This window comes from Equus przewalskii, chromosome 4 (assembly GCF_037783145.1).
Source record: "Equus przewalskii isolate Varuska chromosome 4, EquPr2, whole genome shotgun sequence".
Taxonomy (NCBI): domain Eukaryota; kingdom Metazoa; phylum Chordata; class Mammalia; order Perissodactyla; family Equidae; genus Equus; species Equus przewalskii.
The window spans coordinates 40,348,787-40,492,965 of NC_091834.1; the positions used below are offsets into that span (position 1 = coordinate 40,348,787).

Sequence of the window (144,179 nt, forward strand, 5' to 3'; positions counted from 1 at the left end):
TGCCTATTTTTCAAGGCTCACTGCAAGCCCATCTCTGCTATGAAGTCATTCTCTGCTGTATTTAGGTCTATACTGATCTCTCCACTCTCTGAGTTACCATTTTTTCTATACTTAGTACCACACAATGAAACATTAAACGACTTTTCTAGTAGTATTTCATATTTCTTTCTCTTGTCTCGTCTGCTCGAGTTTAAACCCTACAAAAGCAAAGGTTGTTGTGTTATATGTCTTTTTGTATTTTCTTTAGTTTTTTGGGGGGGAGGTACCAAATTACTATATTTGAAGGAATGGTACAAATGAAAGAATTTAAGTAGATGTTTGGTACAACCTTAGTTTTTTAATGGTGTAAAATATGTAAGACATACCCTCTTCTAAACCATTCATTAATCTTCCTGCATCTTTCAGTGGAAAAGCTCTGTCTCCTTTTGTCCAACCAGCTGATGGACTCTAGTTTTTGATAACTAATAGCATAATGTTAAGCTGTGATGCAAATCAATAAAATAAACCTTAGATACACTGGAGTTGTTGTGAAAGTTTATTTCCAGGAGATTCTCAAGGGAACATAAACACAGAATAAATTCTTTTACAAACATTACATCCTACACAACAGAGCAGAATGACATAAAATAGTATGGAAATCTTTCTCAGTATTTGAAAGGCTCTATTTATTTTTGTTTATGAAGCTCATCCACCCTAAAAATGTTATCCTGTATCTCCAACTCAAGTTCCATTCACTATTGTTTGACAGCTCAATGCTTTTCAAATACTGTGATATACAATCACTCAGACTATTTAAAGAACACTGAGTGTCAAATTAAAATTCCTAATTTCTATTATTTTTTAAATAAAAGGAACTTCCATCCCAGAATTTGGATAAGTAATATTTAAGATTCTATTACACATCCACTAAGCATTGGCCAGGTTAATACCATATTGGTTAAGATTCAGCTGAAGGATTGAATTCTCTCCTGGGCACCACGTTTTGAAAGAGACAGACAAATTGGAGAGAGTTCAGAGGGGAAGAACAAAAATGATCAAAGGTTTGGAAAATCAGCCCTGTGAGGAAAGGTTAAGAGAATCAGGCCTGTTCTGCCTAGAGAAGAGAGAGCTGAAAAGGACCATAATAACTCTCCAAAATACATAAAAGGATGTTTTCAGGAGTAAAGGGACCAATTATCCTCATTAGTCAACAAGGACAGGACCAGGAGTAATGCCACTTAAGCTACACCAAAGGAAGAAAAAAAGATTAAATATTATGAAAACCTTCATTTCAAGGCTAGGCCTAGTGCTTTTTCTGAGTTAGGGATAAAGAAATCAGTTCTGCTGTGATGGTAGGGGGAATATTAGAAAATTACCAGAGAAAACCTGGACAAGTCAATAATTCTAAGGAAAAAAAGGGAATTTTGATGTTACTTTCAAAATTTACGTACTGTCCACCATACCAGCCCAATGAGGGAGTCCTTTCACCAACAGTCATACAAACACATATGGACACACACAAAGATGCACAGAGACACAAATCACAAAAGAAGAAAAACAACTGATTACCCATTCTTATACCGTCTTGGCTCATTCTTTCACAGAATTAACACAAAAAAAATAGGTTTTATATTAAAATAATATGCAGTCAATACCTCTTGTTCCTGGGTTAAATATAATAATCATATTAGATGGTGGTAGGACTGATAGACCTTTAAGTACAGATAAGTCAAGCGTGAATACAATGATGATTGAAAAAAATATAATAGATCTGAAAATCGTCAAAATTTGTTTGTATGTGATTTGTTTTTATTGTTTGCCATTTACTCACTGTTTTTTTAACCTCCTACTTCACTGAGAAGGTAAGAGTTATCTAGCTTGAGTGCTTTATGTCCATTCCATTCAACTTCCATCTACATACGTTTCCTTTCTATAAAATTTTGATTCTAAATCTCCATTTCTTTCTTCTCTCAACATATATGTATTGTTTCTGCTGTTTGACCAGAAACTAGGCTAGTGTTTTCACCCAGTTTCATTCAATCAATCACTGAATTATTTATTCAACAAATATTTATTGAATGCCTACCATATCCTGGGCACTATGCTAAATACTCTGGCTATAGCTGAGGATAGGACGTATTTTTGTCCCTGCCCTTGTGGAGCATACAATCTAGATAGAAACACATACATATAGTGTGCGATGAGTGTTGAGAAGAGGAAGTAAAGCGTACTATGGGAGCTTACAGCAGGAGAACCGACGTGAGTTTAGGGGAGACGGCATTCCAAAGGAGCTGGGATTTGAAATACAAATGAAAGTTAGCAAGTAAACGTAGGGGGAAGAAGACAAGCAAGTCCTCCAGGTAGAGAGAATAGCTGTGCAAAATTTCAGAAAGGAGAGCGAGAGAGGCGTGGTGTTTATGAATTTATGCATTCTATGAAACTACCTTAACGACCTTTTTAAAAAGTGGGATTGGACAGTAACTGCTTCTACACAACTTCCCACCATTTTTTTTTTTAAAAAGATTTTATTGTTTTCCTTTTTCTCCCCAAAGCCCCCTGGTACATAGTTGTATATTCTTCGTTGTGGGTCCTTCTAGTTGTGGCATGTGGGACGCCACCTCAGCGTGACTCCATGAGCGGTGCCATGTCCACGCCCAGGATTTGAACCGACGAAACACTGGGCCGCCTGCAGCGGAGCGCGCAAACTTAACCACTCGGCCACAGGGCCAGCCCCAACTTCTCACCATTTTTAAGCGTTGCCACATAGGCACTTACAGACTTCCAACAGAGAGATATCTACCTCCGCAGAAAAAGACAGCTTGTATTTACATTCACCCCACAAGGGTTATCTGTCTTTTTACCAACTTTTTATTATTATACAACATTTATAAATGTACAGAGATTAGTACCATGAATTCGCTATCACTTAGCTGCAATGATTATCAATATATGTCCAGCGTGTACATCTGTGCACACCACTCCCTCCACCGTGTCTTAGTTGTTTTGAAGTAAATAAATGACTTTGTTTTTTAGTACGAAATAATATTTTGTGAGCCTCATCTGGAGTGGAGGTTAAGAGTAAATTATTCTGCATAGTACATGTTAAAAATATTGAGTTTTCTCTAGCAACTGAGGAGAGAGGAACTCAGGTGCCCTCCTAGGCCTGAAAGAAGAGAAAATTGGAAAAAGATTTATGTATCAAGGAGAAATAGGTCTCCCAAAATATGGTAGAAGGTGGAGCCTAGAGAGAAAAACTGACATTGAGAAATTCCCTAGGGCTGAGATGGGTAAGAATATTTAGGATTTATAAAATTCTATTTCATGTTATTTGCTATTTGGTGCTGACCTGTAATATGTCTCCATTTTCCTCAAATTCTAGTAAAAGTGTGAATATCCCTAAGTTTCGTGCTAGTGAAGCTTGGGAATGAAGACGGCTAACCGCACAGAAGCACTTGAAGAACAGAAAAGGAGGGCAAGATGGGGAATGTAGAAAAGAAGTTTAGTGGGAGCAGCTGTTCAGACCAAGAGATGATGATAGGGTTTCTAAGGAATCCTAGGACCTTTTGGGATGGGTACTAGCTACTGGAAAAATTGGATAGGAACTTCAGCCACTTTATTTGGATATTAATAGAAAGGGAAATTAAAATAGGATGGAAAATGGACATTTGGATTATGTATAATTTTTTTATTTCTCAGGTGCCAATGATTGTATGATGAACCGTTATTTTAATAACAGCTTTTTGGTATTGAAAAACACTTCTACATTAAAATGGGGATAGAAGTGTTTCTTGAACATATTCGTATTTGATTTTACAAAATGAGATCTTACTATAGACATTGTTCTGAAAATTTGACTTTTCTTTGGAAAATGACCTTATTTTCATTCTTTGGGGAAAAACTTGTTTCAGACACAAGAAATAGTTATTTGGCCCTAGATCTTTTGATGGTCAAAAAAATACAGAGACTAACTAATTCTAACAGAGCTTTTACAAAAATGCTTTTTTGTGCCGTTCACAAATGTATAGCATCTTAAGATGTCTACTTTAAATAATATTCTTTTGGATATATGCATTTGCTATTGCTTACTTTTCAAAGTCTCACTATTTCATGGTTAAACTTTGATATTACATATAAGCTGGAAAATTAAATATTTACTTGAAAGTTTCTAGTAAAGCTAGGGAAACTTTGTCTCTCAGAAGACTCTGAAAGGAGGGTTGATTGGGTAGCAGCTGAGCTGGATGTAGCCACTGCTTTATTAACCCCAAGTCCCCCTTCCCTCTCTCTATCTGAAGGCACTGTGGTGACCTGGCAGGAGGCACGCAGACCCTTAGTGATGGGAAGAGCTGGAGAAAGTCTTGGTACACTAGAACTGCTGGGGAGTAGCCAAGAATCCTCAGATGTAAATGCTTTTAACATCAGTGAGAAACGTATGTTTGAGCTGCTAGACTTTAGACTAATACCAAGTTGAATGGCCACTCAAATGGCGTGTGTGTGTGTGTGTGTGTATGGTGAAAAACAGCTTAGAATGTTCTTAATGCCATATTCTATCTGAAAGGACACTACAGAAAGGGATGACCAGAACTACATGTGTTACAGATTTTCTCTCTCTTTTTTTTTTTTAAGATTTTATTGTTTTCCTTTTTCTCCCCAAAGCCCCCCGGTACATAGTTGTATATTCTTCATTGTGGGTCCTTCTAGTTGTAGCATGTGGGACGCTGCCTCAGCGTGGTTTGATGAGCAGTGCCATGTCCACGCCCAGGATTCGAACCAACGAAACACTGGGCCGCCTGCAGCAGAGTGCGCGAACTTAACCACTCAGCCACGGGGCCAGCCCCAAGATTTTCTCTTTTTTAATTATATTATTTTATAACTTTCTTTGTTGTGAAATTAAAGTTATAGTATTATTTAGGTAAATTAGTTTAGTATTTAAACTAAAAAGGTGTAACAGCTGTACTAAGTAGAGTTCTTTGATTGCAAGTAGCAAACAAAAATCAACTCTGGCTAATTTAAACAAAAAAAGAAATCAGTAGAAGGATATTATTGCCAGAACTCAGAGCTGGGCCTCCAAAAGGATGGGAATTAGAATCTCTCCAGGAATATAGGTAGTAAGAATCAGGGGAGAGTTCTTAAGGTCACTGTCATCAGGATGAATAAGCTTGAATTTATTTTAGTCTTTGTTACCTGCTCAAGATTCAAGTTCCCAGGAAAAGAGCTTCAGATTGGCCTAGCCTGGATCACATGCTCATTTCCTTGGGTTAAGTCCTCTCAAGGGCATAGCCAATGGATGAGGCTTGGTCTCCCAAAGAAGAACAGTTATTGGATGCTGAGTGTGCGAAAACCACAGATGTGTGCTTCTCAACAGCATTTTCTCTTGCAAAAATATAAAGTGCCACATAAGTAGCATTTCTGTTGCTCCATGCACAGTGATTCTTGAGCTTGAAATTTTGATTAAGGTTCGTGAACGTGAAGCTATGATCTTCATGGCTTTTTTTTAATCCATCAGAAGTTAGTTCTAGATTCTAATTAATATGGTCCAGAATGCAGGCATCTAAACACAGAGGCACTTCTCTATCAAACAATAGTCTTATATAAGTGCGAGTCACATGCCTACCTTGGAGACCAAAAAAGCAAACAGTTTTCCAGGGTCACATGCTAAAATTTTTTTAAAAGATAAATCATACTTTTAGTCATATCAGACATGAGGTTGGGAGAAAGAACCATAATCTTTTCAGGACTTGGAGTCAACTGTTTGCAAGCAAGGAGGCAGGGAGAGTGCGGAAGCAGTCTTGATATGAGATCATGTCATTTTAGATTACGGTAATGATAATGGAAATGAAGACAAGTGTGTAGATTCAAGAGATATTTTGGAAGTGGGATTTATATGATTCAGCATTATAAAGAATTTTAGAAGTGAGAATCTGAAATGACTGTAATAATACTAAGTGTCTGCTTTTAAAATACTCTTACCCAGCACCCATATAATGCCCCTCTGAGTATGAGTAATGTTATTATTATTCCAACTCTGCAAATACAAAAAGAAGACCTGCACATATTTAGTGATTTATCTAAGATAGAAAAAGAATTCTGTCACCTTGTTGATTCTCAACTCGTTTTAGATTGTATTATAGCATACGTGGCATCCCAGTTTTCTGCATTTTTCTTAACTATACGTTTTCAAAGCATTTCCAGGTACTTTGCTATCTTCGAAATCAAGAGACACGCGTTCATCCATCTGTCTAAAAGCCTCCATTTTTTTACATTGTTCATTTTGGAACGGATGACAACTGTATATGTGTTTTGAATGAGGAAACGGACAGCATATCATAAAAATCAGGACCTTTTCAAAAACCTACTTGAAAATTCTACTCCTTTTATATCTATTTTGTCCTATTTTGTTCATTCTGATAGTAGTTAAGATGATGACAATTTTCATGAAAATGTTTGTTAGGGAAGAACCAATCATGATTTCTTTTTACCACATCTACTATGAGGAGACTCTACAATTGCAAAAAGACAGATGGCAAAAACCATGTCTGCTCCACTGAAAACATGAGGTTTCTTCACATTTGTTTAATTTAATACGGCTGCTTCCACAGCTTCTGAACCGATGGTTAGAAAAAATAGACTCTCTTTAAAGAAAAACTTATTCATTTCATTTTATTTGCACAGTTGATGCCAAGTTTTCCAACCAACTTTCTTTCCAGAGCTAGAATAATATCCAGGAGAACTCAGGAAAATATGTGGAAAATGGATTGACTGCAGAGTGTTTAGACAAGGGTTTGGGTTCAGCTCCGGGTGCTCACTAGCTCATATTTATCACTTGTTGGTGGCATTTACAGTTTGCCTGATTTCTAGCCATTGGAATGCACACCCAGGAAAATCCGATTGATTGCTGAGGTTAGGATGCTTGTTGGAGGGATTTAGTGGATTAGACTCGAGGAAACAGGATTTTGGTTTCTGGCTCTGTCAGTGATTGTGTGACTTCAGACAAGTTACTTAGCTTCTTTGTACACCCTCTCCCACCTTCTTTTTTTCCCCCAACAATGAAAGGGACAGTGGAAAGTAGAAGGGAAGAATATACAGTAGTTTGCCCTTATCCATGGTTTCACTTTCCATGGTTTCAGTTACCCACGGTCAACTAAAGTCTAAAAATATTAAATGGAAAATTCCAGAAATAAACAATTCATAGGTTTTAAATTGTGCACCATTCTGAGTAGCGTGATGACATCTCATACCATCCCACTCCCTCCTGCCTTGGACGTGAATCATCCCTTTGTCCACACATTCACGCTGTATATGCTGCCTGCCCGTCAGTCACCTAGTAGACTTCTCAGTTATCAGATCGGCTGTCTCTGTATGGCAGTGCTTGTGTTCAAATAACCCTTATTTTACTTACTAATGGCACCGAAGTGCGAGAGTAGTGATGCTGGCAACTGGGATATGCCAAAAAGAAGCCGTAAAATGCTTCCTTTAAGTGAAAAGGTAAAAGTTCTCAATAAGGAAAGAAAAATAAATCATATGCTGAAGTTTCTAAGATCTATGGTAACTTATTGAGTATATTTTTATAATTGTTCTATTTTATTATTAGTTACTGTTGTTAATCCCTCACTTTATCTTATTTATAAATTGAGCTTTATCACAGGTATGGTACATACAGGAAAAAACACAGTATCTACAGGTTTCGGTACTACCTGCGGTTTCAGGCATCCACTGGGGGTCTCGGAGCACATCCCGTGCAGATGAGGGGGAGCTGCTGTGAAACTAACATACATTTCAGGGCCAACATAAATAAATCTGAATTGATGTTTCATGATGCTTGGTCTCTTTGTAATCAAAACGTAAGTGGAAGAGAGTGTGATTAAGAAGACCAAGTAACTAAGAAGTAATCTTCTGTAACACGGCCCTTTCATTTACACTTTCAGAGAATCCTTTTATTATATGTGTCTCTGCGTTACTGGAACTTCAAGATTTCAAAATTCATTTCGGTCAGCTTCTCATGGTTTATATCTATCTGAACCCCGTAAGCGGAAAGTACTCTTTTTAAGAGATCGTTTTTCATTATTATTTTTTTACAAACATTTCTATTGTTCTATTTCACTCCAGACAAATTTCACTTAGAGGGAAAGATAATAATGACCAATATGTCAGCAGAAGGTTTGTTTGGATGTGCATTATGGATACAATTGATGTTTTCATAAAATACTGTATACAATAGATCTAGTCCAATGCTTGCTTTTAGCAGATGCCTAGTTCTAAAAGGGAGAATTAGCTTTTTTTTTTTTACTGAAGTCATAATAGTGTGCAACATTGTGAAATTTCAGTTTACATAATTATTTGTCCATCACCATATAAATGTGCCCCTTCACCCCTGTTCTCCTTATCCATGTGTTTGTTATTCTTCCACACATGAGTGAAATCATGCAGTGTTTGTCTTTCTCTGTATGGCTTACTTCATTTAACATAATACCCTCAAATTCCATCCATGGAATTTGGAATGAGACGATTTTTGTCTTTTTTATGGCTGAGTAGTATTCCCTTGTATGTATATACCACATCTTCTTTATCCAATTGTCAGTTGATGGGCACTTGGGTTGCTTCCATGTCTTGGCTAATGTGAATACTGCTTCAGTGGACATAGGGGTGCATAAGTCTCTTTGAATTGTTGATTTCAAATTCTTTGGGTAAATACCCAGTAGTGGGACAGCTGGGTCATATGGTATTGCTATTTTTAATTTTTCAAGAAATCTCCATACTGTTTTCCACAGTGGCTGCACCAGTTTGCATTCCCACTAGCAGTGGATGATGGTTCCCTTTTCTCCACATCCTCTCCAGCATTTTTTATTTTTTGTCTTGGTGATTATAGCCATTCTAACAGGTGTAAGGTGATATCTCAGTGTAGTTTTGATTCATGTTTCCCTGATGATTAGTGATGTTGAACATCTTTTCATGTGCCTATTGGCCATCTGTATATCTTCTTTGGAAAAACGTCTGTTCATATCCTCTGCCCATTTTTTGAGCAGGTTGTTTGGGTTTTTTTTGTTGAATTGTGTGAGTTCTTTACATATTTTGGAGACTAACCCCTTGTTGGATATATGTTTTGCAAATATTTTCTCCCAGTTGGTGGGTTGTCTTTTCGTTTTGTACCTGGTCTCCTTTGCCTTGCAGAAGCTCTTTAGTCTGATGAAGTCTCATTTGCTTATTTTTTCTTTTGTTTCCCTTGTCTGAGTAGACGTGGTATTAGAAAAGATCCTTCTAAGACTGATGTCAAAGAGTGCACGGCCTATATTTTCTTCTAGGAGTTTTATGGTTTCATGTTTAACTTCAAGTGTTTGATCCATTTTGAGTTAATTTTTGCGTTTGGTGGAAGATAATGGTCTACTGTCATTCTTTTGCATGTGGCTGTCCAGTTTGCCCAACACCATTTATTGAAGAGACTCTCCTTTCTCCATTGTATGTTCTTAGGGGAGCATTAGCTTTTGTCTGTGGGAAGTTAAGTACTTGATAATTGATCACTTGCAAATACATTCTGTCTTTCTACAAATGACCACTTTGTGATTATCTGTTCCTCAATTCCCTTTGGCCTAGGAGCATTTATACCCAACTGAAGGCGTGGAAATATACTTATACCATATACCATGATGTCTAGAGTTAGAGACTGTGTAGTTTTCCTCAGTCCAGCACAGGACTTGTACTGGGCAATGATGTTTGCTCCCAGCTCAACTGGGTTGACTCCATACCCTGGCATCATGGTTGGCACGTGGCCCAGGCCTCACAAACAAAGGTGCCGCTCTATCCCTCACCCGTGGTGACTGGCTCAGGAGTGTGCGTATTATTCTATCCAGGCCAGTGATAGACAGTTTGGGAAAGAGCTAACCTTGCCCATCTTTGCCATCATAGCCTATTCATTTTTCTAAAAGGATATAAAAAGACAGTCTGCTAAAGAGATATGAAAAATGACTAATAAGTATTCAGTTCTTCTAATTAGTAATCAAAGAACAACAATGAGGTATGATTTGCTTTTTGAATTGGAAAATGACTAATCAGTTGATTAACTGGATCATAAATCTAAGTGTTGGAAAGGATGCTGTGAAATGCTCAAGTTTGTCAAGGTAGAAATTTCTGTAACATTTTTGAAAGCAATTTGAAAATACTTATCAACATTCTTTATCAATATCATATTCTTTGTCCCAATAACTGGGAATCTATTCTAAAGAAATAATCCTAAATACAAAAGAGTTTTGGGCACAAAACCAGAAAACAACTAACATCCAAAGATAAGAAAAATATCAAGTAAATTATAGCAGATATACTTGACATTTTAAGGTCAAGTGAAGAGAGCAGAATACAAAATTGTAAGCTCATAGTCCCTTAATGCCATCTATGATATAATTATAATTGATTTGTTATAAGATGAGTTGTCTTTATGGTATCTTCCTTTAAAAATATACATTAAACAATCACTATTGCGCACTTTTAAGATCTTCTCCCCCATGTTCCGAGTACTATTGCGCAATCTCAGCCAGCAAGATCTAGTGGAGTATACTAGGCCACAGGCCACGAGCCTCAGCTGTCCCACAGTGAGTGTATTGTGTAGTGGATGGTGTTTATTCTTCTAGGATCTCTCTTCCTGCCGTTCAGTTTGTACTTAGTGGATAGTTTTGCCTCAAAATGGTTGACAAAACATGCACAAACAGCGGTGGAGCAAGTGTTTCCAACCGTCAGATATTAAAACTCAAGTTTTCTGGCAGCTTGAGGAGTCTTCAAGGAAATGGCAGAGGCAATAATAAATAAATAAAAATAAAAATGAAAATAAAATAAATACAAGAGGATTAGGAGCTTAGGGGTTGGTGGAAATCCTTCAAGCTTTTGAAAGCATGTAAACATCACTGCAAGTCAGTAAATTTCTTTTTTCATTTTCTTTTAATTTTTATTTTTTTCAGATGTACATCATATTTCGAATTTTGTATACATTGCATCATGTTCACCACCCGAACACTAATTATAGTGCGTCCCCTCACATGTGACTCCAATCACCCCCTTTGCCTTCCCCCCTCCCCCCTTCCCCAATGGTAACCAGTCCAATCGCCAATGCTATGTGGTTTTTTTTTCAAGTCAGTAAGTTTTTTAGGACAGAATTTCTCTTTCTGTTTATGGGAAAACAACTCTTTCTGACTACATAATTTGTAATAATAAAAACTCTATGTAGTACATATGTTTATACTGTAAATAACAAAAAACTCTTCCTGACTACGTAATTTGCAAGCCCCAGTGCAAGATAAAAATGTGGAGCCCTTGTTTAAAAAGCAGGGGGAAAAATGCTGTTGAAGGTACATAGGAAGCTTTTTCCTTTTTGCCATAGTCTCTCTCTGGATCTTGTCATGGTGTTTTTTATTTGCTATTTAATGATATTCTAAGTAAAGAAACATTTAGATATTAAATATTTAGCATGAATTTTCCCATTTAGTTTTATATTGTGCAATGCCAATTTTAAATGCAAATATCAGAGCACAAGATAAAAAAGAAGGGGAAAGGTGGAAGCAACCCAAATGCCCATCGACTGATGACTGGATAAAGAAGATGTGGTATATGTGCACAATGGAATACTACTCAGCCACACAAAAGATAAAATCATCCCATTCACAACAACATGGATGGAACTTAACGGTGTTATGTTAAGCGAAATAAGCCAGACAGAGAAAGACAAACACCATATGATTTCACTCATGTGGAAGATAAACAAACACCTGGAAAAGGAGAACAGATCAGTGGTTACCAGAAGGGAAGGGGTTGGGGGAGGGTGAAAGGGGTAAAGGGGCACATATGTATGGTGACCGAAAAACACTAGACTATTGGGAGTGAGCAAGATGCAGTCTACACAGAAACTGATATATAATAATGTACAGATGAAATTATGCAATGTTATAAACCAACACGACCTCAATAAAATAGTTTTAAAAAAAGTTCTGGAGATCTGTTGCACAACAATGTGACTATACATAACGCTACTGGACTGTATACTTAAAAATGGTTAAGATGGTAAATTTTATGCTATGTGTTTTTTTGTTTTTACTGCAATTAAAAATAAAACTCTAAAATAAAAAAAAAAAAAAAAGGAAGGGGAAATTTCCTGCCTCCAGGGGGCCAGAAGAGACAGATACAGGACCTACTCAATCAAGGTAAAATGAGGAAGAGAGGCTCTCCCCAGGCAGGGGCAGGGCATACGTAGGGGGTGAGTGCAGACCCTCACAGCTGCCCCAGGGCGTGGGTGGGCCTGACAGTTACCAGCTTCTGCTTCTGCCCGCAGCCCACCCAGGCATGATGCCTCAGCTGGGGTGGTGGGAGGGGCGAGGAGTTAGGGAAGTTGAGGCTGCCGCCCCAATCTACAGCAGATAGGTGACGACCCCCAAGGATCTTTAAACCTCAGGGCCGGCGTGTGCTCAGGATCTGGATGGCGGTAGGGAAGAGGATCTCCCCTGGCCAGACGCAGCCTCTGGCTGGCTGCCCAAGAGATGCACAGTGAAGTGTCAGCCCTGGGCTGGGCTGTGGCCACCACTCCTTCTTTCCCTCCCCGTGCTGCGCCCAGGCTTGTGCCAGCGGCTGTAGGCGGCCAGGGGACGGCGAGACTGGCTGGTATGTGGCGTGCCCGGGAGTGGGGGAGCAGGCCGCTGAGAACCCATCCTGGGGAGATGCAGGGAGGCGGGATCACACGGGAGCTGAGGCTCCAAGATCCTGGCACATGCTCCATTGCCCCGTTGGACTTTCACTCACAAAATCCATATCAAACGGTAACGTTATGAAGAATTTCAAGACAGCAACCACAGAGCATTAAACCCCACTTGTGGGGCCCTTCTGAGCACCTGGCCCTTTGTGATGCCACTGGTTTCACAGCCCTGTTTGAAGGAGGCACCTGGGCTATTTAATCTTGCTGCGGTCTTCCAGTTTCAGGATGTGTGATTCCAGTCTAGGTCACATTTCTCTCTCTGTTTGCATATGGAGTTAAAGATTATGTAACCTAGTTTAGTACTTATTAAAAAATATTACCCAAATAAAACCAACTGGACACCAATTAGACCCTTAGCATGGACAAGACCAACGCGAACGTTACTTATTTTCTTATTTGAGGGTTCTATCTCCCGGCCAGTTTGTTAAAGTCTTGGAAGGCGGAGACTCCGTTTTATACTTCTTTAATCCCCTTGTCCCCCATGGTCACCTTCTCGTTACCTAACATGTGACTTGAGTCTTCTATTTATGATGGTGATAACATGGTGTGTTAAGTTTGCTCTCTCCAAATAAGGTAGTTACCTTCTTTAGAACAATAAACACAGCCTAGTTCTAGGTACTGTTCAATAAATATGAATTCGTTAAGAAAGGCTATTGAAACATGATTTTAAAGCTGGAAGGAACACGGGGATAACTAAGTTCGCACTTCTGATCTGAAGTCACACAGCTTATTACTGACATGTCCAGGACCAGAAACCACCTCTCCAAATTCTCAGTTCAAATGCTCTTTGTAAGATGTGATACTCCTTCTGCTAAAATTTTAATTAGCAACCTATTTTGAATCCTCATAAGCTCAGAGCTAATTGACTTAAGTTATATCTGAGAAATAAGAACAAATTGTGAGCAAGTCATACATGTTAGAATATGATTCATTAGCAACTTGAGAAGGATACCTAGAAAAAGGAATGGCTTATTCAGATAATGTAAATAATACTGCTGTTTGTATTTTCCTCTTAAGTCTCTACAGCCTCCATGTAGTTCATTCTTTGTGTTATAGAAATAGAAAATATAACCTGCACACCAGCTTCCCCCATCCTTCTGCACCTGGCTGGCAGCCTTCCTTCACTGTCCACAATACTAATATTAACATTAATCCGCTGCTCATCACAAAATAGATCAGTTGATTCCCCCAATTATTCAGTGCAATTAACCCAACACATTTTTGCTGAAAACCTACACTATGTTATATACTGCAGAGGATATAAAGATAATTAAAAAACAACAAAACAACTCCATTTTCAAGGAGCCCAGGAATAGGGAAAGGGGACACCAGATTTATTTGCTATTTTGTTTAATCCAGGTCACTACTATCTCTTATTATGACTAATCAAAAGTTGAGGTGTAATAGACAAAACAAATACCAGATGTGGAACCTGGAGACAAGAAATCTAGTACTATTGTTTTTTAAAGATTGGCACCTGAGCTAACATCTGTTGCCAATCTTTTTTTTTTCCCTTCTTTTTCTTCCCTCCAAACCCCCCAGTACATAGTTGTATATTCTAGTTGGAGGTCCTTCTAGTTCTGCTATGTGGGACGCCGCCTCAGCATCGCTTGATGAGCGGTGTCGTGTCTGCGTCCAGGATCCGAACCGGCGAAACCCTGGGCCGCCAAAGTAGAGCGCAAGAGCTTAACCACCCGGCCATGGGGCTGCCCCAAAATCTAGTTCTTACTCAGCTTTTAATTAGCTGGATGACCTTGGGCAGGTCACTTAATCACACTGGATCTCCTCTTTTTTTTTTTATCTCCAAATTGAGAGGTTTAGATGGGAAATAATTTCAAAGCTCCCTTCAAAGTCTAAAATCCCAATGTATGATTACAATATATTTATGTGAACTAAGAAATCATCTAATTTATTCCAGATCATGCCAAAATTAGCTTATAATTAACTGATGTTACTCTCACTTTAATTCAGAGTAGTGAATAAAATTGAAATTACAAATTGAAATGAAAATGAAACAAAGCTTTTAGTGTTGGTGATGTTGGCAAGAAAGTCAGTAGTTAAACTTCAGATTACTACTCTAGATTCTTTTTCTTAGTTTTTGCCTAATCCATAGTTGCTGAGTGGGAAAGCCCTTCTGTCTCATGTCTTTTTATTCTGATTTAAAGTACAAAACACACATGCGTGTGCACACACACACACACAAATCCTATTTAGGGATGGAGGAAGGTAAAAGAAGGTATTTTGACCCAGGGCTCACAATTCACCTATTCTTTGTACCAAGTGAGGGTTTCATCTTTCAGCTGTGGTTAGTCCTAATTTCTGTGCGGAGCATTGGGCAGGCTGGTACATATGCATATACCACTTTGCCCCAAATCATGCCCAGAAGCCCTAACAGCCAAAAAGTGTACATTGGTGGTCCTGACCCTTAGGACCTCGATCTGACAGGGTGCACTATAGAAGAACTCACATTCTTGTAAGTGTCCTCAAGGGTTTGTTTTTTTTTTTTTTTTTTAACAGTTCAGCATATCTTTGCTCTCCTTTGATTCTTCTGAGGTTTAGGAGTGGTCACTGGCAGAATTACACAAATAGAGTGTTCACAGCTCAGCAGTCCTTGGATCCACATTTGGAGTTCTACGTGGGTGGCATAGGAATAAATGCCAATAAGAAGCCAGGACAGATCTGTTAACAGAAATTAAATGACTCAGGATACAGCCCTGAAAGCTTCCATTAAAAGGCCTGAAACACTTAAAAATTAGAATAAGGAAAAAAAAGTTGATTTAAAAATTACTAATAATTTGAATCTACTAATCTTTTCAACAATATATATATTTTCATATATCCAACAACTAGCATTTTTAATACTTTTAAAATTAAGAGGCAAGGTAGCCTTTAGAATTTGGTTTTACTTCACATCAGATTTTTAAAAATTGAAGCCAGAAACAAATTTTCTTTGTGTTCCTACTCCGGCAAAACTGGGGCTGTGGAAATGGATAGGAAGATGAGGAAAATATCACTCAAAACATAACCTTTGAAATACAACCTATTCCTCTTAAATTTATATCTTTTCATGTTACCTGTTATCTTGAAACAATCAAAATCAATTTCACTGAATTCAATGTAACTATTTAATTAAATTTCTAGAATCCTAATTAGTGCAATATCAATGAACTTTGCCCATCTTTCTTTTTTTAAAAAATATTGAGCTTGGCTGGCCTTATTATTAATAAATAGCTAGCTCAAGATTTTCACTCAAAAATTACAATGATTGAACAATTCATGTTGCAAATATGTAAAAGTATAGACATTTTTTTCAGAAAATTGTCTCAATTTTAGCTTTTAGGGTAGCAGCTATTTTAGGTTCTGCTTCTGTCCGGTTAGAGGCAGGATAAATATCTGAATATGCAGTAAAATAATTAATTTTAATTATTTTCCTTTAACCATTGAATATTAGAAGTAACCTCGGTTAAGAACTGTCTCTGCAGTTGCTTCCCACCTGGTCGTCAGGCCACCCATGCTGAGCAGCCACGAAGTCTGATTTCTATACCAAAGCAATATTTTCCTTCAGTAGTCGCCATACGGTGCTAGGATTGGCACTAAATGATGGCCTCAGACAAGGCTTTCCTGGGACAGTTATGTATTCTCCCCTGTCTCCTCGCCAGGGTGATTATTCTCAGGGAAAAGCTATTTCCAGAGGGATTATAAGAGACTTGTTGGCTGCCAAAGGAGGAATTTTGAAAAGAGCTGTGGTGCTGGAAGAAATGATCCTGACCACATATGTTCCCTGAGATCTCACAGAGAGCAAAGCTCATAAAAAGGGGCCTGGTGGAGAGAAGACTTTTTCTTCTGTTCCTCCTGTTGAGATGGGGCCTGCCCCTGTGGAGTTACAGGACAGAGATTCGGGATGAGAAGCAGCATTCCTCTCTACAAATCATGGAAGGGCTAGCGCCTTTCATCTGTAATTTAACAGGTCAGACGGTAACTGACATTTAATTGGAATCAGTTGGCTCTGTTGACTCTTCTGGAGTTGCACTAGAGGAAAGCCTACTCATTGAGTCCTTTTCCATTTCATGCGGCTTCAGCTTCTTAAAAGACCTTCAAGAAGATGAGTGTCATGAGGAAATCAAGCCACAGGTGACACTTACTGAACACTTTCCTTGGGAGGGTTGTTCCTACTGTGTCCTGTTGACCCTCGTAGCCTTCCTAAGAGTCACTTAGGCTCTTTGTAACTGTGGAATCTGAAAAACTTAAGTGAATTGCTTACAGTCATACTTTATAAGCAAGTTGGGGCAAAGGGTAAGGACTAAGACTCTTGTCTCCAAACCCTGTGGTCTCTATGCTAAAATTCCTGGGCAGCAAGACTTCTGGTCAGAAATACCCCTTTTCCCTCATGGCCCCGGCAAAATTGGATAGTGGGTTCTGTACTTTTGGTGACTGTTCTAGTTATCTATGCTGTGTAACAAACTACTCCAAACCTTAGTGGCTTAATATAACAACATATTTTATAATATTTCATGGTTTTTATGGGATACCAATTCACAAAAGGCTCAGCTGGGTAGTTCTGGCTCAGAAGTTCTTATCTGATTGTAGTCGGGCAGTGGTTGGAGCTGGAATGGTAGATGGCTAGAACATCTGGAAGCTGGCCAGTCATCTCTCTCTTTACATAGTCTTGGGGGCCATGCCCTGTGGATTCTCTGTGTAGGTTTAGTTTGGGGTCCCTCACAGCATGGTAGCCTCAGGGAAGGACTTCTTAATGTGGCATCTCAGGGCTCCAGCAGGAGTGTTTTGGCAAACGAGGTGGAACCTGTATCTGAGATTGAGAGTTAGGAGATATGCAGCTCTGGTTTCTCTGATGGGAACGCTCCTTCTTGGACCCCAGTTTTTAGCCATAATGTGTTCCTGGAGAATACGCCATATGGTAGACCTCTCAAACAAAATTGGTGCCTTGGACTATGGCGACATTGGTGAAAAACATCGAATGTGTGCATTCATGTGGTAAAAAGTGACATTTAAATCTGTGTTGGACAAAAGAAAGAAAATGAGAAAAGGCCAAAATTTGGTGGTACTTATCCTAGAGCAACCACACTCTGTAACTCAGATAAGGCAAAAGTGGTGAAGGCGACCCCCATGTCTATATGGCTATTATATCCTTAAGTAGCTTCATATATTGAAATAAATCTAGACAGAAGACAGATCCTGTGCATAAGCTTCTGCAAAGTATAATATGTGGTATAAGCAAGGGACAGGGGTTGATCTTAACAAGTTCTAGCTATCTGGAAAATATCCATATTAATTAGGATATAGGCTAAGTTACTCCTGCAAAGAGATTTGAAAATACAGTCGTTTGAATGAGATAAAATTTTATATTCCCCTTATGTATCAGTCAGAATTAATTGGTAATTTAGGGCATAGGTTGTTCAGCTTCATGAGGTAATTCAGGGACTCAGGGTTTTTTCTACTTTGTTGTTATACCATCCTTGAGGGTGTTGTCATCTTCAAAATTGGCTCACAAGCTTTATGCTGTGCATTTGAGCCTGGGCAAGGGAAGGAGGGATAGACAAGATAGAAAGGAATTCAAGTAAATTCCTTTTTAAAGAATTTGACTCAGAACTTGCACACATCACTGTTCACAGCTGACTGGCTGGAATTTAGTCATGCCTCTGCCTAGAGACAAGGAAGGCTGAACAATATGATGTCAGCTTGGCAGCCACGTGTTCAGTTAAAATGTGAGATTTCTATTTCTAAAAGGGGAAGTGAGGATAGTATCAGGAGATAATAAACAGTCTCTGCCACAAAATTCTCATGGAGTTAGAGTCTGCATAGAAATGCTAGTGGAAGGGATAATTGCGCCAGTGACTTTGTGCTCTCTTCACTCTCACTTTTCTCCTCTGAGCCAGGGCAGCCATATCTAGTTTGAGTATTGCTGGAGAATATCCAGACTAAAACAGGAGTCTGGCTGAGGGTCCAAAAGGAATGGAGCCAGACAGCTGATCAGCTTCAGATTTATAAGGCAGATTTTTTACTTTTTTGGTATTTCTATGAGGCCATTTTTGTCATTGATGGTGTTGAGCAGGAAATAAAGAAGCACACATCTGTTGAGCACCTAATATATGCAAAGCATTGCCTTGGGAACTCTGAGAGATAAAAGAAGTATGAGATGTTCCTTGCCTCAAAAGAGCACGAAGTCTACTTGGATAGACTCAATCTTAAAAAGTTAAAGAGTAATGAGATCATAAAGTAATGATTAAGCCTTTCTTTGATTACTCATTGTGTGCTCTTTAACACAAAAGGACCCTTTGGCCCATCAAAGATCCATCTAAGCCTCTATTAGATGGGCTGCCTTATGCGGGCAAAAGACAAGTAAAGGCAAAACAACAGTACTGAATGGTAAGGCGCTGGAGAGAGAAGATGCTCTAAGAGTGTGTGGACGGGGGGCCTGACACCCCTACCCAATCCAAATCATCTACCCACTTAAACCTACTCATGGCCTAATGAGTTCTACAGAGAGAAGCACAATAGAGTGAAAGGATAGAGGGCATTCTTGGGGGTGAAGACCTCTTAGGGAATTTGTTGAAGAAGTAAATGTCGGCTATCGTAGATGGATGGATAAAATGGAGAAAAGAAAGGAGAGCTTTTGGGATTAAGAGACAACAATGGGAAAGTGAGAGGCATGTTCTAGGACTAACTAGTTATGGCACTTGACTAGAGTGAAAGGTTGTGCAGAAACAGAATGTGAGGAACAGAGGCTGAGATCAGTGTATGTAGGACCTTGAATGCCCAGGCAGGAAATCTTTTTAGTGTGCTGTCCCTTGTGAAAAGCAACAGGGTGGGCTTGGCAGCAGATGTTTTTAAATAACACACTATACCTAGGCAGGGAAGGAACACCACTTAGCTACATTAGAATTTAAATGTTAGCTGCAAGTTGCTAATCACAGCGGTTTCTTGTGGAACCTGGGGCATACACAATAGTTCCATTTTGAAGATCTATATTTAACTAGCTAAGCATCTTTTACAGACTTTCGTCTTGGAGTGTTTAATCAGTTTTTGTTTATTCTGTTTGATGAGCCTGGTCCCACACAGCTTTCTTTGGGGCTTCCTAAATATGAGTGTCTTCAGAAGGGAGAGGAGTAGGGTTCACTGATGCCTCCTCAGGCCTGCCCTGCCTCAGAGGAGTGTGAGGGCTGCTGCACCATTACTGGTTCTTGGTGCAAAGCCACGAAAAGATGGACGAGAGGCCTGTGCATTTGTGTTTTCAGGGCTGATGGCAGTTACATCTGTAACATCAGGTGACATTACATACTTTCACTAAAGACCAAAACAAAGTGATAAAAAAGCTTGTTTGATCAGAGTAATTCTACTCTGAGTGACATTAAGGAAAGGTGGAGAATAAGGAGAAATTTAAGTAGACGATCGGGGTAATGTGGAACCTGCATTTCCAGTGTCCTCCATAGGTCAATGAAAAGTATTTGGCTAAATGTTTGTTTGATAAAAACATGCAATACAGGTATATTAGTGCATTCTCAATGCCAAGCACCGTGTCTGTTACATAGGACGTTCTTAATAAATTATGTCGAATGATTGAAATAAGTTGTCAGTGTGAAATAGTTGTGGAACAAATATCAACAAGAAAAACCATTAATTATGCCTCTGCTTGTGGTATAATCTTTTTTGTTTGTTTTTCTTTTAAAAGAAATTTTGGGGGGAGGGGAAAAGAAAAATATAAAGAAAAAAATGAAAAATCACCTCGAATTTCACTTTTCAGAGACAATCACTTTTAACATTTAGGTATATTTCTTCTGGTCTTTTTTTCTATGTGTATCTTTGGTCATATATAAATTTTAATTTATTTAAACCAAGTACATAACCTGGAGAATAGAAGCATAAATTAAAGAATACTGCATGGATACTAAGTTGTCTTCTCTGCTATAGTCTTAAGACATAAAAAAGATATGCAGATACATACCTGTATCTTCCGTGAGTTACCATGAGCTCCATCACACGTGTTTGGAGGCTGCCTTAACCACACACACACTTCACATTATGCGTATGCTCCTTTTTGCTCTCAAATTTAGCAGCATTCAGTTAAGGTCTAACTCATATTAAACTAAAACAAAACAAAACAAAAAAGGCAGTCAAAAACTACAAGGTTTTGAGGCATCCAGCTTTCTAACTTAGACAGCCATTCAGCAGCATGCGCCCATTAGTCAAAGCCTGCCTTCTTCGCTGAGACTTTAACAAAAGGAAGAGAGGAATTAGGGGCCTGAATATTGATTGCCCTCATATTGGCTATTTGGCTAAGATACGATTGCAGCCTCAGAAACTGGCTTCTAGAGGAGCCTCCAGTCCAGAGATCTAGGGTGCAGATAACACTTGGGCCAGCGAAATATTTTAATACATTGGCATTGTATAATTGGATGCTATCCTTGTTTTCCATAAGCCCTGGAAGGCTGTCAACGTACTTGAGGTTAAGAGTTGGGAATATTCCCCACTCTATCAATGTGCTAGGAATACAATCAGCTTTTTTTAAGTAGGATAGGAGAGGGTATCTATGAAGGGCATTACTGTGCGGTGGAGATGTTTTCCCTTCCTTTTCCTTCTGCTTTCCTATCTGGCTGCATAGGAGGTATGATTAGTGCCCAGGAGGGATCGGGGGAGCTGGTATGTGCTCTCCCAGTCCTTCACCACAAACCCAGCTGCCTAAGCTGAAGCAGCCACACAGAGAGCTAAGGAAACTTTAAAAACTTAATTAAGGGAAAAAAGCAAACAAAATAATACTACAGTGGATTTACTTAGTGTGTAGCCTTGCCAGGGAAACCACAGAGTCTGCATTTATATGTTTCTTGTATACGACATATCTAATTAAAACAGGAGACGGGACAACAAGCTTTCTTCTAAGTTCATTGAAATACATGTTTATGTTGTGTTTAAATTCCCTGTGGGGTAACGTAACGCTGATCCAAAGGCATAAAAGCAACTTGATTAGACAACTGTAGGCCTTCGTGAATATCTTCAGCCTTAAGTCCCTAAGACTTAATTCTCCCCGTGTCCTGTAAAAGTGCTATCTACTGAGGCCGGGCAGGCCCCAGACCTGAAGACAGGACTTCCAGCCGGACTGAGCCGCTTCACCTTTGCAGTGGCCTTTCTCTCTTGCCTTGGCTCTTTAGCTCAAAGATAATCGTACTGAAGCCTTAGTTCTGCTCTTCTCTGCTCTCAATGATTTATGTTATCCTTTCAGAGGATATTTTTATTTAAAAAAACCAGTAGGAGGCCAGCCCCGTGGCTGAGTGGTTAAGTTCCCGTGCCCCACTTTGGCAGCCCCAGGGGTTGCTGGTTCGGATCCTGGGCATGGACCTGCACTCAGCTGATCAAGCCATGCTGTGGTGGCATCCCACATAGAAGAACTAGAATGACTTACAACTAGGGTATACAACTATGTACTGAGACTTTGGGGAGGGAAAAAAAAAAGAAAAAGAAAAAAAGAGGAAGATTGGCAGCGGATGTTAGCTCAGGGTCAATCTTCCTCACAAAAAAGCATTAAAAAAAAGTAATTCTCTTTTCTTTTTACTTCTCATACCAGTGCTTTTTGAGAGCAATGAGAATATTTTAAATTGGACTTCAATTTGGAGAAATTTAAAATGTTTCCAAATCACCCAAATATCCACTCAAATATCCACATTAGACATATCTTAACAAGAAGATGAAGTTTGGGGAAGTAAAATGTCATTCTCTGTTAGCTTATGATATGAATTACGTTTTAAGACCTCACTTCTTAAAGTGTGGTCTGTGGTCCAGCAGCATCGGCATCACTTAGGAGCTTGACAGAGCTACAGAATCTCAGGCCCTCCCCAGACCAACTGAATCAGAATCTGCTTTATTTTTGGTGAGGAAGATTGGCCATGAGCTAACATCTGTTCTAGTCTTCCTCTGTTTTGTATGTGGGACACTCACAGCATGGCTTGATGAGTGATGTGTAGGTCCGTGCCTGGGATCTGAACCTACACACCCTCGGTCACCGAAGTGGAGTGCGTGAACTTAGCCACTACCCAACTTGGCCAGCCCCTAGAATCTTCATTTTAATAAGATACCTAGATGATTAGTGAGCACACTACAATTTGAGAAGTACCAGTTTAGGATAAATTTGCCTTCAGGACAAATCATTCTTCCCTCAGGCCCATCTTCTTGAGCCATTATATAGGTTCTCCAAAAGGAAGACTATGGAAAACACTCTGTGTGCTCAGGTTAGAGGCTTCCTTAGGCATCTTGAGTAGCCTTTTATGGACTCATTAGGAGCTGCTAGGTAGAATAAAGATGAAGAATCACTGCATATGTTTTTAAGCCTCCCCTTTAATAATGTCTGAATTTATAATGGTTTTGGTCTATAACTAGATATCTTAAACACTGATTTATTTCACATTTACGAACATATTTTTTTCTTTTTTTTTAAAGATTTTATTTTTTCCTTTTTCTCCCCAAAGCCCCCCGGTACATAGTTGTATATTCTTTGTTGTGGGTACTTCATAGTTTGGCACGTGGGACGCTGCCTCAGCGTGGTTTGATGAGCAGTGCCATGTCCGAGCCTAGGATTCGAACCAACAAAACACTGGGCCACCTGCAGCAGAGAGCAAGAACTTAACCACTAGGCCATGGGGCCAGCCCCTTATGAACATATTTAAATTGGGTACCTGTGAACAAAAAATTTTCTTTACTATAATACACATATATATATGGCAAAGTAGATTCTCTATAGAATGTTTATTCTGCCACATTTCTTGAGAAAGGCATATATCCAGCATATATCCATAAAGGAAGACTAGACTTAGGTTTTTCTCTTTCTTTTTTTAAAAAAATTTGTTCATACAGATGCTGTTTGACCTAATTTTGAAATGTATATTTCATTACTGGCTGCATATGTTTTGACAATCTTGAGAAAGGCTTTAATTCCATTATATATCCATTTTTTAAATAATCTCATCTGCTTAAGAACATTATCGTACTATCCAAAAGACTATTGGGGTTAAATTAAATAAAGTAATTAAAATAAATTTATGATTTGTTCTAAAACTTGAGCCTAATTCTAAGATCTTTGTGATATTTGCTGTTATATTTTTAAAGAAATCCTGTGCCATTCATTGACAGTCTTATTTTATGAAAGAACAAATGCTTCTTTGTTTAAACACTCAATTCAACCTTGAAAATAATTTTTAAGAAGTTACTCATTCAGAATAATGTAGTTTCTAGAATTATGCAGGTCCCGCTCTTCATTCTGAAGATAAATGATCCTCTTTCCTCTTCATCATGGCCACAGAATGGTAGACAGAGACTAAACACTAATTTTCACTTAATTTGTCAGTCACTCTCAGCCAGCACATGTAATAGCAATTCAAGTGACTTCACAACACAAGTCCAAGACTAAAATGTTCTGTTCCTATCATGGATGCTGAGAGTCTATCAGAGACTGCAGGATTTATCTTGAGTCAGTAAACTCAGTCCAGATTTATAAGACAGTATCACTTCAAGAACAACAGTTCTTGTTGCTTAAAGGAAAGCTATCATGCTTGTGTATACTAGGGGCTCAGGTACAAACTCTCGTTTAAGAATTTAGGTGGTCAGAGTGAAATTGCGTTACATCATTTCAGTTAATTTGTTTCATATATCTAAAATTAATATTATATTCTAAATTGGAAAAAGTAAAAAAACCTTACTTCTTAAAATAAGAAGCTCAGGTTCTACTGGCTGTCAATTTACGTCATCATCACTGCTAACACTCATCAGCACTTCCTGTGTGCAATGACCGACTAGTCTAAATCCTTGATACATATTAAGTCACTAAAACACGCAAGAAGCTTTTGAGGTATATAATATTATTCTCATTTTAAGAGGAGGAAACTGAGATCCAGAGAGCTTAAACAATTAGTCCAAGATTACATAGTTAAAAAACGGCGGAGCTGGAATCTAGCTGAATATGAATACGATTTAGTCACCTTAAATTTGCGAGCATCAAGAACACATACTGTGAACTTACTTCAATTTAGGGGAGAGGGGAGAGGAATGACTTCCTTTGTTAGACAGTTATTTTTTGCATTTGTTTATATATTTACTTACTTTTGCTATCTGCAGGTTAAAAGTATAATGGCATTATGAAGTTGAAATCTTTGTCTGAATTTATTTAAAATTTTTTCCTTCAATTTTAAGAAAATTGTATATTATAATGAAAACATACTTTTATACACATATAATGAAAAAGTGGATTAATAATAGCTCAGCTGCAAGTCTTGCCTTTGGTTGCAATGTGATTTTTTTATCCAATTTTATATCCTAGGAGCACAGACTTTACCTTGAAGACACTGGGAAAGCTTTGGAAGGCTTTGAAGAAAGGGAATCAAATTAGCAGACTGTTGTAATCATTTAGATAAGGGATACAGAGTCTAGGCAGGTAGGTCAATGATATGGGGAAAAAACTGACTACAAAAGAAGTCTCAACAAGGATTCCTCAATAAGAAGATATATGAAGAGAGTGAAAGATGTTACAGATGCCTCCTGAGTCTTGAGTCAAGGTAAATTGAAGAATGGTGGAGAGAGAAAGGTCTTTGGAGAGAAATCATAGGTTTAATTTGGGACATAGACTCTGAAGGGATGACACGACATCCAGTTTGAACTTATCCAGTGGTTAGATAGAGAGGAAGGCTGAAACTATAGAGAGGTCAGGGGTGTGTGAGAGATTTGCTAAGATGTCCTGGCACTTTTCCAGGTAAGGGTCCTGTGAGGGCCTCTGAAGTGGTTAGAATGGGCTTGGCCAGGTGGGGGCAGCAGGGCATCACCAATTGCTGGGAACAGCTGGACAGGACAAGGACACTGACAGAGTTGACTGGACTGAGCCTTTGGATGTGTTCACATTTTGGGGTGAGAAGAACTGTAGCTAGCTAAGGACACAGAGGCAATGGGGCGCTAGCGGTGGGATCACCTGGCCAGTACAAATGTATGGAAGCCAAAAGGTGGAAAGATTTCCTGAAGGTCAAGAGACAGCAGATGTGTGAACAGAAGCAAGTGACTAGTGACTTTGAAGAAAGTGATTTTTGAGGAGTAATGGGGCCAAAAATAGATTAAAAAGGATTAAGTGGGGAATGGAAATGGAGATGAAGAAATACATAATCTTTTTTCAAATTTGCCAGTGAAGGAAGCAGAGTGATAGGATGGTGGTTTGAGGGGAAGGCAAAAAAGATGGAACAATTTTTTTTTTAATGTGAAGTATTCTTGTGAATGTTTATGAGCTGAATGAAATAATCTCATAAGGAGAATAACTGAAGATGCTGGTGAGAGAAAGAATGAGGGAGAATTATGAAGCCACCCCTCAGAAGAGCTGGGATACAATCAAGAGCACTGGTGGAAGGCTTGGGTTGGAGGAGAGTAGAAAGGGAGAAGAAACAGATAATAGAGATTTTGTGGCTCTTTATTACGAGTGCCAACTTTGTATAAGTAAGCTGTGTTCTGAATGTTCATCAGTTATTTGGAAAGCTTAAACCATTTCCTCAGAGAAACACTGTGGTATTGTGGATGTGGCATGTGGCAAGTGGGATGATTCTGGACTGAGCTCTTCAGACAGCCCTTAAGTTATTAGTCACCTCCTGCTTTATAAATGTGGATATAACCCAGAGTTATATCATTTCTCTTTTCACTCTTACATTCTCTTCCTCAGAGACAAATTTTACTATTATGGCTTAAAATATCATTAGCTATATTAAAATCCTTATCCCCACTGTTGTAGGAACTCTTTTAGTATTGAAGTACGGGATATTTACTAGCCAATTTTTAACACAGTGTCTATTTGGCACATGGCTGCCAGATTATTCCTTTTTTTCCCCTGAGGAAGATTTGCCCTGAGCCAACATTTGTGCCAGTCTTCCTCTATTTCCTAGTATGTGGACCACCAGCACAGCATGGCTGCTAACAGAGTGGTGTAGGTCCATGCCTGGGAACTGAACCCAGGCCGCCAAAGCAGAGCACACTGAGTTTAACCACTGGACCACCAGGACTGGCCCTAGATTATTCTTTTTAAAGCACTGTTCTCACCATGTCCTCCTGGCTCAAAATTTCCAGTAACTCCTCTTTTCTTACCCTATAAATGGGGGACTGTGTTGCATGCCTTTTAAGGCTCTCCATATTCTAAACCAATTCAACTTGGGAAGTCACTTAACTTCTCCCAGTTTTACCATCTGTGAAATTAGACATTAAAAAATATAGATGTATAAGATTATTTTTAGCTTGAAACAAACATTTTATTTTTTTAAAGACTATTTTCTACTACTGCCTAGAGTATTCCATTCATAATTCTAATCAACTTCGTTTCTTCACTGTTTCAATAACACAAGTTCAACAGTGCTTTTCATGTCCTTTTTCCCTTTTGAACATCCCTCAGTCTTTCCTTAACCTGTCCATATTGTACCCATCATCCAAGGCCCAGCTTAAATTCTACTCATCTATAATGTCTTCTTAGAGGAGCACCTGAGTATATGTATCCCACGATTTAAAATGAAATGTATATCGTTCCTAGTCTTTTAGTGTCTCTTTTTAATATTTTCTAAATACTCTATAGTTAAGTTCCTCTCCTTTGTTCTAATATCTATGTAATAGAATGTTGTAAAACTTCCAAGTGGTTGTACTTTTTTAATATAAACTCTTATCATGACTTTCTACTTTTGTGTGTGGTGGCCAGAGAATAAGTTCTGTAAAATTCCTGCTTTTTAAAAAATTCATTGAAGTTTTTTATTATGGTATGATCCACTTTTTGAACAGTTTTTGTAAAGATTTTATGGAAGTTTGAAAATAATATGAATTCTCTGTTTTCAACAGCTTTTTAAAATAGTAATGTAAAATATCTTTTTATATATAAAAGAGATATAACTTGTTTAAAATTGGTAAGTAAAAAAAAAAATTGGTAAGTACATCCATAATCCTATCAGAAACAACACCAATGTTAATATTTTCTATTTCTTCCTAGGTTTTATACTACTTTTTAAAAAATAACTAAATCTATCTATCGATCTATCTATTTATCTATCTGTGTCCTGCTTTTGGTGCTTAACAATAATTAAGACACACTTTCTCACACTGAATATCAACATGGACATCATTTTTTAAAACATATTAAATATTCCATTGTATGCATATATCATAATTTACTTAGTTCCCTGATGTGGGACATTTAGACTTGATTCTGTTTTTTACGGTTATAAATAATACTTTGTACTTCAAATGTTAAGATAATAGACTAGAAGCACACTATAGTCTCCAATTCCGGCTAATCCTTAGAAATGTGATAAAATACATATTTTAAAAAGCTGTAACCGGATTGGAAACATAAGCGGAATTATTGATGGTCCAGAAACTGTGAGGATGTCCTGAGAAAGGGAGAGTAGGTGGGATTTCCTTGAAAAAGAAAGTTCAGCCCAAAAGATGAGTATAAGAGTGTTGCTGACAACTGATGAGAGTGATTCCAAGAACAGAGCACACCGGGGGAGATAAATAGTAGGAACAGGGAGGGCCTGACAGCTAACAGAGTGACTAGCTACGGAGCTACCGCAGGAGAAGCCAGATGTCTGCCTGAGGGGAGAGCAGTGAGTATGGGAGCTTGGATCAGAGAGAGAGGGGAGTGCCTGTAGGTAGCTGGCAAGGGCCTCAGGGGAAAGGAATTTCCACAAGTGAAAGACTGCCAGCTGGGATACCCAAACTGGCATGATAACTTAGTGGCACATCTTCTCTGCTCCCCTATTCTTACTGAAAATAAATGGGCATACTATCCTCAGTAGCATATTTTCCTTTCCCTCGAATAAAGCAGAGAGAATAGGTAGAGCAGACACACTAATAGGGCATCTGAATACAGAAGTAAGTAGTCAATCAGAATCGTCCACATTGGAGGAGAGCCTATACCAGGAAAGATAATGAACTCAGCAAACCGAAGGACTTACACCTCAAGAAAGAAGCGTAAGGTAAAAGACAAGCAGAACAGGACTTTAGAATAAGTAGACAAAGACTTTTGGATAAGAATATTCAAAAAACAAGAGAGGATAGTGCATCGCTAAGAATACTGAATGAGACAAAAACTCAGTGGATGAGCTGAATGTCAGGTGAACACATCTGTAAAGTCAGGGACTTCTTCCAGAACAAAGTACCAAGGATACAAATGTGGAAAGCAGAGGCTTTAGTGACTGAGCGCAAGTTTCAGCATCCATCCAATATAAATTCCAGAGGGTAACAGTGGAGATAAGAGAAGGCAGGCAAATTTTAAAGAAATGATACAGTAAACGTCACAGACCTGAAGAAAGTCATGTGCTCTCAGTTTGAAATGGATCGGAACCAAACCAAACCAAACCAAACCAAATAAACCCAAACCACCAAAAGCCTATTCGCACATCCTAAAACGAACTGAGGGAGAAGAAAAGGGATACAAAAGTAGCAGTGAGGCAAAAAAATTAATGTTAAATTTAAATATGTATTGGTTGTTAAGAAAAAGTACTTTTAAGCAATAACCTTGACCTACGATTTCAATTGACGTCAACACGGGACCTTGCAAAAGTTGGGCAGGGAGGGAAACAGAATCATGCCATTGTTCTTGTCTTATTTGGTGGAAGATATAGGTATGATTAACTTTAAATATTGTTTGAACAATGTAACATTATGGATACACGTTAAAAATGCAAGGGTTATAACTAGAAGAAAAGAAATAGAATGTAAAGCTTTCCAATTAGTAGTTCAATAAAAGGCAATACAGTAGGAAAAAGTCTGGAAATTGTGGCAAGTAGAAAATAAAATAGGACAGCAGAGATTAGTCCGAACAGACCATTAAACACAATCAATATGAATAGGCTAAACTCACCTACTGAGAGACTGGATAATAAAAGGAAAACCAGCCCTAGATGGTGAAGTGGAAACAAAACATAATGATGTGGGACGGTTGACGATAACAAGGCACCTTAAGCAAACGCTAACAAAAGGAAAGCAACTGGAACTATAGTAATATCAGACAAAATAGAACTTAAAAATACTGAAAGGGACTAGAACTATTTCATCTTGCTAAAAGTTACACAAAGATATAACAATCATAAATTGTAATATGTCTAACATATCTAACTTTCAAACTAACTTTCAGTCTGACATAACACAACTTTCAAAACACACAAAGCAAAAAGAGATATCACCTAAGAGAGAAACTGACAAATGCACAATCATATTGTCAACTCCAGGGCTCTACTTCTGAAACTGAAAGATCAAGTGGGCAAAAAAATAAAAAGAAAAAATAGAGAATTTGAATAATATAATTAAGCTTGATCTAAAATATATTTCCAATATTTATATTTTTACATGCAAAATGGAAAAACATATTCCTTTAAGCGTACTTATAACCTCAAAAAAACTGTGTGGGTTGGCCCTGTGGCTGAGTGGTTCAAGCTCTGCTTTGGCAGCCCTGGTTTGCTGTTTTGGATCTGGGGTGTAGACCTACTCCACTTGTCAGCCATGCTGTGGAGACGTCCCACATACAAAATAGAGGAAGACTGGCCCAGATGTTAGCTCAGGGCTAACTTTCCTCAAGCGAAAAAACAGGAGGATTGGCAACGGATGTTAGCCCAGGGTGAATCTTCCTCACACACACACACAAAATGTCATGTAGTAGGCCTCAAAGGAAATTTGAAGAAATTCCTCTTCGCCCGTAAGTTGATAAATTACAAGACTTATTCATTGGTAACAATTCAATAAAATTAGATAGCAGTTATGAAAGAGAGCCAAAAATCTATTTTTACATTAACTAAGTAACTTTTGGAAAAAGAGGAAATAAATATAAATGATGACCAATTTAGAACAAAATTTACAGCGTATGGCCAAAGCAGTGTTCAGAAATAGTTCTTAAGGTTTGTTTTCTATGTTAGTGTTAGCTTTTTAAAAATTTAATTTTTTTCTAAGAGCTTCTCTCTGTTCAAAAGTTGAAACTATATAAAAATAGAAACATTTCGCTTCCATTCCTATCCTCTCTGCCTTGCCCCCACCCCCTCACCCTCATAGGTAACTTTATTTTTTTAAATGAGTTTTCTATTTATGTTTTTTGCACAATGTCGGAAATATTATATGCATTCTTTTTCCATTCCCTTTTTACACAAAAGCTTTCCTTCTTTGGCAGATATTTTTCCGTTAACTAAGACGCTAGCTTTTGTGTAGAGGAATCTATTAACTTCTATTTTTTTCTTATTTTACAATCAGGAATGGGTGTTAAATTTCTCAAGCGTTTTTCAGCTTCCATGGCAATGGTCACTTTTTTTCTCCTTAGAAAAAAATTAATATTATTAGTAGCTTGAATTATTAAACATGACAATTTATCTGGACTGTGCTTGATTTTCCATCCATCTTTATCAACAATTGTAAACATTCAAAACATCCTTTATAATTGGAGCTTTCTTTCTCATGTAACATGTTTCAGAAATTCAGGAATATACTAAATAAAGACTAATACGTTTTCCAAAGACTTTTAAAGAATAGACTTTCCATAGATTTATTTATTTCTCTCATTCCTTGAAACATTTTGTTTAAGCTTGAAATTTTGGCTTTTAAGGCTACCTGCTACCTACCATTGCATTTCAATAATCAGAAAAATCAGAAATATTCAGCTACCAAGTAAAAATGTTTAAAGAAGTTCTTCCTCCTTACATTGTCACCTCCACGCAGCAATGTTCCTATCTGGAACTCCAAGTAAGATAGAAAATGAGAGACCGTTTCCAGTGTCGTTTGGGGGACAATACGTGGTTGGTTACCCTGGTTAAATCAGGCTTGTTCGTGTCTCCAGCCCTCTAGGCATTTGAAGGTTGTTTGGGTCAAAGAGAAATCTTGTCCCAGGCTTCTACTTTTCATTATTCTCAATGATTTAGAATTTGGAATTTAGTAACCATAAATTCAAAGCTGAGCACTTGTGCAACCGAATCGAGTCCTGCAGGCGTGTTGTTTCCATCTCTAATGATGTGAAGTGGATTCAAATCTTTCGCCACCAGCCTCTCCCATTCGCCAGTCCTTTCTCACTCCGCTGTGGAGGAAGAGGCTTTAACACTATTTCTAAGTAAGACTTATTTTCAACAGATTCATGGAAAGACTAGGGCATAATACAAAGTAACAGATCAGTATGCTCCGCAAAGGGGTTTCCTTTCTCATTCTTTCAGTTTATTTTCTCTTTACTTCTATCTATATCTTTCGACCTCAAAGTTCTCAATCTGCTTGTCAAATACCTTCTCTAGCAGCTTCTTCCATCTCTATTTGTGTGGGAATCAGTCTGCACAAGCACTGCATTGAATAGTGCATTGCTGTGTTGATCTTCCCTATGGGGATGGGGATGTTGTGGTTGTTATATTTCGTGTGCCCTGAAAGGCTTAGGGGACGTGTTACACATAAAGTGTTAGGAGTTTCCCCTTTCTTCTTAAACAAAAACCTTTTCAAAGAAATTATTTCAGAGTAGATACATATCCGTTTCTACTTTTACAAAAAATTTTGCATGGAATCTGAGAGAAATCATGATTAGATTAGTTGGAAGGTACTGAGAATTACCTACCCCAGCTCATTTGACATGTGAGAAAATGCAGGCACAGAGTGGCTGAGTGACTTGCTGAATAACACACAGGAAAAAGAAGCACATGGACAAAGGATAAAGGAAAGGCCTGCATGAAGTGTACTGATCTGGATTAGTGGCCAGAAATACAACTCAGAACTTATTTTCTGTTCATGGCTATTTTGACCACAAGAGGAAAACTGGTCAGCCTACATTGGAAGGTCAAGGAAACAGAGAAAGTTTTGTCCTCAAAACACAAATCACTGTCAGCCCATTGTAAAAAAATAAAGGTCATTTATCATTATTCTCACTGTTATTGCTTGCTCCCTCTGCTGAAGGCCTAACCACACCACTATGTCTTGGCTTCTTTCTCATCCAACATCGGCCATTTCTGAGCATTGATTCACCAATGCTCTGTGGACCGTTTCTGCTCCCTTTAGGCTGAATTAATTCTTTTATTGGTACTTTTTATTAATTCATTGGCAGAATGTTTTTCCACATTTTTATAAGAGCTTTAGCTCTGAAAGAAGTATTTATTATACATGTACTTTAACCCCAAAGGAAACCAGAAAAAAAGTAAACTGGAATAAGAAATTAATTTTCAATTTACAGGGATATTAACAGATGAAATATGGTCAGAAAAAAATTCCTAAAAGTAAAATAACCACCCTGCCATTCAATCCTTGCCACTAATGTGGTTTGTCATAATACCAAATTAAATCCATTTTTAAAAAATATTCTGTGTTCTACAAATATTTTTCCTAAACTTAAGCAAAAGGAAAAAGTCCATTCAAGGTAATAAATATTAGAGTGCTTACTATTTGTAAGGCACTGTGGTGGGCCTCGACAAGGATACTAAAATAAGTAAGTCCCTGCCCTTGGTAGCAAGTGTGTGTCTTTGTCTTTCAAAGTCTTTGCACTGACAAAAGTCTCGCGTCTGTGAGGGAATCATGTCAATTCCCACACTCCTGCTCCTTTGTCACCAGCAGGTCATATGAGTCACCTGACAACCTTAAAATCACAAAATCCCTGCCCTCATGGAATTTGTATCCTAGGGTGTGCGTCGGGGTCGGGAGGAACAGAAAATAAGCAAATAAGTAAAATATATAAGTGTTATAGAGAAAAATAGAGCAGAGAGGGGGCTTAGGGAATTCTCGACTTGGTGATGTTGCAATTTCAAATACGGTTGGCAGGGAGGGTCTCATCAGAAGGGGACCTGAAATAATGAGCTGGGTGAAATAAAGGTGTTAGCCAAAAGATTTATGTGGCAGAGCATTCCAAGCAGAGGGAACAGCAAGTGTTAAGGCCCTCAGTTGGGAGTATGCCTGGTCGTGCAAAGATGAACTAGGAGCTAGAAGGCCAGTGTGGCTGGAATTGGCCCACTAGGGAGAGAGCAGTAGGAGAAAGTTTAGAGAGCAAAGAAGGTGGAGAGACTTTGGGTTTTACTCAGTTGAGAACCACTGGAGTATTCTGTCAAGCAGAGGAGTGACATGATCTGATTTTCAGCTTAGGTGGTTCATGACCGGCCAGAGGAAGGAACACAAGACGCTACCACAATATCCAGTAAGGAGAGATGACTGTGGTGAGAAATGGTCAAATTTTGGATATATTTTGTTGGTGGAGGCATCAGGATTTGCTGAAGGACCAAAGGTGTGATGGGAGAGAAAGAACCACGTCAAGTTGCTGCCAGTTTTGGAAACCGGTGCCTGGGAGGGCAAAAATCCCTTTCCCGCCCTTCTTGTGTTCTTATGGGTGAACTAATAACAAAACTGACACAAAGCCAGACTAACAGGAGAAACACCCAGTTTGATACGTATGTATTGGAGATCATAAAGAAACGATGCACGGAGAGTGAACAAAGCAGGCAGTATATATATTTTCTACACAAAGAAACACTAAATTTGTGAGGAATCACAGGACAAAGAAACTTACATTTGAGGTAAGTAAAAGGCGAGGAACTGCAGCAGAGTTTAGGCTTGAGGTAATAATTAGTAAGATTTGTTTCTGCAGACTTCTGCCCCCTGAATCCCCAGCTCTGTGATAAGGATGCAGGGAGGGTACCTTTCACATGGGAGATTCATTTCATGCCTTCAGTGGGAAAACACACAGGAGGGTCAGAATGCTCTTTTTGCTTCTTAAGTAACTCTAATTCAAAAGAGTCAATATGCTATTGTGGGATATTTTGGGGTCGTCTAGCCCTGGGCTCCAACGCCAGTCACATTCTCACTATCGCCTTTGCAAAAGGTGGAGATTCGTAAACGTCCTGATTCTACGCTTCCATCTCAGACTATTCGATCAGAGTCTCCAGGCCCGTGGCCCTGGAAACAATACATCTATTTAGAAAGCTTCCCACTGATTCTTCTGCAGCCAACGCGACTCCAGCTAACGAAACTTGCCAGCTCAGGACTCATTGAGTTACATGAACGAGGCCACGCCTTCAGGGTACATAGTAGGAACATAGCCCTGTCCAAAGTACTTGGGTTGGTGGGCTTCCGAAGGGAGAGATTAATCCCACGCTCGTCCCCCGCGCAGAAGGCAGGAACCCTGTAAGACGCCTGAAGTGGGTCAAGCTAGTCATGGAAGGCTTCCTGGAGGAGCCCGATTTTGACTAAAGCTTTCTCAGGCCTGTATCAGGACGGAAAGGGTGAGGATGAATGAGAAAGACAACACAGTGTGACGTCCGGGTGAGAAGCGACGCACACCGGACCTCTGCCCCGGACGCTGGCTTTCAGCAGTCCCGGCGAAAGCGCGACTCCGCGAAAGCCACGCCCCCCGCGCCCGGCTCCAGCCCGAAGGACCAGCTCGTTGCCTGCCCGCCACTGCAGCTCGGGTTTCCGGTAGGTTTTGATTTTAGAGCGGACCAAACCGGATAAAGGTCGCGCGTCCTCTTCCGCTCGTGCACCGGTTCACTAATCCGCGGCTTCGGAGGGGCGGGCACCCGCCGTCCCTTTGCGCAGGCGCCGTCTGCGGTCCACGCGCGGCGCGATGCCGGCGCGGCACGTCTCGCGGGTCCGGGCCTTGTATCGGCGCCTCCTGCTGCTGCACCGGGTTCTGCCCCCAGACCTCAAAGCCCTTGGCGACCAGTACGTGAAGGACGAATTTAGGAGACACAAGACCGTTGGTTCTGAGGAGGCCCAGCGTTTCTTGCAGGAATGGGAGGCAAGTGACTGCCCCCTTTGCTTCGCCCCAGACCTTTGGGGTCCCTCAGAGGTGTCCAGGCTTGTCCATGCGAATGACCTCCTGTCGCGGCTGGTTTCCCCGGGCCCACGCAGGTCAACACAGCGGCAGTCTGTTCCGTTTGATTTAAACAGCGCAAAGCTGTTCGAACAGTACTTCCCAAAGTTGCATCCCGAACCCGTCTGTTTCTCCCGCGGGTTCCTGGCTGGTGCCGGTTCCGTTACATCAGCGTCTCCAAGTCAGGGTAACTTTTTGAGCTCGTGCCCGGGCCCGGTGCTGGAGGGGTGAGGATGCGAGCTTACAGAGTTGAGTAAATCGCCGTCCAGTTCCCCAAGAGCTGACCATCTAGCAGCTTTTTGACTTCTCCAGTGCCCTGCACGTAGCAAGCGCCTATTAATAAATTAATGATTTTCTCGTTACTTAGTTTTCAAACTTAGAGGCTTGTTTCCATAATTACTATTTAAAAAAAATTTCAGTGCTTTTTGTTGGGTCTTAATAATGTTCTCAGTGGACTGATAAATCAGATAAGTCTGTGTGGGGTACGACAAGCGGTGAAGGAGAAAAACGCTGGTCAGAGTGAAGGCAGGTGAAAGTTGGTTTCTCCAGAGTCTCAGGTGTCGGTACCTGGTTACATTGCTCTGCGTCATTGCACTAAATCTTAAGCAGACACCTGCGTTAGAGATTAGCCTTTTGACTTTTTTTTGAGTGAAAGGAAACGATATTCAGAGTATGTCGAGAGGCTAGGGCCCTGCAGGGTTGCCCCTAGTTCTTTTTTGCAAATAATAAGAAATTAATTGGAACTGAAGATTAAAGCGACATCTCAGGTATTTGAAAGCATGAAGCAGTGTTGGTAAGAACAGAGGTAGGCAAGTTTTCAGCCTAAAAAGTCGATGGCTAAAGAGATGACTGAAATCTGTTTTTAAAAAAATCATAAAGGTTATGATTAGGGTGAATATAGAGCTTTTTCACTGAATCCGAGAGTTCTTGATAGTAAAATCATTGAAGATTGCAGGAGGAACATTTAGGACTGGTGAAATTTAGAACTTTCTTAAAAATCGTGTGTTTTAGATGTATTTGGCCTGCCTGCAGCCAGGGAAGTTGAATCTTTTAAAATGCAGACTGCTTTCGTTGAATATAGTAACTTGGTCTTAGGGCCAGAAGAACTGGGTTCAAGTTCAGGTATAGTAACGGTATTTACAATACGAATCTCTAATTAGTGTATGTAAATATATTTCAAAGCACTTTGTTAGTTGGAAGGAAACTAAAATATTAAGGTGTTTGTTAAGTGATATGATATCTTTTAATATCACTTAGGTCATTTTGTGGCAGGATGGGAAGGAAAGTCTAGCTTTGTGTTGGGAAGAAATAAGGGCACTTTGAGAGGTCTTAAAGTATAAGAACTTGGGACGCTTTTAGGGAGAGAGTCAGAACTCAGAATAAATTGATAATAGACTGGAGGACAGACAGTGGCATAAAAAAACCTGGGTAAATAAAAAGTGTGTTGATTGACCTAGGTGGCTTGGTATCAGGAATTCAGCCTTTTTTTTTTTTTTTTTAACCCTTGAAATAATTTTAGACTTACAGAAGAGTTACAAAGACACTACAGAGTTCCCATACATCCTACACCTAGCTTCTCCTGTGCTAACGTTTTATAAAACCATGGTGTAATTAAAACTAAGAAATTGACGTTGCTACACTACTATTAACTACAGGCTATATTTGCATTTTGCCAGTATTTTCACTAATGTTATTCTAATCCAGGATCCCATGTTGTATTTAGTCATCCTGTCTGCTTAATTTCCTCTAGTCTATGACAGTTCCTCAATATTTTATCTTTCATGTCCTTGACACTTTTTTAAAAGGTCAGTTATTTTGTAGAATCTCTCTCAATTTGGGTCTATGTTTTCTCATGATTAGATTGGTGTTATGCATTATAGGGAAGTACACCACAAGGGTGATGTGCCCCTCTAAACACATCATGTCAGAGGGCACGTGATATCAACATGACTCATTATTACTGGTGATGTTAACTGTGATCACTTGGTTAAGGTGATATCTGCCAGGTTTCTCCATTGTAAAGTTACTGTTTTCCCTTTTGAAATGAATACATATTTTGAGGGAGATGCTCGGCTATACAAGCATCCCCTTTCTCCTTAAACTTTGCCAGCTCATTTAGCATTCATTGATGGATCTTGCCATTGTGTTCTAATTTAGGTGATTTTCTATTTCCCTCATCCCTTCTAAATTTATTAGTTGGAGTATTTCTGTAGGGAAGTGTTGTCCTTTCTTCCCCATTACTGATCTAGCATCTTTTGGAATGTAGAAAAGTGTGTTCCATGGGGCTAGTGTTACTGTGCAGAGGGCACTATCTGCTCGCCACCAGACAAAAGCCATTCGTCAAAAGGCAAGATGGTGGCAGAGAGAAAGGGTGTTTATTAAGTGATAAGCTAGCAAATCAGAAGATGGGGGACTAACATCCTAAAGAACCATCTTAAGCAGGGCACAGAATCTTGAAGCAGTTTTATAGGTCAGTGGGTTATAGGGGAGGGGTTAGGAATGTTGACCCTCTGGTGTTACAGATTGGGAGTTGCCACACCAGATCTTGCACTTGTCATGGGTATCAGAATAGAATCTCTGTCTGGGAGCCATCACATTCCTAGGGAACTAGGAAAGAACAAAATTATCATCTTATTGCAGCTGGGAGGTACATATATAAGCAGGGGCCATAAAATCTACAGAGCATGTATGTCTCCTGGAGGGTGCATATCTACCTGGGTTAGTTGATCAGAGGCCATTCACAGTTACAGTATGGTTTCCTTTCTACAGTATGGCTTCCCTTATGTCAGTCTTGTGTTGAGCTGGTATCACTAGGGCCCTGTAGTTAATGAGTTAGCAGCTGGGTAAAGGTAAGTTTAAAGCTAGTGATCTAACTATTTGGATAAAATAATAATTCTTACAGTTGCAAAGCAGTTCACTTTAAGCCTGGGAGTTAGAAGGGGTGGGGCGGATTCTACCAACTGAAAAGGATGAAGGCTAGAGAATATTCTAATGACTTGGAGGGGAGGAAAACTTGTCTAGGGCAGTGATCCCAGAGAGTGATATCCTTCAGCCTTCTAAGTCTTTTTTTTTGCCCCATGTTACATAATTTATGATTATGTTATACTTTCTTTTTGTATGATTGGCCCTGAGCTGACATCTATTGCCAATCTTCCTTTTTTTTTTCTAGCTCTTTTTTCTAGCTCTCCTATGTGGGATGCCACCACAGCATGGCTTGATGAGCAGTGTGTAGGTCCATGCCCAGGATCAGAACCCACGGACCCCAGGCCGCTGAAGCAGAGCGCATGAACTTAACCACTCAGCCATGGGACCGGCCCCTGTTTATGTTATACTTGATGCACCTAGTTATGGCATGTGTCGATCATGGAAAAACTACTATAATTTAAGCAGCAGATATTTATTTGGGCAATCAGAATTGCAATTCGGGAGACACAGATTCAGGCAGAAACCCAAGTGTGCTCCGATTACAGGAGAGGGGCTTAGGGCTTTTATGGGAAAAAGGGAGTGTGAGGTGCGTTGTGTTAAAGAAGAGTTCATTGGTGCTCGATGAGGTAAGGCTAGGTTTGTACTTCATAGATTGGCTTGAGATTCAGTCATCAGGCAAAAGGCCAGACTTGTTCACTGATTGGTTAGCAGTTCCATCATCAGCAAAGTCCAGTTTTATCACTCCTTACAAATAGGATATTCTTGTCCTTACTAACTCCTTGGAATGTTGGTGGTGTGGTTCAGTTTGAAAGATAAAGAAAACAAGACATGTAAGGCAATTCCTCTGAAATGGCTGCTCTGGCTCTATTTTAATATGACTCCATTGATGTCGTCTTTTACACGTGGATTTCTATTGTTTTTTGGTTAATGATGATTACAGAGTTGGCACATGTTATGTGAGTATTACTAGCTTGATGCTTATGTTTATATCAAGCTAACTGAGAGTAACACGATTGTGGACTTTCTGTGCTATGTGGGGTTTGGTCTCTGGGATTCTCTCACTTCTAAAATTATTTATGAACTTGAATGGATTCTGAATTTGTTTTACTTTAAAGGGCAAAGTTGGGTATGGGTACCACTGGAGAAAAGAAAGGGGAAGGATCAGGAATGTTAAAGGCCTGAGTATCAGGAGGAGAGTTCTCTATGCCCTTCATTTGTGATCACGGAAAACCGTGGCAAATATGAGAGGGAATTCAGCTGGGAAATTTCTGTTCAAGGACTATTTGGAGGAAGGGAAGAGGAAAGTATTTCATTTTATCTTAAGGATAAAAATGTAAATACGTATTCACAGAGTAAATAGTGAATTGATATAATTCCTTATCATGTGAGAAAAAAACGTAAGTTCAGAAAGAGATGTTGGGAATTTGTTAGGGAGAATGTTTGAAAACTGGTTGGTAAAATAACCATCATAATCTTACTCCTGAGTCTTTTATAAGAAAGGCAACTATGAGAAGTGGAAGTGGGGCTGCGTAGATCAAGAGTCTTACTTAGGGGGCGGGCGCCATGGCCGAGTGGTTAAGTTCGCGCGCTCTGCTGAGGTGGTCCAGGGTTTCGCTGGTTCATATCTTGGGCGCGGACATGGCACCCCTTGTCAGGCCACATTGAGGCGGCGTCCCACATGCCACAACTAGAAGGACCTGCAGCTAAGATATACAACTATGTACCAGGGGGGATTTGGGGAGATAAAGCAGGAAAAAAAAAAAAAAAAGATTGGCAACAGTTGTTAGCTCAGGTGCCAATCTTTAAAAAAAAAAAAAAAAAAGTCTTATGGCATTTTTTTAAAGTTCTACCTCTGCTCAGTTTTGAAGAATGGCTGGTTTAAGTAATGCTTTCCATTTTTCTCCCTGAACCTACCCACTTGTGAAGAGAACTTCTTACCACTTATTTTATGGGAAATCAGAAAGCGCACTGAAGAGTAAATAACAGTAAAACATGTTTGTGATAGAATGTGAGACAAAAAGTGAAAAACAGCTCTTAGGAGCCACTTTGAAGAGTTTCCCTTTTCTGCCCCGTTTGTTTATGTCTGTTGCTTTCTTGCCTGGTTTCTGTTGTTTTTCTTAGGTAACAGCTTTGCTCTGGGTCTGTTGGTGAAGGTTCATAGTGGAAGTTCTGTTTCTGGAAAAAGCAGAAAGGCTTAAATAGTTATTGATCACTTATTATTGCCAGGAAAAAGTGCTAGGCATTGTGGGAGACAAAGGTGAATAATAAATGTATTTTACTTTCACAGTGTCCAAAGTTTAGTAAAGTATGTTAGACAGTTATGGTCTGAATGGGTATCTTAAATGCTATGGGAGCAAGGAGGGAATGGAGAAAGTTGAAGGCTACATATAGTGTCTGAGCTGAGTCTTGAGCAAGTCAAGGTTACCACATCAAGAAAAAGACTTTCTAGAAACAGGGAATAACATATGCAGAGGTATTGAGGCAAGAAATAGTATGCCTTTTTCCAGGATCTGCAGTGATGTGTTTGGATTTTAGTGTCTTCTATGAGAGATTAGGAAGAGAGAAAGCTAAAGAGGTGGCAAGAGACAGGATATTCTGATAAGGGTTTTAGATTTTTATTTTGAATCATTGAAAGATTTTAAGCAGTGGTGGAAATTATTCAAATTATATTCAAGAAACATCTCTTTAGCAGCAATATAAAGGAATGATTGAAGAATGAACCAGATTGAAGATAGGGAGAACTGTTAGGAGAGATACATAAATCCAAAATATATAGACGCCCGAACTGAGACAGAGGTATTGAGAATGTCGAGTATGGATTTATATGTTATCCTTTTTAAGGTAGAATAGGAGTTGACTTGGTGACTGATACAGGATTAGTGACCGGAGAATGAATAACTTTCAGATTTTGGAACATGATACCAATAACCAGAATAGGTATATAGGAGGAGCAGGTGGTACATTTTGTGTTAAAAATTCTAGTGCGACAGTCGAGATGTTCTGAGATGTATATTGATCTGATACTCAGGAGGCAGGTTGTGGCTGGAGATAGAGATTTGGAATTCATTATCTGTAGTTGATGGTCCAAAGGTGTGGATGAAAGTGGGTGTATCAGGGGAAGGTGGTCAAGGTGGAGCACTAACGTTTAGGCGTTAAGAGAATGAAGGTAGTAATGTAGTGCTGGAACTGTTCTGTTCTGTTCTTCTGTGTTTAGTTGTCCCTAGCTACTTCTGCAAAGGAACATTCTTTTTTCCTTCTTGATTATGTTTAATTCTTTAGATTTGTATGATAGTCTAGCTATCATAGTATAACATTTGCTTTTTTGTTTTATTTTGTTGTATTTGTTTTGGAGAGGAGTAAGTGCTTCAGATTTCATGTAACCATCCATTTGTAACTCACATGGGATATCTTTTTCTTATTTATGACTGAAGTGGATCATCAGATAAAAAATGTATGATTAAGTTGCATGTCACCTATATTTAGAGTTTCCTTAACTTAGTGTAATTAGGGTTGGATGGGTATTTTGCAGTTTTTATAATTGTATGCCTCTCTTGCCTAATTTGGGGACCTCATTTTGTTGCTTTTCAACATCCTGACTTGTAGTTTGTATTTTAGCTTGCGGGAGAAGAGGAATGAATGACCTCTGTTCAGTGAATGAATTGTACGTGTGGGGGATACGTCTACCAATTACGAGGGAGTCATTTAGGAACCTCTCAGTTGTACTGTTGATTCTGCATGTTACTCAATGTAGTGTTTTTGTGATGGTTTATTGAGTGGTTGAATGGTGTTGTGCCACACATGTATGTTTTCTACATTAATTACCTTTTAAAAAAATTTTGCCATATTGTGGTCCTTAACTAATGGTTGAAAAGGGATAAAGGAGAGGATATGAAACAGTGTACCTTTGAAACATAAAATGTTTTTTTTGCCTACTTCTGAAGTATTTGGATTTTTAGTGAAGCTTTTAAGATACTGTTTCTATTTAGGAATATTTAATTTTTTTGTTTTTTTGTGAGGAAGATTGGCCCTGAGTTCACATTTGTTGCCAATCTTCCTCTTTTTGCTTGAGGAAGATTGTCACTGAGCTAACATTTTTGCCAGTCTTCCTCCATTTTGTATGTGGGATGTTGCCACAGCATGGCTTGATGAGTGGTGTCTAGGTCTGTGCCCAGGATCCGAACCTGCAAACCCCAGGCCACAGAAGTGGAGCACGCAAACTTAATCACTATGCCACTGGGCTGGCCCCGGAATATTTAACTTTTATTGGTGTCATGAACTGTGTTGCAACAATGCTTATTTTATAAAGTAACTAAAGGTGTTTTTAAAAAATCATAATTTGATCACTATTACCTATATTATTGACTTTATACTATGTTACTGAAACAGAGGTGTGTTCCTTTTATTTAAATGATTTACAATTTATTTGAATTTACAGATTTAAAGTGGTGATAGCATGGTAATATTAATATACTAGTGGTTGTGGTTCTGAAACAGATCATACGTGTCTGTAGGGTGTGTGTATACATAATGTGGACTCTTAAAACTTTGAAGTAAGTTTTTGCACAGAATTTAAGAAGATAAAGGATTATATGTATATGCATACTATTAATTTTACTGGTTTTAATTACTATTTTATGAAATAAATATATTTTATGGTTGCTTAATAAGAACAAATGTCTGAAATTTTACAGACTGTTAGAATTGACTGAAAAGGAGCTTCAGATTACTTCAGTAAACTCTTATGGTTTTTAGTTAATACGTTTAAACTTTTTAAAAAAATCAAAGTAATGTACACATGTCATTAAAAAATTAGTGTAGGAGGGCTTATAATAAAGAGCAGTATATTCTTTTCAACTCCTTAATTTATCTCTTCTGGGGACATTTTTCACTTTATTTTGGTGTCTTGCATGTTTCATATATCTTGCAAATTTTGGTTTTCTATCCATATTTACAAGTAAAGCAATAAGAAACTGAGAACTCTGCATAGAGGTAGGCCTGTTGCCTGGAAATTGCTTTTAGGGTTTCAGCGTCTCAGTGTATCTCCCTTGGACTTACTCCTCACTCCTGATTTCCTCACCTACCTGGTGTTTGTGTTCCCTTGGTTCTGGCAGTTTGGCTTTATCTTCAACTGTATTCTCTGTTTTGTCTTCTCAGCTGAGACTTCCTCTAGCTACACTGTTTGATTAGTTATATTCCTCTGCCTGCCTTCTGTCTTGAGGAATTTGTTGAAATCTCTTGGCTGCTAATGGCTCCATTCTTATTTTCTTAGTCACTGTGGATTACTCCTTTAAAAAATTTCTTTACTATCAGTTCAGTGGGGTTTTGGAAGGGAGAGGAAATAAGAAAGAAGCTCCCATCAGTTCTCTAGTCTGCTGTCTTGACCTGGAAATCCTCAGTTCTTTCATTTCAAAGATGAAGAAACTAAAGCCTATAGAAGTAAAATGACTTGTTTTGTCTCACAGCTAGACAGGACAAAAATCTTGTGCTCTAACCTCGTGAAAGTCTAGTTAAGATTTTGGAAATGAATGTTTCCAAAAAACTATTAAACTTTTGCAGTGTAAAATGATTATAGGTTTTTTTTCCTTTGAATCTTGCTTGTTTGCATGCTGCAGTTTATTTTTTGTTTGATTCTTCCTCCATTTTTTTATATTTCTCCTAAGGGAAAGGGAAGCTTCTTAATCATGTTTTTTGTCTTCTATATTCTGAGCATAACAAAGAAATGTTTAAGTATTGTTTAAGTAGTGATTTACTGTTATGTTTATTAGCTCAAGATGCTAATTGCCACACACTTCTCTCAAACATTGTTTTCACTAATGAAATGAGAATGGAACTTGCTGCAATGTAACTGGTAAACTGTTCTATCAGTCCGGCACTTGTTTTCTGTGTAATTTTCGGAAGGTTTCTTTGGCTCTCAGTTGTCTCAGTAGAGGAAATAATGTTTTACCCTTGAAATTAGGAATGGACCAAAAAGTTCTCTTTTACCCTTAAGATATGATTATATTAGGAAATAAGTTAAAACTGTATCAAATGGCTTAACCTACTTTACGCTTTTCATTGGCAACACTGATTTTCCTCTTTAATCTTTTCTGTTAGTTTTAGGGTTATGTGTCGCTATAGTAATAGAATGGGTAATAAAAATACAGTACATTATATTTGTTTTTGTAATCCGGTTACAATTAACATAAACTTAATAACTCCTGAATTAAAAGAATAGTTAAAAGGCAAATGGAATATCTTTGGGATTAATATGATATATGATTGATATCATTAATATAAAAAGAGCTTATTTAGCTTGGGTAGGGAAAACACTAACAGCTTTAATAGAAGATTGGCCAAAAGGGACCCTAATACGAGGTCATTCTGTGATTTATATACAAAGATGTTACTTGCTGTGCTGCATGTATATGGTTATTGTGAAAAATTTAAAGCAGTGTAGATGTCCAATGTGGAAGAAGAATGAAATTATAACGTAGCCATATGATGGGTGGGTTAATATGCAGCTGTTAGAAATGATGTTTCAGAAGAATTGTGACATGGAAAATTGCTCACGATCCGATTAAACGTAGACAGTTTTTATCTTTGGATGATATGATTAAGGGTAATTGTAATTTCCTTTCTTGTACCTCAGATTTTCCAGATTCTCTGCAAAGACCATGTGTTACTTTAGTGATTATAAGAAAGCCAATAAGTGTTATTTTTAAAAATGCAGTTGGATATACTCAGTATTTTTGTTACCAGTCTTGTGTCACAAAGCACTGGAGGCAAACACATTCAACAAGTCAAACACCAGCACCTTATAAATATATTTCCTACTTTTGCCCTTTAAATTTTTTAGTTTAAACTTAGACTTCTTCATGTTTGGTAAATAATGTCAGTCATATGTTTTATATGACTTCTTACTGAGTTTTGTAAATGAAATGAAAAAAAATCTAAATGTGTAGACTTCTACTCAACATTATGAGTGGCCACTGAAATAAGACGAGAAGAAATAAAAGGCATCCAGATTGGAAAGAAAGAAATAAAACTGTCTCTATTCACAGGTGATATGATTATCTATGTAGAAAATCTGATGGAATCTACAAAAAATCTACTAAAATTATTAAGTCGGTTTAGCAAGGTTGTATGATACATGATCAATATACGGAAATTAACTGTATTTTTATATACTAGCAATGAAAACTTGGAAATTGAAATTTTAAAATACCACTTACCATCAAACAATGTGAAATACTTAGGGATAATTCAAAGGATGTACAAACCTGTACACTGAAAACTATAAAGCAATGCTTAAAAAATGTGTAGATTCAAAATTAAATTTTATTTAGTTACTCTTTTTTTTTTTTACCTAACCACTAGTAGACATATTTAGAATGTTTAGTGCTCTAAACTGAGATCAGAAAAGAATCATCAGGGCCATCTATCTGGTAAACAACATGAAGAATCTTCTCGTTTAATTTCTTAGAGATCATGGGTAGATATTCATTGATTCTCCAATAACTTAATTTGATCAGAATTAAGTTGCTACTTCATAACTGTTAAAAATCTATTGTCTTCTAATTTTTCACCTTTTCTTTTTCAAAGTATTGTAGAAGGTTCTATGAAGGCTGACAGGGAGGTAGGATTGGGAGAGAAGATTGGTTAACTGTTGGTTTGTCTTCTGGCAGCTCAGTCACAGAGGATGGAGGGCTGGTAAACAGGCTCACTTAGTGGCTTGGAAACCAGTAGGTTTAAGAAAGAGATTCAAGGTAGGTATGTGCCACCCACGATTGTGATTATAAGTCCTGGTTAATTGATCTTACAGGTCTTGAATTGGATTTTACCAATATACCCAGAGACAATCAGATAATGTCATCAGACTCACACTAACTAAATTTATATAATATTGTAGTATGAACTAGAATGCTGATTTACTCATTTCTGTGGTTTGGGGGAGTGGCAGCTGGTTAAGAGGGCTCTCCTTTTCTGGGAGTCAGAATATTTACATTTAGATCCAGGGAACCCTCTTTCAGATGTGTCTCAGAATTCAGAATTTTTTAGATTTTTATTTTATTTATTTTCTCTCTCTCTCTCTCTCTTTTTTTTTTTGATGAGAGGCATTAACACTGAGCTAACGTCTGTGCCCATCTTCCTCTATTTTATATGTGGCATGCCTGCCACAGCATGGCTTGATAAGTGGTGTATAGGTCCGTGCCTGGTATCTGAACCTGCGGATCCCAGGCTGCTGAATTGGAGTGCACGAACTTAACCACTATACCACCTGGCTGATCCAAGAAGTTTTTAGATTTTAGAAAGGTAGTAAGGAGTTTGGATTTTAAGAAACGCCCTAGTTGGATCTGAGGTGGTAGCCTGTAGTCAAATACATTAATATTTCTGCAGTAAAATATTCATATTTCGTCGTGTAAATAAAGGTTCATGTCATTTTTGGTCAGTGTTTGCTGCCAGATAAGTTCTGAAAGAGCTTTTGTTTTTGGAAACTTCTTTGACTTCAGAATTGCAAGTAAGGGATCGTGGATGTCTATTAAGCTTTCTGGGAGACTGAATTCGTGTTCAGAAGGTTGCCTAGTAAACATGGAATTAAAATAATAGGAATTGTCGGGGCTGGCCCCGTGGCTGAGTGGTTAAGTTCGTGCGCTCCACTGCAGGCGGCCCAGTGTTTCGTTGGTTCGAATCCTGGGCATGAACATGGCACTGCTCGTCAAACCACGCTGAGGCAGCGTCCCATATGCCACAACTAGAAGGACCCACAACGAAGAATACACAACAATGTACCAGGGGGCTTTGGGGAGAAAAAGGAAAAAATAAAATCTTAAAAAAAAAAAAAATAATGGGAAGTGGGTAGGCAGGAGAGATTTTTCATCAGGCTTCACTGTGTCTTCAGTAGAAAACATCCGTTTAGTTTACAGTAGAAAACATCATAGGGCCTACTGCTTCACTGCTCTTTTTTCCTCCACAGTGCTGAACACGTTAGCAAGTTTGTCCCCTCTTAATACTTTATTTTTATTTTAAGCACCTTCTTTCTGTCAAAGTGTTATTGTTATTATTGTGTTTATTAGATTAAGCTACCTAATTTGTCTTCTGGGCTTGAGAGAATTCACTACTTCCCATTGTGTGTTGATTTAATTAGCTTAATTCCCACGGGAGGATCATATTTATCTTATTTGCAAGTTTTTTGCTCTTGTCTGCTCCTAAATCACTAGAACTTGAGACATTTCTAAAATAAATTACATTTTGATATCTAAACTCTCAAACACTAAAGTATTTATTATTTGAATAGATTTTAAATATATATATGTGTGTGTATATATGTAAATGATTCATTTGTCTTCAAAAAAATTTCATTATAAATCTACAAAAAAATAGCAGAATGTTGCATATTGTATGTTTAAGTAGCAAAGGTTTCTGGCCTTTGATGCAGTGACTCTTTGCTGAAAATGAAGAAATCTACAGTTTGTTTAACAACTATCTCATTGAATAAAAAAATCCATACACTTCTCATAGGAATGTCTTCCCACTTCCAAACTAAGAATGGCAACAGATAGCATGGCAAATACATATATACAGATACATAAAACAATTACGGCAACATCAGCTTGCAGCATCAGTGGGTCCAGCTCACAGCACGTACCCTGAACTATGACCCCCCCCTCCAAAAGGCATCTTGTTCACTGCCTTCCACTTCCCAGCATGGGCCTCAAAGTTTGTTTATGTTACTTATTCATTTTGTAAGCTATAGATATGTACAATTGATAACTCAGGATTTGCAGCCAATAACCATAGTTTACACCACTTAAAAAAATGCCATAAACATCTTTAAATGCCTTTACAAGGCCAAGAGCAAGATGCAAAGTGAGAAAAACTTATTTTAAAATGTTTGGAAATACGTACAACTTTGACATAGTTTCAGGGTGCCCATAACACCCTTGGTTACTTCATGTAGGTCACTTAAAATTTCTAGGACACTTTTAGAAATTGCAATATGATCATATTCTGACTTTGTAATTAAATATGATGAGGGCATATACACCTCAGAGAGGCATATTGTGGTGTTTCCCTGCTCTGGAATTCCTGTGGAGAGAGATTCAGCTTTGTGTCTCCATCCTTCTCTCTGTCAAACTCCTTCTCTTCCTTCAGTCTGCCATCCTCCCCACCTTTCTCTTCTTCCTTTTTTTCAGGCAATAAGCTTTCTTCTTTGCACCATCAGATTTTCCTGAGTTTGCTAAATCCTTTTTCTTTTCTCCTTCCGTCTCACTACCTTACTATTGTACGCCTGCTTTTTTGCTGTCAGATTACTCCACATCTCTTTGGTCTTCAGTGGAGGTGGTAGGTTTTGTGGATTTGATCTTTGAGTGGAATTCTGAACAGAACAGGAAGTCAGCCAGTGGTGGCCGTTTGGGGGCATTAGGATCCTTCCTTCTTCCCTTAGTTGGTCCAAAATGCTCCGTTACTGGATCATCAAGTTTGGATTTCCGTTTCCCAGACATTGTCTTCTACACCTCAGAGCACTTCTTGGAAAATTGCAAAGGCAAAACAAAAACTGCAATGCTGATGGGGGTCTCTGGGTTTTCCTTTTGTACTTTTGGCTTACCTGCACAAGGAAGGCAAAGCCGACTCTGCTGTGGTTTCTCTGGCCACCTTTAGCCATCTTGACTCTATTGTTTGCTAGTCTCTGCATATAATTTTAAAGAAGAATTTGGTAGTTTTATGATTATTATTAGGCTAGTTATAAAAGTATATGTTTAAGAACTATTTAAAATATACGTTTCTATGCCATTTTCAGCTATTTAATCTATTAGTTTTGCCAATTTAATCTATTAGATTGTCAAGCTTTTGGGACAAAGATAATAATAAAAGAAGTTTTGGAAGCTTGATACTTTCTAATATACTTTTATACTATGAGTATATTTCTGAAAGTTTATAAATTGATTTTTCTGAAATTTATATTTTAAGCATACTCTCAAACTTACTGTTTAAAGGAATTCTTTTGTGAATCCTTTTGTAAGGTGAATAATCAGCACATAATTTGTTTCCTTCTGTAAACCTGCATTTGCATACATCTAATTTGTTTTAAACAGGGTTTGTCTACAAATGTCAATGCATGTGTCTAAAAAGAAGAAAATTTAATTTCTGTTTGATGTGAAGAACAAATTCAGATTTGGCACTTTTGATAAGTGAGACATACCAGATTATTTTAGTTCTATTCTTTTCAATTAAATGCTATCAAAATATGCTCTACACCCTAAATTAAGGGGGTGGCAAGAATTCTTGTATTAAGATTGAACTACAGTATATTTTTAAACTATATTTTCTTAAATAGTAACAGCACTAGTGTGAAGTTATACAAAGTTTAAAAAGTTATTTTAGTAATTTTATCTTTTCTTTCTGAAAAGCGTAACTGGAATCCTAAATTTTAATGATTTATTTTTCTTTAAAATCTTTGCTTTTTCTTAGTCTGTAGTTATAGAAGTAGAAGTATTCGTTGCTTTTATTATAGTATGTTTGTTAGCTTTCTTCTTACTGTAGTTTGATGATACCAAGCAGTTTATTGCTCTACTTAATACTTGGAAGATGCTAATGATAATTCATCCACCTTTTAGTTTGGATACTGAAATGTTGTTAACCAGAATTAACCATAAACAGCTATTTAGTCCATAATATAGCATAAATATGGTAGATTTATAGTGAAAAAATAAAATGTAATTGCAATTGTGTAATATTTTAACTGCGCTGTGGTTAGACTTTTTCCCCCGGGGCTGTCTGGGAGCCTAATTACTATTTGTTACATTGTTTCTCTGGGAAAGTATATACAAATTAAGGCTAAGAGCATTGGGATCTTGGCCCCATCTCTCAGGTCCTCTGCACAGCCTACTGGATAGTCAGTCAGAGGAGAATCCTCTCAGGATTTAACATGGATACTGTTAGATCCCACGGAAAGTAAAGCCTTTCCTCAATAAGCAAAGAAGAAGTCAGCAGGTTAGGGAACCCTTGGAAATGTCCTGGGATTCGGGAGAAACATCTCTTCTAATATAAATTGGGCCAGCCACTTGTTTGTTGAGGCCTTAACAGGTTGTGTCAGGGATAATCCAGAGGACATTATTAAGGTCAAAAACTGGAGAGGAAGCAAAGAATCAGGAGCAGAGGTTTCAGCAACAAGTTCAAGGTGGGGCATAGAGAAGTTGTTCCAAATTTAGGCCTTGAACTGTGTAGGATGTTGATCACACTATGCCAGAGAGGACTAGACAGAAGCAACCTGAGTCTATTTGTTCACTCATTTATTCAATGCCTACTGTTTTTCAGGGGATACAGAGATTAATCTATGGTCAGTGTCTTTGAAGAGTTTACAAGTCTGCTACAAGTCTGTATAAGGTAGAATGAGACTCATTGTACCTTAAAGAATAGTGGTTGAGAATGTTGGTCTTTTGGCAGTGGGCAGACGATGAGTAGTTTGAGTACAGGAGGAAAACTTCTCTTTCCCTTAGCCATTGAATTTATGATTAGGCGGTTTTCTACCCAGTCTATCTGCCCTGTCACTTGCCATTCTTTCTTATGGTTTCATTCGGTTGAATTTTGAAGATCTTTTTATTTTTGAGTTTTTAAAAAAATATAATTACCTCTATGAGAGATTACATTTTAAACTATTATCAGCTAACACTTTAATGAATACGTGACATTGGTTGACATCCAGCCCCTTACTGTGTGATCTTGAGTAATTTGATTAACCACTCCAAGCCTCAGTTTCCTCATCAGTAGAAAGGGAATACCAACAGTACTTACCTCTAAGGTTAAGGATTGAGTAAGATAATATATGCATAGTGGTTACCTTGCACATAGTAAGTTCTCAAGAAGTGTTAGCTGTTTTAGCTCTGGTGTGGGGTAGGAAGGACAGTGATAGGAAGGAGGCAAGATTTCCAGGAAAGAGCTTTGAGGGTGCTGAAAGCAAAATTGTAATTTCATTATTCTTAATTCTCCTTTCCCTCTGTTCTTCCATATCCACTTAGTTGCCAAATCCTGTTGTTTCTGTTTCCTTTTACCATATCAGAACTCTGACTTATTGTCTCCATTTGCATTGTCATTACCTCTGGATGTTTGTAGTAATTTCATAAATAATCTTGCCTTAAGTCTCTTTTAACTGTCAGTTTATAAAACACAACTTTGATCATATTATGGCCCTTGTCAAAAACCATCACTGTTTTCCCATTGACTTCTCTTCAACCTGGAATTCAAAATTGTGCAAAATCTTGCTCAAATATATCTTTCTTACCTTACATCTCGATATTCTCTTTTGTGTATTCTATGTTCCAGTCATATTCAACTGAGTGTTCTCTGAATATGACCTTAAGTTGTTTTGGCTCTCACTATTCGTTTGGCTTAAATGTTTTCCTATTTTTTTCTGTATGACCAAATCCTAAAATGTCTTTCAAAACAGCTCCAATCCTTTGCTACCAACTCTTTCTCCGTTACTTCTTCTAGTAAAAAGCAAAACTTTGTCTTCTAATTTCCTAAAACATTATTTTTGTATTGGTACTTAGTGCTTTCTACATTGTATTTTAGTTACTTATGTATGTCCTTTTTGATACTAGTAGATGGTAAGTTCCTTGAGTACAAAAGCTATATTTTACCTATCTTTGTGTACTTTAAAGCTCCTAGGACAGTATTTTGCTTATAGTAGATGCTTAGTAAATCTTTTTTATTTTCCCAAAGAAAAATGTATGAATATTTTTTGGATTAAGGCCAAACATGCTAATGTCCCCAGCTGGGTAAAAAGTTAACCAAGTAAATGTGTGAATTGTAGTCTTTATAAAGATTAATAGTTTAAGCAAAGGCTTTTAGCGTGATTATGGGAATTCTTAAATTGTATTTCATAAATGTATGAGACTTCAGTGTTACTCTTTCATAGAGTACTAGGCTTATTCCAAGCACTTTAATTCATATTTTTATCTAGATCTACTGTCAAGTCACTAGGCATATGAATGTGTGAATAGCTGCTTCAGTTTTTATGTTTTTGCTAGGTTGCCATTAGTAAGCTTTTGGTCTTTATAAATCTTATATCAGGCATCTGTGGTTCCTAATTATTCAGGACAATTTAAAGTAGCTTAATATTCCTGTTTCTTTTTCCATTTAATATGCTTTTGTAACTGCCCAAGCTGGGGGAGAGATAAGGAAAGAATAGTTAAGGAATTTAAGGTCCTGAACTGGGAGGGACCTAGGATAGCCGTAGCTGCTAAGAGTCTTGGAAACAAAAAAGATGAGTGTCATGCAGTTTCCTCAAGCTACAGTGAACCCTATCTTCTCTCAGGAAGAAGAGAGAATCTAGGAGCAACTGTGCATGATCATTTTCTAAATTCTTCTAAGAATATTTACCTTGTTTACATCTGGATTCATCCTTTCTAATTTGGAAATGAATACTCTAGCCAGATATAGGAATTTTTTGTGTAGGTGTAATTTCAAAAATTTCCACATGATGGCAGAAGATCCTTATATCTGGAAAGACTATTGAGTGAAATTCAGAAAACTTCATAATTCAATTTTATCTGAAATAGTATTCATCTTTCTTATTTCAACTAGTAATTTTCATGTTTGTATTGTCTGATACAGATATTTTGTTGTCATTTTAAATATTTCAAATGTTTTCACTAATTTTAAAATGGAATAAATATTTTTTCTATTTCTTGTATACAATTTTAATCCATTTTTGAAGGTTTTCTGGTTCTCCTGATTAGTGTTTTAAATAATTTTTTTGGCAAATGTCTTTCTTAGTAAGTTTAGGGGAAATTGAGTGCAGTAATTTACTATTTATAGATAAATGTATGAAACCCAATATATGGACTTTTATTCGACATTATTTTAGAAGTTAAGGAATTGATTCAACATATAGTCTTTTGTATTAACTTCCCTAGAGTTTTGAATGGCCATCTCATGCTCTCTTTACTGTTTGTTTCTTTCCTCCTTTCTTTATCACTGTCAGGTCTTCTCTGAAATTATCCTTATCTTAACTTAAGAAATTTATTCATTTTGTACCTATTTATTAAATGCTTACCATGTTTCATATACTGTGCTAGACACTGATAATTCATAGTGGTAAAAAGAACTGACCCCAGATATAGTCTTTGTTCTCTTGAGTTCACAGTCTTGCAAGGCTGATACCTACCAAATACATTGTGTTTGAGTTAGTGTTTGTGGTTCTTATTAAAACAATATACTTTTCATAAAACTTTAAAGAGTGTGCAAGTTTCACATAGTTACAGTATTAATTGCGAAGTATGAATTATGTGAATGATGATCTGAAGAAGATCAAAATAGAGATTTTATAGGGGGCCAGCCCTGTGGCATAACTGTTAAGTTCGCACGCTCCACTTTGGTGGCTCAGGGTTCAAGGTTCTGATCCCAGGTGGGGACCTACGCACTGCTCATCAAGCCACGCTGTGGCAGGCGTCCCACATATAAAGTAGAGGAAGGTGGGCACAGATGTTAGCTCAGGGCTAATCTTCCTCAAAAAATAAGTAAAAGTCTTATAAATTTGGTTTATTGTATTTGATAGAACTGTAATATAGCTCTTTGTGAAAACTGCTCTCAGAAGTAAGTTTTCAAAATATAAGAATTACATATATCTGTTTATTTTAAGGCAAAAAAACCACCCTTTATGGTGATTATGTGAACGTTAGAGAAAGAACAAAAACAGGTTAATTACTCTTGGGATATATTAACGTACTTTCTTTTTAGCTGGTTCTAATTGTAATACCGTGTCAATTTTTTTCTGAAGAATATAGTTTTTGCAGTATGGTTTTGTTGTTTAAGGATTTTTCTTAAAATTGCCTGCAAGCTTTTTCAAAGTTATATTTTATGATTAATAGATTTGTTGACTTCTTTAATTGAGAAAACCATCTTTCTGCAGGTGTTAAGAGATCGAAGGAGCTCAGGGTGAATTCTTCTCACTGGAGGATATTCTCAAATCAATATTTTTTGTATTGATATGTATAAATATTTAAGCCCCAAAAATTTAACAGATACTATCTTCTTGTCTCCATTTAGAGTAGCTTTCTTTGGCAAATATTTTTATAAGGCAAAACTAATCATTTTTGAATGTTTTGCCAAATTCGGATGCTCCTAAATCCTAGGGCTTTTCAATTTTCGTCCGTTTCGGTATGAGTATAAATACATCCAATCATAAATAGGAGCTCCTTCAAAAGATTGCTCCCAATTGTTCTCAACAAAAGATTGTTGAGACAGATATGTAATGATGGAATTTCAAAATTTAATTTTTTGTTTCTTAGTAGCAGTAAATTTCAGTCTCTGTTTATAAGCTTTCTTTTCAAAAAATGACATTTGTTAAAAGAGTTAAAAGCTTAAGCTTTTTGCCTTTTTATTTGTCTCATTTTGATTAAGAATTCCTACTGGTTAAACAAAATGCAACCAAAACTAAGGAATTCATTTACAAAAAAGTTTCATATCTTTGTAGGACATTTGAGTTGATGTACAAATTAGTTTTTTAACAGCTTCAGTATTTCTAAAATCTGTAGATGATAGGCAGGCCAAAGAGAAAGTTCATACAGCCATGCTGAAGTATTGCATTCAAAATCAGCCTTGTTACAAAAATTTTGTAGATTACTCTTACTGTGCAAGCTACAAATTTTTTAAAAAGTGTTAATTTTGGCAACAGATTCTATTTTTATTAGTAGAATATCACAATTTGGGCATAGTTATAAATTATGTACACGCCACAAACAATTCCGGGTACATTCCTTCTCTAAGGGTCTTTAAACTTAATGGTAACTTTGTTTCTTACCTTAGCACTTTGCTCCACCAAAATTTATATTTCTATTACTTTAAAAACAAATATTTTTATCTTTAATGCTGAACTTTTTTTTAAACAGAATTTACGGTAGCACTTACAATAATGTCAGATATTTCACCTTAAAAAGATAGTGACTTTCTAATAGCTTTACTTTGATTCCATGAATTGGATAAAGAAATCAAGCTATTATTAGATTTGATTTAACTGATTTTCTATTTGTAGTATCCGGGATCACTGATGTAAGGCTAACATCGTTTACCTTTTTTCAAAGTTGTTCTTTTGCTACAGTTTAAGAACTATTGCTTTTCGTATATGCACAAGATAATCTGGAGTAAAAATGAGTAAAATTAATTTAGATGATTAGTGGCTTGATCTTATTTAAAAATGCTTCTCAGTGTAATGTATAAACATACTATCTAGAGCCGTATATGTTGTCTCTGTGTATAGATTTCTTAAAATAATTGAAAATAACTTTTAAATTAGGTGCTAATGCTTGTCAGTGAATTTGTCTTCTGCTTTTCATGTGGTCAGTGATACTGCAGTAGTGTCCATGTTGCATGTTTATTATCAAATTTTTTTGAGAAGTGAAAATTCTGTACTTAATTTTTTATTCAAGATGCGTGTTTCTTTTTTGTTTTTTTTTTTTACTGGTGCCAAAAGAGTTTATTGCCAAATAAAAAAGCATTACCAAACAATAAATAGTTGTAGGTTTCTACCATGTGTTAAATGACAGAACCACTCTGGTAGGATGAAACTCTCTCTCTGTTGTGTTTACTGTCTATAAACTCTACCTCCCTTACATATTTCACATGTACCTAACCTATAATTTCCCATGTTTTCTACTGAGCCTGCTGAATGGCAGCTCTGTATACTTGGCTGAAGCACAGACCACAGCACGACTGCCCAGTAGACTAAGTAGCTGGTAAGGGAAGTAGAACCAAATACCTACCTGGGAGTGCTACTCTAGACCGGAAGGAGTTATATATCTGGAGGCTCCGTGTGAGTGCACTTGCTTTATCAGTCAGGCCTTGCATGCTGTCCTTGAAAGGACAGATGCACTGCATCAGGAAAGGGTCAGGAAAGAGACATGGGTTATTAATAGTCATCTTCCAGATCTTACCACTTACTAAGTTGAGAGTTTATCTTTGTTGCATCTCTCTCACTAGTAAACTAGACTATGGCTAAAGCTGGAAGTACAAAGCAGAGGTATGCCAATACCATCTCAGCACTGTTAATACTTTGGTAGAAAGTGAAAAAATTCAGGACAAATTTTAAACTGGATGAAATGTCAAAACAGTAGTCATGAACCCGGACAGTCCTATACCAACCAGGCTGTGTAGGTAACACTTCAGTAGTTTTGGTAGGGAAGCAATAGTTTTGGTAAGGAAGTGGTGTACTATAGTTTTATGAATAAAGTATTGAATGTAGTCAAGATTTTTTTGTTCTTGATTCTATCCACTGATTTGCTGTATCACCTTTGTAATGTTTCATAGTTTATTTATTCCTTAATTTCTCCATCTTTCAGATGAAAAGGACATTTGCATTAGACCCATTTGGTAGAAAGTATTACGTGAACAAATTAGACCTGGCAAGACATTTGGATCATAGAGAAATAAATCTAAACCTTAGACAATTATTTGCCTTATAAGGTGAAAAGTTATGGCTGCCAATAGAGCACTCCTGAAAAATACCAACAGAAATGTTCCACGGAGCTTAAGGGCACAACTGGCTTCTTGAAGGACATTGTACCCTAGGATGCTCAATTTACATCTATAGCTAATTTCAAAGTTCAGCTCTGTTCCAGGGTACAGACTCATGGGAGACTATATCTGTATAGCCTGTAATTTTTGTTGGCTACAGTGGGCTAGCCTAGTCTTACATCTAAAAGAATTCCAGAAAATCATCTCCCTCTGCCCCCCCTTCCCTTCAGTTTTCAAAAGTGTGTCCAAGGAAGTTCAGTTTGGCCTTTGACAAAGAGTCTCTTCTTGACCAAACTTTAGTCAAGCTCGCTTGAACCTGACTAGGCCTCATCCTTGGGCATGTCTTCCAAGAGCCCAGTTTTAGCAAGAAACCTATCAAGTTGATTTAGCCAGAATCCTCCACCCTCGATATCTGAGCAGGTTCCTGTTCTCCACCATCCCCCAGGTAATATTTGATCACCCTGGCCTGCCTTTAGCAAGAATCCTATTAGGTCAGTTTAGCAAAGAATTACCCTACTTTCTTAGTAATTCTATCCATTGACACACTTCCCCCAACTCCTTGGCTGTAAATTTCCACTTCTGGTTGTACTCAGAATTGAGCCTAATTTTCTCTTCTCTTGTAAAACCTCAATCCAGTAGTCCTGAATAAAATCTGCCATACCAGTTTAACAAGTGTCATAAATAATTTTTGCTTGGACACCTTGCTCTTACTGTTTGCTTTTCTTGAAGTTGGTTTGTGTTTCTGAAACTGGCATTCTTCTGTAATAATCACAGTAATAGATTGGATCATGCAATTAAGGTTAACTTTACACCTTGAACAATAAAAGTTTTTGGTTAAGAAATTCATATATAGCTATCTTGTCTTTAGGATGGCCAGTTAACTTTGCTCACATCTAAATAGGTTGGATTCTTTTTTCTTTTTTGGAACTGGTCAATTGAAACTTTAAAATCACTACGTTAAGTGCAAGGGGGAGAGAGTACGTTCATGATGGGAAGACATCTTCAGCCCACTGTTTTCTTAGGGTACACAGACTTCTATGTTTTAGGTTTTCTACCATCTTAAGGGTACCAAATTATAATACTCTTTAATTTGGTTTCTTGTGATAATCTTACTAGCTTCTGTCTGGTCATACTTCTTCAACAGCTTTTTGCATTTCAGTATACTTTAAATTTGCATAATTCCTGAACTGTTCTAGTTGTATTTTTTAAAAGATACCTTAGGATGTCAGTATTTTTTCAATGTCTCGTAGCTCTTTTGTTCCTTTTCTACTATAGTATCTTTTCAAATGATCAGTCTTTAATAATGGTGATTAGTCTCAATGTTTATTTTAAAAGAAGTGAGTATGTATGTATTTATTTATAGGGAGATTAGTGGAAGGGAATTTCGTGTCATCTTGTCATCCTGTCTGCCCCTTTATACCAGTGTACTGTAATAGTTTTAGCTGCCATGTATTAAAAAACACACACAAAAACAGATTTTAATAAAATCGGCGATGTATTCTTTAACAAGTATTTATTATGTACTTATTAGGTTCATGGCTTTGTTTAGTGTATGATTTGGGGCCTCAGGAAACTTTAGGCTGTAGAAAAAGAGGTAAAAATGTTATTGAATCAGGTTTATTTTTGCCCACTGCCCAGAAGGCCAAACACCTAGATGAGGAGATTGCCGCAGAGAGAGGGTTTAATCACAAGGCAGCCATGCAAGGAGGCAGGAGCATGAGTCTCAAATCTGCTTCCCAAAAATAGGGACTCAGGGATATTTATGGGATGGTGGGCAAGATGGTCTGAAATGTGGAGAGAGGTGATTGGAGGTGAGGAGAGGTGAGGTAATTGATGATCTGTGCAAGAGTAGTCAGACTTCATCCCTCTTCACAGGACCCATGTTCACAAAATGGTGGTGTTAGTGTGATCTGAGGGTGGAGTTTTTAGCCTCTTGACATCCAAAGGTCACTTATGGGACGTCTCCGCAGGCCCAGATGATGAGTTGGTGGTCTCAACCAGCCTGGAGTGGACATAGGGGTTCTAGTTCCTGAAAAACAGTTCACACATCCATTACCATGGGGACCCAGGCTCCAGGGAGATGTTATCTATAGGAGCCTAGTAGAAGTCAGATAGCATATTGCCTAAACAGCAGAGTTAACAGTGGGTGAGTTAAACAGCTAAAAGCTGTAATCAGTAATTGCAAAAAGGAAAAAAACCTTTAGTTCCTAGCTGCTTAATCATCAATGGCTAACTCTGCTGGTTTCAAACCCTCCTATTCTTTGGTATTCCTCATTCTTGAGGGATTTGGGGCGACGACCAATCTAGCTATGTGCTGCTGAATTGGGGCATAGATCTGGGTTAGAGGAATGAAACTGTTTAGCACTCATTTGGAAATATTCTCTTGTTCCAGGCTACATGTTGACATTTTTGTATTATTAGAATTTTCTATCTTGTTCAACAGTTTTGGAACCTCCAAAAGCATGTTTTATAATCAAGTGTCTGACCAGAAGGATAAGAAGTATAGACAACCCAAATTTTAACAGTCCCTGAAAAATAGACCTATTCCCAGTGAGGCCTCCATCTGATCTCTAGGTGGGAGCAGACATCTGGTCTCAGTTCCTGATAGTCTCTTGTTTTACTGGATATGCAGAGACCAGAGCAACGCTCTGAACCCTGATCTTTCAGTTGTCACTGATGATGGCGATCAGCACAGACTCTACCTAGGGGTCATCACATTCCTAAGGAACTCAGAAGAACAAAGTTATCAACTTATAGCAGCTCGGAGGGTCCATAAAATCTACAGAGCATATCTTGGTCAGTTAATCAAAGGTCATTCAAAATTACAATATGGTTTCTTTTCTGCAGTATGGCTTCCCTTATGTCAACCTTGTATTGACCGTTATCAAGAACACTACAGCTATGATATGAGGCACTTGTATCTGTTGAGTGTCAGGAGTATGCATCACTTAAAGAAAATTAAGGCTTGAAAATGGAAGTTCAGAGTGCTATGTTGAAAAATATGGTATTGTTAGAAAGGTCTTATATTTTATGGGCACCTGTTGGGTGACTTAATTTAAAATCTTTCACTTTTTGTAAAATATCTTTTTTATCTTTTCCCTGATACTTTTCTAACAATATTTCCATACCTGAAATAATAATATCTTCTACCATCTTTCCGTCTGAAAATGGTTTTCTTTTTTTGTGCGAGAATCCAAGCTGTTTCATAGCTGCCAAAGTTACGAGTTCAGATCCTGTTAAAAGTTGTGTAAAATTTTTTTATTAAACATATAGTTCTGATTTTTGGTAAGTAATTTTATCAGTTTTTTTTTTTTTTTTTTTTTTACTTTTGAGAGGATATTTATCAAATTCAGTGTTTGCTAAAAATGTCTCTTTATATTGTATACTTTATTATCATTAAAATACTTTTTACTTGACTGGGACCAGTCAGGAGGGAAACCACACAGTAATTTGAATAGGAAAGTTTAATATAAAGAATTAGGGACTGGCCTGATGGCGCAGCGGTTAAGTGCGCACATTCTGCTTCGGCGGCCTGGGGTTCACCGGTTTGGATCCTGGGTGCGAACATGGTACTGCTCAGAAGGCCATGCTGTGGTAGGTGTCCCACATATAAAGTAGAAGAAGATGGGCACAGATGTTAGCTCAGGGCCAGTCTTCCTTAGCAAAAAGAGGAGGATTGGCAGCAGATGTTAGCTCAGGGCTAATCTTCCTCAAAAGAAAAAAAGAATTAGTAATGTGAGGGATCAGAGTTTGCCATCCCAAATTGTGTCTTTTTGCCTTGAATGTTTTTAAGAACGGACGACTCAGAAAGAAACTTTGCCCTTCCCCCTAACTGCCTAAACAAATTTAGGGTAGAAGGTCTGTTCCAGGAAGGAGCTATCACCGTAGATAACCATAGTATAGTATGAACTAGGTGTGGTAGACAGGGAGGAACCTAGGAAGGCCCATGTGATCCCAGTCCTCCCCATGTCCCATTGTTCTTGCAAGCTATGGCAAACATTTGTTTACCAAACTTTTGCTTTTCCGTCTCCGTGTGAATCGCCTTCCTCCCCTTTGAAGTCCAAACTAGTACCCCCAACATCCTCCTTTGTCTTTAGCTGAAGATGGTATTTAAGGTGGTGGCTTTGGCCATTTTGGCCAGCTATTCAGTTTTCCTATGTATACATGTTATCAAATTTGTTTGATTTTCTCCTGTTATTCTGTGTCATGTCAATTGAATTCTTAGACCAGCTAGAAGATCCTAGAAGGTAGAGGAATATTTTTCCTCCCCTAGAGGAACTGTGCCGGCAGATTTGAGTAACAGGATTGGCTAGGAAGAAGTGAAGAGAGCAGTCATGAATAGAAATAACAGGTAAAAGGAGCAGCTACCATCCTCAGGCTGAGATAGAGCTTCCAAGGACATGTTCCTCCTCTCCAACTGAGATCCAGACCTTGTTGGAGAGGGCCCAGCCATAGCTCGCTGGATGGCAGAGAAGTTGCTGTGGTGCCGTGCTGGCAGAACTTGCCAGAAATTAGCACCCAAGGGTGCTGAGGAAAGTTGTTTACAGGGAGGTATCTCACTGGAGACATCTGAGGGGGGTGATTAGGGGAGCTGTGGGCCACTGCTTGTTTCTGACCACTGGGCACTGCAGGAGCTGTGAGTGCTACAGGAGCAGGTGCTGGAGAAAGCTGTGTACACTTCAGCACTCCAGAATGAGGAGGCAAAACCCTTTCCTCCTGCAGTCTTGCTCCTGTGCCCACTGCTGACAAAGCTTAACATTGCACCAGCTGGCAAAGGAAAAATATTTCAAGGGCCCAGGTCCATTTCACAGAGCAGCTTGGAGTGAATTTGGAGCTTAGCAACTATAAATTAATAATCAGCACAAACAAACAACCTTCTTATATTGCTCTGCTCTAGTAAACTGCAGTTGCCATTCATCGTGAAATTTGTAATACCTTCTTCTAATGCTTTTTTTCTTGTTGCTGTATTGATCATAGTACTAGCTTTTGCATCTACTTGATTCTGCATCAACAATATGCCTTTCTTTTAAATTTAAAAAGTTGTCCGTACTATATTTTTAAGCTTAACAAATTTAATTATATTATAATTTTAAAACTTAGTATTCCGATTTAATTATCAATTAATACGTATCACTGTAAGTCATGCTGTCTTGCATAACATATTCTATTATGCATTACTTTGGTGCCTAGAAAAAATTCACTTGAGCTGAATCAATCCATGGACACTAACTAGGTTGGTAATATGCTTGTGTGTAATACTGGAAGTAATGCTTGTACTCTTCTCCTCCTCGTACAGTACAACTACGTCTTACACAATACAACTATTAAAGTGAAATGTTTCCTATCAAAACAATAAAGTGGTGTTTGCTGGGGAAATATTTTATGCTGGTTTTTTTTTTTTTTTTTTTTGCAGGGAAAGATTTGCCCTGAGCTAACATTTGTTGCCAGTCTTCCTCTTTTTTGTTTTTCCCTCCCCGAAGCCCCAGGACATACTCATATATCCTCGTTGTAAGTCATTCTAGTTCCTCTATGTGAGCTGCTGCCACAGCATGGCAAGTGACAGATGGGTGGTGTGGTTCCACAACCAGGAAGTGAACTCAGGCTGCTGAAGCGGTGAGCACTGAACTTGTAACCACTAGGCCATCAGGGCTGGCTCCAGTTTTGTTTTTTTTTCAGACTTTATTTTGAATTCATCATAGATTCATAGGAAGTTAAAAAGAAATGTATAGGGGGGTCTTAACCCATCTTTGCCCAATGTTAACATCTTGTATAACTATAATACAATGTCAAAACCAAGTAATTGGCATTGTTTACAAGCCAGGGAGTTTATTCATATTTTACTAGGTATACGTGCATGTGTGTGTGTATAGATCTGTGCAATTTTATATGGGTACCTTGTGTGAGCACCACCACAGTGAAGATACAAATCTGTACCATCACTACAAGTCTCTCTTGTATCACCAGCTCTTTGTAGCCACTCACCCCATCCTCTTCCATCCCTAACCCCTGGCGGCCACTAATCTGTTCTTTGTCTCTGTAATTTTGTTATTCAGGAGTATTATAAAATGGAATCAGACAATATGTAACTTTTGAGATTTGTTTTTTCACTTAGCATAATTCCCTTGAGGTTCATCCAAATTGCTTTGTGTTCGTTTTTATCTCTGAGTAGTATTCCATGGTAAAGATGTACTACAGTTGATTTAACCATTGTTAAACCGTTGTCTACTGAAGGACATTTACGTACTTTGCAGTTTTTGGCTGTTATGAATAAAACTGTTATGAACATTTGTCTATAAGCTCCTATATGAAAATGTTTTAATTTTTCTGGGATAAATCCCCAAGAGTGCAATTGCTGGGGTGTATGGTAAGTCCACTTGAAAGGAATTGCCAAGCTGTATTCCAGAGTGACTGCCATTTTATGTGGTTACCTCTAATGTGTGGTTGACCAGTTTCTCTACATCTTCACAAGCATTTACTGTCACTGTTTTTTATTTTAGCCATTTTAATAGGTGTGTAGATATCTCATTGTATTTTAATTTTCATTTTCTTAATGACTAATGATGGTAAACATCTTTTCATGTGCTTATGTTGTCTTTGGTGAAATGTCTTTTCATGCCTTTTGCCCATTTTCTAATTGGATTTTTGTTCTATTGAGTTTTGAGAATTCTTTGTATATTCTAGATACTGGTCTTTTGTCAGATATGTGGTTTGAACATATTTCTCCCTCTCTGTAGTTTGTTTTTCATCCTCTTAACAGGATCTTTTTTCAGAGCAAAAGTTTTAAGTTTTGATGAAGGCCAATTTATCATTTTTTCCTTCTACAGGTCATGTTTTTGTGTCAAGTCTGAGAACTCTTCATCTACTCCTAGGTCCTGAAGATTTGCTCCTCTGTTTTTTTCTGAAAGTTGTATAGTTTGTTTAACATTTAAGCCAGTGATCCATTTTCAATTAACTTTTGTGTATGGTGTGAAGTTTTAGCTCAAGGTTCAATTTTTGGTCTGTGCATGTTCAGTTCCTTCAGCACCATTTGTTGAAAAGGCTGTTTCTCTTCCATTGAATTGCTCTTGCACTTTGCTAAAAAATCAATTAGGCATGTTTGTGTGGCTCTGTTTCTTTCTTCTGTTCCATTGATCTTTGCGTCTATGGTTCCACCACGTTATCTTGTTTGCTGTAGCTATGTAGTAAGCCCTAACATCGGGAAGAGTGATTCCTCCCACTTTATTCTTCTTTTTCAGAATTGCTTCGGCTATTCTAGGGCCTTTCTTTTTCCATATACATTTTAGGATAAGCTTGTCTGTGTCTACAGAAAACATCTCTGGGATTTTGATAGGAGTTGTGTTAAACTTGCAGAGATAACTTTGGGGAAAATTGACATCTTTACTGAACTGCTTCAGTTTTTACATTTAAATGAAATAAAATTAAGAATTTGGGTTCTCAGTAATTATATTTCAAGGGCTCAGTAGTCACATTGGACAGTGTAGCTCTAGACTCCTGTACATACTGGTCCCTGTTTCCGGAACACCTTCCTTCTATTTAGTTTGACCAACTTCTTATCCTTTTAGACTCAGCTTAGATGGCACCTTGTCCTGTGTCTCTGCCCCATGTCTCATTTCTCAGCCAAAGTGTTCCCACTGAACTCTGTGTTCCTTTCTATTTATGGCAGTTATTATGCACTCACTCCTCTTCATTATTACATTGTGTGCTAATTACCTTTTTTCTTGTCTGCTTCATCACTAAATTAGAAGCTGCTTTGAATCACAATCAGAAATTGTCTGATTATCCTTGTATTTCTAGCACTTGACATTTAGTGTGTACTCAATAAGTAGTTGGTGATGTATGAACAGTAGTATCACATCTAGTTAATTTACTTAATCATTTTCTAGAATTGCAGTCTCCAAGCTTTTGGAGCATGTCTTACCCATGTGTATATGTATTTATTGTTTTATAAATTCTGAACGTGTCTTATCATTAGCTAATATCTGAAGTATAATATACGCTTATTAGAGTGGAGCGTTCATCATTAACAATAGTGGATGTAAATTTATATTTCAAGTAGTCTTGATTCTTCTGAAAATTTTGGGCTAAGTTCTTTTAGACCTGATTGTGTTCCCATTTTTTTTAAAGTATGGTACATTTGTTACAACTAATGAACCAATATTGCTGATACACTATTACTCACTAAAGTGCGTTCTTTCTTCGTATTTGCTTAGTTTTTACCTAATGACCTTTTTCTGTTCAGGAGCCCATCCAGGAGACAACATTACATTTAGTTGTCGTGTCTCCTTAGCCTCCTCTAAATTGTGACAGTTTCTCAGACGTTTCCTGTTTTGATGTTTTGAGGAAGTACAGGTCAAGTATTTTGTAGAATGTCCTCCAATTGATGTTTTCCTCATGAATAAATGGGTTATGGGTTTTGGGGAGGAAGACCACAAAAGTAAATGCCATGCTCTCACATCATATCAAGGGTACATTATTACCATTGTTTTTACCTCATTAATGTGGCTGATGAGCTTGTACTAGTAGTTGGAAAAGTATCTGTTCTCTGTTATCTTCTTTGCTTGTGTTCGCATTATTAATATTGTCTTCAACCAGAAGATTCATTGCAGGCATCTTTTAAAGCCACTTGTCCATTTCGTAAGAGTTGGTTTAATTAAACTAGTTAATATAAATTGTAAATCCATTTAACTGGCCTATCAGACTGTAGCACATCCCAATATCATACACCACAAGCAGGTGCAGGGGCTGTGGGGAGAGGTCTCTGTCATTTTGGTGGCATGCAGGAGCTGGAGAACTAACCGCATATTATTTATTGCCTGAATGCTACTTGACTTGGACTATGTTACACAGTTATGAGGATGCCAGTGACAATAAAGTGAAATTTCCCTTATTTTATTTTTATTATTTTTTTAAAGATTGGCACCTGAGCTAACAACTGTTGCCAATCTTTTTTTTTTTTCTTTTTCTCCCCAAATCCCCCAGTACATAGTTGTATATTTTAGTTGTGACTCCTTCTAGTGGTGGCATGTGGGACACCGCCTCAACATGGCCTGATGAGTGGTGCCATGTCCCTGCCTGGGATCCGAACCAATGAAACCCTGGGCCAGTGAAGCGGAACGTGTGCACTTACCCAGTCAGCCACGGGGCCGACCCCACCCTTATTTTTTAAATAAAAAACTGCAGTAGAAAATCTGATATTTCTTTCCCTTAATCCCAGTGGATTACCTTGTTGTAGTCCCTGTATCCCTGAGATGCTCTCATCTGACTCTAGAGACTGATGGTCTAGAGAACTAAAAGAATTTCAAAGATCATTTTACTGCCTCCCTAAACTGATTATTTTCTCTGTTCTCCAGACTTCCTCGAGTTACTATTCCTTTGTGCACGGTATCCTTGTTATGACAGTTCCCTTCTATTTCCTGATAACAAGACTGGATGTATACTGGTTTCTACATTCCAGTTAATTGGAACCTGGGAATCCTAGAAGTCCCAGCCATTGCAAGATTACTTGTTTTAAAATTTTTGTTTTGGGGGGTGGATTAAATAGGAGAGTACTTCCAGGAGGCTGATACTGATATTCTCTAGGAATATGGTATAGAATTTTGAATGCTTTCACTCTTTTGCCTTTTTTTTAAATCTGTGTTCTTTTCATCTGATAAACAACCTTCCTAGTTTCCCTATATTTATGAGTAATTCTTTGAAATGGGAAGATGCATGTGCTGTAATGCTGGAGAAAAAATTAGAAAATAATATAGACCGGGGTCATTTTCAGAAAACCCAGTGCACAGAAATATGAACTGAAACTGTGATTAATTAGGGCTGATTATTTTATTTCCAAAGGGATTTTTAAACCTTAACAGAGCTGTTAGGAATAAACCCTTTTGTTCTGTATAGTTCATTTAATATAATTCAGCTTATAAAAATTTGATTCATGCAGCTTTTTCAAAATTGTCTGTTATAAAATGAGGCGTGTATCTTCAGGCATTTTTGACAGATTCCTATTGTTAAGAGATTCAAGTTAATAAATTCTGTATAAAACAGTACTTGGACAGTCTGTATTACCATATGTTATTACACTTCACAAATGTAATAGTTGATGAATTTTTCTGTTGGGGGGGTTGGATGGGTATCTGTAATCTTTTTAAGGAAAACATGTACCTTATGCATTTAGGCTATAATATATTCTGTTTTATTTTATATAATATATATTATATACATATGTGTATATCATATATTTCTGTGTTACTTTTACTTATTTCAGCATTTATGGGCTATCTAATAATCAGAAAATTAAATGTATGTTAACTAAATAATAATAAGTGCTAAATCTCTAAATAAGAATGGTAAATTGCAAAATTTGGTAACTGGCATTTTGATCCTGCCATAAGGAGAAGAAGTTCTTGATACCGTTAAGTATGGCATATGGCAGCATGCTCAAAAGGAAGTTAATATTTTATATCTATTTGATGTTTTTTGAGATGCCACTTCCTGAATTCACTTTTTTCTGTATATGTTTTAGAGCATTTTGTGAAATTATTGTTAATTTTTTTGTTTAAAAATATGTAGTCAAGATGAATGCAAGTTTAGGGTTTGGTCGTTTCAAGTGAACTGTCAACAATTGCATGTTTTTCCAGTTGTTACTTGACCTTTCCATTGTTTCAAATGATTCTCTTTTTATTCTTCAGAGCTGTTCTCTTGTCATATATTCCTCATCTGAATCATTATCATTTAGAAGAATACTTTCGTGGATTTGAATACAATTTGAATAGCTTTGTATTGACTATGTTACACTTCATTTTCAGCTTGAAACTGGTCCATAGTTATTTTCACAGTTTCTACTCCTGGGTGTTAATGCTAAAACTCTCTGATTCATGTGAAACTTACCTTATAAGATAGATGTATTCTTGCAAAGTTAAATTTGAGTATATGTAATTCCATTTACCTAATGATTTGCATTATGAAATTTAAGTTGGGGGGGTGGCCAACGTGTGCTGCTCTAAATAACTTATTGAGCCTATTTTTGTTTGTTTTTCTTTTTAATGTTTTTGTTAATGACTCAGCAATACAAAGAAAATATATTTGCCGAGAGCATAATTGAACAGAACATAATATAAAGAAGTCACTTTTTCTTTAAACAAGTTCTTTTTTATCTTATAGCAAAATAGCATCCGTATCTTCTAGGTTCCTTAGATTCCACGTCTGTATTATTCATGTAATTAATGCCAACTTCTGTAGCAGATAATCCCCAAATCTCTGTGGCTTAGTATAAAAATTTATGTCTTGCTCTTGCAAAGTGTGTGTAGATGTTCCTGGTCAGGCCCCTCTCCAGGAGGGATCTCCTCCAAGCAGTGTCTGGAATCTAAACTCCTTCAGCATTTTAGACATGTGGCCATGTGTGTGACCTTTTAAATTTCCAGAAATATGTGGGTGCTTTTCAAAACCCTTTCTCCCCAAAGCGTCTCCTTCTTCAGCTTTTCTTCCAAGTTTTTTGGTTAGTCTGTTGTTTGCTTCAACTGTTATCCCTTGCCCCAGGCATCGGTGACTAGTACGTTTATCTTAGATGTTTTTGACAAATGTCCTGGGTGTCCCTCAGCACGGGGAGAGTTCCATCGGAGGAGATAAAGGCAAGTCATTTGAGCTGCTTCTCCAGGGAGTCACCAAACAGGTCACAGCAAACAACCCCCACTCTTTGAAAATAAAGTCTGTTCTATTCCCTCTGATACCAGGTACTTGTACTGGGAGCTGTTGTCGTCAAGGCCACTGCCCATTTGGAGAGCATGGGACAGGACCAGAGTGAGTTCAAATAACCACAAAGCTCTCTGACTGGACTCAGTTATTTTTTCTTGACTCATGTTTACCTGGTTGCTGCAAGCTTTCCATTAGTTTCCAGAGTACTGAAAAAGTTGGTTTTGACAGTTTTTGCCAGTGTATTTGTCGCTTTTGTGGTGGTATGGACCATTGGAGTTCTCTGCTCTGCCATTTTTGCTGACGTCTGGTTCTGTAATGTTTGAGAATGGTACTATACTGAGGACATTGGGAAAGGAGAGATGATGATGACAGGGATGTGTTATCTAATGGCTCCTGATGGAAAAGTATCCAAGTGGAGATGCACTGTAGGCAGTTGTAAATATGGGACTGCAGTGAAGGCAGAAGTGTCAGGGTGTGAGATTAGGCTTTGGATTTGGTAATGTTGAACCTCTGGAACTTAGAAGTAAATTTGTAGAAAGAATAGCAAAGGGCCGCTGAGGCCTTACATTGGGAGAACAGTCTACAATTGTGTGAAAGGAAACATCTGAAATTGGTGCAGTAGAACTTTTCTTTTTCTTTTTCAAATGGGAAAATCATTTTTGGGATTTAGTATAACCTAACACATTAATTTCTACTTGTGCTAGTTTCTTTGTCATCTCTTAAAAAAAATAACGTATAGTCTATGGGAGTCCACAATTAGCTGCTATTGGTTGAGACTGGAAGAAGGAATGATTACAGTAGCAGTGTTTCTGTGCTTAGTTTTTATCAGAGAATCACTAATTTATACTAAAAGAAATATGAAGGGCCTGAATACTCAGTATCTTCTTTATTTGCTGTTACCTTTCTTTCACTTTGCCAATTCCTTCCCTCTCCCCAAACTCAGGTAGTTTATTTCTAGTTACTATTAATACCAGACTTTTAAATCTCTGCTGAATCAACTTGAACAACCAATTTAACACATACTAACTTTCTACTATTTAGCCTGTCCTTCAGGTAATCAAGTCGCTCTTATCCTGTTCTCCATTTCTGCTCATTCTTCTTCCTCTTCCAGTCTTTACTTCTCTCATATTTAACACTGTTTATTACAGGCCTGCAGGCATTTGTGAAAAGGCTTTCAGGTGAAATTTATCAAAAATTCCAATATACTTTGCCAGTTTACAGGGTTGAATACCAGAGGCTTTAATTATTTGGAACTGCCAAAAAAACTCATTAAATTTCAAAAGTGTAGTTAATAAATATAATATAGACTGAATCATAACCTCTTGGAGATTTCAAAATAATTTCTCTCTAGTGACTTATAAGTTATTTGTCTTTTAAAAATCAATCTATAATTAGACTGGAAAAGAAACGATATGATCATGAAAGTTTTAATTGCTCCCTCAGTGTATTTTACCAGAGTAAAACATCTTTTTTTTAATTAGAAAAGGAGGACAGTATACTATAGACTGTGTTATTGAAAGTAGAAACACCAAAAGCATTTTTCCTAGTATATTGGTTTAGATAATGCTCACAATTTGTATATCTACTAATGAATATAGAGATTTTAAGGAAATTCTGTTTAGAGTTGAATATTCAATTTTGTGAATGTGTATTCTTTAAAGTATTCTTGTTCTTTTATTGTATGAGGATAGTATAAAAACTTATATTATCTATACCCACTGGAGATTATGTACATGCCTTGGAAGCCAGTCTCATTATAAGGCCAGGACCTAACTCAGTGAAATGGGGAAACTTGTTAAGGGATGCATGAGCATGAACCCTAGGGAGTGCTGCATCTTCACTTCTCTGCATTTTCTTACTGTCTTAATATGACCTTACAAAATGAGGGAATGAGAAATGTGAGAATTAGAACATGCTGGTAGGGCTCCCCTTTATTCAACAGGTAGCATGGGACACAGGTCCAGCCTACTCAGTCACTGTTTCATTCTTCTTGGAACGTGTCATGACTAAGATTTTTAGTAGCCGCAGTGGTTCTGATCTGAATATTTTTAAAACTGTCGTCCAGCAGGTCAGATTGTCTTTGGAAAAAGATCTTAAGGTCCAGTTCAGCTGAGTGGAGTGTACATCAAAATTAACCATGTGTGAACTGTATGTCTCTTCATTATTATGATAATTGAGAGTCATTTGTTATGGAAATTACTGTTTTACATTTTATTGAGATTTTATAGTTAAATTATATTTAAGAGACTTTTAAAGATAGGTTCCTAATTCTGTTTGAGAAGTTGTTTAAAAAGAATGGATAAGACTGTATATGAAATGGCAAATTTGTTTTGTAACAGAGAATTCTTTTTCCTAAACTGATTTCGCTACAGTATAGTATAACATTTATGAGAAATAAGCCAGAGGTTACGGTTGGGCTTGAGACCAACTTTGTAGGCAGATTCATAATAAATGATCAGATATTATATTTTCATAGTTTCCATTTTGCGTTGTTTGAGGGATTGGCCATGATGGAAATGTGTCCAGTTTTTCTTTATTTTGGTTAAAGTCTAGAATTTTTACTTAAAATGGTGACATAATATGTACTTCTTTGTTTCTAGTAAATCTAGGCTAACATGTTTATGTCCTTGAATTTCCCAGAAACTTTACTGTGCTAAATATGATATATAAAAAACTATATTGTAGAATATTTTTAAGTTAATAATGAATTATAGGTCTCTTATTTTCATCCTGAGATCATACTGATTACATTAAATTTCCATTTTTTTAACATAATGAATAAAAATATTTTATTGAGAAAAAGTAACCCTACTCCAAGCCCCTTCATACCATCTGAAGATGTTACTATTTTTGTGTTTGTTTAAAAGTTTTTGAAACTTAAGATATACCAAAGTAGAATAAAATTACAAAAAATTTTGCTAAGTAAGACTCTTATCTTTATTTTTACTGATAATCTTTTAGAAACAAAAACTATCTGCAAATCAGGTTACCGCTGTTGAAATTTACTTTGGTTCTAAGCTATCCTCCATTTTACTATATCACTTTCTTCTCCAACAGACATTCATTTGATTTCCGTAATGTTCCAGGGTCCATGTTAGCTTTTTATCTTTAGAATGGGAATTGATTTTTCCAGATATTTACTGGTGTGAAGTATTTAACACACATTACGATGTGACATTAAAAAGTATTAATATTTTTATTTGAATCCTTTATTAACTCTTAAGTTGTCTTTCTGGACTGTTATAAAGTTGTTTAAAATTTAATTTAAAAATAATCCATAGAAACTTTGTTTATTAGCATAGATGGACACATCCTACAGAACACATTCTGTGGTTTTATTTGATTACAAGAATTAGGAGAAGATGAGTCAAAGCAGTCAAAAGTATGTGATATTGTAAGTACACCCAGTTTTTTAGTGTTGTAGTAGTTGTCTTTGTTGTTACTTACAGTTAAGAAAGATGCTTTTATTTGGTGAAAAGGTGTCCAGGGTATCCCTTCTATATTACTACTTTTCGTTAAACACTTAAAACATTTCAAATTTATTATTGAACACCTACCAGTTCCTGGACCTCAGAGGCAGAATGAAGAGCAGTGTTTAAGATAATTAACCCCTTCTCCCCAGGTGTTTGTGTTAAACAGAATCGATCTTCCGCATGGGCTGTGTGGAAATTGACAGGATGCAGCCATTGTGAAGGAAGGAGTCAGGAAAAGGGAATGTTGAACCGTTATGGTAGTGGTTCCCAAACTTTAGGGCAAAGAAAAATCATCTGGAGGGCTTCTTATAACACAAATTGCTGGATCCCACTTAAAGTTTCTGATTCTGTAGATCTGGGATGAGACCTGATAATTTGCATATTTAACAAGTTCACAGGTGATGCTGATGCTGACTCTTTTCTGTCTTACAGACTTTTAAGACACAGATAAGGCTGACAGGAAAACAGAAGACAGACTTCACTTTAGGAAATGAGGGCAGATTGGAGATCTAAGAAGCAGTGAGAAAATAGGGTCATGGAAAAATTGGAACACAGGAACACCTACCAGGAAAATGTAATCACCAAACATTCTTTTTATTTTTTTCAAAGTTTTGAGTTTACAGTTTCAAAAGTCAAGTAGTCCCAAAACATTTATAACAAAAAACGTCATTGCCCTATCCCATCCCTCCTCATTCCTGCATTTTTGCTTCCCAGAATTGTTCAGTCTTGTAAGTCACCTGATCAGATGTTCTAGCTGATGGATCTCTCTCTCTCACACACACACACACACACACACACACACAACGCCTTTTAAGTATATGCATATTACCTATAACAAAGCAAAATAAAATTGTAAGCATCTAGTTGAAGTACAGAAAATGAAAGCACAAAAATTTCTAATATGCAAATAAGTAAAATTAAGTTATTTTGATTTAATATACGTAAAATGTCATTGATACCAACCTTACTCAATTTGCTGTCTAGTGTTGTTGTTTTTAAAAATGTGAACCTCAGAATATAAAGGGATTTTATAGCTGCAGTATCAGTTTTGGTCTCCCTATCTTCCCTATAAGGTTTTAGATTGATAAGAAAAAGTAGGGTACTTTCGGTGGAGAGAATAGCTGGAGTAGAAGATTAGAGGCAGGATGAAGCAGATACAGAGATGGATCTAATGAGAAAGGTGATCTAGTATTTATTTGCTTACTTCATCTATTGGTTGTTCATTGTCCATTATGTGAATAGAACACCTTCCCTGCCAAGTAGGAGCTTTACGTCAAGTAGCTGTGATAGGTATATAAATAAAAAATTAATAAAACTGTGATAAATGCCAGAGTCAAGTCGAAGATGTATATATTACTGTGGGAATAGGGAATACCTATTAAATTTAAGTTGAAAATAATTTTGGACTGGTTACCTGGGGTTGGTTGATAGAATTTAAATTTAATCCAGTGGGAAATACGATACGATTGCAGTTTCTAACCTGAGAATATGGCCATGTTAACGTCATTGTTTCTGAGTGTATGGTAGCAAGGTAATAATGATCTCTGAACTAAACTAAAGGTGTATTGGGTTCATGGTTCTCTCCTATAGCTATGACAGTTATGCCACTAGTCATCTTGATGAATTGTTTCAGTTGTTCATAGTGAATAACTAGGGGTGAAGTTTTGGAGTGAAGCCAGCCTATCAATTTGGGGATGGAGAGAGGACAGACTATAATAATTTCTCATAATTTGCTGCATACTGAAGCAATGTATTACCATATAAACAATGATAAAGTGAACTTAAACTACAGGAAAGATGGCAAAGTAAATATATTGGATTGGTGGTTACCAGAGAGGAAGTGGGGAGAGAGGAGGGTGAAAGGGGTGACTAGGCACAGGAGTATGGATTCTAATTAGTTTTTGGGGCGGTGAACATGATATAATCTACATATATATATATATATACACACATACATATGTACATACGTATATGTGTGTGTATACATATATATACATATATAAATATAATGATGTACACCCAAAATTATATGATGTTATAAACCAAGGTTACCGCAATAAAAATAAATGTTAATTAAAAAAAAACAAATGTAATTTTTTTATATTGTATAATAAAATGTCAGCATTTGAGAGATTGGTATAACCCAGTGAACCAATATTTTCCAAATGACCAATGCATGATATGGCACAATTATGTTTGGATAAAAAATTCATTCAAGGGGCTGGCCCAGTAGTGCAGCAGTTAAATTCACACATTCCACTTTGGTGACCCGGGGTTTGCCAGTTCAGATCCCGGGTGCAGACATGCCATGCAGGCAAGCCATGCTGTGGCAGGTGTCCCACATATAAAGTAGAGGAAGATAGGCACAGATGTTAGCTCAGGGCCAGTCTTCCTCAGCAAAAAGAGGAGGATTGGTGACAGATGTTAGCTCAGGGCTAATGTTCCTCAAAAAAAAAAAAAGAAAATTCAAAGGGTGAAATAGAACAATGAATATTAATATAATAGAGTAGGAAAAGCTCATTGATATGGTACATTGCAAGTAACCTTTCAGAAACTACCGCTTGTCCAGTTTTGGTGTAGTATCAGAGTAATATCCGCAGTTATTAGGAAAGTATTAAAGTATTCCCTTTTCCAACTATTATATCATTGTGAGGCTAGATTTTCTTCATATACCTCAACCAAAATTACATATCACAACAGATACTGGAATCCAACTGTCTTTTTAGTAAGCCAGACATTAGATTTGCAGAACTGGAAAACAGTGCCAGTCTTCTAAGAGATTTTTTGTTTTTGAAAACAGTTATTTTTCATAAAAATGTGCTGTTACTTTATGAGTTTATCAAGTTTATGAGGTCATGGGTAATACATATATTTTTAGTGAAGTAGTAGCTTAAAAATCTATTTTAATTTCTAACATGGTGAATATTGATAGATGTAATCCACACAAACAAAAACTCTTTCTTTGTTTGCTTTTTAAGACTATAAAGTCTTCAACTCCTTAAACATAAAGGAATTCTGAGACCAAGAAGTTTGAGAACCACTGAGCAGAGAAGATAACCTTTGAAAATGTCATAGTAAGAAACAGGATATTGAGAGGAGTATGGATATTTCCATAGAGTGAAAATATCAAAAATCTTAAATTATGAATCCTTTAAAATCTAGATTAAAAAGTAGGTGTATTTAAAGATTAGCCATTTGACATTATGCCTATAATATCCTGCAAGAGTGGTTTCTGGTACATGTTTGGACAACATTCATCTATTCATCATTAAAATGATAATTACCACTTTCTTTGATGGAGGCGCCATGCTAGATGAGGGGAATTCAGTAGTGAAAAAGTCAGATGTGTCCCCATCTTTCATGGACTCTTCATTCTAGTTGGGGAAAGAATATCAGATTAGAGTACCAAGCAGGAAATTTAGGGTCCTGAGAGAGAGTAACAGAGCTGTATAAGTGAGTCAGGAAGGCCTTTCTAAGGAAGAGACAAACAAGCTGTGAACTGAGAGATAAGAAGCAGCCAGCCAGGAGAAGAGCATTCCACACGAGTGCTCACAAAGACACATAACCAAGAGAATTCTACAGTATTTTATAGCCTGGGTACAAATACCTTTTAAAAATATTAATTGTTTATTATTTCTCACAGCAGTCCTGTACTGTACACATTTGGTAGGTGTTATAAAGATGTCCAGTTAATTAGAATGCTTGCTAACAGTTTTTGTCATTTTTCAGTATCCTGTGTTAATGGATCATAGTATTATAATAATTCTGTATCTATAACATAGTGAAGTATTGTAAAACTTATTGAGGCAAATTATTTCACAAAAGAATAAAGTTGCTACATAAAGCATAAAATGTACATATACATCCATTTACCTCTATAGTTTTTGAAATGATCAGGAAAATGTATTTTTGAAATTTTTTGAATACATTTTTAGGTGATGAAGAGTTGCCTTTAAGAAAAATAACTTACATAATAATATTTATCTTAAGTACAATGCTGTTATTATTAAACTTCTAGGAACTTTTGGATGAATTTCATGAAGAGGAATGTGCTTATTTATTTGAACTGACTTCTCATTTCTGCCATTATGACATATCTGATTTGTGTGTGTCTACTGTCAAGGACATTGAGAATTCATGGTGAACAAGTGTAAAGAGCGTTTGTGAACCAGTTCTTCTCTACATTTCCTACCCAAGAACCTTCCATGTTCTTGTCGTTAGTGTCTTCTTTTGTGCTTCTGTAAGTAGCAACTAACACAGTTTTTGCTCATCCCTGGAGTTACAGGTGAGTCCTGAGGCTGGTTTACTGCACTGGGCGGAGGAACCTGGGGAGCTGGGTTCCAGAGAGGCCCAGCTCCGTGGCCACCTGAGGAACACACTTACTCGTGACACTACTGCTACTTTCAGTTCTTCTTTGTTTGTATTCTGTGAATCAATGTGATGTGTTGTGTTTGGGGGCTAAGAAATAACATAGGTGGTTATTTTATATTTTTTGTCCTATAAAAATGAATAATCTATCATCAGTGACTTCAGAATCATAAAACCTGATCCAAGAGAGCCAAGAAATTAAATTTATTATCATTGCCAACATAGATTCCTTTTTTCTGTAATATAAAATATTCTGTATTAATGACTTGGGCAGCTGTGCTTCAAATCCCCAAGGTGTCTTTGAATTTAGTTATTATAATTCAGGTAACTTTCAGGTTTCTCTTGGAGGGGGCTGTTTTTGTTGTTTTTGTTCCTTGAGGAGGCATTGCATTTTTAATCAGGTCTCTAGGGAAAGCTTGACTAAATGCTCCAAACTTAAGTTTGTTGGTTGAGTGTTGCTAAATAAAATCTTACAATAATTTAATAATTTTGCAAGAAAGGTAACTTTTTCTTTTGGAGCTAGTAGTTGTCCTTCTTTTTGGGAGCTTATGTTGAAGGAGTACAAACAATTTAATTTGCTAGAACTCTGAAAAGTTACTGTCATTTTAGCTTTTCAAGAAATTGTGGGCATGGCAGCACCATATATGCCTGTCTTGTAAGGGAATTAATGATATGATTTGTGTAGTTCAAAAGGAGGAGGCTTCCTTAAACCATTGGATTGCACTGTTAAAGATGGCCTATGGTAAATGCTTTTCTAAATATGGATATCCTTTCATGAGGCAATTAACTATCCTTTTATTTACAGAGTTTAGATAGTTTGGAGTTTTACATATCATGATTTCTTACAGAATCAAAAATATTTCTGTCTGTACTTTTAGGCTATTTAGTTGCAGTTTTGTTTTAAAGAACAAAGAAGTAAAAAGAGTAGATATGTGATTAAACAAAATGAGAATTGGAATTTTCTTTTGTTAATCTTTATGGCCAAATTAATTAATTACAATAGGCAAATTGATTTAGTCTCTGCTATTAGGACAAATTAATAAAGAACCAGAGCTATAACTTCTTCCTTTCCAAGATTTCTCCTATAAGCTTCTCCTCCTTGCTTGCTTTCCCTCCCATTTTATTACTTAAATAATATTAATTATTTAAATATTTCTTATAAAAGATCAAAACAGTACAGAAGTGTGAGATGTTTAGAACAAAATGTGAAAGACTGCCCCCCAAACTTTTGTGGGCATTCTTTCAGCTTCTCTATTTACATATATAAATATATAAACATTCTATTACATATATAAATTTGTACATGCTTAAAAATCATATACAAATGGCATTGTATATACATAATCTGCAAGTTGCTTTTTTTACTTGCTCTTTATGTCAGTGCATGTTCGATCTTATTCTTTTTAACTGTTGCATACTATTCTGTAGTATAGGTGTACTAGTTAATTTGACCAATCCTTATATGTCTTTCTATACATGTGAGTGTTTCTTTAAGATATGAGTGGGGTCCAGTAGCTTTTCTGCCCTGATATTCTGTGACTCACACTTATAGACCCAACTCTCTGAAATGCATAGATTTATTTTCTTGATTTTTGGCTTTGTGTGACTCTACCATCATCCCATGTTCAAATCCCATTCTCTTCTCTTCTTGCCAACTCTGTTCCTCATTGGCATCTTAAAAAATTGTGGCCCAGTCTCAATTTTTGTATGCTAGATGTGTAAGTGATTTTATTCCACTTTGATGCTAGTCCATGGGGCAGATAGCACAAATCCACTGATTCATACTATAAATATAAATAGTAATTTAATGGTACTCGAAGTGAGTTTAATCGGAGTTCACAAGCATGTGCTAAAGTATCAGTTCAAAATATTATTATTTTAGTGAGGAAATTGTTATGAAACCTATTAAATGATTTTGGTATATTTTACAAATGTATGTGGCTTAAGAAATGATAATAATGCTAAGGTGTTTAAGGAATATTTCCAGAAACAGAAAGAAGAAAAACTGCTGGTAAATGTAGGCATTTTTCATTAAAGAACCTCAGTGTGTTCACTAATGAACACTTACTAGAGAGCAAGGAGAAACTTAAAGAAATGGTTAATTGGCAGCAGGAGAGAATGAGGATCAAACAAAATTAATTAACAGCAAGAACTAAAACGGTTAAAACTTTATTACCCAGGTGATCATTATGACCTCATTGAAAATAAAGGCCTCAGGATTGAGAAAAGATACCCTCAGAGCTAACTACTTTTCTTTGAACCCTGATGAATCTGCCAGAAAAAATATTTGAAGGATATTTTAGAACGTGAGATGGCAGAGAACAGAAAGTATTTGAATCTGAATAAAAGTTTGCTTTTTTCTTTGCTGATTCAAAAAATTAAATTTAGCATTGAAGACACTTATAGAAACAAAAAGAATTGGGAGCTATGATTTTTGATTTGAGAAGTTAAAGCAATACGAGAGGACTCTCTAGCATTACAGGTTTGTAGTTAGATTGGGCCAAAGGTAGCTTTTCATTGCCTGGGAGATTTTGTAGATAAGTTAAATTTCAAACCCATAGTTATAATTTAGAAGTGATTGAAATAGTTTTAATTGAATGGTATTTGTACATAATTAATTCTGTTTATTTAAATTTGACTTAGGTTACATCTTATGTGTATGTGTATATATATATACATATATATATTTTTAGGTAATGGAAAAAATTTCAAACATTTACAGATGTAGAGAGAATATAATGAACCATCATGTGCCCATCACTCAGCTTCAGCTCCACACTTATCAACTCGTGGCCAATCCTGTTTCATCTGTACCCCTGGTTACTTCTCCTCTCACCCCCAGATTATTTTAAACTAAATCACAAGCATATAATTTTGTCCACAAACATTTCAATATTTATCTCTAAAAGGGATTTTTTAAAACTTCTGACCGTAATACCATTACACCTCCAAAATTAGCACTGATTTTTAATATCAGACATCCGATCACTTTTAAAAATTTTCTGATTGTCTCTTTTTGTTAACAGTATTTTTTGTTTGAAGAAAAATCCAAATAAATTGATACATTGTACTTAGTTGATACGTCTGTTAAATCTCTCCTTTTGAAATTTTTTCCTTGTTTTTTTAGCTTTTTATTTTGAGTTAATTTTAGACCTACAGAAGAGTTGCAAAAATAGGACAGCTTTCCTACATGTTAACATCTTACATAATTAAAGCACAATTATCAGAACTAAGAAATTGACATTGGTGCAATATAGTTAACTGCTTATATTTCAATTTCACCAGTTTTTACACTGATGATGTTTTTCTGTTCTAGGACCTTATCCAATATTCCTCATTACATTTGGTTGTCATGTGGCTGTAGTTTCCTCTAATCAGTGATGGTTCCTTAGTCTTTCCTGGTCTTTCGTGACATTAAAACTTTTGAAGACTATTTGTCAGTTATTTGGTAGAGTGTTCCTTAATTGAGGTTTGTCTGATGTTTTCTTATGATTATATTGAGGTTGTACATTATTGGGAAGAACATTACAGAGGTGATATATTCTTCTCAGTGCATAATTATCAAGGGGTACGTGCTGTCACTATCACTTATCACTGGTGATGTTAACCTTGATCATTGTTAAGGTGCTGTCTGGCTTTCTCCACTGTAAATTTGCCATTTTTCCCTTATTAGCTCTAAGACTGGGATTGTTTGTTTTTGTAGCTTTTCGTAGTATGGATTTTGCCAATTGCATTCTCACAGTGATATTTAACACATTATTCTCTAAATTGGGTTAGTTGTAGAGACTTATTAGATGTAGGTTGATTTTTCAGTATAGGTGATATGTGCTTCCATCAGGAGGCACATTCTTCTTATGTTATTCCTTTAGTTTTATTAGTTCCCAAAGCTGGCAAAAAAATAAATCTAATACAGTTGATTTTTATTCTTTAAAAACAATCTGTGCAATGAAGAATTCAGTTTGCTAATACTTTTCTTTAGAGATAATTTTATTAACCTGACATATTTTTATGTTCTGTATACATTAAATTCATGTTCTAACTGTCTGCTTTGTTACCAGTAATTTGGTAGCATCAGTTGGATTCAGACTATAAACAAGTTTAATACATAGTTAGGGAATTGGAAAGTACAGTGAAGGCAGAACTAGTCTCAAAATATTTCTAGTTGTTCTGTCACTGATAAACTGGTACTATAGGTCCTCTGCTTTTTCCAAAACTCTAGTGAGAAACAGAATTAGCAAGCCCCACTTAATTTGCCTTTTGGTAACAATTTAAGTTGTTACCCTAGCATGAACGTTAGTTTTTTCCGTTAGAAGACTTTCCTAAAAGTGTACTTCTGTAGTTTATTGCTGTATTAGTTTCCTGGGGCTGCTGTAAAAAATTAGCACAACTTGGTGGCTTCAAACAACAGAAGCTTATTCTTTCACAGTCTGGAGGCCAGATGTCCTCCTCAAGGTGTTGGAGCCCCGAGGGGAGAATCCGTGCTTTGCTGCTTCCAGCTTCTCGTGGATGCAGGCATTCCTTGACTTAAGGCCACATCACTCCAAACTCTGTCTCCCTCTTCACATCACCTTCTCTGATTTGTCTGATTTCTCTCGACCTCTGTCCTCTATGAATATTTGTGGTGGTATTTAGAGCCCACGAGGATAATCTCCTCATCTCAAGATCCTTAACTGAAATACATCAGCAACCCCTTACCATATAAGGTAGTGCAGCTTCCAGGGACTAGGATTTGATATCTTTGGGGGATACCATTCAGTCCGCTATATCTGCTCTCACCATACGTAAAGCCTCTTCTTCTGGGGGCTTTCTGCTACCTGAAGCAGCTACTTAACTAAACCTGAGGAAGCACTGTGTGTTCTTTTGGTTCAAGAGATCAATCATAGGAGTCTTCTAACTAGGAAAATTCTGGTATAGCTTTATTCTTAGAGGTTAACATGATCAAAGCTTAAAAGTGAAGGATGCTGTAGCTCATACTCTGTATTTTTCTTTTCTGAGTCTCCTCCTTCCTTCTAGGTAGATTTCCTTGGCAGGGGACCAGTCAGAAAATTCATATTTTATTGTTGCTTCTTCCTGTCTTTGGACACCCTAAACTATGGTCCTGAAGTTAGGTGGGTTTTGTTTGTTTGTTTGTTTTTATGTTCTTCTTGTATCCTGCTGGTAGAGGAATGTTCAAAGTACATGGGGCAGACTGGTAGGCAGTGGAGGGGAGGGTGGTAATGATGGGGGAAGTGGTGTTCTTTTTTCCTTTTTCTGACAGTTTTTCCACTCAAAATATTCACTGATCCTTCCTCACATCTTTTTTTTTCATTTCATCAAACCAATATGGGTTTGATTCATCAAATTTAAAAAAACTTGAGATATAATTGACAGATAACCTTCTATTAGTTTTAGGTGTACAACATAATGATTTGATATATGTATATATTGTGAAATGATTACCACAATAAGTTTAGTTAACATCCATCACCACATGCAGTTACAATTTTTTTTTTATTGTGATGGGAACTTTTGGGATTTACTCTTTAGCAACTTTCAAATATACAATACAGTATTGTTAACTATACAGCAGCCCCTGCTTATCCATGGGTGATATGTTCCAAGAGTCCCAGTGGATGCCCAAAACCACAGATATGTATATGTATATACATAAACCCTGTATGTCTGTTTTTTCTTATGCATACATACTTATGATAAAGTTTAATTTGTGTGTTAGGCACAGTAGGAGATTAACAATAATAACTTCTCTTTGGCATATCCTAATTGCCAGCATCACTACTCTTGCACTTTGGGATCATTAATAAGTAAAATAAAAGTTACTTGAACACAAGCACTATGATCCTGCTACAGTTGATCTGATAACAGACGGCTACTAAGTGACTAACGGGCAGGTAGTATATACAGCATGGATATGCTGGATAAAGGGATGATTCACGTCCTGGGTGGGACAGAGTGGGACAGGGCAAGATTTCATCGTGCTACTCAGAATGGTGTGCAATTTAAAACTTATGAATTGTTTATTTCTGGAATTTTCCATTTAATATGTTTGGACTGTGGTTTGACCATGGGTAACTGAAACCGTGGAAAGCAAAACCATGAATAAGGGAGGACTACTGCAGTCACCATGCTGTATATTACATCCCAAGGGCTTAGTTATCCTATAACTGGAAGTTTGTACCTTTTGACTACCTTCACTGGTTTTGCCCACACCCCCCGCCCCACACCCCCCGCCCCTGACAACATCCAATCTGTTCTCTGTAACTATGAATTTGGCTTTTTAAAAGATTCCTTGTATAAGTGAAATCATATAGTGTTTGCCTTTCTTTGTCTGACTTACTTCACTTAGCACAGTGCCTTCAGGGTCCATCTATGTTGTCGCAAATAGCAAGATTTCCCCTTTTTTATGGCTGAATGATATTCCATTGTGTGTGTATGTATATACATACATACATACCACATTTCTTTATCCATTCATTCATCTGTGGACACACAGGTTATTTCCATGTCTTGGCTATTGTAAATAATGCTCAAATGAACATGAGAGTGTAGATGTCTTTTTGAGTTAATTTTTGCTTTTCCTTTGTATAAATACCCAGAAGTGAAATTGCTGGATCATATGGTAGTTCTATTTTTAGTTTCTTGAGGAACTTCCATACTGTTTTCCATAGTGGCTGCACCAATTTACATTCCTACTAACAGTGCACTAGGGTTCCCTGTTCTCCACATCCACACCAACACTACTTATCTTTTTGTTGACAGCCATTCTAAAGGTATGAGGTAATATCTCATTGTAGTTTTGATTTGTATTTCCCTGAAGACTAGTGATGTTGAGCACCATTTCATGTACTTGTTGGCTATTTGTATGTCTTATTTGGAAAAATGTCTGTTCAGATCCTTTGCTCATTTAAAAGAAAATTTTTTTTATTGTGGTCTAGATAGTTTATAACATTGTGAAATTTCAGTTGTACATTAATATTTGTAAAACACCATATAAATGTGCCCCTGCACCCCTTGTGCCCACCCTCCCTCCCTCCCCCCTGCCCCCGCCCCCTGGTAACCACTAAATTGTCCTCTTTGTCCATTGTTTGTTTTTATTCCACACATGAGTGAAGTCACATGGTGTTTGTCTTTCTCTATCTGGCTTATTTCGCTTAACATGATGCCCTCAAGGTCCATCTGTGTGGTTGCAAATCGGACAATTATGTCTTTTTTAATGGCCGAGTAGTATTCTATTGTATATATCTACCACATCATCTTTATCTAATCATCAGTCGTTGGGCACTTGGGTTACTTCCATGTCTTGGCTATTGTGAATAATGCTGCAGTGAACATAGGGGTGCATAAGTCTCTTTGTATTGTTGATTTCAAGTTCTTTGGATAAATACCCAGTAGTGGGATAGCTGGGTCATATGGTAATTCTATTTTTATTTTTTTGAGAAATCTCCATACTATTTTCCAGAGTGGCTGGACCAGTTTGCATTCCTACCAACAGTGGATGAGGGTTCTCTTTTCTGCACAACCTCTCCAACATTTATTATTTTTTTTCTTGGTGATTTAGTCATTCTAACGGGCGTAAGATGATATCTAAGTGTAGTTTTGATTTGCATTTCCCTGATGATTAGTGATATTGAACATCTTTTCATGTACCTATTGGCCATCTGTATATGTGCTTTGGAAAAATGTCTGTTCGTATCCTCTGCCCACTTTTTGATTGGATTGTTTATTTTTTGTAGTTCAGTTATGTGAGCTCTTTATATATTATGGAGATTAACTCCTTATAGGATATATGATTTGAAATATTTTCTCCCAGTTGGTAAGTTGTTTTTTCATTTTGATCTTGGTTTCCTTTGCCTTCCAGAAGGTCTTTAGTCTGATGAAGTCCTACTTGTTTATTTTTTCTTTTGTTTCCCTTGTATGAGTGGACATCATACTTGTAAAAATCCTTTTAAGGCTGATGTCAAAGAGTGTACTGCCTATATTTTCTTCCAAAAGTTTTATGGTTTCAGGTCTTACCTTCAAGTCTTTGATCCATTTTGAGTCTGTTTTTATGTATGGAGAAAGATAATGATCTACTTTCACTCTTTTGCATTTGGCTGTCCAGTTTTCCCAGCACCATTTATTGAAGAGGCTTCCCTTTCTCCATTGTATGTTCTTGTCTCCTTTATTGAAGATTAGCTGTCCATATATGTGTGGTTTTATTTCTGGGCTTTCAATTCTGTTCCATTGATCTGTATGCCTATTTTTGTATCAGTACCATCCTGTTTTGGTTACTATAGCTTTGTGATATGTTTCGAAGTCAGGAATTTTGATCCCACCAGCTTTGTTCTTGTTTCTCAGGATTGCTTTGGCTATTCAAGGTCTTTTGTTGCCCTGTATGAATTTTAAGATTCTTTGTTCTATTTCTGTGAAGAATGTCATTGGGATTCTGATTGGCATTGCACTGAAATGATAGATTGCTTTAGGTAGTATAGCCATTTTAACTATGTTTATTCTTCCAATCCATGTACATGGAATATCTTTCCATTTCTTTGTGTCATTATCAGTTTCTTTCAGTAATGTCTTATAGTTTTCCTTGTATAGGTCTTTCACTTCCTTGGTTAAATGTATTTCTAGATATTTTACTCTTTTTGTTGTGATTGTAGATATTGTTGTATTCTTGAGTTCTTGTTCTGTTAGTTCACAGAGTATAGAAATGCCACTGATTTTTGTATGTTGACTTGTATCCTGCAACTTTGCTGTAGTTGTTGATTATTTCTAATAGTTTTCTGATGGATTCTTTAGGGTTTTCTATATATAAAATCATGTCATCTGCAAACAGCAAGAATTTCACTTCTTCAGTACCTATTTGGATTCCTTTTATTTCATTTTCCTCCCTAATTGCTCTGGCCGAAACCTCTAGTACTAAGTTGAATAAGAGTGGCGAGAGTGGGCACCCTTGTCTTGTTCCTGTTCTCAGTGGGATGGCTTTCAGTTTTTCCCCATTGAGTATGATGTTGGCAGTGTGTTTGTCATATATGGGCTTTATTATGTTGAGGTATTTTCCTTATATACCTATTTTATTGAGACTTTTTATCATGAACGGATGTTGAGTCTTGTCAAATGCTTTCTCTGCATCTATGGAGATGATCATGTGGTTTTTGTTCCTCCTTTTGTTAATATGGTGTATCTCATTGACTGGTTTGTGGATGTTAAACCATCCCTGTGTCCCTGGAATGAATCCCTCTGGATCATGGTGTATGATCTTTTTAATGTATTGGCAATTCAGGTTGCCAATATTTTGTTGAGGATTTTTGCATCTATTTTCATCAGCGATATTGGCCTATAATTTTCCTTCTTTGTGTTGTCCTTGTCTGGTTTTGGGATCAGGGTGATGTTGGCCTCGTAGAATGTGTTAGGAATATTTCCGTCTTCCTCAATTTTTTGGAATAATTTCAGAGGAATAGGTAATAAATTGTCTTTGAATGCTTGGTAGAATTTTCCCAAGAAGCCATCTCGTCCTGGACTTTTATTTTTGGGGAGGTTTTTGATTACTGCTTCAATCTCTTTACTTGTGATTTGTCTATTCAGATTTTCTATTTCTTCTTGATTCAGTTTTGAGAGGTTGTAAGAGTCTAAGAATTTATCCATTTCTTCTAGATTGTCCAGTTTGTTGGCATATAGTTTTTCATAATATTCTCTTATAATCTTTTGTATTTCTGTGGTATCTGTTGTAATTTCTCCTCTTTCATTTCTAATTGTATTTATTTGAGCCTTCTCTCTTTTTTTCTTAGTGAATCTGGCTAAGGGTTTGTCAGTTTTGTTTATCCTCTCAAAGAACCAGCTCCTTGTTTCATTGATCCTTTTTATAGTCTTTTTTGTTTCAATTTCATTTATTTCTGCTCATTTTTATTGTTTGCCTCCTTCTGCTGATTTTGGGCATTGTTTGTTCTTTCTTTTTTTAATTCTGTTAGGTGTAGTTTAAGATTTTTTATTTGAGCTTTTTCTTGTTTGTTAACATGGGCCTGTGTTGCTATAAATCTCCCTCTTAGGACCACTTTTGCTGCATCCCATAAGAGTTGGTATGGTGTGGTTTCATTCTCATTTGTCTCCAAGTATTTCTCAATTTCTCCCTTTATTTCTTTGACGACCCATTGGTTCCTCAGTAGCATGTTGTTTAGTCTGCACATTTTTGTTCCTTTTCCAGCTTTTTTCTTGCAGTGGATTTCTAGTTTCATGGCATGATGGCCAGAAAAGATACTAGATATTATTTCAGTCTTCTTAAATTTGTTGAGGTTTGCCTTGTTTCCCAATATATGGTCTTTCCCTGAGAATGTTCCATGTATGCTTGAGAAGAATGTGTATTCCGCTGTGTTTGGATGGAGTGCTCTATATATGTCTGTCTATTAAGTTCATCTGGTGTAGTTTTTCGTTTAAGTCCCCTATCTCCTTGTTGACTTTTTGTCTGGGTGATCTATCTATTGATGTAAGTGGGGTGTTGAGGTCCCCTACAACTACTGTGTTGTCACTGATATCTCCTTTTAGCTTTGTTAATAGTTGTTTATGTACTTTCGTGCTCCTGTGTTTGGTGCATACATGTTTATAAGTGTTATGTCTTCTTGGTGGAGAGTCCCTTTTGTCCTTATTTACTGCCCCACTGTGTCTCTCTTAACCAGTTTTATCTTGAAGTCTACTTTGTCTGATATAAGTATGGCAACACCTGCTTTCTTTTGTTTGCCATTAGCTTGGAGTATTGTCTTCTATCCCTTCACTCTGAGCCTATCTTTGTCTCTAGAGTTGAGATGTGTTTCCTGGAGGCAGCATATTGTTGGGTCTTGTTCTTTAATCCACCCTGCCACTCTGTCTTTTGATTCGAGAATTCAATCCATTTACATTTAGAATGATTATTGTTGTACAAGGGGGTAATACTGCCATCTTATGACATGTTGCCCAGTTTTTCTGTGTTTCCTTTCTGTCTCATCCCATGTATTTCAGACTACCAATTTGATTCGGTAGTTTTCTCAGTTGATTTTCTTCATTTTCTCCTTGTTTATTGTAAATGTCTCTGTTCTGATTGTTTGTTTAGTGGTTACCCTTAGGTTCGTATAAAAAAATCTCATATTGAGACAGTCCATTTTCTGGTAGCCTCTTATTTTCTTAGACTACACTGATTCCATCCTCTCTCTCTCCCCCTTCTAAATTATTTTTTTCATATCATTTTCCATCTTGTGTTGTGAGTTTGTGGGTAAAAAGATGAGATCATTTTTGTTTTGCTGTTTTCCTTTTCTTTATCCTTGATGTTAAAGTTAAGTATTTACTAACCTGATCTGATAGAGGGCTGCCATTTTCTGATTATTGCCTACCTATTCATCTCTTTGCTCAAGGCTTTGTAGCCCGTTTCCTATTTTTTTTTTTCAGGTATGAGGGCCTTCTTGAGGATTTCTTGTAGGCGGTGATTTGTGGCAATGAACTCCCTTAGCTTTTGTGTATCCAGGAAAGTTTTTATTTCTCTGTCATATCTGAAGGAGATTTTCACTGGATAGATTATTCTTGGCTGAAAGTTTTTGTCTTTCAAGATTTTGAACATCTCATTCCGTTCTCTCCTAGCCTGTAAGGTTTCTGCTGAGAAATCTGCTGAAAGCCTGATAGGGGTTCCTTTGTAAGTTATTTTCGTCTGCTTTGTTGCCCTTAGTATATTTTCTTTTGTCCTTGACTTTTGCCAACTTCACTACTATATGCCTTAGAGTGAGTCTTTTTACACTGACAACATTAGGAGATCTGGAGAACTCTTTCACATGGATTTCCAGCTCCCTCCCCAGGTTTGTTACCCTTCTCAGCTATTGTTTCTTTGAACAAGCTTTCTGCTCCATTTGCTTCCTCTTCCCCCTCTTAAATACCTATAATCCTTATGTTGCATTTCCTGATTGAGTCAGATATTTCTCTGAGAGCTTCTTCATTTTTTTTTAGTCAGTTTTCTCTTCACCTCCCTCTGAAGCATTTCTATAGTACTATCCTCTAGCTGGCTGATTCTCTCCTCCATATTTTGAGCTCTGTTGTTTTAGAGAATCCAGATTTTTCTTTATTTCATCCATTGTGGTTCTCATCTCCAACAATTCTGATTGGTTCTTTTTTATGGTTTCAATCTCCTTCTTGAAGGAGCTCCTGAATTCATTAATTTGTCTTTTCTGCGTTTTCTTGTAACTTGTTGAGTTTTTCTGTGATAGCTGTTTTGAATTCTGTCATTTAGGTTATGGATTTTTGTTCCTTCAGGGTTGGTTTCTAGGTACTTGTCACTTTCCTTCTGGTCTGGAGATTTAATATATCCATTCATACTGCTTGATGGAGTGGATTTTTGCTTCCTGATGGTGTTCTTATCAGGTCGCAGCTGCAATGTACTGCCACAGCATGGGGATTAGGCACTGTGTATTCTGGGCCCAGCATGAGCAGGGGCTCCCCAGCTCCCCTGCTTTCCTCTCTGAGCAACTGATCAATGGCGGATCTGGAGCATTGGGCAGGGGGAGAGTACTCTCCTTCCCCAGCGCTTCCCCTAGCCCACATTTGTCTCTCTGTACGGAGCTCTGGGCAATTGCAGGACTGGGCATTTTCCCTTTCTCCGCCACTGCTGCCAAGCTCTCCACACCATGCTCCAGACACTTCTGGGGCAGGAGTACCAGGTGGGGGCAGGGCATCTCTCTCACCTACGCACTTTCCCCTCTGCAGCTGCCACACTCTCTGCGCTGGCTCTGGATGATTCTGGGGCTGGAGTACCTGGCAGGATGGGGTGCTCTTTTCACCTGCACACTTCCTGCTACTGCAGCCCATCTCTCTCCACAGAGCTCCTGCAGATCAGCTTCCACTTCTTCTGGAGGATCCAGCCCCACCACTACCTTCAGGCATATGGCTGTGTGGATCTCTCGATGTCTTTGGTGATGTGCATATGTCCTCTGTTGGTGTATGAATGTCCTTTTGCTTGTATTTTAGAGGGGAGAGGCCAAGGGAAGAGCTCACTCCACCATGATGCTGACGTCACTCTCCCTCTGCCCATTTGTTAATTGGATTTTTTTTTCTATTGAGTTGTATGACTTCTTTATATATTTTGGATATTAACCATTTATCAGATATGATTTGCAAATATTTTCTCCCATTCCATAGGTTGCCTTTTCATTTTGCTGACAGTTTCCTTTACTGTGCAGAAGCTTCTTGTTTTGATACAATCTTACTTGTTTATTTTTGCTTTTGTTGCCTTTGCCTTTGATGTCAAATCCAAAAAGTTCATTACCAAGAATGATGTAAAGGAGCTTACCCCTTCTGTTTTCTTCTGGGAGTTTTATGGTTTCAGGTCTTATGTTCAAGTCTTTAATCTATTTTGAGTTGATTTTATTTTTCCTTTTTCTCCCAGAGCCCCCTGGTACATAGTTGTGTATTTTTAGTTGTAGGTCCTTCTAGTTGTGGCATGTGGGATGCCGCCTCAGCATGGCTTGATGAGCAAAGCCATGTCCGCACCCTGGATTCAAACCAGCAAAACCCTGGGCTGCAGAAGTGGAGCACGCAAACTTAATGACTTGGCCACGGGGCCAGCCCCTCCTTTATCATAAATTAATTGACCCATGTTTTTACTTCTGGGCTTTCTATTCTGTTTCATTGATCTTTGTTCGGTTTTGGTTTTGGTTTTGGTTTTTTTGCAGGGAAAGATTCACCCTGAGCTAACATCTGTTGCCTATCTTCCTCTCTTTTTTTCTTATCCTCCCCACAGCCCCATTGCATGATTGTATACCCTAGTTGTAAGTCCTTCTAGTTCTTCTATGTGAGCTGCTGCCACATCATGGCAACTGACTGACCAGTGGTGTGGTTTCCCTACCAGGAAATGAACCCAGGCTGCCAAAACGGTGAGAGTGCCAAACTTTAACCACTAGGCTTTCAGGGTTGGCTCTATGTTTCTGTTTTTATGCCTGTACCATACTGTTTTGATTACTATAGCTTTGTAATATAGTTTGAAACCAGCAAGTATAATGCCTCCTGCTTTGTTCTTCTTTCTCAAGATTGCTTTGGCTGTTCAGGGTCTTTTGTGGTTCTACACAAGTTTAGTATTGTTTATTATATTTCTGTGAAAAATGCCATTGGAATTGTGATAGGGATTGCATTGACTATATACATTACTTTGTACAGTATGGAAATTTCAACAATATTAATTCTGCAAGTCCATGAGCACAGAAGATCTTTCCTTTTATTTGTGTATGTCTTCTTCAATTTCTTTCATCCATGTCTTAGAGTTTTCAATGTACAGATCTTTCACCTCCTTGGTTGAATTTATTCCTAAGTATTTTATTTTTTTTGATGTAATTTAAATGGGATTATCTTCTGAATTTCCCTTTCTGATACTTCATTATTATTATATAGAAATGCAACTGAATTTTCTATATTGATTTTGTATCCAGCAGCTTTATTGAATTCATTTATTAGCACTAAGTGTTTTTTGATGGAATCTTTAGGGTTTTCTATATGTAATATCATGTCGTCTGCAAATAGAGACAGTTTTACTTCTCTTTTTCTTATTTTGATGCATTTTAGTTCTTCTTCTTGCCTCATTGCTCTGGCCAGGACTTTATGGGCTTATCATATATGGCCTTTATTGTGTTGAGGTATGTTCCCTCTGTACCCAGTTTGTTGAGGATGTTGAATTTTGTCAAATGCTTTTTCTGCATCTCCTGAGATGATCATATGATTTTTTTATCCTTCATTTTGTTAATGTGGTGTATCACATTGATTGATTTGCAGATGTTGAACCGTCCCTGAATCCCAGGGATAAATCCCACTTGATCAGGATGTATGATCCTTTTAATGTATTGCTGTTTGTGGCTTACCAATATTTTGTTCAGGATTTTTGCATCTACGTTTATCAGGGGTATTAGCCTGTAATTTTCTTTTCTTGCAGTGTCCTTGTCTGGTTTTGGTATCAGGGTAATGGTGGCATCATAAAATGAGTTTGGAAGCATTTGAGAAGGATTGGTATTAATTGTTCTTCAAGCGTTTGGTTGAATTTACCAGTGAAGCCATTAGTCCTGGATTTTTGTTGGTTGGGAGCTTTTTGATTACTGATTCAATCTCCTTACTAGTAATTATTCGGTTTAGATTTCCTGTTCATTATTCAGTCTTAGTAGGTTGTATCTTTCTAGGAATTGATCCATTTCTTCTAGGTTGTCCAATTTGTTGGCATATGATTGTTCATAGTAGTCTCTTATGATCATTAGTATTTCTGTAGTATTAATTGTAATGTCTCCTCTTTCATGTCTAATTTTGAGTCTTCTCTCTTTTTTTCTTGGTGAGTCTAGTTAAAGCTTTGTCTATTTTGTTTATCTTTTCAAAAAACCAGCTCTTAGTTTCATTGAACTTTTCTATTATCTTTTCAGTCTCTATTTCATTGATTTTCACTCTGATCTTTGTCATTTCCTTTTTTCTACTAACTTTGGGGTTAGTTTTTTTCCTTCTTTTTCTAGTTCCTTCAGGTCTAAAAGTTAGATTTTTTTATTTGAGATGTTTCTTGTTTTTAATGTAGTCTTTATTCCTATAACTTCCCTCTTATAACTGCTTTTGCTGCATTCCCTAAGTTTTGGCATGTATTTTCATTTGTCTCAAGATTTTTTTTATTTCTTCTTTTACTGTTGATTGTTCAGTTGTGTGATGTTTAATCTCCACATATTTATGAATTTTCCAGTTTTCTTCTTGGAATTGATTTCTAGTTTCATATCCTTCTTGTCAGAAAAGACACTTGGTGTGATTTCAGTCTTCTTAAGTTTATTAAGACTTGTTTTATGGTCTAACATATGATCTGTCTTGGAGAATATTCCATGTCTGCTTGAGAAGAATATGTATTCTGCTGCTTTGGAATGTAGTGTTCTGTAAATGTCTGTTAAACTACTACTTAACTACGTCTGTTACACCAGACGTAGTTAAGTCCAATGTTTTCTTTTTGATTTTCTGTCTGAATGATCTATCCATTGAAGAAAGAGGAGGTCTTGAAGTACCCTACTATTAGGGGACTCCTGTTGCAGTGCTGTCTATTTCTCCCTTAGGTCTGTTACTATTTGCTTTATATTTTAGGTCCTCATATGTTGGCTGCATACATATTTACAAATGTCATAAATATTTACAATTTGTCATATTTACAAATGACATGGATTGATCCCTTTATTGTTACATAATGACCTTCTTTGTCTCTTATGTTAGTCTTTGCCTTAAAGTCTCTTTTATCTGCTTACGTATTGCTACTCCAGCTTTCTTTTCGTTTCCAGTTGCATGGAGTATCTTTTCCATCCCTTTACTTTTTTAAATCCATTCAGCCACTCTGTATCTTTTGATTGGAGAGTTTAGCTCATTTACATTTAAAGTAATTATTGATAGGTATGGACTTCCTGTTGCCATTTTGTTCATTGTTTTCTGGCTGTTTTGTAATTCTTTTGTTCCCTTCTTCTCTTCCTTTGGGATTTGATTTTCTGTAGTTGGTATACTTAGATTCCTTTATCTTTTATGAATCTATTATGAGTTTTTGTTTTGTGGTTACCATGAGGCTTATAGAAAACATCTTATATGTATTTCAGTCTATTTTGAGCTGATATTTAATGTCTGATGCATACTGAAAGCTCTACAGTTTTCCTTCCGCGCCCCATGTTTTGTTTTTGATACCACAGTTTACACGTCTTTAACTTTTGTATCCATTAACAAATTTTTAATACTTGTATGTTTAACCTTCATGCTAGATTTATAAGTTATTTGCTCACCACCATTACAACATTAGGCATTCTGAATTTAACTATATATTTACCTTTACCAATGTGATTTGTACTTTCACATGTTTTTCTGTTACTAATTAGTATCCTTTTATTTCAGCCTGAGGAAGTGCCTTTAACATTTCTTGTAAGACTGGTCTAGTAGAGAAGAACTGCTTCAGCTTTTGCTTGTCTGGAAACCTTTTTATCTCTCCTTCAATTCTGAACAACAATTTTGCCAGGTAGTTTTTTTGGTTGGCACTCTTTTCTTTCAGCACTTTGAATGTATTGTCCCATACCCTTCTTGCCCGCAAAGTTGCTGCTGGAAAATCTGCTGATAGGTACAAGGGAACCCCCTAAAGACTAACAGGTTGTTTTTCTTTTGTTTCAGAAGTTAATTATAGTGTGTCTTAGTCTCTTTGGATTCATCTTATTTGGAACTCTCTGGACTTCCTGGATCTGGATGTCTGTTTCCTTCCCCACGTTAGGGAAGTTTTCAGCCATTATTTCTTCAAATAAGCTTTCTTGAGCCAGCCCCGATGGCCTAGTGGTTAAAGTTTGGGGCTCATGGCTTTGGCAGCCCAGGTTCATTTCCCAGTTGTGGAACCACACCATCCATCTGACAGTTGTCATGCTGTGGCAGTGGCTCACATAGAAGAACTAGAAGGACTTACAACTAGGATATACATCCATGCACTGGGGCTTTGAGGAGGAAAAAAAGAAGATTAGCCACAGATGTTAGCTCAGGATGAATCTTTTCCTGCAAAAAAAAAAAAAAAAAGTCAAATAGGCTTTTTCCCCTTTTCTCTTCTCTTTCTGGGATCCCTGTAATGCAGATATTGGTCCACTTGATGTTGTCATATAAGTCTCTTATGCTGTCTTGACTCTTTTTTATTCTTTTTGCTCCTCTGATCAGATGAATTTCACTGCTGTGCCTTTGAATTCACCGATCCTTTCTTCTGCTTCATCTAGTCTGCTGTTGAGTGTCTCTGTTGAATTTTTCAGTTCAGTTACTGTATCCTTCAGCTCTGATTTCTTTTTGGTACTTCCTTATATTTTCAGTTTCTTTGTTAAAATTCTTACTTTGTTCATGCGTTGTTCTCCCAACCTCAGTGAGCATCTTTATGACCGTTATTTTGAACCCTTTATCAGGTAAATCATGTATCTCCGTTTTATTAAGGATTTTTTGGGGGGGGGGGCGTTTATCTTCTTCTTTGTAATGTATTCTGTTTCTTCATCATCTTTGACTCCCTTTGGTGGTTTCTCTGCATTAGATAACACAGTCTCTGCTCCAGTTCTTGAAGGGATGACCTTGTGTAGGAGATGAACCTTATTGTTCAATCTTGCTGTTAGTCTTGCTTGTCTCTCAGACCTTTGTGCTTGCCTAAGCAGCCTTCTTGTCTTAGTGGCTTCCAGTAGTTGAGGGTGCGCTGAGACATGTCAGTGTCCCAAAGTGAAGGATCTCAGTCAGCATCTAGATGGAGGCTAATTGGAACCCAGAGCCTCAGACAGCAGCTTTTAAAGTATTCAAATATACCTCTTCCAGGGGAAGAGTGGGAATTGGCATTTCTGTCTGCAACCTCTGCACTAAGCCCTGCAGTGATATCTAGTTAAGAACTCTTTCATTTTTTTGCTACCATCCTGCTAAAGCTGTGAACACAAACTCCACTGGCCACCAGAGCCAGGTTATTGAGGGATGTGTTCTCTCAGCAGGAGTCACACAAGCCACGGCACCAGGCATGTGCACAGGCTCCTTTCATGGAGACACTGGTGACCTATAATGGGGAATTGGGAGAGGGTCAAGAGGGTCCCCACCTGCCCCCCCGGTCTCTGGAGAAGATGGCACTTGGCCCCTAGGTGTGTGTTAAATTAGAAGCCTGCCCTTCAGGCTGCAGCTTTTAAGCTCGGCAAATAGGCCTCTTTCATGTAATGACTGTGTGTTTCAGTCTGCTCTCTCTGTGCTGGGCCCTGGGGAGAAAGCCACATGAATCTGTGTGATCCCATTAAGACCTTTTCTTAGTTCACTATACCCTTGTGGGTCTGGTGGATGCAAGCCCACTGGCTTCCAGAGCTAGATGTTTTGAGGCCCCATCTCTCAGGTGAAAGTCTTAAAAGTTATGGCACCAGATGTGGCTTCCAAACCCTTTGTTCCTCAGGGAGAAGAGGGGAGTTGTGAGTTCCCTTCTCATTATATGTTACCACGTGGGGTTGGGGTTTTGGCAAGTTTCTTTTTCAGCCTCTCTTACCTGTATTGATGTGGATTTTTTCTCATTCAGCAAGTATGCAGAAGGTGCTCAGCCAGTTTCTGGATTTCTTTCAGAGGGAATTGTTCCATAGATAGCTATAGGTTCGGTGTGTCCATGGGAAGAGGGGAGTACAGGAGCCTCCTAATGTTCCATCTTGAACTGGAGCCTTCTCATCACATTTCTATGTGAAATATATTTCTAGTTTTCTCAAGAAACTTAAGTGTTTAAGCATTAAAGTGTTACCTTAATTATTATAAACTATGCCCCAATGAAATATTCTGAAATTATACATATTTAAATTTATAAGTGTAAAATCATGAAAATTTTCAAAAGACAAGAAAGAAGAAAATGGTATAAAAGAAACTTACGTATCCACCACCAGATTTAACAAATATTGACATTTTACAGTATTTGTTTATCAGTCTTTTAAAAAGTAAAGTAAAATATTAAAAGTACAGCTAAAACTTTACCTCAGTTTTTCCCTCTTCCTTGTTCACAGAGGTAATTAATATTCTGACATTGGTGTCTGTTTCCATGCTTGTTTTTAAATATGTTGCACATATGTATATATCTGTAGATAATATATATTTTCTATTTTTAAAATCTATACAAATGGTCATACTGTTTATAAATTTAAGATTTTCACTTTATTGGTCCTTTTCAACAATTTGACTATGATATGCCTAGGTGTGGTGTCATTTTGCGTTTATCTTGCTTTGAGTTTGCTAAACTTTTTGAACCTGTACATTTATTTTTCAGATATTCATTTTTCACATATTTTTTCTTCATTTTCTTCTTCTAGGATTCCATTTAAACATATGGTAGATGTTTCACCATTGTCCTACAGATTGTTGATCTTAAGCTCATTTTTTAATAGTTCTTCTCTTTCAGATTGGATAATTTCTACTGATATATTTTCAAGTTCATTGAATCTTTCTTATTTCGACTCCAATAAGCTATTAAGCCCATTCAGTGAGGTTTTTTAAATTTCAGATACTGCATTTTAGAGTTCTAGAATTTCATTTGGTTTTTACAGTTTCTCATTCTCTGCTGAGATTTCTCATCTAGTCGTTCATTATGACTGTATTTTCTTTTACATACTTGAACATATTCATAATAACTGCTTTAAAATCCCTTTCTGCTATTATCTTACATTGTCCTCTGACTCCTCCCTTACCCCTCAGCACCTACTGGGATCTTCCCTCAGACAGAAAGCCGTACAAATGTGCTTCTAACCCAGTGTTCTCTGCCTTTCTACTTTCTGTCTGACTTTGGTTGCTCTCCAGTGCCTTGGGTTGTTGTTTGGTTATATTTTGTCCAGAGTTTATAGTGTTACCTGCAGGAAAGTTGGTCTGATGGAAGCTATTCCACTATTAATAGAAGCAGAACTCCTTGCATAACTTTTTTTAATGTGGTGAAAAATATATAAGATAAAATTTGCCATTTTAACCCTTTTAAGTATACAATTCAGGGACATTAGTTGCACTTACAATGTTGTGGATCAGTTATCACTATCTATACCCCATACTTTTTCTTACCCAAACAGAAAGCCTGTGCCCATTAAGCAATAAATCCCCATTCCTCCAACCTCCAGCCCTTGGTAACCGCTATTCTACTTTCTCTCTTTATAAATTTGCCTATTCTACATATTTCATATAAGTGGAAAAAGAACAAATATTTGTTCTTTTTGTGTCTGATATAGTTCACTTAGCATAATATTTCAAAGTTCATTCATGTTGTAGAATGTCTCAGAACTTCATTCCTTTTTAAGGTTGAATAATGTTCCATTGTATGTCTGTGCTACATTTTGTTTATCTATTCATCTGTTGATGGACACTTGGGTTATTTCACATATTGGCTATTGTGAATAATGCTGTTCTGAACATGGGCATATAAGTATCTATTGGAGTTCCTGCTTTCATTTATTTTGGGTTTATACCTTTGAATGGCATTGCTGCATCATATGGTAATTCTTTAACTTTTTGAGGAACTGCTCAACGTGTTTTCCACAGTGACTATACCATTTTATACTCCCACCAGTAATGTACAAGCATTCCAATTTCTTCAAATTCTCACCAACACTTATTTTCTTTGTATTGTCTTTATTATTACTATTATAGCCATCCTAGTGGTTGTAAAGTGGTATCTCATTGTGGTTTTGATTTGCATTTCCCTAATGGCTAATGATGTTGAGTATTTTTTCATGTGCTTGTTGACCATTTGTATATCTTCTTTGGAGAAATGTCTACTCAAGTCTTTTGCCCGTTTTTTAATTGGGTTGTCTTTTTGTTGAGTAGTGGGAGTTCTTTATACATTCTGGGTATTAAACTTTTGTCAGATATATAGTTTGCAAATATTTTTACCCATTCCTTAGTTTGTCTTTTCACTTTCTTAATAGGATCCTCTGATGCAAAAAGTTTTTAATTTTGATGAAATCAAATTTGTCTATTTTTCTTTTGTTGCTCATTCTTTTGGTGTCATATCTAAGAATCCATTGCCAAATCCAAGGTCATGAAGATTTACCCCTGTTTTGTTCTAGGAGTTTTATCATTTTAGCTCTATTGTTTAAGTCTTTCATCCATTTAGTGTTAATTTTTGTATATGGTGGGAAGTAGGGATCCAACTTTATCGTTTGCATGTGGAAATACAATTTTCTCAGCACTATCTCTTGAAAGACTATTCTTTCTCCCATTGAATGTACTTGACACCTTTGTTGAAAATCAATTGGCCATATATATAAGGGTTTATGTCTGGACTCTCAATTCTATCTGATTGGTCTACCTGTCTATCCTAAAGCTAGCATCACACTGTTTTGATTACTTACTGTAGCTTTGTAGTAAGTTTTGAAATTGGGAACTGTGAATGCTCCAACTTTGTTCTTTTTCAGGATTGTTTTGGCTGTTCAGGGTCTCTCACATTTCCATGTGAATTTGAGTATCGGTTTTTCCATTCAACAAAAGAATAACTTTTTTTAAACCTGCTTTTTGGATTCTGTTTGTTTTGGAGACTCATCCATGTTTATACATAGATATTTAGTTCACTTACTGCTGATGGATTTTAAGGAAATGTCTGAATAGGTCTCAGTGTGTTTGTCCTTTCTCCTGTTGAAGTACAATTAGATTGTTCCTTTTTTTTTTTTTTTTTGCTAATTTAACAGGCAATGCCACAATGAACGTTCTTGCACATGCTACTTGTTCACGTTTGAAAATTTGTTTAGGACAAAAGTTCTCAACCTGGGGCAGTTTTGCCTGTCAGGGAACATTTGGCATATTTGGAGACATTTTTGATTATCAAGAGAAGGGGCGTGCTGCTGGCATCTAGATGATGAAGACCAGAGATGCTACTAAACATTCTATAGTGCAAGAAGACACTCCCACCCACCCCTCAACAAAGTATTATCCAAATTACCCAATTTGTTAATAGTCCCAGGATTGAGAAACCCTGCTCTGGGGCATATACTTAGAAGTGGGATTGATAAAGCTTGGGGGGGGTGTGCCATTTTTTTTTTCTTTTTGGTTATTATATGAAATGGATTTCTGTAAAACATGAAGAAAATATTTCTAATACAAGTAAAAGTTTGGAATGTTAGGAATTCAAATTCCTTTGGTGATGCTGGCAATCCCGCAATTATGAGCAATTTAATGATCTTAAACCAGAGTAGCGGTATTATCCAGGGTTAACTAGTTCATTCACTACCCAGAGGGTGCATATAATCTGTTACCTTCATGAACTGAAATACATTGGTTCTTCCTGCCTGATTAAAAAATTGAGTTGAGAGTAGGAATCTGCTTCAAAAAAGTGTGATTGTGCAGGACTAAGGTAGTTAGAATATTAGGCTGAAGATGTTGACTGAATGAGAGGAAAGTTACAGCATTAAAAAATGCAGTTTTTTCTGACAAAGATGTTGTTAAATATTGAAGGCTTAAAGGTTTGAAACGTTTCTTTCTCTCTGGTGTGATTTAGTTTTTTTAATTGGAGACAGGGGAATGAACTTAATGAATTCTGAGACCTACTTTTAAGCGTGTAAGACCCATGGCTATCCCTTTGAACATCTGATGACAACTATGGCCCCAGAACTATGTGCATGCTTGTGTCATACACTTTTGCATGATTTTGGGGTGGTTTCTGCATGCTCCTGAAGCCCGTCTATGGACTACTCCCTTCCTTCTCAACCTGCCCCCCCCCAGATTTCCAGGTTAAGAAGTTCGCTAACAGTCTATTAAAACACTTAAAGTGCTAAAAATAAGATTTGTTTGTATCTTCTTCGCCAAATGCAGAAAACTAAGTGATAGAGAAAAATTGGTGGAATTAGAATTCTTCAAGTCCTCCGATATTGAATGAGTGAATACAGATCTTATTTTATCCGTAACCTTCATTTTTCTTTCTCTTTTCACTAGCTGTATGCAGCAGTTCTGTGGCAACAAGCTAATGAAAACAGACAAAATTCAACTGGAAAAGCATGTTTTGGAACCACCCTACCAGAAGAAAAACTTAATGACTTTCGTGATGAACAAATTGGACAGTTGCAGGAGCTGATGCAGGAAGCCACTAAACCCAATAGGCAATTTAGTATTACGGAGTCTCGGAAACCGAAACTTTAGTCTATCCAGAAAAGCTTAACAAAGCGTTTCAAGTTCAGAACTGCTTAATTTAACATATCCTTGTTTTTAAAAATGTATTTCTTCAGCTTTTAGGCTTTGAGAATGCCTGGTGTTAATGACGTATTCTTTTATTTGGAGATGTCATGAATGCTATCTGCAATATATAGATCAGGATCACTAGTGGATGAAGCTTTACATTATTGAAGTAACGGTACTTGATGGAATTTGATTTTTGGACTAAAGAAAGAATGGCTATGAAATGGACAAAACTGTGGAATTTTGCCAAACATTTTTTATATATAAATTTGTTTTTAATGCTATTCTTGTTCAAGCATCAGCCTCATCTCTTTAGCTTCATCAGATAAATATATCATGATAATGATAGATGTGGAATTCCAACAAGGTTATTATTTAAAGACATTGTCATCCTGAAAGTTTTATTTCTACTTTAATAGTACATATATGACTATTCTCTTAAATGCCCGTTATCCCCTAGTCATTGTTTATTTACAATAAAGGGTTAAAAAGAAGCTTTAAGATTTAGTAGTATACTATCATTTATATAATATACATTGTATAATTCATTTCTACAGTATTTGTTAGTAAGACAGATTACCCTTAAATAATTTGTAGTTACCTTGAGAATCTCATTGCCTAATGATTGAGGAGATAAAATGACCTTCATAAATTTTTTGTACACTTAAGTTGATTTATAAACTGAAAAAAGCAAATGATAATCCCATTCACATCCTAAAATGTGTATGAATTTTAAAAATTATTATACACTAAAATGACTTGTATCTTTATGTATGTTTACTCTGAGATTCTGAAGTGATCCTTTCTCAGATGCAATTGTGTTTATGTCAGCTCTTTAAAAATTGATTTGTGTTTGCTCTGGTTTGCTGTCTTGTGCTTTCTCTTTGTGTATGGCTGCCAGGCCCCTCAGTCCTTTCTTCCATTCCTCTTTGAGTCAGTCTGTAGGTTGATCAGTTAGTCTTTTCTCATTGAGAGAGAGGCAGTCAGTCAATCAATAATCTAGTCTCTACACTATAACAGGTTCTAGGAATACAGCAATGAATAAGATAAAGCTCTTGCCCTCAAGAAGTTTAAAATCTGACTGTGCATTCAGGAACCTTGTTTCATCATGACCAAATACAGTGCATCCTCAAACTCGTTACGGTACTATCTTTTTCATCATCTTGGCAAATAGAAATCTAACACCCATGAGGATACTGCTTCTCTGCATCTTGTGAAGTGGGAGTTGTGGATCCATTTACAACTTGCTATAACGTAAAACCCCCTCCTTACTGTCCCTTTCAATTCATCATTGTGCCACCGTAACTTAAGAATTCTTTTTCATTTATACTTTGTTTTTTGTTATACTTCCCTATTCCTTTTTGTTCTTTGGCACTGGCTCATACCTCTCCATCTCAATTTTTGCCATCATGTTGGTGACCTTAGTATTAATCCATGTGGTTGACATATCTAGTAGCCTAATGGCTCTTTGACGGTTCATGATTCACTTTCACTTATTCAGTCACCCATAATCATGGTTACACTTAAACTCACTTTGTTCAGAACTGCTGCATATGAAATTATGTATTACAACATTTCATGCTTTTGTCACTATCTCTTACCATAATGTGAGCGGTTTCTTACTCCCACTGCACCTAGTATTTGTTCAACAAATGCCTGTTGAGAACTTTCATATGCCAGGCATCATTCTAGAGACTGGGGATACAGCAGTTATCAAAGACAAAATGTGCAGCCTTTTGGCACTCGCATTCTAAAGGATGGAAATAAAATATGTAAATAAAATATGTAGGGTGATAAGTACTATGGAGAAAAATAAAGCTAGGTTAGGGGATAGAGCTGTGGTTCCCCAATTGTGAACTGAGATGCCCCAGGGCACCAAAGAGAACTCACAGGGGTGCTGGAGGATATTTTAAGTTTTTCAGGAAATCACAGCCATATTTATTGGACACCACACAAATTACTAGCTTGAGGTATTTCACAGTTTTACTATTATATTGCAACATTCTTTTGGATTACATATCTTTGTGAAGCTGGGCTTTTAGCAATTGCTGTGATAAAAGCAAGTATAACAGAAAAATTAGTAAGAGAAAATGTCCAATGTGGTTACAAAGTTTGAGAAGCTGTGTGGTGTCCAACAGGTGCTCAGTTGTTAGGACAAATACTAAGTTGTTTGGACTATGTAATAAATGAAACCATATGGGTTTTTGGGTTTGTTTTTGCTGTAGGTGTGCTGTGCAAATACTGAGACAGTAAGGGTATGTTTGGAAATTCCTGAAGTAGTGTCAAGGAATGAATGGTCTTTAACTGTGAACTCACTAGTCTTTTGACCACTCCATTTGATCAATGTCATTTCTTTACTGCCTTCACTTCCATCCCAATCTGCCCTAGTTTCTGTGATCCTTCGCTTCAGCCAGCCATTAGCAATGCCCTCAATGTCATCATCTCCTTTTCTTTTTCCCTCATCATCTGCTCTCACCAAGGTGACCACTCACTCGCTGAAATCAATAGGATATTAATCAGTGTAAGATTGATAAGTTATCCTGTGAGGCTTGATAGTATTAACTATTCTCTACTACTTTCAAACCACTCCTGCTTGGTTTGTATACTGCCTAACTCTCCTTTAAGTTATAAATTTTCTTTTTAAATAAAGATGTTGTCTGGGATTTCATCTTTAGGACTCTTAGTTTACACATCCATTGCTTCAGATATTAGCTTTACTCTTAAATCTGTAACACCAACCTCAGTCTCATTTCTGAACTTCAGGTCTGTGTTTGAAATTCTGTTTGGCATTTCCAACTCATTTAAAATCAGATTTACTATCATTCATTCACTGAGCAGGGAAGGAAAGCAACATATACCCAGTTCACCAGTTTAGGGTTCTTCAATTCAGCCTGAATTTCACCATTTCTCTAGAGGGCTCCTTCTCATTTAACAGCAATTCTGACAACTCCATGTAGTGGACTGCAAAATGGCCATAGTTCTCTACTGCTCCTGGTACCCATGCCCTTTGCAATGTGACTTTGCAGCTCCTTCCATCACATCTATTTTTCAGCTCTTCAAACCTGAACTGGCCTTGTTCCTTGATTTGCTCAAAAGAATATGGGTATGACATTATGCAAATTTAGGGTGTAGGCCTCAGAGTCTTATACACTTCCTCCCGCACTGTTGGAAACCTGCCCAGCTGTCATGTGAACAAGCTCAGGCTGACCTATCAGAGGATGAGAGATCATATGGAGCAGAGGTGAGCTACCCTAGCTGAAGCCATCCTAGACCAACCAGCTCTCAGCCAACCACAGATATGTGAATGAGCCCTCCCAAGATCAGAAGAACTGCCCAGCTGATCCCAGCCCGAATTGCCAATGATAAGCCGAATAAATTGTAGTTCTTTTAAATCACTCTGTTTTGCGGTGGTTTGCTATACAGTTAAAGCTGATACACTCTACTGCTTTACTCTCTCAAAATCATTCCTTTTTTTCCACTTAGCAGTCTGGTATTTTAGACTTAGAATTTTTTTTTCTGTAGTAACCTGTATGTGGCTTCCGTGACTTTGGCCTGCTCCTTAATATATTATTCTCCATGTGGTTGTAAACATCACCTTACTGATATGCCGATCTGATCATAACATTTTTCTGCTTGAAATTTGGAATGGGGGAGATGTTTGGATTATACTCAATGGCAGTAAGAGATGGCACAATGAGCATCTTACCACTGGTGGTGGTGGTTGAGAATCTGACACAGTTTATGGAAATAAATTGGCAATGTGTATTAAGAACATCAAAAATTATCATGCCTTTTGCACTCATTAATTCTATTTTTAGGGTTCTATCCTAAGGAAAAAAATTCAGAAATGTGGACAGAGTTTTTCATAATTAGAATGTTTTTTAAGAGAGTGAAAATTTAAGAACAGTAAAAATTCCCCAAACATCAGAAATTGAGTTGTGATAATATGCATAATTAAACACTTTAAATTTAGGTTTACAAAGAGCTGCTTAACTTTTTTTGAAATTATGGTAGTTTACAACCTTGTGAAATTTCAGTTGTACGTTATTGTTTGTCAGTCGTGTTATAGGTACACCACTTCACCCTTTGTGCCCACCTCCCACCCCCGCTTTCCCCTGGTAACCACTAATCTGTTCTCTTACAAAGAGTTTTTAATGACGTGGGAAATTTCTTGACATTGATAAACAAGGAAAGGATGCTACAAAATATACAACATTTTCACAAAGATGTTAGATTTCCTTTTCGGCAATGTACGTTGATCTGAGCACTTCTCTTGCTGAAAACTAAAACTTTTAGGTAGAGTATAAAGTCATTTTGGGGAAACATCTAGGCGTTGGCAATATCCTAAGAGATTAAGTAATTACAAGTCCAATTTCTAAGTGAAACTGCTGAAGACTCTTTTGCCCTGAGGGTAAATTTCAGCTTTGGTTTTGATGCTCCTTTGGACCACAGAGGGCAGAAGACAAAGCATAGATAGAGCTCACCTGAGGTGGAGAAAACCAGCCTCTCACTTTCAAGGTAAGAGTGAGCTAGAAGCAGACCCGCTCCAGTATTTGTGCCAAGTTGCAGGCCATGCCAAATTCAAGTGATCTGGGTGTTAAAACAAACAAAACTTAAGCTATGAACTTAGTGGCCCCAGAATGAGTACCTGGCAGATATAACAGGTCTTTCGAGGATAATAAGGTCACAAATAATTTTCCTAGGAAGTGAATGCGTCAAATTTAAACTTCACAAGGAAGACTAGCGCCATTAATGAAAGACAAAGGACCATCAGAAAACAACTTTGGAAGTAGCACATGTATAATATAAAACATCTATATATGTTTAAAAAATAAAAGTCAAGTTTGAAAATCTCTTCAGGAAACGGCATAAAAATTGACCTAGCCTATTTGAAAAAGAACCAAGTAGAAGTTCTCGAAATGGAAAATAGAATAACTAAAATTAAAAATAAACCAATGGGCAAGTTTAACAGAAGATTAGATAGATAGGCCTGAAAAAAGAATTAATGACTGCAAAATAGGACAAAAAAAAGTACCCAGAATGTAACATAGAAAAGGAGTTTGCAAATATGAAAGAGTGGAGGATAAAGTAAAAGGGTCTAGTGTATAGCTAATAATAGTTTCAAATAGATAATTGGGCAGAAGCAATATTTGAAGAGAAAATTGCTGAGAATTTTTCAAATCAATGAAAAGTGTCAATCCACAGATTTATGCCAAGCAGGATAAATATGAAATCCTCACTTAAACCATGCTGAAACAGTAGAATGCTAAAGACAAAAACTTGTAAAAGTAGCCAAAAGTCACAGATGACCTTCAAAACAATATCAGCTAGACTTTTCTTTAGTTGACTTGTCAACAGTGATAATGGAAGCTAGAGACCAATTGAATGACTATCTGTAGTGTGTGAGAGAAAAGTAACTTCCAACTTAAAATTCTGTAGTCAGCAAATATATTTAGAGAATGATGGTGGTATAAAGACAGTTGTAGAACAAAACATGAGCAAGGTTGCCACCTGTAGCTCTTAGGAAAGGAAATTCTGAAGGCTGTGCTTCATGTAGTAGGAAAGTGATGAGAGGAATAAAGGACCAAGATGGTTGTAGGTATAAAATAATCTAAAGTAACATTTACCATATACTTCATGGGGTTAAAAAATGAGGGATTTAAAATACACAAGAATAATGATTATATATATATTGGTAGAGTAGTGATTAGAGTAAGTGCTTTCAGTGTGGATGGTCTGAGAAGAGACTAAAAATATTGATTAACTTAAAGTATGAAGGTGATACCTAGTGTGTAACTCATTTCTATGTAGCAACCAATAAAATGGTTGTTATATAGAGATGAGTATATAACTTACAAGCTAGTAGAGGGGAAAAATGAAAGAGGAAAAAAGATCTTTATAAAATAAGGAAAGTAAAGAGAAAAACATAGAAGGGGAAGGATAAATAGAAAAATATTGAGATAATAGATATAACCCAAATATGTCAGTAATTACATTAAATGTCAATGGACTAAGTTATCTACTTAAAGGCAGATTGTTAAACCGGTTGAAAAATGAAACCAATGATATGCTGTTGTAAGAGACCACACTTAAAGCATAAAATGCAGAAAATTTCAAAGTAAAATAATGGTAAAAGTTATACCAGCCAAAAGTAAGCTGATGTAGGTGTATTAATATCTGAAAAGATTGTTAAAGCAGAAACATTGCTAGAGATAAAGTAACTTCATAGAATGAAAGTTTCACTTGAGTAGGAGGATAATTTTAAATTGGTATTTACCTGGGAAGTAAATGATTAAGCAGCCCCATATTTTAGGAAGTTAACACAGTTCCAAATAACCCATGAATCAATCAAGAAATCCTAATGGATCTTAGAATATAAGTGGAACTGAACACTACTGAAATAATAAAATGTATGGGTTGTAGCTAAAACAGTAGTTGGAAGAAATTGATAGCCTTAAATGTGTGTAGTAGAACGAAAGGCTGACTATTAATGAGAGAATCAACTATCTTAATAAGTTAGAAAAACACAAAATAATCTCAGAAAAGAAGAAAATAAAGAGCAGGAAGTAATAAAAAATCAAAAGTTTATTCTTTGAAAAAGACTCAACAGTGATAAACCTCTGGCAAAGTTAAGAAAAAAGAGAGCAGGTGCACATAAATATCAGGAGTGAAAAAGAGGACATAATTTTCTGTTGTGACATTAAATAGATCTTATGAACACCTTACAGGCAATAAATTTATGACATGTAGAAGAAATGGACATATTTTTAGACATCTATAGCTTACCAAAAAAGACAAAAGAATGGTTCTATAGCCATTAAATTAATTGAATGTATATTCCTAGAAAAAAATTGCAGGCCTAAACCACTTCTTTGGTGAGTATTGCCAAATATTCAAAAAATAAATAATTTTGAACATAAGCCCTTCCAGAGAATAGAAAATGAGGGATACTCCTTAACTCAGTTTATGAGGCCAGCAAATACCTGATACCAAATGATGATATGAGAAAGGAAAATTACAGGCCAATTTCACTTAGGAACATCGATGCAAAATCCTAAACTAAGTGTTAAGACCAATCCAGCCAAGATCATGATTCATCAGGACCTGGTCAGGCTTATGCTGGGAATCAAAAGTTGTTTTATACTAGAAAATCAATTACCATGATCCACCACATAATCAAATTAAAGGAGATTTAATCATGATGATCTCATTGGATGTAGAAAAAGCATTTGCTAAACATTCAACATCCATTCTGATAAAAACTGTCTTAACAAACTAGATATAAAGGGCACTTCATCAGTCTAATTAAAGGGTTTCTACCAAACGTCTGCAGCAAACAGCATGATGAATCCTTGAAAGCTTTCTCCCTTAGACTGGGAAGGAGACAAGGATGTCTGTCATCACCGCTTTCAAGTCAAAACTGTTAGATAATGTTGTATATGTAGAAGATCTAAAAGAACCTACAAATTATTAGAATAAGAGAATTTAACAAGTTATAAATGCAAAAATTGCTATGCAAAAATCAGTTGCATTTTTATACAGCAGCAACAGAGTATGAAAATTCGTAAAAGTATCATTAAAATAATACCAACAAATATTAGATACTTAGCAATTTAACAAAAGATGTACAAAACTCTGGAGAAAGTTATGAAGTTTTACTTAAAGACACTAAAGAAGACAAAGTGGTACTCCATGCTCAAAGATTAGAAGATTTAATATTGCAAATATCTTAATTATCCCCAAATGGTTTGTAGTTTCAATTCAATCTTCGTCAAAATTCCAAATTTTTTTAAATTTTGTATATTTTAAAATTTTATATGGAAGTGTAAAGGAACAAGAATAGCCAAGGCACTCTAAGAAGAATGATATAACAGCGCTTCCCTGCCTGGCAGGTATCAAAATGTAACTATAGTTATTAAGGTAGTGTAGCACTTTATTATATGGAGGCTTGGTTTATGGCCACAGTGGTGCAGCTCTGCAGTGGAATAAGGACTGCTTTTCAACAAATGATTCTGGGACAATTGGGTATTTTTGTGGAGAAAAACTTTGATACCTAGAATTGGTTGTAGGTTTCTTAGAGATTGAAATGTTAAAGACAAAATTACAACGAGAATATAGAGATTATCTTGAAAATGTTGGGATAGGAGAGGATTTTTTTAAATAAGACACAATCAGCTCTAATCATAAAGGAAAAATGTGAATAAATCTGAATACATTAACATTACTATTTTTCACCAAAAGCAGTAAAGAGTAAAACTGCCAGCCTCAGAGTATGAAGAGATAGTTGCACCACATGCAATAGGCAAAGAAATAGTATACAGAACATCTAAAGAACTCCTATATATCAATGACAAAGGTGTAAAATCCAATAGAAAATGAGCAAAAAACTTGAGCAAGAAATTCGTAAATAAGGAAATCCACATAGTCAGTAAACATAAAAAAGAAAAAGTCTTCAGCCTCATTTGTAATAGAGAAACACAAATATAAATCACGAGATTATTTCCAGATTGACTAAAATAAGGAAGTTGACAATAGCAAGTGTTGACAAAGATAGTGAACCCTCTTATCCTGCTAGTGGGAGTATAAATTAGTATAACCTCTTTGGAAACAGTTTGACATTCTCTAACAAGTTTGAAGAAGTTCATACCTTATAAATACTATTGCACTGTGATGTGGTAGTTGAATACAGACTCTGCTGCCAACTCCATGGATTTGAAGCCTATCTTTCTAGTTCTGTGATGTTGAGCATGTGACTTTGTACACAAAAAGAGTAAGATTTTGTCTCTTCTACCCTACCCCAGACCCAAGAATCAATTTTTGCCCTCATAGGACTTTTGTGAGAATTAAATGAGTTTATGTGAAATTCTCAGAACAGTCCCTGGAAAATAATAAATACTATAAAATATTTGCTCTCGTTGTTATTGCTATTATTGTTGTTATTAGTATTACTTTACAACCCACAAAATTATTAGAAAATCTTATGCACTTGTGGAGGATTAGGATACTATACAAGAATGTTCATCCAAGAATTACTTTAGCAGCCCCAAACCAGAAATAATCCTAATGTCCCTCAACAGTAGAATGGATAAAAAGTTATTGACTAATAACACAGCAATGACACGGAATGAACTACAGCTTCTCATAGCTATAACACTGATTGAAAGAAAGAAGTCAAATACAAACACATACTATATGAATCCATTTGTACAAAGTTCAAAAACAGGCAAAATGAAACAGTATTATAAGGAATACAGATATTAGTGGTAAAACTGTAATGAAAAGCAAGGAAATAACAGTCAAAAAAATTAGGAGGATGGTTATGTCCAGGAGAGTGAATGAGGTTGTGATTAAGAATGGACACATGGGGTCTTCTGGGGTCCTGGGTGGCAGTGTTTTATATTTTGACTGGATGATGTTTATATGAATGTTTATCATTATTCTTGACCCCCACCCCCCACAGCATGTTGAGCCTTACTAAAGAAGACTGCTTCACTACTGAGTGTGATGTTGGATTTTTAAAAACACAGATTACTGGGCACACTGCCTGAAGATTCAATAAAGTAGGAAAATAATTATTTTATTTCAATTAAGGATCAACCAAGGTTTTCTTTTAGCATAATCCAACTCTCCACAATTTTGATTTATTCATAACATTTTATGAACTTGTTCAATATGTAAGAACACAACTGTTTGAGAGGGAAAATAAAGATAATGGTTACTTTTGTGTTTGTACTTGTTGCTTTTATTTATTTTTTATAAAGCACTTTACTTTCTAGCCCTTGGCACCATTTTACATTGATATGTTTCAAATAAACTTGTTTTTTCAGGGAAAAACACTTGACAGTTGTTTACATTTTCTCTTTGGTCTCTAATTTATTCTTTTGGTAAAAGACTTGATAGAGGAAAGGGCAGAGGCCCTTTGTAACGTCAATTAGATTCCTACAAAATTATCGAAGAGGCTGGTAAGTTTATCTAGTCTAACCACATTTTTCATCCTTTCATTTTCAGAATTTATTTGATCAAGAAATGCATCTTGACTCTCAAGATTAGTGAATTTGAAACACAAATTCACTTATTCCAACTAGCATTGTGTTCTGAATATCTGTAAGTCTGACAGAAATGTGCAGAAATGCTGGGCTCGATTGGTAATTCTTATCGGCTTTAATAAATATATTATTTTTGTACAAATTTTAAGATTAACTTGTGCTATTTTAGCAAAGAAATAATAGAGTTTAATGCTAGATAACTGAAATAGTACACCCTTTTCAGGGTTTCAAAACATCTCAGAGCAAAAGCTAATAAAAGCTGAATGTTGAATAATTGTTGCTAAGCAACTTTAAAAGAATATCTGCATAGTAACGACACAGCTAGTGAATACTGCCACTCACATTAAGATGATTGAAAAAAGAACAAAGTACCAGGATACAAGAATAGTAAAAATTTAAATTTAAAATGTATATCATAATGAACTTGTAAGATAAGCTCACTCAAAAGCAATGTGATTTTAAAATAGGATTAAATAAAAAGATTATGGTAAAAACATTTGAATTAACTGGATTTGAATTAGTTGATATTTTAAACCAACTTTTATAGAGTATGGAGGAGACGTGAGTTTTATCTCAAAGCTCAGCTTTATGAGACACATGAGGGCACCTTCTGCATTCTAGAACCAAAGAGACATCTCACATCATTTAACTCTGTTGCTTCAATCCTTCTATAAAGAATGCAAATTCTATCAGGGCAGGAATTTTGTCTTGTTCTCTAATGTTTCTTCACTACTCAGTCACATTGCAAGAACTCAGTAGGAATTTATTGAATTAAATAATAATACCTACAAATAGTCTATCAGTCAGGGTCCATTCTGAAGAGAGAAACCAACAGTAATTTGAATATGGAAAGTTTAGTATAAAAAGTATTAAATATAGCAGGAAAGTAACTCTAAAGATGTATGGAAAACTCTAAAGGATATCCTAGTGCTGAGGGAGAGTCCCCAAGGAAGGACAAACTTGGAGTGAGGGGCCCTTCCCAAGATTGGGATTCAGAGTTCACTGGAGAAGGCGTAGTTGCAGCCCACGGGACAGTAGAGAGGTTGGCTGTGTTGCCCCGGCTTGAGCTAGTCTGTATTTGCTGGACAAGCAGGAAACTACCCTCTGGTGGGTGTGCTGAGGCTGGCAGGCAGGCACACAGAGTGAGTCGGGGCGTTGGAAGCTTACTTGTGGGCAGAATGCCACAAGGCCTGGGATGCTCAGTGTCCATGGCAGGAGGGCCATGTGAAGTGATCACCGGTCCAGGCCAAGCTACAAGCTTGACAAGAGACTATACATCCTGGGCGTGCAGCTGGGTCAGAATACCACTGGATCTCCCAACACATGTGCTGCTGACAGCCATGGAGCAGGAGCAACAAGCACAAATGGCAGCAGACTAGAATCGGAGAGAGAAATCCCTCCTCCCACAATAACCCTCCATTGACAAAGCTTAATACCGGGCTCACTGCAAAGGAGAAATACCTAAATCTCCATTATCATAGAGCTGATAATGCAGGATGACTTTGGAGAGGAGAGGAAATAAACTGACATCTAGCACATTATAACTAACATAGAATGCTTATCATATGCCAAGCACTGGGATTTACTCTCCTTTAAACCTCAACTTCCCTATGAGTTGGGTTGCCATTACTTTCTCTATCTTATAGATGAATAATCTGAAGCTTAGAGGAATGAAATAACTTGCCAGACGTCAAATAGCTGATAAGTGCGAGAGCTGGGATCCACTCTTTGAGTGTGCCCAGCTCCTGTGCTTTTAACCACTGCACCATTATACTTATTCCTAAAGGAAAATGTAATTGAAGGGGTAAAGGTGATAGATTGGTCCCCTTTGTGTCAGCACCCATTGGTCATGTCCTCATCAAGTGGCCCTTTAGACACTTGCTTTCCAGTGGTCTTACCCTCTCAGAGGGTCTCATGTTGCTGACAGGCTTCTCAGCATTTCTTTAGGCACCTCTGAATCAACTCCTCCTAGATGATAGCCCCACACTGGTCACTAGTAGTCATGCCAACAAATAGGGCACTCCCCACTGAAGCCCCCCGATGCAGAGTGACACTGCAGATGTGGCTGTGAATGCTAGACAATGGCAACTCTCTCATAAGGAGGAGACTGTGTAGCAAATTTCCTGAGGTCACAAGAATAGGCTATAAATCTGAACACAAATTCAGGAATAGAGAGAAATGCACCTGTTTACTCTAAGAACCACACCAAGCATGCTCACATTTTGTTCTTAGAATTTTGGCCTTAGAATTCTCACTCCATTCTCTCCCTGGGAACTCCATCAACTTCTTTGGCTCTCTGTACCATAGTTTGAGGATTCCCAAATCTCCATCTCCAGGTCAAATCTCTTTCTCTCAAGCTCCATATCTCTGAATCCAACCACTCTTAGATGTTCTAAGAGCTAAAAGGCCACAGTTCAAAATGGAGCTCATTTGATTGCCCTAATCTTGATTACCCTCAGTGTTTGGGCTTCCTTTTATGAATTGAATCACCCAGCTATCATTACCAGAGACTGAGCATCATCCTTCTTTTTCACCTCCATATGAAATAAATTCCTTTCCCTCCTTCACCACCTTTATCCAATCCATCACCAAGTCCTGTTGATTCTAGCTACTTACTAGCTCTTATATTCATTCAGTTTTTTTCTATCAAGACGTTCACTTCTTCAGTTCAAGCCACTGTCTCATTTGGATTTCTGCAATGCCTTCCTAAGTGCCTCTGGTATCGACCCCTCCAACCTATTCTCCAGAGTGCAGCCAGGGTAGTTTTTCTCAAATCTAAATCTGGTTATGTCACTTGCCTGCTTTAAACACCCTTCAGTGACATCTTATTGAGGGTAAGTCCAAACTACGTAATGGTATCGTAATATGCTTTATGATCCAGCCTGCCCTCATCTTTTGTATCAGTTAGGGGCCAGTCAGGAGACAGAAACCACACCAGTCATTTTTACTGGAAGAATTTAATGTAAAGAATTGATAACTAGTTTTTGAAGAACTGATAAAACTGATAAGAAGTAGAAATTGCATGAAGCAGCTATAATTCTAGGGCTGGAGGAATAAGAAAAAAGGTTGAAATTATTAAATTTAGAAGCCTAGAGGTGAGCCCTGGGCAACTGAAGCTCAGACCTCCATGGAGAGGGCAGTGGACAGTTCGTGCTGGCATCTCTGAGCTGGAGCATGTTGAGGCTAGTTTGCAAATGTTGGAGAATAGGCTGCCACTTCTAGAGCGAAGAAGTGAGGCTAGGGTGACACTGATAGGATAGAGAACAAATAAGAAGCAAACAGTAAGTAACAGGAAGGAGCAAGCCTCTTCTTCCCCCTCCTGTCTGGTGGTTTCCCTCTAGCACCCCCTATTGGCAGAGGCGAGCAAAGCCTTCTGGCAAAGCTTTGTTCCAGAGCGATTTGTGGCGTCCCAGCCCCAGCCTCGCAAATCATGGCAGGGTGCATTTGAATCTAAGAGACAATAACTTAATAACTTGGAAAATCCATCCCTTTGGCTACTCAGCACACATATGCATCCTTTCTATGTCTGTCTTCCAAACAACAAAACAACTGTGTTTTCACCCAGAAAGGCAACTATCCCTTGTACAAATAAAGATATTCTCATCCTTTTCTCAAAACGAGGAGCCCAAAGTTTCAACAATAGATGTATCCACCTTCATTAGTAGTCACACTATTTATCTCTGAGCTATAATAATTATTCCCCAAATTCAGTTATAGTTCCACCTGAATATTTGGTCACTTAAAGATTAAATTGTAAATTTAACTTCCAACAAAATTTATATAAAGTAGTAAGGGGAGAGATGTGAGAAAAAAATAAATTTGTATTTACAAATACAGAGACATGCATACATTCATATAACGAGAAAGAAGAAAATATATATAGCCGCTTAGTCATTGTTTCTATAACTAGTCACCGGGCCATAGTTTATATTCCCAGCTTCCTTCTTCCACTACCCATTCCTTCTTTCCTTTGCTCTCAGCCATAATTTCAGCAGATCAAGATTTTCTTTTAACCTGGTGGGATATTCTAAACCTTCATTACTGAAGGGTCTGAATCTTCAGTGGACCTGCCTTTTTTCTCAGAGAAATCTCTGGATTCCAAACATAGTCCTCTCTGCCCCAATAATATCAGCAAATTAATTTCCTTTTAGTAATAAGGATCAATCATCTCAGCCAATAGATTAAGCTCATCTTTGCCTGTTGGATCAGTAGCATGAGGAGTCCAAAGTGGCCAGGTTGTAGTCTCAGTTTCCAATTCAACAGAACCATCCTCTGATGGAAAAATTAATTCCTTCTAAACTGGAAAATCTCCAAGTTGTGGGGACAGGAAGCAAAAAGTCTGCATATTGAGGGGAACCGCGTGCACTGCCATATGTTAAGTTAGTTATCATGGAAAAACCTCTGCTGCCATAGCTTGCTGCTCACACCTATGATGCTGGAGTCTGGACAGTACAAAGACACTGGAGTTGCCCCAGAAAAACCACATACTTCTTGAATTATGCCTACTAGAGGCCTTGATGGCTTTTCATGTGGCCACATCACCTGGTGCTCGCTTCTTTCTCTAAGTGGCACACAGGAGGGTCTGCTTGGCAGAGTTTCAGTGTGAGGTCCCCAGAGTGGGATTCTAGTTTGGATTGTCATTCAAACTTTCAAGGCACAATAGGCTTACCCAGTGCAATGTTTGCTTAATTCAAGAAAGACTCCAGAAGACGAGGCCGCCTAGTGGCACAGCAGTTAAGTTCACATGTTCTGTTTCGGGGGCCCGGGGTGCACTAGTTTGGATCCCAGGTGCAGACATATGCACCACCTGTCAAACCATGCTATGGTGGGCCTCCCACATATAAAGTAGAGGAAGATGGGCACGGATGTTAGCTCAGGGTCAATCTTCCTCAGCAAAAAGAGGAGGATTGGTGGCAGATGTTAGCTCAGGGCTGATCTTCCTCAAAAAAAAAAAAAAAGAATCCGGAAGAGAGAACATCCAGAACAACAGCATCACAGAGGCCTTGGATGCAGTTGCTGAAGTCACCAATTACATGCATCGGGCATGTTTTGGTCACAAGAAATGAAAAGCAGCTGAAGTGAATGTGGATCACATCAGCATAGAGAAGCCACAGCGTTTAGGATCCCTGAGCTTAAATACTTTGCTAATCACCTAGCACCCCAAGGGTCATGTGCCAAGCTCTCACTCTTCATTGCAGCTTCAGGCCATAAATTATCAGTTATACGCCAACCAGAACAGTTTACTTAGGGACAGTTTTGTATCCCTCATTTAACCACAATAGATATTTCAAAAAGTTTGGCTAAGGATCAAATTGTGCGCAAGCATCTCTGAGGCTGGGGTAAGATTTACAGCCCAGCAGTTAATTCTTTCTTCTCCAGGTCACGTGTAGAATCCAGGCTGAAAGGGCATCTGGGAAATGCTGTTTTAGCTGCTCCAGCATCTATGATCCAGGAAGCCAAATCAGAAGAAGGGGGGAATAGATGCTGTGTAGACCAGAACACAGTATTACCACCCTGTCTAACTGTGTAAAGGCTAACAATTCTTAGCCTTGGAGTCTGACAATGGGCCTCTAAAACCATCTGCCCCAAGTTGGTTGGGGTATACTCACTTGGGTTTCCACCTTCCTCACCTGCCACAAGAGAGATCTGGACTGTGCTGCTTTAGTAATTAGGCTAGCTGTAGCATTATATAATCCCGATAATATGGGGCAAATCTATACCAAATTCACTGAGCTTCGCCCCACGGAGGACACATAAATAGAGAGGCTGTGCGTAATTGATGCCTTCACATTAAAAATCCATCCCACGTCAGAACCTTAGCTCTTATGGATTGTGGGGCTATGTTCAGATTTGTGAAGTATTTTTCCTGCTCTTATGCTAATGGGGCTTGCATAAAAGCCAGTTGACTTTAATTCACATTCATAATATTTAGCTTTACAAGCTTAAAATCTCTAAGCATACTTTTAATTATTTCAGATACGTTTATTTCAGGAAAAATAATTTTTATAAAGAAAATAACACTCCATAAAAAATATTGTGTCAGGTGGCATTCAGCAACTTTTGAGGCAAAAGGCAAAACTGCCTCAACGGGACCTCAAAGCCTGTGAAAGAGAAGCGTCAGATCCTTCTGGCCTAAGTCAAAATCCCTAAGGGAACGTGAGTTTACAACCAAAAACAAAACAGAAAATCAGTGCTTGAATATCAACGATGTCACCACGTAACCATTTATTTACTCCCTTGGGATCTTTCCGTTTGGCTTAGCTTTCCTCACAAATTTGTTGATTAAGGCCCTGCCATAGGAATGGTAAAGCTCTATTCATTCCATTGCCTCTTTGAATGTATAAACTTCAGAAAGACATTGCAGGGGCATCATGATTACAGAAGCAGGACTGAGAGAGATGCTTTGATTCAATTCATTTAGAAATTAAAAATCCTCTCACTGACAAGTGATTGGACCTCGCTGAAATGGTCACCAAAAACCTTCAAGTTGGTTAAGCATATTTTTACAACTTGAGTGGACTGAAACCTAATTGTGCCAAGTCATTTAGTGCAGATTACAGGGATAACTGAGAAGAAATTAAAAACAAACATGCTTTGGCAAAATCTGAATATTTCTCAGAGACACTATTTTCTGCCTTTGAGAGGGTGTTTGGTTTTGGAAAATAATCAAGTGTGGCAAACACAGTGGACGGTTAATCTGATAACACAAATCACTTGTTATAAAAATGTTGATAATAAATGGACTGATTTCCTGTGCAGTTGAAAACAAGTTCTATTGAGGATGTGGACACACGATTGATGAAGCTCATACGTTGTGAATTTTGTGTTCCGATTTTTGCTTTCACAGTTCTTCATGTTCCACCCTAATTCCCAACGCTCTCAGCTTTGACACTAATAACCTAGGTTATAGGTTTTAGATTATTTTGTTCTCAAAATGACCTCCAGTTTCCTCTTAGTTTTATAGCAATATTATGATGGAAGAGACCAGCACACGTTCTCACCTCAACAGATCTGAGAGGCTTTATTGACGGGGGATGGAGAGAGTGTGGGGAGGCCAGAGTAGCAGAGGCTCCGAAGACCCATTTGAAACCTCAGCAACCTCTGGGGAAAGTAATTACAAAATGAGTCCCTCCATTGGTCAACGTCTGTGGCATAAAAACACGTCACCAAACCCTCCTGAGCAATTCAGGTCTACTCCTTTTACACTCAGAAAGTGATCAGAGATCCAACTGTGATGGCTTCAGCAAGTCTGGGGCTGAGCAAGTATTTCGTTTTTTATACCTCTGGTCCCAAAAATGTTATCACAAAAATGATTCTAATATATAAAAGATGGCAAGTTCTTATTGCATGGTGTCTTGTCCCTAATGAATTAAAGGAAACACCGAAAGGAGGTGTTTCAAAATGGACTCAAATAAAAAGAATGGAGTGAGCAGCAGCAAATAGAAGTGGTAAAATAAATAAAATTGGGGAAAGGCTTCAAAGTACAGCCTAAAAACCTGAGGTTGAGCCTGGAAGATGGTGGTGTGGAGGAAGGATTGGCAGGAAGAACATGCCTTTACCAGTTTATTTCTGTTTAAGCATTGTCCTGATACTTGCTTTGGTCACAGAGGAAAGACAGAAAGAGGTGAAAATTAATAAAGAGGTCTATTATTACTATTATGTCAGAAGAAAATGACAAGCCATTTCATTTGTCAACTACAGAGTTAGAGTGAAAATAGGAACATTAACTCAAGATAGTTGGTTCACCTGGGGAGGAACACCGAGCAGGTCCCAGCAAAAAGATGAAACACTCGTCTCTGGGATGGTATTTGAGGAGGTGAGAAGATGTCTTAGAGATAGGGTTACCAGATTTAGTAAAAAGCAAACAAAACAAACAACACAACAACAAACAAACAAAAACAGGACACAGTTAAATTTGAATTTCAAATAAAAAATTATCTGTGTGTGTGTGTGCGTGTGTGTAGTATTTTTAGTCAGTCCCATGGACGTACTAAATGAATCCAATGAACATACTCAGTTCAAATTTAACTGGGTATCCTGTATTTTATACCAAAGAAACCTGGGACAGCCCCTAGGAGAGCATGGCAGCAGGATGGACTGTGCGAGAGGAGCCCGACACTCTGGAACTATTTCTGGCAGGGAGGGAGCAACAGCTGAAAGAGGGCGAGAGGAGGAGGCAGAACTGGATGCCCTTGGAAAATGCTGGGTTTCCTGTAATCCTGCAGCATGCTGTCCTCCTGTATGACCGCTGTCCTCTGTGGCTGGAGGCATAAAGGACAAAGTTGCAGGAGAAAGGAGTTCTTTATCAAGCATCTCAAACTTAAAAAATAATTGGGACTGGGTAGTCAACAAACGCATGTGAAGCTACATGATTGCTCTCATCCACTTTTCTGGAAACATGAAGCTTTTTCTGGTTGAGCTTTCATTTTCTCATTTTTTAAGAGATGTGAATACCAAAAAATGTCTTTCTTTCATAAGAAAAACAACAGAGCACACATGATGCTAAATAGCAGATGTTGAGGAGACAGAAGGATGTGGTGAGGACTAGGGGCGTCCTGTCTGAAGGGGACAGTATCAAAATCCACAGAATGCACAACACAAAGAGGGAACCTAAGGTAAACTATGGAGTTCAGTTAATAATAATAATATAAGAATATTGGCTCATCAATTGTAATAAATGTCCCACACTAATGCAAGATATTAATAATAGGGAAAACTGTGCATCTGGGGAGAGGGTATATATGGGAACTCTCTGTACTTTCTGTGAAATGTTTCTGTAAACTGAAAACTGTTCTAAAATAAGCATATTAATTTTAAGAAATGAGTTTTGCTGCCAGAAAACTTTGAAATTCACTGAGGTTTTAAAACAAAATTTTACGTGAAAATAGAAACTATCTGAAAATTTTAAAAGTAATTTCACATTTATTTTGACTTTCAGCACTCAGAAAAGTAGGATTCTTGCTTTCCTGAAAGAATAGGTCATATTGCAAGTAAAAGCCTTGCCTTGTTACTCAAAATGCGGGCCGCTGACCAGCACTGCCTGGAGCTTGTTAGAAATGCAGAGTCACAGACCCCTAAGGAAGCACAAGCATCCTGCATCAGAATCTGCCCTTCAACAAGATCCTGGGGTGGTTTCCATGCACATTCAGTTTAAGAAGCGCTGGTGCAGCCGTCAGAAACACCGGCGATGATATCAGATGGACTTGGTATTGAGTCCTCACTGCCACACTCCTTCTTCTAATTCTGCCCTGTGGCAAGTTCCCTAACGTCTTTAAGCCTCAGTTTTCTTATTTCCAACACAAGGGGAGTGAGAACACCTACCTCAAAGGTTATTAGCAAGATGAATGAGCTCATGCTTGTACAGCTCGTACATGCTTGTACAGCTCGTAGCACGGTTCTGGGCAAATAAAAAGTAGTCAATAGAGGTTGAGGATTGACCTAACGACATCTAACAACGTCAACATTGGCAAACATCTAGGAAGAATTTGAATTTAGGTTAGAGTTTTGCCTCTTTAACTTCCAAGATAATTTTTTTCTAAGAAAGGAAGGAAAGAAAGAAGGAGGCAGGGGAATAAGGAAGGAAGGAAAAAAGTTCTTATCCCTTAAGGGATTAAGCATGCGAAAATCACTCCTCAGATAGCTGTATTGTTCCCTTCTACTTGTGGAAATAATTGGCATTGTTCTCTTGGAGCTCTGCGTAAAAACCAAAAGAATCAACCTGCTCCACATTGACACCACAGAAAGCAACTCATTTAGCTCTCATTTAGTCCAAATGACTCCTTGTTAGTCAGCTACTCCATCTGACTTCCCTTTTACAGAGAAGGAAGTACAAGGGTCCTCTTTGAGTCCTACTGAATAGCAGCAAAAGTGCCCGTGTGTCTCAGCACTGGAACCTGTGACCTGGCCCTGGTGCCTCTTTTGGACTCTACTATTTCTAGAAGACATTTAATGCTAAAATAATTTCCTTAAGGCGGACAGTTTAGGAAGTAGAATTGTACCTAATCTACACTGGACTTAATTATAAGAAAAGGGCTTGTATTAAACATGCCTTTTTCTGTTCTGTGTTTCTGATGCTTTGGCATCTTGAGGCCTTGACGACCCTGGAGAGACTGCCCCTCCCAGGGCTAGCCAATTACTACAGACAGTAAACTCAATAAACCCAGGCGCATGCCTTTCACATGCAAACTAACTAATCCAGAGCCCACACACACCCTTATCTCTACCTGGCTCTCACGCTCTGGACCACTATCCACCTGCCCGAATCACCCCAGGCCCAAGTACCAGGCAGTTTGGGACAGCCCCTACAGCCCAGTGCCTGCTAAAATGATTCACTCTGGCCAATCCTAAACCTGCTCACCTTGCCTCATCCTACAGAAACCAAATAAAGTTCCTCGTCCATGTTTTTCTCCTACTCCCTCTACCTTCTGACCAACCCTGGTGCTTCCCCATGTGACACCCGTGGTGTGCTGTGCCCCCTCCTCTTGGGAAATGTAACAAACTATGCATTCAGCGGCAATCATTTCCTGATCTGTTGGCCTCACCATACCCAATAATAATAAAACCTACATTTTAAAATAGGCTTTTTAAAGGTGTTTTACAGATTACAGTATTTGACAACAGAGTGATCTGTTCTGAGCAATCAAACAAATGGATACCTTAGGGTAAGTCCCTGTGATATCAGAAGTCAGAGGCTACACAGTTTGTTTTAATGGCTAGGAGGACACTCCTGTGGATCTGAATGTGGATGGTGATTCAATTGTTCATGCCAGTCAAATATTATGATGGGGTCATTTATTAATACTGTTCCTTCTGTCTCAAAAGTTCTTGTTCCTTCAATTTCTGTAGAATTCCTACTCCTTTCTTAGACTCAGCCTGAAAGCCCCCTCCTGGGTGAAGCCTCCCTCAGTCACCTCAGTTCACGTGTTGCTCTCACGTTTGGTACTCACCTCTGTCTTATGCGGTGGAGCCCTCTGGTTAGTGTTGGTTGTTGGTGAGTCTGCTCCCCTGAGACTGTGGGTTCCTGGAAAGTGGGGATTGTGCTGTTCATCTCTGTAGTCCTAGCACTCAGCCTAGATGGACGCCTAACTAGTGGTTCTGGACTAAGTAAATTAGTAGTAGAGTTATTTCTTGGGTGGTGTCTTAGTTTGTTAGGGCTGCTGTAATGAACTGCCACAGATTGGGTGGCTCAAAAGAACATAAATTTATTCTCTCTCAGTTCTGGAGGCTAGGACGTCTGAAACCAAGGTGTCAGTAGGGCCACACTTGCTCCAAAACCTCTAGGAAAGAATCCATTCTTGCCTCTTCCTTCTAGTTACCCCAAGCGTTTCTTGGCTCGTGACAGCAAAACTCCAATTTCAGCTTCAGTCTTCACAGGGCCATCTTCCCTCTGTGTCTGTGTCTGAATTTCTCTGTTCTTATAAAGACACCAGTCATAGTGGGTTAAGGGCCCACCCTACTCCAGTATGACCTCATCTTAACTAATTACATCTGCAACAACCCTATTCCCAAATAAGGTCGTGTTCTGAGACACCAGGTCTTAGGACTTCAACATATCTTCCTGGGGGACACAATTCAATCCATAATAGATAGTAAGGATCTTATGGGAAATCCCACAGAGGGCACGGTCTGTGCCTTCCATGCCTTCTTTTTACGGGAGAATTCTGATTTGGAATTAAGATCACGGGCAGCCTTAATAAATAGCAGCTGGAAATTGAACATTAGAGAAAAGAAATGAAAGAACTGTAGCAGGAAATACATCAACCTCTCAAGTGGTATAAAAGTACCACTCAGAGCTCTCTTTCTAACATTGGTTAATGAATGAAAATTAATTAACATCTTTATAATTGTTAATGGGATGAAATACCATTTACTCTTTACACAGGTCTGATCCAGATATTAGAATCATAAATATTCACTCTTCTTTCATGTTAACCACAATTTGACAATTTACCAAACGGTTAGCAGCTTGCTTTCTAATAATTTTATTAAACAACGGGAGAAAAGCAGGTTAATTAATTCTTGAGCACAGCATGGTAATATATCAGGAACGACATCGAGAGGTTGAAAGCCTAAGATGTTAGCAGCACGGGTGTCAGCATCAATGGCAGATGACATCCTCTGAGTAGACATCAGCACTTTTGACACTTGGTCACTGGCAGCCTTGCCCTGGGTAGGAGCAATGGTGGGGACATCTTGTAGACCCTGCCATGGGGGTCCCAGCAATGGTGGAAAACAACACCTTGCTAAGCTGAGCCAGTTGAGGAAGAAAATGGCAGGTGCCAACAGGTAGCAAAGAGGCCTTGACATCACACATACCAGATGCTCTCTTCAGGTCCCAGAACCATTTGGGAGGAATTTGATGAAGCAGGCATTCTAGAAATTTGGCAGAACACTGTGAGGCAGAGCCAGAAAACTGTGCGGTGGTGACATTCACCATGACATTCTTTTAACTCCAGTCTTGTCTGGTTTTGAGTTCCTGATTCTACAAAGAAAGCAAGTAACAAAGATCAACCAGAATCCCTGAGGGAGCAAAAAAGTGAACGGCACAAGGGAAGAGAGAAAGGTGATATGAAGGGAAGAAGACGGTAGAATGAGAAAAGGAAAGAGATGTCCCCAGCGACATCAAGAAGATCTAACGATGAATCAGGTGTTGGTCTTGAGAAAGGATGAGGCTGGGAAGATGTTTTAAGTGTTTCTGTCTAAGAAGCATGTTAGAGAGGTGAATAGAATTTTTGTTTAAAAGATGGGAAGGGTGTGGAGAATATCCAGTGTGTCTCTGAGAGGGTAGAGTGGTGGGAGCAAGGGTTGGGGTCTGGGGCAGCTGGTGTAGAGAAGGGGATGACTAGGGAAGGTGGAAAGGATGTGGCAGGAGGGCTGTTGACATGCTGTCCTGAATGTCCACGTATACCAGAGGAAGAGCTATTGTGCACTGTTGTGCAGGTGGGGTCCTGAACAAGGGCAGCTGGGTGAGGGGAGGAGCAGGGTTTAGAATCCACCAAGCTGTGGGCCCTGTCAAGATGGCACCCCCTTGGAGGAAGTGGAGAGGCTTTTTAAAATTCCCAAAGCACCATGTGTACTAGCATAGTCTTGGCCGATAGCACTTTCTCTGGTCATTTTTTGACACCTGGGCCACTAATGCTTCTTCCTTCTTTGTCTCCCCTATTTGGAAACATCTTCCATCTACCCCTACCCATTCTGTAATGCCTTGGGCCTGTGCTTATTTTCCCAATCAGCCCTACCTGAAAGAAAGAATCAACACAGACTTAAGAAAGATTTATGCTGCGTCTCCATCTCAAGCTTCCCTATCAGGTACTGCTGAGTACCTTTCCTGCCTTAACATCCAGGCCTTGCTTTCTCCATTGACCAGAATCTTCAGAGTAACTTGTATGTTCAGGGCTCAGTCATTCTTTGTTCTCAACAAGCTCTTCATAACATTCACTCCCAGTTGACTTCCATGCTTCCCTGTGAGGAAAGGTTATTTGAAGGCTTTGTCTTCACCTCTCTTAGGCTAATGCTTTCTCTTTTAGGTCTTGGATCCATCTGAATACTTGTAAAACTACGAGCTGTCTCTCCACAACAGTGCACAGATTTGCACATACATTTTCAGTAGTTTCCAAATTCTGTAAAACTCAGTCATAGCACTCCCTACGAAGGTAAGTCCCAGCTCTAGAGATCATTTGAGGTAGTTGTAGAGTCCTGTATGTTGTATCTTGTAATTAATTTCTCTTTTGTAGAAGCCAGTCTCAAACACAAAACAAAAACTTGATGTAACCAAATATCTGTGGTACCCAGAAGCATTTGTATTTGCTGCCAGTGCTTGAAGAATGCTGTCCTACAATTTCACTCTAGTCTATCTCCTGGTCTCCAACTTCATACCCTGGGTTCAGGCCTTAGCCATTTCTGACCTGGTTTATTAGATACGGCCTCCTCATTTATTATCCCCATTCTTACCCTCCCTTCATTCCATGTTCCACTCTGGCTTCCAGAGTGATCTTTGTAAAATAAAATTCAGATGCCATTTCCTTACTTAAAACTGTTCAAGGACTCCCCCGTTGCTTACAGCTGCTATGTGATTGTACACTTGTGACCACCAATCCCTTATAGATCAAAAAGTGTAAAGCTTTGATCAATGTGTAAAATCTGGTTTTGCTCTAACTGAGACTACATGATGATCAGAGAGAATGTGGAGCTGAGAGGGTCATGCAATTCAGTGCAGACTCAGGTAGAGCTTGCTGACACTGACATCAAGCCAGGCCAAAAGAAAGTCCACACGTCTCCTGGAACTGCAGGATCCTTCTTTGGGGAGTGAGAACAGTAAATGGGTCTCCCTAAAGAGCAACCCAGTGCTGAAGGATGACCAGTCACACTCTCATAATTCTACTTTAGCTTTTTTGTCCAAATCTCTGCAAAATGGGATTCTTTTAATAACAGAAGATTCTAAAATTCTAATAAGAGAAGATTCTTCCCTTATAATCTTCTATAATCTTATAATGTGTGAAAAACGGAAAAATTTCATTCTCTTGAACATAAAATGAGGCTTATAGTTTTTCCTCCTAACATTTCTAAAATATGTAAAATAGATCAACATCCTAGACCCTGAGACAAGGGTTTATTTGGGAGGTGAATGGCAGAAGCATGGTGAGGGGTGGAGATGTGAGATGGGGAAGGAAAGAGAGCTGCTAACAGGCACATTGATGAGGGGTTGCAGCTGTGGGCAACTGGACTCTGTTTGCTAGGGCTTCTGAAAGAAGGTGAAGAAAAAACCTGAGCTTTGTCTCTCTGAGGGTTGAGGAAGCAGGAGTATTTTCTGACTAACAGCCTTCTTTCATTGTTTGAGGGGTGCCTGTGGGCACTCCTTGGTACTTTTGGCTGATCCCTTGTGCAGGCTGAAGAATATATTTTCACCACCAGAAAAAGCCCTCAGAGAAACACACTGGGATGTGAGGGAACTGTCTGAGGTGACTTCCCAAATGGCCTGAGGGGATAGGGGCCAACCAGTTGGTTATAAATAGGCTTAAGACTCATCTCTTTACAATGTAAATCAATTTACAATTATGATTTTGAATAATTATGGTACTTCATCTTATTATTAGACTATAAATATCCATTTATATATATATTTACACACACAATATTGTATATCTTTATGTATTTTTTAAACTTGATGTGTTACCATGTTTTTCATTCAGATCTCTACTGTAGACTCAAAAATTATTGAAAACCGTTGGCTTGAAGACTAGCAAGCAAAACCCTAGCATGATATTCGAGTCCCTCAGGATCTTTTCCCAGCTTTGTCTTCCTCTTCTGCATCCTGTCCCTCAAGCGCTTTATGACCCAACGTGACAAAATCCTTATTGTGTTGTTTCATGCTCCCAGGCCTTTTAACATGCTGGTTCTTCTTCCTATGCTGTTTTTTCTTATTTATCCATCCTTTAAAGCCCAATTCAGTCATCTTGTCTCCTGTGCAGTCCTCCCTGGCTGTCTGCCTCCCAACAGTTATTCCCTACTACATCTTGAATGCGCTTTTTTCGCATGCACCTTGTTGTTCTGTAGCTATTTATATACGTCTCTGCAATCAGACTGCATGAATATCCATGTTTTATATAAATTTATATCCCCATCACCTACCATGAACTTGACATATGATCGCTACTTAATGAATATTATTTAACTAAATTGAACTATATTTCCCAGCTCCTTGTAATAAGCTACATTGCCTCAGAGTTCAGTAGGTAAATTCATTCAAGCTTATAAAGCCAAGGTCAAAAGAAATAACAAAGGCAAGCAAATCTATATTTATTTTTCTTCCATTGTGGTAAAGAGTTTGGATTTTATTCTAACAGCAAAGAAAAGGCATTGGAAGGATTTCGGCAGAGGAGTCACATGATCCAGTATGAATGTTAAATATATCACTCTGGTATGCTTTCATTTTGATACTCAAGAAAGCATTGTTCATGGGTATTAAGCCGTTTATACCACACATATTATGCTAAAACAAGTCCACATCATTGAAATCTTGAGAAATGATTAGAAAAAGAAATTTAAATATGGCAAATCAGACAAAGGAATTACTCTGCCGCCTTCATATTCTCCCTTACGTGAGTTTTCTATGGGGAACTCATAACCTTCCCAGAATAGTATTTCACCTAAAACATAGAAGTATGTCTTTTAAGTCTTTAGCTGAAAACCTAATGGCAATTCACAAGGTAAAAAGTATACAATGTCCTAATAATAAACTTGTTGGAAGTTTAAAAAATGTGCAGCATTCTTTTTATTGTATGTCATCCTCAGGGCTTCTGCAGGCTCTGCCAGATGAGGTGCCAAACAGCAGGATGACAGCCTGATCCAATCTTCCCATGCTCAGGAAGATGAACCTCCAGAGTGTTCCTGAGAGGGGCTGGCCCTGTGGCTGAGTGGTTAACTTCACATGCTCTGTATTGGCAGCTCAGAGTTTGGCCAGTTTGGATCCTGGGCGCGGACGTGGCACCGCTTGTCAGGCCATGCTGAGGTGGTGTCTCACATAGCACAACCAGAAGGACCTACAACTACAAGATAAAACTATGTACTGGGGGGCTTTGGGGAGAAAAAAAACAAAGAAAGAAACAAACGAAAAACAAAAAGAAGATTGGCAACAGATGTTAGCTCTGGTGCCAATCTTTTAAAAAAAAAAAAAAAGAGTGTTATTGATAGAACGCTAAGCCAGACAGAACCTCTTGATTCTCTGTGTCAAAAGTCACTGTCTTACATTCCCCACTCTGCGACCACCTCTGAGTGGACACCTTTCTTGACCTCTTGTTCACTAGCCTTTGCCTGGGCTTAGACATTTCTACTATGATAATGCCTAGAACACACAGCATTGACCGGGATTTCAGAGTGAAAACAATCCTTCAAGGAAAACTGAACATGAATAGCTAAACTTTAACTGTATTTTAGTACATTATCCATACAGCAGTGCTTCCCTGACTTGGTGCTCTGTTTGGTGGCGTTCTGAAGAAGCAGCATGGAGAAGGTGAAGAGCCAGTGACATCTGCTGCAGTGTGATCTTGGCCCTGGTTTAACTTGTCTGACTCCAGTTTTGTCATAAACCATGAAGATAATAATACTTGCCACACAGGGCCGGTTAGGAAGTTTAGAGATGGTGTATAGATAGCACTTGGCACATAATAGATGCTGAACTAATGATAACTTTTGTTGCTATCATATTTGCCAAATCTGCCTCTCCATAGCATTAATAATATCTTTCTAATCATGAAGGAATAAGTTAGAGTTGCAATCTCTTTCTTCTCTTTGGTGTATTTATTCTATCATCCACTTGGTTATGCATTTTCCCTTTTCCCACAAAACAAGTCATCCCTCCCCAAGGGAGATGTCAGAACTCATGTTTCAAGCTTTCTTTGAAGCTAAGGTATATTTGATTGGGAGGCTGTAAATCGGGCTTCCATTTTTTGCTGGTACAGGAGACAGGAGCAGCAGTGGTGATGATTTTCTAGTGTTTGTAAGGTTGAGTTTTGGAAGCAGAAGAAGCCCGTGTGACAGAGCTACCAGTAGTTGCAGTGGAATCAAGTTCCTGGTGTTAGGGAAATTTGATGGTGTGATTTGAGGCTTTGTTCCTCAGCCTTAAGAGTCTTCCACTTAATATCCTATATTAAGCTCTCCTTTCTGCTGTATCTAGCCAGATTCCAGTGGATTCTTGCTTTTTGTTTGTTCATTTTATCTTGTTTTCAAGTAAACTTTTTATTTGGAATAATTTTGGATTTACAGAGAAGTTGCAAAGCAATTTGCAAAGTTAGAGAACATTCCACAAAATCACCCTCACATCTTACACCAGTTGCAAGTTTGGAGGTCCCCAAGACCATCCTTAGTTTTGTTTTGTTTTTTAATCAATTAATTAATTTATTAGTTTTTTGAGGAAGTTTAGCCCTGAGCTAACATCTGTCACAAATCCTCCTCTTTTTGCTGAGGAAGATTGGCCCTGAACTAATGTCCGTGCCCATCTTCCTCTACTTTATGTGTGGGACTCCTGCCACAGCGTGGCTTGACAAGCAATGCGTAGGTCCACACCCAGGATCTGAACCAGTGAACCCCGGGCTGCTGAAGCAGAACGTGCAAACTTAACCACTGCACCACTGGCCCAGCCCCAGCCCATCCTCAGTTTTGATAATTCGCTAGAAGGATCAAAGAACTCACTGAAATCTGTTATACACTCAGCTACAGTTTATTACAGCTAAAGGATACAATCTAAAATCAGCCAAGGGAATTGATGCATGGAGCAGCATCCTGGGAAGTTCAAAACACGGAGCTTCCAGTTACCTTCTCCTGGAGTCTTGGATATCATTAACTTTCCTGGCAACGATGTGTGACAACACACATGGAGTATTGCCAACCAGCGAAGCTCAACCTTGGTGTCCAGAGGTTTTATTGGTCACGTAGACCAGTTGGCTGTCCACATGGCTGCCCTCAGTCTCCAGCTCCTCAGGAGGCTGAGCTAATACGGTGTGACCTAAAGCCCTCACTCTAAATCACATATTAGACTATCTGTGTGGCCTGACGCCCCCAGGTAAATAAAGACACTTTTATTAGGCAGGACATTCTTCAGACTTCTATGGGCCAGGTTAGATTCTTTACAGCAAACAAATCTAAATAAAAGTTTAGCTATGCCTCATATCAGTACCGACATGAAGCCACTGTTTGGTTGTAGTAGCTACCATTTAAGTATCTTATATATTTTAGGTCATTTACAAGCATTATTTCCAATTATTGCAGCAATATTTTAAAGTAGCTGTTAGGATATTTTATAGAATGAAATAACTGTGGATATTTTATAGAGATGAAGGATAAACGTACCCAAAGTCACCAAGATAATAAGTCATAGAATCATATTTCAGAGCCAGCCCAGACACCAAAGCCTATCCTCTTTTCATTTCATCACATGGATTCCTGCAAGGGGCTGGCCTTCCTGTGTGATGGAAGCATTTGCCCGGACTCTGCAAAGTACAGACAAGACTGATGACTGTTGCCCACTCTGATAAATTCTGATTAGTCATGCACAATTTTTGTATCAGTCTGCAAACTTGTATTATCCTTATGCACATGAACATTTTTTAAAACTGGTTGACATGTTAATACAAATGGCATTAGTATATAGCAAAGTTCCTACCCCTGTTATTTTTGCTATAACTTTTCTTCAGCTTATTTGAATCTTATTCCTTTCTCCCTTCACAAACTTCAGTTACATGCTCATCGTTAGTATTTAAAATATTTCATACTCATCTCTTGTCAATAAATAAATTTGATTTTCTACTGCCTTAGGGAAGGCCATCGACTTTCCAACGTGCTTGTTTGGGATTTGTATAAGTTGAGAGCTCATTTTTAATTCTCATTTTGTTTTAGAGAAAACAAAAGATTGGCTCCCCCAGCACCTTCCTCTGCCTCAGGAGCCGGAAGCTTAATCTAAGCCCTTGGCTCAAAGGTGTAGCAGACAATTGCTGCTGAAAAAGCAGAGCTCCAGGAGTGGTGTTCTCAGTGTTGGGTGGTTAATTAGTAAGTGCTAAGCATCAGGCCCTGCAGGGCACTGGTAATGAGATGAAACTAATACCAGGTCAGACAACAAGAACTATACATTCTCAACAATTAAAATAGATTTAAATAAAGCTGAGCCAGGAAGGCTGACAGAGAAAATCTACATGTGCACATTTCCAAGGAGATGGCAATTAAATTAACTCCTACCCACTACATTTTAAGATGAGAAAACAGGAGCATGATGATGTTAGGTAGCAATATTAATAACAGCAGCAACAACAGCTACTACTTATTAAGAGGTTCCTGGGTAGCAGGTGCTGTATTAAACACATTCTACCATTTTCTCCTCACAAGAACCCTAAGATAAGAATGATTATAGCCTTTCTCTGGAAATTGAGGACTGAGTTTGTAGAGGTTAAGCAACTCACCCAAAATTATACAATTGCTAAATGATGGAAACATGATTTGAGTCAAGGAAGTCTATGTCCAAATTCATGCCTTTAACTATTAGATCCTATTTCTGATCAGGAACCCATAGCCCATAATGGAACCATAAGAAAATCTGTCTTTCCACTGTTACAACTTGTCTCATTGTTAATTGCCTTAATATCACACTAGGAAGAGGTATGTTGTCAGGAAATAGAAAGAAAGAGTTGGGACAGCTAGTAGTCTCCACAGGAGCCTTCTTCTGAGGGACCAATGGAGAGAAAGAATATTTTCCTGGCTTCAGCCAAACTCTCTATTGTCCACCATTTGTCTTCTGCCAATCTTGTGCCCCCGGGAACACTAAAGTACCACACATCTTGAAATTTCCTAAGCAAATAAATACCCTCAGACTGATCTTTCTCTCCCTTCTCCTCCTTCCTCTTTGCCTTTCAGAACTTCAGATTGATTCTAGTCAAGGTTCAGCAGGCGTAGCAGAGATAGGGAGTGAAAAGTGAGTTTGACAAGGAAGTAATTTACCAATAAAGGTATCTTCCTATACAACCCCATCCCCAAGCTCCTGAAGTGTAGATGAGAGAGAAATATATCCCTGGGCCAAAAATCTGATAGGCTTCACTCTAAAGAAATTGAATGAAACATCTGGGAAGAAGAAAAGTCTTATGGTTTGTGTGTTGATTTGCCATAGGACAGCCTTGTTAATTACGGCATTTTGGGGCCTCAAACTTATCAATGGGCTCCCCACACAAAAGCGGTTACATTAATATCAGAAAAAGTGAGACATTGTGGCATCCTAACAAGTACAGTTTATGAAAATGATTTAATCGTGATAAATTGTATACATACACCAAATGACAAAGCAGTGAAGTGTATAAAGCAACCACTATTAGATATGCAAGTATAAGTCGATGAAAGCACAATAAGAGTGAGAGATTTTAAAGTATTCTTTTTTCAGAATAAGGCAGAGCCACTAGACAACAATAAATTTTGCATTTGACCACAAAGAAAACATTAAACATTTTTTTCATACTATTGAGATCTCTGCAGGTTATATACTCTGATCTTTACCTGATGAAATTAGAAATTAAAAATGCGTAAACAACAAAAACTCAAGTGCTTAAAATTAAAGAGATATCTAAATAACCCTTCAATCAAAGAGGACATTGAAATTGAAATTACAAAATGTTTGTAAAGGCAATAAGAGGATTACCCCTCTTACCCAAACCAATGGGACTCAGTTAAAGCAGTTCAGTGAAAAATTTATAGCTTTAAATGCCTTTGCTATTGAAGATAAAATACCAGAATACCAAAATAAGGGAATTCTGTATCCATCTTAATAAAATAGAAAAGAGCAATAAAATAATTCTGAGAATGTAAGAAGCTGGTAACCAGAAATAAAAGCTGAAGTTCAAAAAAATAGAACAAAAAGTAGAATGGAAAATAAATATAAAAATTGCTTTAAAAAAAATTAAAATAGATATTTTCAAGAGCCTGATAGAGAAAAAAAGTACACAGAAAGACAAAATTACACAAGGTTATGAATATGAAAATAAGGAAATAAGTACAGAAATGAATCAGATCAAAATAATTATAACATTGTACTACCTGAAACTCTCTAGAAATAAATTTGAAAACCTAGGTGAAAAGGATGATTCACTAAAAAGTATAAATTAGTATAACGATTCTGTGAATAATCTTGGATCAATCATAATAGAAGAAATTGAAAAGAGAGCAAAGATTTTTTTCATTACAAAAGGTGCCAGAACCAGAAGGTTTCAAAAACAGCAGATTCTAACGTGATTTAAACCATTCCAGAGCATGGAAATCTCAACAATTTATTTCATGAGGTCAACATTTAAGTTTAACAGCAAAAGCTGATGAAAAGAGTTCAGAAAAGCTATGAGATTGTAGACCAATCTCATTCCTAAGTATTAAAATTCTACATAAAAATATTAGCAAATTAAATCTAGTACTATAGCAAAATTATAATCAATACTACCAAGTAGAATTTTATTCTAGCAATGCAATTATGGTCTAAAATCAAAATATGTGTCAACATGAATAAAGGAAAAAATTATATCTTTACATCAACAGATGCCAAACATATCATTTAATAAGACTCAAGATTCTCACAAAAATAAGAAAACGCTATCACCGTTATAATTTATTATTTCACTGGAGGTTATAAAGAATTCAAGAAGACAAGAAGATGAAATTACTGGCATAACTTTTGAAAAAGAAGAGCTAAATAATCTCTTTCGCTAATCATAAAATTATATCCCTATGAAATTCCAGAGACTTCAACAAAGAACTATAAAAATCAGAGGCTATTTATTAAGGTGACTGGATATAAGGTGAATATATATAAAAATCCATAACTCCTGTCTATGGTAACATGAACCAGAGCTGGAAATGGAAAATATTTCATTATTAATAGCAGCCATTTTGTCAAATACTTTTTCTGTATCTGTTGAGATATCATATGATTTTTATTCTTCAATTTGTTAATGTGGTATATCGTATTTATTGATTGCATATGTTGAACCATTTTTGCATCTGAGGGATAAATCCCGCTTGATCATTTTGTACTTTTTAAAAAATTTTTTTGTTGAGTTCATAATAGTTTACATCATTGTGAAATGTCAGTTGTACCTTACTTCTTGTCTGTCAACACATAAGTGCTCCCCTTCACCCCCTGTGCCCACCCCCCGACCTCCTTCCCCTGGTAACCACTGAACTGTTTTCTTTGTCCATGTGTTTATATTCCGCATGTGAGTGAAATCATATGCTGTTTGTCTTTCTCAGTCTGGTTTACTTCCCTTAGCATAATACCATCCATGTGTTGTAAATGGGAGGATTTTGTCTTTTTTTATGGCTGAGTAGTATTCCATTGTGTATTATATATATATATATATATCACATCTTCTTTATCCAGTCATCGGTCAATGGGCGCTTGGATTGTTTCCATGTCTTGGCTATTGTAAGTAGTGCTGCAATGAACATAGGGGTACATAAGTTACTTTGGAATGTTGATTTCAGGTTGTTTGGGTAGGTACACAGTACTGGGATAGCTGGGTCATATGATATTTCTATTGTTAGTTTTTTGATGAATCTCCATACTGTTTTGCATAGTGGCTACACCAGTTTGCATTCCCACCAGCAGTGTATGAGGGTTCCATTTTCTCCACACCCTCTCCAACATTTGCTATTTTTAGTCTTAGTGATTACAGCCATTTTAACAGGTATAATGTGGTATCTTGGAGTAGTTTTGATTTGCATTCCCCTGATGATTAGTGAGGTTGAACGCCTTCTCATGTGTTTATTGGCCCTCTGTATATCTTTGGAAAAATGTCTGTTCATAACCTCTGCCCATTTTTTGATCAGGCTGTTTGTTTTTTCTTGTTCAGTTGTGTGAGTTCCTCATATATTACAGAGATTAACCCCTTGTCAGACATACGATTTGCAAATACTTTCTCCCAATTGGTGGATTGTCTTTTTGTTTTGATCCTAGTATCTTTTGCCTTGCAGAAGCTCTTTAGTCTGATGTATTTCCACTTATTTATTTTTTCTTTTGTTTCCCTTGTCTGAGAAGACATGGTATTCAAAAAGACCCTTTTAAGTTCAACATCAAAGAGTGTACTACCTATATTATCTTCCAGGAGTCTTATGGTTTCAGGACGTATCTTAAGTCTTTGATCCATTTTGAGTTTATTTTTGTGTACAGCATGAGACAGTGGTCTACTTTCATTCTTTTGCAAGTGGTTGTCCAGATTTCCCAACACCATTCACTGAAGAGACTACATCTTCTCCATTGTATGTTCTTGGCACCTTTATCGAAAATTAGCTGTCCATGGATGTGCGGTTTTATTTCTGGGCTTTCAGTTCTGTTCCATTGATCTGTGTGCCTGTTTTTGTACCAGTACCATGTTGTTTTGATTACTATGGCTTTGTAGTACATCTTGAAGTCAGGGATTGTGATGCTTCCAGCTTTGTTCTTTTTTCTAAGGCTTGCTTTAGCAATTTAGGATCTTCAGTTGGCTCATATGAATTTTAGGATCCTTTGTTCTATTTCTGTGAAGAATGTCATTGGGATTCTGATTGGGATTGCATTGAATCTGTAGATTGCTTTGGGTAGTATGGACATTTTGACTATGTTTATTCTTCCAATCCACGTGCATGGAATCTCTTTCCATCTCTTTCTGTCATCATCTGTTCTTTCAATAATGTCTTATAGTTTTCATTGTATAAGTCCTTCACCTCCTTGGTTAAATTTATTCTTAGATGTTTTATTCTTTTTGTTGTGATTGTAGATGGAATTGTATTCTTGAGTTGTCTCTCTGTATGTTCTTTATTAGATTAGAGAAATGAAACTGATTTTTGTAAGTTGATTTTGCACCCTGCAACTTTACTGTAGTTATCTATTTCTAATAGTTTTCTGATGGGCTTTTTAAGGTTTTCTATATATAAGAACATGTTGTCTGCAACGAGCAAGAGTTTCACTTCTTCACTCCCTGTTTGCATTCCTTTTATTCTTTTCTCTTGCCTAATTTCTCTGGCCCAAACCTCCAGTACTATGTTGAAAAACAGTGGTGATAGCGGGCATCTTGTCTTGTTCCTGTTCTCAGAGGGATGGCATTCAGTTTTTCCCCATTGAGTATGATGTTGGCTGTGGTTTTGTCATATATGGCTTTCATTATGTTGAGATAATTTCCTTCTATCCTTATTTTTTAAGAGTTTTTATCATAAATGGCTGTTGGATCTTGTCAAATGCTTTCTCTGTGTCTATTGAGATGATCGTGTGGTTTTTATTCCTCATTTTATTAATGCGGTGTGTCACATTGATTGATTTGCAGATGTTGAACCATCCCTGTGTCCCTGGTATAAATCCCACTTGATCGTAATGTATGATCTTCTTGATGTATTGCTGTATTCGACTTGCCAATATTTTGTTGAGGATTTTTGCATCTATGTTCATGAGTGATATTGGCCTGTAGTTTTCATTTTTTGTGTTGTTCTTGTCAGACTTTGGTATCAGAATGATGTTGGCCTCATAGAATGTGTTAGGAAGCATTCCATCTTCCCTAATTTTTTGGAATAGCTTGAGAAGGATAGGTATTAAGTCCTCTCTGAAAGTTTGGTGGAACTCCCCAGGGGAGCCATCTGGTCCTGGGATTTTATTTTTTGGGGTGCTTTTGCTTACTGTTTCAATCTCTTTACTTGTGATTTGTCTATTCAGATTCTCTATTTCTTCTTGATTCAGCTTTGGGAGGTTGTAAGAGTCTAAGAATTTATCCATTTCTTTTAGATTGTCCATTTTGTTAGCATATAGCTTCTCATAGAATTCTCTTATAATCCTTTGTGTTTCTGTGGTACCCATTGTTATTTCTCCTCTTTCATTTCTAATTTTATTTATCTGAGATTTCTCTCTTTTTTTCTTTGTAAGTCTGGCTAGGGGTTTGTCAATTTTGTTTATCTTCACAAAGAGCCAGCTCTTTGTTTCATTGATCCTTTCTACTGCCTCTTTTGTTTCGATAGCATTTATTTCTGCTCTGATTTTTATTATTTCTCTCCTTCTGCTGACTTTGGGCTTTGTTTGTTCTTCTTTTTCTAATTCACTTAGGTGTGGTTTGAGATTCCTTATTTGGAATTTTTCTTGTTTGTTAAGGTGAGCCTGTATTGTGATGAATTTCCCTCTTTGTACTGCTTTTGTTGCATCCTATGTAAGTTGGTATGGCATATTTTCATTTTCATTTGTCTCCAGATATTTTTGATTTCTCCTTTAATTTCTTCAATGACCCATTGGTTGTTCAATAGCTTGTTGTTTAGTCTCCACATCTTTGTCCCTTTCTCAGCTTTTATCTTGTAATTAATTTCTAGCTTCATAGCATTGTGATCGTAAAAAATGCTTGTTATTATTTCCATCATCTTAAATTTATTGAGGCCTGCCTTGTTTCCCAATACATGGTCTATCCTTGAGAATTCCATGCACGTTTGAGAAGAATGTGTGTTCTGCTGTTTTTGGATGCGGTGTTCTATATATGTCTATCAAGTCCAACTGGTCCAGGTTTTCATTTAATTCCACTCTTCCCTGGTTGATTTTCTGTCTGGATGATCTATCCATTGATGTGAGTGGAGTGCTGAGGTCCCCTACTATTATTGTGTTGTTATTAAAATATCTCCTTTTAGGTTTGTTAATAGTTGCTTTAGGTAATTTGGTGCTCCTGTGTTGGGTGCTTAGATATTTATAAGTGTTATGTCTTCTTGGTGGAGTGTCCCTTTGATCATTATTTACTGCCCCTCCTTGTCTCCCTTTACCTGTCTTATCTTGAAGTCTACTTTGTCTGATATAAGTATTGTGACATCTGCTATCTTTTGTTTGCCATTAGCTTGGAATATTTTCTTCCATCCCTTCCTCTGAGCATGTGTTTGTTGTTGGAGCTGAGATGTGTTTCCTAGAGGCAGCATAATTTTGGGTCTTTCTCTTTAATCCATCTTGCCACTCTGTGTCCTTTTATTGGAGAATTCAATCCATTTACATTTAGGGTGATTATCAATATATGATGGCTTACTGCTGCCATTTTATCACGCATTTTCTGGTTCTCCTGCATTTCCTTTGTTTCTCATCCTGTATGTTTCAGTCTACCAATTGAGTTATGTAGTTTTGTATGTTGTGTTTCTTTGTCCTCTCCTTATTTATTATTTGTAACACTTTATTCTGCTTTTTTGTTTAGTGGTCACCATGAAGTCTGTATTCAAAATCTTGTAGATAAGATAGTCATTTTCTGATGGCCTCTTATTTCCTTAAAGTAAACTGATTCAGTCCCTTTCCTCTTCCCCTACTACGTTGTTTTTCTCACATCTTATTCCATCTTGTGTTGTGAGTTTGTGGTTAAAATGACAAGATTATCTTTGTTTTTGGTGTTTTCCTTCCCTTTATCTTTAATGCTATACTTGAGTATTTGGTAACCTATTCTTATATACAGCTACAATTTTCTGATTTTGTGTACCTATTTATCTCCTTACTCCATGCTTTTAACCCGTTTCTCCCTTTTCTTCTTCAGGTATGAGGGCCTTCTTGAGGATTGCTTGTTGGAGGGGTATTGTGGCTATTAACTCCGTTAGCTTTTGTTTATCTGGAAAAGTTTTTATTTCTCCATCATATCTGAAGGATATTTTCACTGGATACAGTATTCTTGGCTGAAAGTTTTTGTCCTTCAAAGATTTGAATATGTCATTCCAGTCTCTCCTAGCCTGTAAGGTTTCTTCAGAGAAATCCACTGAAAGCCTGATACTGCTTCCTTTGTAGGTTATTTTCTTCTGCCTTGCTGCCATTAGTATTTTTTCTTTGTCATTCACTTTTGCCAGTTTCACTACTATATGCCTTGCAATAGGTCTTTTTACTTTGACAGTGTTAGGAGATCTGATAGCCTCTTCCACATGGATTTCCGTCTTCTTCCCTAGGTTTGGGACATTCTCTGCTATTAATTCTGTGAACAAGCTTTCTGCTCCATTTTCCTTCTCTTCTCTCTCTTGAATACCTAGAATTCTTATGTTGCATTTCCTAGTTGAGTCTGATAGTTCTTGGAGACTCTCTTCACTTCCTTTTTGTCTTTTTCTCTCTTCCCTACCTGGAGCATTTCAATATGTCTATCTTCAATTATGCTGATTCGCTCCTCTATAATGTCTGCTCGAGTGTTCATGGAATCCGTATTTTGTTTTATTTCTTTCATTGTGTCTTTCATCTCCAATATTTCTGATTGATTGTTCTTTATAGTTTCAATCTCCTTTGTGAAGTAGCTGCTGAACTAGTTGAATTGTTTCTCTACATCCTCTTTTAACTCAAGTTTTTTGAGGACAGATATTTTGAATTCTCTGTCACTTAGATTATATATTTCTGTGTCTTCAGGGCTGATTTCTGGGTACTTCTCATTTTCTCTCTGGTCTGAAGATTTAATTTAATTTTTGATACTTCTATAGGGCATGACTCTTGTTTTTGCACATTGCAGTATTATTTGGCTGTAGTTACTGCCCATCACCACTGGGTGGATGTCAAGAGACCCGTATTCTGAGCTCTCTACGTTCTGCTGAGATCCCAGGCACTGGAGCTGGCACTGGGTGGGTCAGGAGAAGGGGTGCTTTCTCCTGCATGCTCTCTTGGTTTTTTTGCTCTGCTCTCCTTATCTGCTGTCCTGGGGTGTTGGCTTGATGAGGTCACACCCATGTTAGCTTTCACTTTGGTGGGGGATTTCCCTTAGCCTGCATGGGACCTCAGGGATCTTTGACGTTCCTGCGAAGAAGCATCCCCTCCCCACTTCCTTCCCTCTTAGAGGCTGCTCACAGTCCCGGATCACAGTCTTTTTGGGAGGGAGCGAAGTTTTCTCTTTCCCTGTTCAACCTCCTCCAGGGGGCCTCCAGCGTCTCCACCGTCTGACATGTGGCTGTGTGGGTCTCTCAGATGTCTTTTGTGTTGTGTGCATGTCCTCTGTTGGAGTATGAATGTCTTTTTTGTTGTATGGTGGAGGGGAGAGATTGCCAGGAGAACTCAGTCCACCGTGATGTGACGTCACTCTCCTGTACAATACTTTTAATGTACTGTTGAATTCTGTTTGCCAGTATGTTGTTCAGGATTTTTGCCTCTATGTTCATGAAAGAAAATACAAAATTACAGGGGTATTAACCAGTAATTTTCTTGAAATATTCTTATCTAGCATTGGTATGAGAGTAATACTGGCCTTCTACAATGAATTTGAAAATATTCCCTTCTCTTCAATTCTTTTGAAGAGTTTGAAAGGAATTGGTACTAATTCTTTAAAGGTTTGGTAGAATTCGCTATGAAGCCATCTGGTCCTGGACTTTTCTTTGTTGGGAGGTTTTTGATCACTGATTCAATATACTTACCTATTCTCCTTACCTTATTTGTCTGTATAGACTTTCTATTTCTTCATGATTTAGTCTTAGTGGGTTGTATTTTTCCAGGAATTTATCCATTTCTTCTAGGTTGTCCAATTTGTTGGCACATAATTGTTCATAGTAGCCTCTTATGACCCTTTGTATTTCTGTGGCATTGTGTTTGTATTCTGTGGTTGTAATGTCTTCTCTTTCATTTCTGGTTTTATTTATTTCAGTATTCTCTTTTTTTTTCTTGGTTAGTGTGGCTAAAGTTTTGTCAATTTTGTTTACCTTTTCAAAAACCAACTCTTATTGTCACTGATCTTTTTTATTGTCTTTCTAGTGTCTATTTCATCTGTTTCATCAGTCTTTATTATTTCCTTCCTTCTACTAACTTTGGGCTTAGTTTGTTCTTCTTTTTCCAGGTCCTTGAGGTGTAAAGTTAGGTTGTTTATCTGAGATCTTTCTTTTTCCTTAATATAGAGATTAATTCCTATAAACTACCCTCTTCGAACTGCTTTTGCTGTGTCTCTTAAGTTTTGGTATGCTGTGTCTCTATTTTTATTTGTCTCAAGATATGTTTTTTATTTTCCTTTTACTTTCTCCTTTGACCCATTAATTGTTCAGGAGTATTTTGTTTAATTCCCACACATTTATGAATTTTCACCTGTTATTGATTTCCAGTTTTGTATTACAGTGGTTAGAAAAGATACTTGGTATGGTTTCAATCTTCTTAAATTTGTTAGGATGTTTTGTGGCACAGCATATGATCTATACTGGAGAATGTTCTGTGTGTACTTGAGAAGAAAATGTATTCTGCTGCTATTGGATGGAATGTTCTATATATGTCTGTTAGGTTCATTTGGTCTATAGTGTTATTCAAATCTGCTTTTTCCTTATTGATTTCCTCATTGGATGATCTATCCATTGCTGAAGGTGGGGTGCTGAAGTCCCCTACTATTATTGTATTGTTGTCTATTTCTCCTTTCAATTCTGTTAATATTTTCTTATATATTTAGGTGTGCCAATGTTGAGGTCGCATATATTTACAGTTATTATATCTTCTTGATGAATTGACCTCTTTATCATTATATGATAAGCTTCTTTGTCTCTTGTGACTGATTTTGACTGAAACTCTATTTTGTCTGATATAAGTGTAGCTACCCCTGCTCCCTTTGGTTACCATTTGCATGGAATATCTTTTAGCTACTTTTATTCCACTTCCTGCTTATGTGTGTCATTAAACAAGTTGGGTCTTGTTTTTTAGTGTATTCAGCCACTGTGTCTTCTGATAGGAGAATTTAATACATTTAAAGTAATTGTTGATAGACAAGGATTTACTATGGCCATTTTTTAATTATTTTCTGACTGTTTTCTAGTTCTTCTATTCCTTTCTTTCTCCCTTGCTGTCTTCCTTTGTGATTTGTTGATATTTTGTAGTTGTATGCTTCAAATTCTTACTGCTTGTCTTTTGTGTATCAACTAGAGGATTTTCCTTTGTGGTTGCCATGAGTCTTACATATAACTTCTAATATTTATAACAGTCTATTTTAAGCTGATAACAAATTAACTTCAACTGCATACAAAAACTCTACACTTTCAGTCCTCTATCCCAACACTTAATTCTATTGATGTCATTCTTTACATCTTTAAATATTGGTGTCCACTAACAAATTATTGTAGCTATAGTCATTTTTAATAGTTTTGTCTTTTAACTTTAACACTAAAGTTAAAAGTGAACATCCATCATCATTACAGTATTAGAGTATTCTGAATTTGACTACATATTTAATTTTACCCATGAGTTTTATAGTTTCATATGTTTCTATGTTGTTAGTGTCCTTTCATTTCAACTTGAAGAACTTTTAGCATTTCTTATAAGATGGGTCTAGTAGTGATGAGTTCCCTCAACTTTTGTTTGCCTGGGAATGTCTTTGTCTCTCCTTCATTTCTGAAGGACAGATTTGCTAGATATAGTATTCTTGGTTAGTAATTTCCCCCGACCCCAGCAATTTGCATGTACCATCCCACTCCCTTCTGGCCTGCGAGGTTTCTGCTGAGAAGTCTGCTGACAGCCTTTTGAGGTTCCCTGGCATGCAGTGAGTCAATTTTTCTCTCTCTGCTTTCCAAATTCTCTGTCTTTGACTTTTGACAATTTTATTATAGTGTGTCTTAGGGTAATATTGATGTTCTCATATGTTCCATATGCTTTCGTCACTCCATTCCATTTTTTTTCTTTTTTGTTCCTCTACTTGGCTAATTTCAAATGACCTTTTTTTGAGTTTGCTGATTCTTTCCTGTGCACAATATAGTCTGCTACGGAAGCTCTCTATTGAACAAATGTAAAAAACATTTGTGTCACCAATTAACTACTAGATAACCTGGAGCAAGTTACTTACTTCTCAAAGTTTCATCCTCCTGACCTATAAATGGGATAATAACAGCAGCCCCTTCATAGGGCTGACACTGAGCATGTTATGCGAAGTGCTGACCCCAGTGATATGATATAATAAATGCTTAATACGTTGGGGCCACTATTTTTATGATTATACTTTAAAAGTTATAAGTTCTACTCCCCTTTTTAGGGCCCAGTGCTCCCTCATTGTCCTCAGCTCTTCTTTCAGGGAGGTTTTAGGGAGCCGCGTTTCATCATCATCGCCAAAGGCCGAGGACTATAAACAACTGAAAAAGTGCATCATGAACATGTGGGTTTCTGGAAGGCATATGAGAATCCTCAAATCATACTCTCTGGAGACCTACTCTGCCTCCTTCTGGCAATGTGAGGATTCGTCTCTCATTTTTTGTAAGGAATGCTAAAGATACATGGTACATGGGATATATATGGTCAAAAGAAGTGAAGATTGAGTTGGAAAACTGTATATATATTATGTGAAAAAGAAATTTGTAGAACAGTGTGTATAGTTGGAGTTCATTTTTTATTAAAAATAGAAATATAAAAACCCGTATATGTGTATATATACACAAACATATGCATATGTTTCTACATAGACAGAGAAAGGAATTGTCATTTTAACATAGGGAAAGGAATTGAAGTCAAGAGTAGACTTAATTTTATGTGATATACCTTCATACAGCTAAGTTGTTACAAATACTGGATAAAATTTTTATTATTAGAAAGAAAACACAATAGCCACAGCATTTGTCTGAAAGGAAAGATATAAACAGATGGGTTGCTTTGATAACAAGTGTGCATCAGTGGCTAGTAGGTAGGGAACTCAGTTTATTTCCTATGAAATATAGTTTTGGTACCAATTAAGCACTAATGAAATCAATCTGAGAAAAGGAACTATTTTTCATTTCAAGACTAAGTTCATTTTCAAGACTAAGCCCCTTGCTTCTGCATTTATAATTTGTAGGTCACCCATTTGTTAAATTCACGGAGCAAGGCAAAAATATTTCCTGCTGGAACCATTAGCATGCATGTTGTCAATGAAAAGTGAGTTGAAACATTCATCATCATCTGAAATGCTGCTCCGGGGACCTCATAAGAACTTCACTCCCACCTGAATTTATGGGGAACATTTTCCAGATTTCAAAGGGCTTTAAAGCTGTATTTCCACACAGAGACCTAGAGCTTCTGAGTAGTTTGGAGCAGTGTTGAGATGATGTTCAAATAAAGGGCAAGGGGAAAAAAGGGAATAAAGCATCAAAAGAAATGTAGTGAGCTAAGATCCAGAGGCTGAGACTATGGGAGCATCTCTGCAAGTGAAAGCATCCTGGCAGGCAGTCAGGAGAGAAGGCATGTCAGATCTAAGAGGCCACAAGAGAGGGAGAATTTGAGTCACTGTTACCAGGCTGCATTCATTTTTCTCATGAATAACCCAGGGCCTACTCCTTCTGCCAACAAGAATGCCAAGTGGGAACATCTCGCTGTAAATCTAGTGACTTTTGGAAGGTGAATGGGACTGGAAAAGAAAGATAACCAGAGGGGAGAAGCCCATGGAAAAGAATAATTGAGGAAGACACCACCTTTCTAAGTATGGGGATTGGATAAACTGTGTAAAGGTTTCTGGATGTTTTCTAGGATCAGCAATTCCTACATCACAATAGTGTCCCTTTGGGAGGGTCTTTTTACTATAATAACTAACAAGAGAAAAAAGTCTTAGTAACGTAATGGATGAGTATGAGGGCTACTTCCTCGAGAAAGAAGAGGCACCATTTGTGTCTTCAAATATACTCTAGAATAATAAGACCCCATTTACTAGAAGTGCCATAGTCTTTGGATTGCAACTGAAAGCCTTCTTCTGGAAGGCTATAATTTTACTTTAAAAGGCAGTGGTGTGACCTCCCAAAATTGTTCCCAAAATGCTCAAACTGTTTGGTGAAGGTTGGAATACTTTCACGATCCTTTCATGAAAATTTTACTGAAATAATAAAGAAAGTGGTCCACTGCAAGAAGGCAAGAATTCCTGGGGAATTTTTCATTTCTGGTCAGTAATTTTCTTGGCTTAAAATTTTTTTAAATTAAAGTTTTTATTTTGAGATAACTGTAGATTCACATGCAGTTACAAACAATAATAGAGAGATCTCCTGTACCCTTCATCCTGTTTCCCCCAACTGTGACATTTTACAAAACAGTAGAACAGTATCACGACCAAATATTGACATTGATATAGTCAAGATACAGAATATTCCATCACCACAAGGAAATCTCATGTTGCCTTTTTATAGTGACATCCACTTTTCTTTCAGCTCACCTGCTCCTTAACTCCTGAAAACCACTAATCTCTTGCCATTTTAACAACGCTATATAAATAGAACCATACAAATATTACCTGTTAGGATTGGCTTTTCTACTCAGCATAACTTTCTGTAGATTCGCCCAGGTTGTTGTGTGTGTCAATAGTTTGTTCCTTTTTATTGTTGAGTGTTATGCTATGGTACAGATGTACAATGCTTGTGTAACTAGCCACCCACTGAAGGACATCTAGGTAGTTTCCAGTTTTGGGCTATTATGAATGAAGATGCTATAAACATTCATGTCGAGATTTTTTGTGTGAACATAAGTTTTCATTTCTCTGGGATTAATGCTCAGGAGTGCAATTTCTGGATCATATGATAGTGGAATGTTCAATTTTTAAGGAATTACCAAACTGTCTTCCAGACTGGCTATGTCATTTTACATTCCCAACGGCAGTGTATAAGTGCTCCAGTTTCTCTGCATCCTTTTGGGGTTGTCACTATTCTTTATTTTAGCCACT

At 37.5% G+C, this 144,179-nt stretch overlaps 1 protein-coding gene and 1 long non-coding RNA gene across 3 annotated transcripts; one reads left to right on the top strand and one right to left on the bottom strand.

Moving 5' to 3' along the window:
• The first annotated feature begins 34,570 nt into the window (after nucleotides 1-34,570).
• Nucleotides 34,571-103,844, top strand: SDHAF3 (succinate dehydrogenase complex assembly factor 3). Of its 2 annotated transcripts, none has more exons than XM_070615676.1 (2): nucleotides 34,571-35,110; nucleotides 99,824-103,844. In XM_070615676.1, exons 1-2 carry the CDS (start codon nucleotides 34,928-34,930, stop codon nucleotides 100,025-100,027), a joined length of 387 nt encoding a protein of 128 aa, XP_070471777.1. In that variant the 5' UTR covers nucleotides 34,571-34,927; the 3' UTR covers nucleotides 100,028-103,844. The 2 variants fall into 2 exon arrangements, with proteins under 2 accessions (XP_070471777.1, XP_070471778.1); XM_070615677.1 differs by lacking the exon at nucleotides 34,571-35,110 and adding an exon at nucleotides 35,120-35,432.
• Nucleotides 103,845-118,126: 14,282 nt separating this feature from the next.
• LOC139083112 (uncharacterized) lies at nucleotides 118,127-121,499 on the bottom strand. The gene is made up of 4 exons (XR_011539680.1): nucleotides 121,425-121,499; nucleotides 121,056-121,129; nucleotides 119,431-119,506; nucleotides 118,127-118,370 (listed from the first exon to the last, which is right to left on the bottom strand). It is a non-coding gene; the product is annotated as an uncharacterized lncRNA (long non-coding RNA).
• Nucleotides 121,500-144,179: the final 22,680 nt, after the last annotated feature.

What these genes read in the sequence shown, in the direction of transcription:
- SDHAF3 (XM_070615676.1), top strand. Translation starts at nt 34,928, where the DNA reads ATGAGAAAGACAACACAGTGTGACGTCCGGGTGAGAAGCGACGCACAC. An exon ending in CACTGCAGCTCGGGTTTCCG is followed by an intron (nt 35,111 to 99,823) that starts GTAGGTTTTGAT and finishes TCTTTTCACTAG; the next exon opens with CTGTATGCAGCAGTTCTGTG.